The 121,896-nt window shown below is 45.3% G+C and overlaps 2 protein-coding genes across 6 annotated transcripts in view; both read left to right on the top strand.

Moving 5' to 3' along the window:
- Positions 1-2,624: 2,624 nt before the first annotated feature.
- On the top strand, positions 2,625-74,996 carry SCD5 (stearoyl-CoA desaturase 5). The gene is made up of 5 exons (XM_050945211.1): positions 2,625-3,203; positions 54,003-54,133; positions 60,840-61,045; positions 67,802-68,034; positions 74,720-74,996. The coding sequence occupies exons 1-5, from the start codon at positions 2,975-2,977 to the stop codon at positions 74,908-74,910; spliced, it is 990 nt and encodes a 329-aa protein (XP_050801168.1). The 5' UTR covers positions 2,625-2,974; the 3' UTR covers positions 74,911-74,996.
- Positions 74,997-110,163: 35,167 nt separating this feature from the next.
- TMEM150C (transmembrane protein 150C) overlaps positions 110,164-121,896 on the top strand; it is a 40,482-nt gene continuing 28,749 nt past the window's right edge. For 2 of the 5 annotated variants that reach the window (XM_050945227.1, XM_050945226.1), the window contains exons 1-2: positions 110,165-110,252; positions 111,446-111,544. The gene's annotated coding sequence lies outside the window, so the exon portion shown is untranslated. Of the gene's footprint in view, positions 110,253-110,588; positions 110,607-111,445; positions 111,545-121,896 lie in introns of those variants that run through there. The other 3 variants (XM_050945228.1, XM_050945230.1, XM_050945231.1) reach the window with 3 other exon arrangements.

Genomic DNA, 121,896 nt, shown 5'->3' with positions numbered 1-121,896 from the left:
ACCTGACCAGAGGACCAATCAGGAAACTGGATTTTTTCAACTCTGGGTGGAAGGAAGTTTGTGTCTAAGTCTTTGTTTTCTGTCTGCCTGCTTTCTCTGAGTTTTGGAGAAGTAGTTCTGCTTTCTAATCTTCTGTTTCTAAGTGTAAGGACAAAGAGATCAGATAGTAAGTTATATGGTTTCTTTTCTTTGGTATTTGCATGAATATAAGTGCTGGAGTGCTTTGATTTGTATTCTTTTTGAATAAGGCTGTTTATTCAATATTCTTTTAAGCAATTGACCCTGTATTTCGTCACCTTAATACAGAGAGACCATTTGTATGTATTTTTCTTTCTTTTTATATAAAGCTTTCTTTTAAGACCTGTTGGAGTTTTTCTTTACTTCAGGGAAATTGAGTCTGTACTCACCAGGGAATTGGTGGGAGGAAGAAATCAGGGAAGATCGGTGTGTTGGATTTGTTAGCCTGATTTTGCATTCCCTCTGGGTGAAGAGGAAAGTGCTTTTTGTTTCCAGGACTGGGAACGGAGAGGGGGAGTCACTCTGTTTGGATTCACAGAGCTTGTGTCTGTGTATCTCTCCAGGAGCACCTGGAGGGGGGAAGGGAAAAAGGATTATTTCCCTTTGTTGTGAGACTCAAGGGATTTGGGTCTTGGGGTCCCCAGGGAAGGTTTTTCAGGGGGACCAGAGTGCCCCAAAACACTCTAATTTTTTGGGTGGTGGCAGCAAGTACCAGGTCCAAGCTGGTAACTAAGCTTGGAGGTTTTCATGCTAACCCCCATATTTTGGACGCTAAGGTCCAAATCTGGGACTAAGGTTATGATACGCCCCCCCCCCCCCCCGGCAAAATGCCGCCTCCCAATAATCCTGGTGCCCTAGGTGATTGCCTTGGCCACCTAAATGGAAGCGCTGGCCCTGCCTGAGAGGGTATTAGAGATGGTACGAACTGTCCTTTTGGGGAAAAGAAAAGACGTTAGTGGAGATAGATTGGAGTACAAACACACCAAAGGAGAAAAAAAGCAAAGACAGAAAATGCAGCTTTTAACTCCACTATTCACTCTTATTGCTGAAAAAACACAGGCCCAGCACATGGTCTGATTAGCACCTCTGAGACCTGGCAAACTCATGCCAGCAGTGGGCTGTTTAGGGCATTGCATTTAACTGCCTCTCTGGTCACCACTTACAACAACGTTGTTAAATATACAGGCTTGGCTGGTCAAGCCAGGCTCTTATTAGACACGAGGAAAAAGGAGAGGGCTAAGAAAGAAAAGTAATAAGGTGGGAAGGAAAAGAGCACGTGGGATGGGAGGGAACCATAATGCAGCCTCACCTCCCAGCTAGTATTTGGGATTTAGCTGGAGCCAGTGGAGATAGTGACATCATCTGGCCCGGCCAGCTCAGAACATCTCTCAAGATTAGGATGAAGTGGGGCTGGAGACCCAGGAGACAGTAGGGGTGGCAGCCATGACAGTGAAGCTCACTCCTTCCCCTTCTGTCATCTTTCAGTCAGCCATCATTGGGGTAGCCAGCTTTCCCTCCAAGTCTCTTCATGAGGGCCCCAAAGCGGAGCTGTGGATTCCCTCATTGTTTGGTTCACCAATTAGACCTAATTTTCACCACCAATTTTGGTTCACTGATTTCTGGTCCCACATGTCTCTCGTTTACCAGGCATAATCTTAACAGCAGCTGCAGCTCCTTTCCCCATCAGTGTGCATTGTTATAGCTTATCATGACACCTTACACACCTATCGCCACTTTCCCACCTTTTTTACAGTGAGCTCATGACGAGGGTAAAGGTGAAGGCCCATTTATCATCAGATTGCCCATAACATTGTTAACAGTCTGGTTATTGCACATTCATAGCAGGCAACAAGGCTGCAAATAGATCACTCAATAGTTCAATCCATTGAAAAACTGCCCTCTCCCTGTGGTACCCCGGGCAGTAATTATCGTTAAGGGGCCCAGGGCCGGCTTTAGGACGTACAGGGCCCGATTCAAAAGAGCTGCCTCTGAAATGCCGCCGAAGACAGCAGCAGCGATTGAGCTGCTGTCGAAGATAGCAGTGGTAATTCGACGGCAGCTCAATTGGTTTCTGCTGTTTCCAGCAGCATTTTGGCAGAGAGTGCGGGGCCCCTTTTCTGGAAGCTGCGGGGTCATCTTAGGGGTGGGGCCCGATTCCCGGGAATCGGTGGAATCGCCCTAAAGCTGGCCCTGAAGGGGCCTGATTTTCCAGTGGGGGCTGGATTGGGCCCTCAATCCTATTTAGAGCAGGGATTTTCAACTGATGTTAAATGATATGTCCTTTGACAACAATTGCTATTAAGCAGACACAGTTGTACTGAAGGAGTGCAGGCTGATTTGGTGCAAGGAGGGGTTTTTCCCATCAAGCGAGGGGCAGCAACCTCACAAAAGCTTGGCGGCCTTTGGGGAGGACTAGTTGCATCTGGCCAGGGGTGATGCGTCAATCCCTCCCTCTCAGTGTTTGCATTCGGGGTGTGTGTGTGTGAATATTCAGTCTAGCCAATATGTGGCAACAGCGGCCAGAGCAGCTCTCGCTCACTCTCTTGAAGAGCCCCACATGTAATTCTGATTGGCTGTAGCTATGCAGGTCTGTCTTTCACTCTCTTTTTCTCTTTCCCTCCCCCCCCTCTTTTTTTTCTTCCCTCTGTTGCTGTGCGGAGTTCAGCCCTGGCACAGCAGGAGCATCATGGATGAGATGCTAGCAACAGATGCTGTGCGCCAGGACTTGCATTCATAGGGTTTATTTAAAACTGGTCTGGAGGGGAAAGAAGGGGGGCAAAAATCCCCAAACCTAAAAAGAAGAACAATCGTCATCTGTTACAATAAATCATCAACCCTCCAAAGCAAGCAACTACTCCCCTTCGCTGACTGACTGGTAGCTGCTCTCAGACCCTGCTCCGTGGGGTACCGCACAAGCTCGGGTGCATACGCACACGCAGACCTCGCTTTCTTAGCCATGTCGGGCCCGGGAGCCAGCTGTGCAGTGGATGGAGAGGAAAGGAGCCCCTTCGCTGATGGGGGAAAAGAAAGCCCATTAGGGTCAAAAGCCGAGAGCAGCGAGGGGAGCGCCAGATATCGCCAGCAGATTGTCTGGAGGAATGTTGTCCTAATGACAGTGCTTCACATTGGCGCTGTCTACTCCCTCAGCCTCATCCCCAAGGCCCAGCTGCTTACTTTGATCTGGGGTGAGTTCCCCGACAATCGGGGTCTGCATTGTTATCCCCTTGTAGGAGACATCTCCTTTCTGTGGGGGGTGCGGGCGGTCTTGTTTCTATTTTCTGAAGGCTGGATTAGTCCTGTGTTCTCAACTGTGCTTTAAAACTGGAAGGAGGGGGAGGTCGCACACTGGAGTCTAATATTTCAAAGTCCTCTTTCAGCTTGAATCATTCCATTCAGCTCCTCTGCTACATGATTTTCACCCTAGGGCAAAAGGATGATAAACCCCCCGGTACTTTTCCCATGAGCGACAGGATCAGAATTGTTCCCGTGCTGGAGGGGGGTGGGAAAACAGAAATAGTCAGATTAGAAACTTCATCCCTCTCAATCGATGAGGACATCAATTGGCTGTTTTCAAGCACCTTCCCATAGGAGATGGTTTTGTCTAGTCCCTTCCCCTGTCTCCCAGATCCTGGTACTTTTGACTCCTTTCTGAACCAATAGCTCACAGCACTCTTAATAAAACAACTGGGGATGAGAGGGAGAGGGGGGAGGTGAAATCTCACAAAGGGCCAGATCTTATGAGGGGCTGAGCATCTCCCCACTTGCCCTGAAGTCAATGGGAGTTGAGGGCACTCAGTACCTAGCAGGAGCAGACACCAGCAGCCTAAAATGCTTCCCACTCTAATTCCTTGCTTCATATACAGTCCAGGCTGTCGTTACTTCTTCTCCTTACGGGCTCCACTTCCCAGTCTCTTCCCCTTTTAATGCCTGGTACGTGTAGATGCTATTTGCCTGCTTACATATCCCTAGAGTCACTATCGAAGAATCCCCCTGGCATAAAGCAAACCTGCTGGAGATACGCTGAATAGGGCTCCCCGCTCCTTTTCCCCAGCTCTGGCTGGGGCATTGTGGCTGCACCAGGGGCTTTGGGGGGCAGCCATGATTTAGGGCTGCAGCTCAGGAAATCCTGAGGCTCGTGCAACTCATCCCAAATCATCTTTGTTCCTGCATGACAGCATTTACAGCTAGCGTAACTGCATGTGCTCCAATGGGTACGTCAGCATAGCAACTTCTGTTGGCCCCTTTCCCCTGGGTTTAGCTGAGACAAAGGACTCAGCCCCTGCTATGTGAGTGGATGCAGGTTGACCCCTCTGTGGGTGGGATGTCACTGGGTTTTTTTTAGGAAGCCTATTGGGGCCAAAGCACAATCCCAAAATACCTTGTGCTGTGGCCAAGTGTCCAGCCCCCTGCAACACACGCACGACTTGCTTCTGATGCTTCCCACAAGCACCACTGAATCTGATGGGAGTTGAAGGGGTTTGATGCCACCCAGGACAGGGGCCATAAGTAAAGATGTATGGAGTTAGTGCATGCTGGGAATGTGGAGAGTTATTCAAGAGCCCTTCCACTCCCTGTTTGGTTTGGGGGAGCTGTGTGTTGATCCATGGGTTTGCATAACACATGGTATGCAGGGAATGGTGTTTAATTCCAAGGCCCTCAGGTTCCCAACCTCCTCCCTTCCCCCTCTCCAACCTCCTCCCGATATATTCACTATTATACTGGTACTCACTGTGTTCCTTAATGACAATTATAAGGGCTCTTTGCACTTCCATCCGCTCATCAGAGCATCTCTTAGAACACTGTTAGCCCAGAGCTACAGAAAGGGAAACTGAGGCACAGGGAGGTTGTCACACTGTGAGTGAGTGGTAGAGTAGGTAGTGGAACACAGGTCTCCTGGTTCCCACATGCCAGCTCTAGCCTTTTACTCTTCGGCCTTAAAAGAAATGATTGTGCTACTTGAAAGCCACAAGTGTGAGAGCAGGAGTGGCATGGGATGGTACAGGCAGGAGGGAGGCAGAGGGGGTGATAAAGATTCTAGATCAAGACCATGTTCGTCAGAAGTTGCTCTGTCTCCTTCCTGAATTCCAGGTTTGCTTTTTAGAGCAGTTGTAGAGAGATCTCAGCCGGGTGAGAGCGTTCAAGCCAGCAGGACAATAAAAGGGGATGAAAGCTCAAGTCAATGGGTGGCATACCCGAGATCACTTATTCACTGACTCTTTAAAAATCCTGCACCCCAGTCTGGGTCTATGCTGGTTATGTACTAGGTATGTATCTTGTGAACCTTGTAACCGACACTTGTAATTTCTCATAACTCAAGCCTGACCCTTTCCCTCTTAACCTGTGTAAATTTGATTTTAAACATTAGCTTTAATAAAAATGTTAAATGTGTTCGATGTCTGGCACCTCCTTCTGGGGAGGAGGTGCTTGCACTCCCCTCATATTCAGGTAGGGGAGAGGTGAGTATTTGATGCTCTGATAGCCCTTTTCTGTCTCTAACCACTCGGATCCCAGCAACAGTCACATCAGGCAGGCAGCAAGATGAGCAAGCCACACCCACCCACACACACTATCTGAAGGTTCTCACGGTATGTCCACATTACAGTTAGATGCCCACACCTGGCCTGTGCCAGCAGGCTCTGGCTAAGGGGCTGTAATTTAATTGTGATGCGATGTTTAGGCTGGGGCTGCAGCCCCAGCTCTGAGACACTTCCCCTTGCAGGTCCTAGAGCCCGAGCTCCAGTCTGAACATCTACAGCGCAATTAAACTGCCCCGAGCCAAGTCAGCTGGCGTGGGCCAGCAGCGGGTGTGTCTAACTGCAGTGTAGGCACTCAGTAGAGGCCTCCCCATCCCCAGCCACCCATTTCAAAATAGGGAAGAGAGGGCTGGGGCAGGGAAGGATTTGGCCGTGCTGAACCTGACCTGGGTTTTTTTTTTGGTCAATGTAACTCCTCTCTACTTCAGATCCATTATTCCAAAACCTGCCCACTAGGACTGCCAGCTCCATCGGCAGAGCATTGGTTCAAAGGATACACAACAAAGAGGCCTCGTTAGTCCTGTGTCTTTTAAAAGAAACATCCTCCTCCCCTCCAGCATTCACAAGAGGTGGCCTATATCCCAGGCTGAGACTGAGTGCTGCTAGCAGAGGACAGCATCACTGAGGCATATAAAGGTGTTCTCCATGCTTGGTCTTTCAAAGACAGATTCTGTAGCCCTCACAAATCATAGGAGCCTCATTATGTCTCTGTTACCTTGGACACCCATTTGCGGTTTCTGTGCTGAGTCAGCTGCCTGTGGCCTTGATTACCATTGATTGCAATCTCCCGCCCCCTACTTCCTTTTAATAATTCCCAGAGGGTTTAGTCAGATTATTCTTTCCTCTGCAACATTTCCAAAGTCTCTAAATGAGCATTTTCATGGCTGGCCCTACTCTTTCAGAGGTGGTTGTGTTTTAAGACTGGAGAGTATATCAAATCTAAATCTAAATCAAAAGCCGACGATCTCGCCTGCTGCAGAAGTAGATCAAACCCTTCCATGAAACAGCCAAAGCATGCGTTACCTGCCTACTGCTTAGCCCTCTCCATTCTCCCCAAGTGGAAACAACGAAGACAGCCTGGGATATTTGAGCTGGTCCATCAGCTTTTTGGAATCAAACGTGTTTCGGAGTCAGGCTTTGCAGAGCTGTCCAAAGTTCAAAAGGGAAAAGAATCTGCTCTAATTGTTCATAAATCTCCCAGTCTTTTGTTCTGTAACAATGTGACAGTTCTTTAGACAGCACTGCTAGCGTAATTCCTGGTATTTCAGTTGCTGTAGAAACAGAATGGGGCCACTTTTTTTCAATGACATCCATTACTTTCTTTGATAACTTCTTCTTTTTTCTGCCCTTTTTTAAGTGAAACACATGATGAGCGAAACAGCTGATCTCTCTTAAAATCCATGTGGAAAACAGGTTTGTTTTCTCTCCCGCCCTCCCTTTAGCTGATATCTAGGTACCTACCTATTCTATTGTGGGAGAGTTTAGAAAACCAGCCCTAGCTGCATCTTTCTGGGAATGCTGCGCACAGCGTAAGGAGAGGAGATTTGAAAACCAACAGGTGTAAGAGCCAAGCAATGAGAAAATAAAAGAGGAGGGCACAGCTATGCTCTCTGAGTCAGGATGGCTTCTCTTGTCTGTTCTGTAGCTGGCCATGGAGAGAAGGAGAAAGCAGAGATTTGCACTAGGAAAGAGAGCCTAACATATAGCTTCCTTTATCTTCTCCCTCCCATCTCCTCCACTGAGACGATGCTAAAAGAAAAGACTGGATTTAGTGTTTGAGGATCTGCCTTATATGTGGGTTTACCACTGCCCCTCTGCTGGATGGAGTGAGTGCCTGCTTGGCCGCCTCTGGGCTAGTCAAGGAGATAAAATCCTCACTACTGCTGACAGCTGAATGAAGGTCTCCTTTGGCATAAGGGCTACACATCTGTAGCGGAGTTTTGAGCTAAGGGAGAAATTTATTATTATTAATTTGTATTGTGAGAGCACCTAGGAGCCCCAGTCCTGGATTCAGGACCTCCTTGTGCTAGCACAAAACCAAAGGACGGTCCCTGTCTCCAAGAGCTGACTAGCTAAGTATTCTGCTTTGCTGTCAAAAGTGCTAAAGGTGACCTGAAATGGATTTTGGTTGCATCCTTCATTTGTTGCTCTGTGGTGTATAAAGAAGGGCTGGGAAGCTCTTCTTCTTAAGCTTTGTTTTCCTTCTCTTCCACTCCCCACCCTGCAAATCTTAGAAATATCAGAGATGTCAAGTCTGGTCTACCCTGGGTTAAAGTCCCTGCTCTGCCACACTTCCTGTGTGAGCTCGGCCAAGTCACCAGGTCTTCGTTCCCCATCTGTACAATGGGCTAATAGCACTGCCCTGCCTCACAGGGATGTTGTGGGGGTAAACAATAAAGACTGTGACATTCTCAGATACTAGGGTAATGGGGGGCCATACAAGTGCCTTAGCTAGACATCTGGTGAAGGGTAGCAATGCTTGGTACAAGTGTGAGATAATTAACATCTCAATGAACTGGGGTATGACCTTCGCATCCTCCCCATTCTGCTGTACCAGTTTAGAGGGGGATGTGGGTTTTCTGTTCTGATGCAGAGGAAGGTATGAAGGGCTAGTGCCTTGTGGGGACTAGTCTGTTAAAATGAAGTCCCAGGGCATGTGCTATGCACAGGAAAGGCTATGGGTAGCGGGTTTTAGGCTGGGTAGTAGGAAGATGCATGTGGAAGGGTTTTAGAAGTGGAGGGAAGTCCTCTTCTACTCCTCTACCTCTCTTTTTTTCCAGCCAGTGACTCCATCCAACATAGAAGTATCTCCACATCCATCTGAATTCCCATAGTTTGCAACCCTAAGACTAAATGTTGCTGTCACCCCTGCACTAAGATCTCACGTAAGAAATTCTGCTCTCCTTAGGGAAATCGAATCCCCGTTTATGTTAACAAAGAATGATGTAGGGAGAGCAGAATACTGGAGCCAAGAGCTGACAGAAACATGTGAGAAAAGAACTATGTTCATCCAGCATTTTCCCCTCATCTTCAGAGGAATCTATTCTGTACAGGGCCGGCTCCAGCACTAGCTAAGGAAGCAGGTGCTTGGGGCGGCCAATACAAAGGGGTGTCACCCAGCCACTATTGGGGCAGCTTGTCCGGGTCTTCAGCGGGAATTCGGCGGGTCCTTCAGTCCCCCTCTTCCTCTTTGAGCTGCTGCCGAGGAGGAAGACAGGGAGTGAAGGACCTACCGCCAAAGAATGGAGTGGTGCGATTAAGTTGCCGCTGAAGTGCCGCCGATTGGCTTTTTGGTTTTTTATTATTTTTTTTCTGCCGCTTAGGGTGGCAGAAAACCTGGAGCTGGCCCTGCTTCCGTATTATGAATAATGAATCACGAACAGGTTAATATTTGTATCATAGTAGGACCCAGAGATCCCACTCAGGATTGAGCCCCCTTTGTGCTAGGTGCTGTACGAATGTATCTTCTTTAAAAAAGGGAGACAGACCCTGACCCAAAGAGCTTACAAGCTAAAGAGATGCAAGGCATGACAAGTGGATCTGGAATGAGGTGGGGAGCAGGGGAGGAAGACAATAGTGACAGTAATAGGAACACAAATTTACACTGAATAACTGAGTGAATGCTTCGGGGGGCTTCAAGTGTCGGGGTTTTTATAAAAGTGAAGAAGAGATAAGAGCATTCTCTTTGGGCCTGAGGTAGCCATGTGTGCTTAAACAAAATATATCTAGCATTCGTGGTGCTACAAGAGAACTGCAGCAGGTGCATGGTGCATGTGGAACAATGAGCTCTCCTAGAATATGTCAGCAGCAAACATACTCCTTAAAGAGAGAGACCCTGGGTTGTGCTGGTCAAACATCTTCCAGACACATGGAGCAAGGATGGCAGAACAGAGCCCTCCAGCTACCTCATACACTAAGTTTTCCAGGACAAACTGTCCCTGCTGTGCTGTAGATGATTGCAACTAGAAAGGAGCCAGAACCAAACTGCCACTTCCCCAAGCTTTGGGAGAGTTTGGAGCTGGATTTGGATGTGAACTTTGCAACTCAGGCCCAACTCTACTTGAAACCTTTTTGCTTCATTAAAAGGTGACAGTCGACACCTCTTACAATGAAGCCCTGAGCGGGTGAGCAGGAGGATGATCTGGTTCTCCTGGTTATCAGGACAGCTGGGCTCCATTCCTTCCTCTGCCACAGACCTCACACGTGACCTGAGGCAAGTCACTTCAGGCTGGAGTTTTGAAAGAGCTCAGCTCCCAGTTAGGCACCAAAAGAAGTGGCCAGATTTTTTTTATGTTGGATGCTGAGCTCCTTTGAAAATGTGACCAGGAGTCTCTCTGTGCCTCAGTTCCCCATCTGTAACATGGGGCTAATACGGCAGTTCTGCCTCACTCAGGTGTGGCGATGACAAACAGGTTAAGTGAGAGGTGGTTGGATACGCTGATGGTGGAGGTGGTATAAATCCCGGGACAGAGAAGTCTGCAGCGGTGTCTGGATAAGTCAGGCAAGTGGAATCTGTGTACCCCAGGGAGCTCCCTGTGTCCCTCCCCCCCCACCCAGGAAGTCATCCCAAGGCACTTTGTAAATGATGTCCAAAGTGCATGTAATACCCCAGGGAGCGACTGCAGTAAGAGGTATGCACAGCTGTGGCTCTCCAGTGGCCAGCAGTAATGTGGGACATGTTCCTAATGCTGTTTCATGAGCAGAGAGTTTTCCATACAATTTGTTTGTTTGTTTTCTACGTTCTCTTCCCCTGCAACATCCAAATGCAGCCAGTCTCTCCTTGCGTGGTCTGGGGCTGCCACTTCCCTCCCCACACAGGCAGGATTTCCCTCCCGGCCCCCCCATACTGATCAGCTTCCCACTGCTCCCAATTAACTTGTTAATCAGTGAGTCACCGCTTCACGCTAAGCGGAGATGAAAGAGGGCCACCATGCTACCTAGAAAACAGCAGTTACAGCCAAAACGAACCCTCCGCAGGATTCGTTTCCATTGGTAACTTACTGAAATGCATCCAGCTGCACATAATAGACAATGGAAAAATTAGGCCAAGGACAAGCCAGAGTCAGTTGTTTACTCTGGATCATCCATACTTCCCCTTCCTCTGCTTTGACCAGCACCTAGAGAGCTTTATTGTGGCTTGTAAACCACAGCTCACAGGGCAGGAGGGGGGATGCAGAAGGGCTACCCAGAGGCATTCTGGGTGACTGAGCCAGGGAATGCACTGACCAAGGGGGAGCTGCAGCACTACCCTTTTAAGGGGTGCAGCATGCAAGCCAGTGCCCCCATGAGCCCCGTCCTGCCTCTGTCTAATGCGGGGAGGGCTGGGGCCAAAGTGCAGGGACTGCACTGTCTTGTCCTCTTGCATTCCCCACACACAGCCAGCCAGTCTGCTTCGCTGTCTCCACAGATGGCAGGTAGGAGAGAGAGCTCATCCTTCTGTGTCTTGGCACTAGATGTCAGCTGTCACTCAGTGCCCTAACAGCTCCCACTGCTTTCTGATCACTACAGGATTGCTTGGCATGCAAGCTAAGAGGCGCTCCACAGAAGCAGCATGGTTGTTATTAAAATGTGTGTTATGAGAGTGCCCAGAGGCCCCAGATGGGATCCTGCCAGTGACAGTCAATGTGTAAAGCATACAGGAACAAGGGGGGCTCCAACCCAAAGAACTTGTAAACGGAGTTTATCCTCAGCTATGGTATGAGTTTGACCTTTCACATGGCCTCTGAATTGCACCTTCATGGGTCTGTTTTGCCTACCTGATAATGGCTATGCAGATTGAGAGAGCTCCAGCCTCCCCTTTGCCATCTCCTGAGAACTTCCCTAGATAATGGGGGGCGGGGCACTCTCAGTTGAGGATTCGTGCCCAGCTCTCCCAGTGAAGTGGATCAGCAGAGCTAAGAATGGGAAAGTAAAAGCAGCAATAAAGCAGATTAGGGTGGGAAAGGAGTTTCACTCTCCCAGCAGGAGCAGAAAACAGGGAGCAGCCTGGGGACCCGACCATTCCCAGCGCCAGCTCCTGAAAACAGGAGGGACTCCCCTGGTGTGAAATAGGCTGGTGTGCTGTTAGTTTTGTCTCAGCACTGCTCAAAGCTGTGCATGTAAACCACCCCCCCTTAAAGCCAGACAGCAGCATGGTGGATGCTGCTGTGATTCTGTCTTTTGTGTGCAACAAATGCCACGCTTCCCACCAGGGTCAGAAAACCTTCCTCCTCAACCACTTCTTTGCACTACCATTGGCAGGAAAATACCAGTGTGTCTCTGAATTTGAGTATGGAAGCAACTCGTCATTAAATGGGATCCCTTCCCATATTTCTATTACTGGCTAGAGTTTCTGTTGTCATTCTCTTAACCCAGAGGCCTTTTGGTTGGTCTTTCTCTCCCTGAGCTCCTTGTTGTATGCAATCACTTGTCTTTTATGTTTTCCATACAGTTCCATCTATGTGCCTTTTATTTTAATGTAAGGAAAACAACAAAATAAGAACAAATATAAAATCTCCAAGAAAGAGAGAGAGCTGAGTGTCTCTCTGACTCCAAAATCTAGTGTTGCCAACACTCACATTTTTATAGGGACACTCACAATGTGTGATGTTTTACTTAAAGCCTCAGCTCCTGGAGTCATGTGATTAATAAGAATCTCAGCTTAATTTTTTTTAACAAGTCAGTTTTAGCCCCTATATTTAGGGAGAGAAGCTTAAAAATGTGACCTGAGTGCACCCTAAAACCTAAAAAGCCAGAAAGCTAATAAAGAGAACCTAACATTTATAATTGTTATTATTTAAATCTCATGATTAAGTTAATCTCATGGGCAGGTGGGCAACTGACTCATGATTTTTGAACACTTAGCATTAGCAATACTAAAATCTTCCATCTTCAATCCTGTCACAGCTCTAGCAGGCAGACAGGCACCCTTCTCACAGTTAAGGATGTGCAGACTCCTAACAGCTTACAGCACAAGAATGTTTCCTGGCCGAGTGGACTTCAGCCCAAGTGATTATTTCTGTAGTTAGACCCCAGAATCATTAGAGTAACCTCATTGTTATAAAAATGCCTGTGTAGGTGGGAGGTTGCTTTTGTTTTAACCATATTTAGGAGGCATGTTAGTGCTCTTGAAAGGGATAGATGGATAGCGCTCGCTCTAAGCAGGGCCTGTGCCATTCCAGGCCTTCCCACTCAGCTCTCCCAACTCACTTCAAGTCTACACTACAAGTGCTATAGCCAGAGGCGGCTCCAGGCCCTAGCACGCCAAGCGCGCGCTTGGGGCGGCATGCCGCTGGGGGCGCTCTGCCTGTCACCAGCAGGGTGGCAGGCAGGGCTCCGGTGGACCTCTCGCAGGGCTTCGGTGGAGCCGCGGGACCAGCGGACCCTCCGCAGGCACGCCTGCGGGAGGTCTACCGGAGCCGCAGGACCGGCAATTGGCAGAGCGACCCCCACGGCATGCAGCTGTGCTTGGGATGACGAAATGTCTAGAGCCGCCCCTGGCTACAGCTGCAGCTCCGCTACGCCACAGGGGATTTTTCCATCACTATAGTAAATCCACCTCCTTCAGAAGTGGAAGTTAGTTGGCAGAAGAATTCATCCATCAATCTAGCTGAGTTTATGGTGGGGGTTAGGTCGACCTAACTACGTTGCATAGAGTGTGACATTTTTCACGGCCCCGAGTGATGTAACTAGGTTGACCTAAGGTTTAGGTGCAGACCAGGCCTGGGAGTTCAGCCTGACTGATGGACATGCCCAACAGCATCTGAGCGAAAACCCAGCAGCTAAGCACTTTTGAACTTCAAGAGAGTTCAGGTCTGGAGCCAAACTGTTGCTTGGATCTGTCTATAAAACAGATTAAATTAACTGCAGCTTTATTATTTGTGTTACAATAGTGCCTAGAGGCTATAACCAAGATATGGCCCTGATGGTACCAGGAATTAAGAGCTCAGTGTTAAAAGCTGCAGATGCAAAACAATTTGCCGTACACAACGAGCTGTATTGTATTGGTCTGATAAAACCCAGGAACTATGCTGTGTATTCTTCAGTGCCATCTATTGGCATTTTAATCTACCAACTATACAGTATATGTATGTTTTGAGCACTCCTATAATACTAGATGCTGAACATATCCAGGGGAAAAGACTATCCATCCCCCTAGACTTTCAGTCTAAATAGACAAGACGCACAATGAGGAACGAGAGAAGAAATATTTCCAGTTTACAGATGTGGATCTGAAGTCTAGGGAGATAACTGACTTGTGCAAAGTCACAGAAGACCTGTGCCTGAACCAAGAGTTGAGCCCAGATCCCCTGAGTCCTAACCTAGGACCTTAATCACAGGACTATCCTTCCTATCTGTGAAGAAGGGCAATATAACAGGCACTTGGCTAAACCTTTCCCCTTCCAACACCCTAACTGTCACTGCAAAAAGGATCTGACCATGGTTCCATCAGTGCAAAAGGATTCAAATGACCATTACACAGGCTTTTGGGTTTCACGCACACTCGAGGGCAGGAGACTGGTGACAAATGCTTTCTGTTGATAGTACTTTACGGACTTATCCACACCCTCCAGAAATGTACAGTAGGAGGGTTTAATGAAACTTAGGTTACAACTACACTGAGAATGCTACAGCAGCAGAGCTGCAGCACTTCAGTGTGGACCAGGGGTTGGCAACCTTCGGCATGTGGCCCATCAGGGTTATCCACTGGCGGGCCGCAAGACATTTAGTTTACGTTGACCGACGGCAGGCATGGCCTCTTGCAGCTCCCAGTGGCCAATGGAAGCTGTGGGAAGCGGTGGCCAGCACATCCCTGTGGGGGTTCTCACATCACTGTAGTTAATCCCAAGATGGGGCAGCTAGGTTGATGGAAGAATTCTTTTGATGACTTAGTGCTGTCCACACCAGGGATTATGTCGGCTTAACTGTGTCTCTGAGGGGTGTGGATTTTTTGCTCCCCTGATAGACGTAGTGATGCTGATGTAACTATTCAATGTAGACCAGTCCTTAGTCTCAGTGCAGGTCTTCTCTTGTCAGTCAGGTCCCAGAAGGGTCACTGACACCACTGCAATAATCAGTGTTGAACAAAAGCTGCCATGATTGTGCAGCATTGTCCTGGGCTGGCAAACTGGCCCTCTGAGCCAAGCTAGGCTCAGTCTTGCCTATGATTTAGCAGGTATCCCTCAGCCTCAAGGATGAGCTGGCAATAGAAGGGTCAATTAGTGAGCCCCACTGGATGTAATTGGGCTTAATTAGAAAGACTGAGCCCAGCTGTGGCAGTGGAGCAGCAAGAGCACTGCTGAAACAGGGCTGCAAAGGCAGTAGAAGGAAGAGAACTCTGGAGAGAGAAACAAGGGGAGTCAGGCTGTGTTACCCAGAGGGAGCAGGGTAGGCTTCTGAGGGCTGTGAGATAGGGCTCATAATGAGCAGTGAGCTCCTCAGAGCTAAACTACTAGAGTTGTTGGGAAGTAGGGGGGAATCCTGCTGGGAAAGAAATGGTTTAAGAAAATCTCTGCAGGGACCAGGAAGCAGTGGATTTCAGTCAAGCCTGAGAAGGGCAGAAGAACTGTAAGTGTGGACATTGTTTGTTAACTTTATGTGCGACCTCTAGTTACACAGCAAGGGGAGGGAACTGTTATGGGACTTGGCTGGAGAGCTGAGCCAGGGAAGACCCAGGGCAGGAGGTGGGGGAGAAGACGTGGTCTGGGCTGGCCACCAAGGTGTGTGTGAGAGGTGAAGTTCCCTGCAATACTGTGTTGAGGCACTAGGGGTGCCCTGAAGTGAGGCTGTGCACTTACAAGCATATAACAAGGCCAATCTCATTAGTCACAGACTCGACTGACCCAGGGCCAAACAAGGTTCTTATCTCTACTAGAGCTCAGCAGAGAAGCCAGCTGAAATCTGAAAACTAAGGGGCCAGATTCACCCCTGTGATAAGTGGTCACAACTCCATTGTGTCTGTTATGCCAGGACTGAATTTTGCCCACAGCTAGGACTATTTAGGCTTTTCTCAACCTTTGTCTAATTCAAAAGGCAGTGTGACAGGTCTTTGCCTAACAGATACACATGGATATAAGGCCTGTTCCTGCTCGCTCTGTAATCAATAGCAAAGCTCCTTTTGTGAACAGGAGCAAGATCAAACCCCGTGTGTGTAATTTCATAGGTCTTCATATTGGTTTTATCCCTATGGATAGAGCTTGGGGAAATCAGAACGCTAAAGTTGGGGATGGAATATCTATTACTATAGATATCAGAGGGGTAGCCGTGTTAGTCTGGATCTGCAAAAGCAGCAAAGAATTCTGTGGCACCTTATAGACTAACAGACGTTTTGGAGCATGAGCTTTCGTGGGTGAATACCCTCTTCGTCGGATGCATGTATTCACCCACGAAAGCTCATGCTCCAAAACATCTGTTAGTCTATAAAGTGCCACAGGATTCTTTGCTGTTATTACTATAGGCTATCTTGACCAGTGATCCTCAACCTTTCTCATATGGGAATGCCCACCTCCCAATCTAGCTGGGACCACCCCACACATTAAACAAAACAGAGCTAAGACCATAAAGCCATCTTTGCCCGTGACCTCTGGTCTTGTGCCAAGTGCAGCTCAGGCAGATGTTGGAACTGGGTTTTCAACAGTATGAATGAAATCACTTCCTCTCTCAGCTAGTACCTGATTTGAAGCCCACTGAAGTCAATAGGAATCTCTCCATTGATTTCTGTGGGGTTTGGATCAAGCCCCTCATCAGTTTTCACTTGCAAGGTCTCTCTGAGGTCACAGTCTGCCTGGCTCTTTAGTGATCCACAGATTCTTGCAATAAAAACTGGGCAGGCAAGCTCTGAGCTTCTAATGTAAAAATGAGCAGAAATAACTTCAAAAGAACCCAGCCAAGACTTTCAGGCTTTCCTCCGTCATAAAGCGGCACCAAAGGGCACACAATGATTTGTTTTCCTTTGGAAGCCTCCTTTAAAAATCATATCCTCTGGGTAATGAGCAGGAGGAACATGTTTGCTAATAATCCTGCAGTCCCACAGATCCGACAGCAAACGTCCTCCTGCAGCAAGGACATCAGTCCACTATATGGGTCTCATTATTGCTGCCATTTTTCTATAGCAGTTCTGAGAAGGTGGGCATGGCAAGTGCCTGCCATGTTCCCACTGAGCTGGCTGCAGTTCTGAGAATCTCAGCTCCTTCCCCTGGAGCCCAAACACCAATCTCTCAAAGACATGCCCCTCATTCGAAAGTAGGGATGACCTCAGCAGCAGCTGGATAGTAACATTCTAGGCCTCCTGCAGAGCATGCACGCTCTCTCTCTCGCTCTCCCTCTCCCTGCCAAAGATCTAGCAGAGGAGACCCGAGAAAAAGAGAAGTGCAGGGAGCTGCAGGTGATGTGAGATCGAACCTCACCTTTGTGAATCAACACTTCAGGCTTTATTGACACTAAAAGATGGGCGGCAGCAGCACAATAGGTAGGGGTGTGTGGTGGGGAGGCAGGGGATAATTAGTCTGCAAGCCTGGCAGGTCAGTGACCTGCCCCCTTTTTTCCTCTCCACAAATCCCCTGACCCCAGATGCTGTGCTCCTGCAGGGAAACAATGGAAGGTAATTACATGATGCAAGAAAAGGAAGGATGGGAAGAGAGCTCATTGTTATAACAGCAAGAGAAGAGATGGTGACATTTTGCTTTTTTCCTCCTTTAAATTTTGCTTCCCACAAATGTAGGTGTCCCAGCCGCTGTTGCCCACCTATCTAATTCAGCCACTCAATGGGCGATGCTTCATGCCCGGCAAGCAGCATTTAGAATCCTCCCCAGCACTGGTGCCTCGTGGTGACCTGTGACTAGATGTGCTCAGCTGGTGGTAGCTCTATGGCATGTGGTTCTGTGATAGATCCTTCCAGACAAAGCGCCTCTTTCAAACTTAAAAAGGAGACTCATTGTTTTTAAAATGTTTTTGCTGATCCAAAATGGGATCTGGGGGTGGCTGGGTTTCATCTGAGTCCCCTCAGTTTTAACTTAGCTGCTACCTGTTGAAACCTGAAGCACATTAAATGTGCCCTCAGCCAGCTACGAATATCAATCTTTGGGCACTTTCATAAGCTTTTCATACACATGCTATTTAAGCTTCAATACCACTGTAAAGTGGGTAAGTAGATATTCTCAGAATCCATCTTACAGATGGGGAAACTGAGGCAAAATTGTTACGTGAGTTGTCTCAGACCAGAGAGGGAAGCAGTGTTCCAGGTGGAGTGATCCTGGCTCCTAGGACTGTGTTTACACCACCAGAGCACATCTCTTTCTTGGTGATATTAAGCAGATGCTCTCAAAGAGAGGGTCAGTAATGTCAACAGCCCCAAAGGCTGCTAAGAAATCTAGTAATATCAGCCTTGGACCTCTGTCCATCTCTGTACCATGGCAGGTGCTAACACCAGAGCGAGAGGCATCCCACAGTAGAGTTGGTGCAGGGTGGGAGGGATAGCTCAGTGGTTTGAGCATGGGTCTGCTAAACCCAGGGTTGTGAGTTCAGCCCTTGAGGGGGCCACTTAGGGAATCTTGGGCAAAATCAGTACTTGGTCCTGCTAGTGAAGACAGGGGGTCCTTTCCAGTGCTATGAGATAAGTATAGATCCATATATATTTATTTTATTTTTTTCTTCTCCATCAACTCCCAATAACCTTCCTGAAAGAGGCAGAGATTCAGAGAGGCTGGACCAGGCAGGACTGACAAGAGGTGGTTCCTAAAGCAAGGGTTTAACCATCACTTTTGCTTTAGGATGGTAGGCAAGTTGCCCTCACGGAAAGAGGCATAAACAATTCCCACCAATAATGGACCCAAGTTCTCCCCATTGGCTTTGATCAGCTATGAGGGGCAGGGCGATTTGACCAAAGCTTATCCCCTGTACCTCGAACCTCCAGCAGTGAGACTGGAAAGGGACTCTCAGCCAGAGAAGAGGGTGTATTTGTACCTGGGTCTATCAGCATTAGGCAGATTCTCATGCAACTAACGATAAAAGGAGCAATATTTGACTCCTTCGCCAGGTGGAGGCAGTGTGGATTCAGGTTGCCTGGTGCTTGGAGCTGTGCTGCTGTTCTAGACTTTGCAGATGCTCTGGGGTAGGGGGAGGGGGAGGAATAGCTGTCTACTCTCAACTACAACTAAAGCACTGGGATGCAAAAGGTCTGCTTCAATTAATAGGATTCAGCATGTGTCCCCCTAGCAATGGGGCTGGAGCTTCCTTCCCTGCAATTACAATTGCACTTGTAATTAACATTGATGTCATAATTAAAGATGAGCAATTTGTTGCAATCAGTAGATCTTATTTTCTACCATCCAGGCTAACTGTATAATGCCCTGCTCCACTGGAAAGTTGCCACGTCAACATGACTCCGCTACATGAAGCAGCACCTGGCCTGAGTTCTGTCCCACCTACCTGAGGCGTGTTGGCCAGCACACACACAGTTAATGTAGCTGCTTGAAAGCCAAAGCACAGCATCAGAGCAGATATCACAGACAGCTTTACAGCGCCAGGGCAGATGTGAAGGAGAAGCATATCTGTCAGATGTTGGCATCAGGAAACGAATATACTATTTTTGTTTTCCAAGTGAACCTCACCCTCAGTAACAAAAGGAATCCTAGAACAAGGAGCACTTTCCATCCATCCTTAGATGACCGACCTTGCAGATGTTGCTTGCGAATGGACCAGAATTGAATTAGATGGAGTCAGTAATTAAATGGATGACTGGCCAGCTGCCTAGTCAGAGGTTTTCACTTCCAGATTTAGCTTGTGACCCCCCCACCCCAGCCCCTAAAACTATCCTGGTTACACAGCACTTAGAGACCTGACTCTCTGTCCTTGCACACACTGTAGTTGTAGCCATCTCGATCCCAGGATATTAGAGAGACAAGGTGGGTGAGGTAACTGTGACAGGTTCCCCTTGGGATGCCACCTGGAACTAGGATACCACTGAGCCCTCTGACCCACCAGCCTGGGCTCCCTCCCTCTCTCTGTGCTGCTGTGACAAGTTGCAAAGCCCTCCAAGCTTGCACTGTCACCAGCATTCACACAGGTAGGGACACACCCAGTTGCAGTTACATGTAGGATCTCTGACCACCAGCTTCCCAGCCTAGGACCCTAGAGCAGCACTCTCATGCCCTGGTCAAATCTGGCCAGTATGTGGGTTTAACACCCGGTTTGCCTCTCCCTCAATGTGAAGAGGACCATATACACTTGTGGTAACCAAGCTGAGATGTTCCCCAGACACCTTAGTCAAATGTATACTGGTTTGGATTAAAACATAAAACAAGTTTATTAACTACAAAAGGATAGGTTTTAAGTGGTAGCAAACAGATCAACACAGATTACCTAGAAAATAAACAAAAATGCAAACTGAGCTTAACATACTAGATAGGTAGGGTATGAATTTTCAGATTCTCACCCTGAGCGATAAACAGGATGGCAGATTCTTAAGGCACAAGCTGCCTTGGTTTTGCAGCTTGGGTTTCCCAGGTTTCATACTTGGGCCTGGGTCCATCACTTTCACCCCTGTTCAGTCTTTATTCCTCAGGTGTTTCCAGGTGTGTGGTTGTAGGGAGAGTGAGGTATCATCATGATGTCATTTTCCCCCTTTTATATCTTCTTCTCACTTGCTGGAAAGCTCTTTTTATGTGACCTGGGTCAAACAGTTCCCACTGTGTAGTGCTATCTCTGAGAGGTTTCTAGTGTACATAGTTCCTGAGGTAATCTGGGTGCTTGTGTGCATTTCCTCAGTAAGCTGTTAACATTGTTTAGCCTTTTTACTCTTGTACCTGAAAGGCTGGTTGTGGGTGGTTTTTAACCTTACAACATGCTTCAGTAACGCAAACATAGCCTAACTTCACATGCGCCAATAGCACATACCATCCAATGAGATATTACTATCTAGCAGATTGAGACTTTCAGAATGATCCCTCACAAGGCACACTTTGTACAAAACATATCCTAATTATGTGACAGTGGTGAATAAGGGGGTGCCAGGATGTCGTAGTATCTTCTATTGAACCAACTTCAGTTGGCAAGTGACAAGTTTTCTTGAGCCACACAGAAGAAGGAGGAGAGCTCTGTGTGGATGGAAAGGCTTGTCTCTCTCACCAAAGGAAGTTGGTCCAATTAAATAGATTCCCTTCCCCATCTTGTCTCTCTCAGGAATTAGGCAGTTAAGAAGAGTCTCGGAATCAGAGGGGTGTGAATGCTCAGGTGAGCTGTTATTGAGTGAGGAGTTGGAGTGCCGCCTGCTTTAAAATCATGAGGCTTTTACAGTTAAGAAAAACAATCAATCAGTCACCTATCTATCTATCTTTTGGAAAGGAGAGTCGAGTGGGAGTGGAGAGAGTAATCTATGCACCAAGCTATTTGGAAAGCCATTTTGGGATGTGCAGTGTCTCTCTCCCACACTCCCCACTTATAAAGTTGTTTTGGAGGATGAGCCATATTGAGGGGAAAGGGGTATCCCTCGCCAATGAAAGGAGCTGCTTGAAGGGAAGGGAAGCCATTCTGGGGATGGAGGAGGTGCACCCTACATGGAGAGCAGCTTCAAGGGGAGTGGTGTGGAGGCACATTCTCTAAGCACTCAGGACTGGCAGTAAACATGTGTACTCAAAGAGAACTAGTATCAAAGCCCTGCCATGGGGCCTAGCACACCAGACCCTAGACTTACAGTTGGGAGCTGTGAGTTCCAATCCTGAGTCTGCCGATAATGTGGTGTGTGACGTTGGGCAGGTCACTTTGCCTTCCTACACCTCCTCTTCCCCTCCCACCCTTCATTTATTAGACTGTAAGATCTCTGTGGCAGATATGTACTGTCAGTGCCTGGCACGCTGGAGCCCTGATCTTACTGTGCAAATAACAACAGAGGCAGGTATTCTGTTCTCCTTCAGTTTGCCTGTTTGTTCTGGTCTAGCTCAGATTTTTCCCTAGTGCCCATCCTTGTGACATGTTGAGGTACTGGACTAGTCTGCTGGCCTGCTGTACTTATAACGGGTGTTTATAAGTTCACCTCTGGCATAACTCATGGTGGAGATGTGGTCCATTATTATGAGAAGCAGCAATAACACTGTATCTTCGTCTTAAATGCTATAATCTCCTTCCAAGGTAAGGAGATGTCAACCTTGCTTGCAGGGCTGGGATTGTTATTTTAGCCAGTCTATTGCAGGCTTGCCTACTGAGCTAATATTTAATAGTTCTTAGATGAAGACTCGTACCTGGGAATAGTCTGTTGATTAATCCTGGAAGCTCCACTAAGAAGACCATTCCTTGGACTGGAAAAATCTTGCATTTTCTTTCCTTGACAGGCAGTAGTGAACTACATAAAGCAATTATGGGCCTTTTCCTAGGCAGAGGGAAAATCCTGCTTTTCTAACAGACACATGTCACCTCTTCCATGTGTAAGTTTTGTAACTGAGGCTGCCATAGAATGAGAAAAAGCATATCTGAGAATTATGACTGAGAATTCAATGAACTCTGCGGAAGCCGGATAGTAACTTTTTAGCCTGAGTCATTCATTCTGAAGTAGGACTCTTAAGTTATGTCTACACTTTAGAGTGGGGGTGTTATTCCCACCTGGCATAGACATACCCCCTCTAGCTCTCATCCACCTCGTGCACTAAAAATAGTATTGTAGCCATGGTAACATGAGCAGCAGCATGAGCTAACTGCCCTATGTACCTACAGGATCAAGGTGGGTTTGTACTCAAGGCGGCTAGCTGCTCTCTCTCTTACCATGGCTATGCTGCTATTTTTAGCATGCTAGCTCCATGAGAGTGACAGGGAGTAGATGTATGCGACCTGGGAATCCCATCCCTAGCACCAAGTGTAGACATTGCCCCAGCTATAATATTTCACTGAAGTAGGAGGTGAGGGTATATTTAACAAGGGGGAGGGTGGCTTTGTCGTTAAAGCACTAGTCAGGAGACTTGGGTTCAAATCCTGCTTCTGCTGCAGACCTACTATGTGGCAGAAGACAAATCACTTCGTCTCTCTTGCCTATCTGTGAAATGGAGATTATAACACTTCTTGCTACTAAAAATCATTGACATGGCTTCTTGAAATTCATGAAAACAGTTTGCATTTTTTGAAAATTTCTGGTATTTCACAGAAAGGAACATTTTGATTCAGTTTGAAATGAAAAAGTTTGGTTTGTGTGTTCAAATTAAAATTTTAAGATTTGGATTTTCATTCTCCTGGCACGTCTCTTTCCCTGCCCTCCAGTTATATCCTGTGAGGAGAGAGGAGGCAAGAAAGCAGTGGGAGAAAAAATGAAAAAAGGAAACCAAACCTCATCACTTTTAGTTTTGATTCAAATTTAAACAAAACATTGAAAAAATCAATGAATTTTCAAATGCCATAAAGTTTTCTTTTCGTTTGAAATTATTCATGGAAACTGTGGTTAGATGTTCAGCTGCGTGTGTGTGTGCTCCCTGTGTGCTGCCTCAGCTCTGCACAGACAACCAGCACAGCAAACCCTGAGCGAACCGCCCAATGACCACAAGATCCGTTAAGGTAAGAAGGTCAAGTTTATTGTCAACAAAGCACGGTAATAGCACCTGGCAGACTCTGAGGATACTAAGACATTAATGCCCATGACAATGGACCAGATCAGTGAATGGTGGTACTTCCCACTCCCGCCTTGGCTGGACAAAGATAATCCCTCTGAGATACATCTCTATACCCTGATACAAACAAATTAGTACTGCCTCTGACATAGTTAGTTACTGCCCCCTGATGTGACTAGTTATCACCTTGGTTCAATCAAAACATCTCTATTACGTACTGTCATCCTGACCTTACCTTTTAGGAGAAGTCAGCGTGTTCCTGCTATCCTTGGGGGAATGTTTCTGTACCATTCTTGAGATGTTCTGGTATCTCTTGATATTGGGATGTGTTTGTGTGCATACTCTGTGACTAGCCCTTCTTAGGAATGTGTATTTCTGCAATATCAACCCTATTCTTGCCAGATTATGTGAGCAGGTCCTGCCTCAGACCAGGCCTCTGATGCAAGACCTTATGTCTCAGGCTCTCTTCCTAATACAGAAACTAACTGCTTTTGTTCAAGCAGTCTGTTTTCTACCTCACAGGGTGATGTGAAGATAAGTATGCAAATGTTTGTCAAACGCTGGTGATAAAAGCCATATATGTACCTAGATGATAGTACGAGTTGGAAAATTTCCCATGGAAAAATCTGTGGGAAACTTTCCATATGTTCTGTAGAAAAACTTGTATTTCTGAAGGAAAAAAAAAAAAAAGAATTCAGTCAACTCTACTAGATTTGTTGTAACTTCTTCGAAGTGCTCATTTGGCTCTCAGTATGGAAATATGATATTTAAAAAATAAATAAATACAAGTTTAAATTAGTAGCAATCGCCGTAGGATGAATTTTTTATCATTGGCCTGCTCCTGCTCCATTCAAGTGAATAGAACTAAAGCATGTAGTTAAAATCAAGCAGGGGGGAGGGATAGCTCAGTGGTTTGAGCATTGGCCTGCTAAACCCAGGGTTGTGAGTTCAGTCCTTGAAGGGGCCAGTTAGGAATCTGGGGCAAAAATCCATCTGGGGATTGGCCCTTCTTTTAGCAGGGGATTGGACTAGATGACCTCATGAGGTCCGTTCCAATTCTGATAGTCTATGATTCTAGGTACGTGAGTGTTTTGGGGCCTGATCCAAAGCCCACTGAAGGCTCCCATTGTCTGCACTTGGCTTTGGATCAGACCATTGCTAAACTATTGATAGGCTTAAGCATGTGCTTAAGTCAGTCATAGGCAGGCTGGCTGGTGCCTTTTACTACACATGTAAAACTGGGCCCATTCATGCATTCTGTGTACAGAGATGGCTGAACATCATATGCTCAAATTTTCTGCCCCCCTCAAAAACATTAAAATCCACCCATTGGTGGAGTCTGAGGTCCTGATCCTGCACTGAGCTGTGCACCCACTCATAATGCACTGCAGTGCATCAGGATCCAAGCTTTGACAATTTCGGCTCTGTCAAGGTTCCTTCCCCACTCTGAACTTTAGGGTACAATTGTGGGGACCTGCATGGACACTTCTAAGCTTAATTACTAGCTTAGATGTGGTACACTGCCACCATCCAGAAGTCAGTGTCTAGAGCACTTCCTGTCCCCCCAAAACTCTCCCCTCCCTGGGTGGCCTTGAGGGACTTCACCAATTCCCTGGTGAGTCCAGATCCAATCCCCTTGGATCTTAAAATAAGGAGAAATTAACCATCCCCCCTCCTTTCCCCCACCATTCCCTGGTGAATCCAGATCCAATCCCCTTGGATCTTAAAATAAGGCAAAATTAACCATCCCCCCTCTTTTCCCCCACCATTCCCTGGTGAATCCAGATCCAATCCCCTTGGATCTTAAAACAAGGAAAAATCAATCAGGTTCTTAAAAAGAGAGCTTTTAATTAAAGAAGAAAGGTAAAAATCATCTCTGTAAAATCAGGATGGAAAATACTTTACAGGGTAATCAAATTCGTATAGCCCAGAGGAACCCCCTCTAGCCTTAGGTTCAAAGTTACAGCAAACAGAGGTAAAATCCTTTCAGCAAAAAAGGACATTTACAAGTTGAGAAAACAAAAATAAAACTAATCCGTCTTGCCTGGCTGTTACTTACAATTTCGAAACATGAGAGACTGGTTTAGAAAGCTCTGTAGAGCCTGGATTGTAGTCTGATCTCTCTTAGTCCCAAGAGCGAACAACTCTCAAAACAAAGAGCACAAACAAAGACTTCCCTCCACCAAGATTTGAAAGTATCTTGTCCCCCTATTGGTCCTCTGGTCAGATGTCAGCCAGGTTTACTGAGCTGCTTAACCCTTTACAGGTAAAAGAGACATTAACCCTTAACTATCTGTTTATGACAGGCTCAAAGGGAAGTGCTTCAGAAAGTTATGAGCAAAGGACAATGGCTTTATATCTGAAACCATGCTGCAAACTTAACTCCAGCACTCACTGTTTCAGCTTTCTCGGCTTCTGTGGGCTGGCTTTTATGTTTAAGACAAAAGAGTTCTTCTGTTCTCTGATCTTCTTACATGCGATGGCTCAGTGTAATTTACCATAGGCCCTGCTTGATACGCATTCAACTCTGGGTGAAAGGCTGCAGCTTCAATTTTTTATGAGTGAGATCGTGCTGAGTTTGTCTGTTAGGATAAAAGAACAAAAGGATGGAGAAGTGGGAGACCCCATTTGTGTCAGAAGTTCTCCTTGAAGATAGGAAATCTTGCAAATAAGCAGCTTAGTGCTGCCTTTTTCATCTGTTGGCTCTGTTTCTGAGGGAGGTAAATACACTATGTATGTAAAATACACAGGTAGGCTTACAGGTTTTAGGTGTGCGGTCCTCCCACAGAGGGAAGGACCTGGGTGCTATATTGTTAGATATAAAAATAGCTCAAAACCTAAAACCCCTGAATTGAAAAAACAAAAAACAGTTAGGTTGCTAAGTGACAACAGATCAGCATGACTGGGAAGATACTGCACTGCATCTTGGCTCGTACACACGCTGGCATATTCCACTCCAGGGTTTATGCCAGGTATGGAGTCAGATATGGAAGGGTGAGTGCTGGGGGGCAGGGGAGGAGGAACAACTTAAGCATTCAGCACTACTGGCGTTCTTGGCTGCAGAGCAGCCCATGGGCAACCGTCGGGAACTTGTGCAAATCAGAGCAGCTGTTGGGTGGGGGGAGCTATGTTCATCGTTGGTGCAGGCGTAATCCATGTGACCCAAAGGTGGTGTAAAGTGACCCCCTCTGCCCCACCCCCCATTAGCCTTCTGTGCTGTGCCTGTCAGAAGATGCAGCACAGAATCTATCCATTGTGTTTCTGTTTATCATGTGGCTAGTGTCAGCTTGATAATGCCTTTAATGATTCCCTTTACGGTTGTGAAGGGTTTGGGTTCTGTAAATGATATGGTAGATGGCTACATGGCCATTACTTGGCAACCTCAAGAGTGTGTGCGTATATTTTTCCAGGATTGGTTTTGGTGGGTTTTTTTGTTTTTGCTATAAATTTCATTTATGTTGTGTATAAAGACATGTATTTTAAATTAATAGGCTGGAGCGAGGGGCACTGGGCGAGCTAATAATGGCTCGAGACCAACCTCTACTTTTCCCTCGTCAGTTACGGTAGTGCCCAGTGCTCGGCACTGTACATAGACCGAGTGAGAGCCAATCCCTGCCCAGGAAGGCTTACAGTCTAAAAAGACAAATGATGTAAGAAGTAATGACGTTTAATATATGGAACTGGTTCTCCAGGGCCCTCCACCTCATGCTGTCATTTGCACCTGCGCAAAGCAAGAGGGAAATTCACAAATACCTCACATAGAGCAAGGCAACACAGAATTACCCCTGAAATCACCAGGTGAATTAAGTTACTTGCCCAAGGTCACAAACGGAGGCCTTAGTAGAGCTGGGAATTAAATGTGGGTCTGCACAGTCTCAGTCTAATGCCTTAACCACAAGTCCGTCTTTCCTTCTATCCTTGAAAACGGCTGGTGGCATGAGCCAGTATCAGGACCTAATTCACCTACCTATCGGCATTTATAAAGTACTTGTCACTGTGGTGTTTTAGCACTGGTTAAGGACAAGTGAGGCTGAGGAATCAGTAAAATCCGTGTCCTGTGTGTTTTCGGTGTTTTGGGGAGTGTTATTTTATTGAACTGATAGAAGGGAACATTGGAAACTTCAGAGAAATTAGAAAATGTTCATGCCTTGCTTTTTGTAACCTCGAAAATCCTTACATTGTTCAACATTTTGGAGCAAATTCTAGTTGTCAGTGTGGTTTAGCCTTTTAAAAAAAATATCAGGAAGATTCTGTTTCTGCCCCTGTCCCTAACTTCCTTTGGTATGTTGCTAATGGCATCTGGGCCAGTTTCTGATGCCAGGTATGCCGGTAGGAATATGGAGCATCTCCCACTGACTTCAGTGGGATTCATTTGGATTTACACTGGAGTAACTGAGATCAGAAGCTGGCCCTCTGTGTTAAAGTTGACCTGACTGGGAAATGGGAAGTAATATCATCCCTCCCTAGGGACGGTGGTGTTTATTCCATGAGGGTTGTGAAATGTAGGCATTTATTAAGGCTGGGCTTTTCAAAGGGGCCTAAGGAGTTAGGGACCCAACTCCCATGAAAATCTCTGAGACTCTTGAGTAGAAGACATGGGTTGGGCCTAGAACTTGGCACCAGTGTCCATTCCCCATACGGTCCTTTCAGCAGGGAATGCAGAAGTAAGTGCAGGAGTCACCTTCCCGGATCCTGACATTTTCTTTCAAAGTGGAGAAGAAACCTGAACTAATGGATACCGAAAATTATTCTGTCCCCATGATATTTTCCCCATTTGGCTTGATGAATTTAGAATCATGACTCATCTTCAACTTAAGATATCTTACTATCCTGCCCTGGGGATCTGCCATAAGCTTTTATGTATGTGCAACCAAAAGGCTTTGATCTGTGGACCATTCCAGAAAGCGTGTGTGCGCAGAGACTGGGTCTGTTCAATTTCATTTAGCTGGTGATTGCTGGGGCAGAAGAAGTGTGTGATTGCTTCTCTTTGGAATTCAGGAATTGCTGTAGAATCCTCTTTTATTGTTGTCTGAAACTCTGCTTCCCATTCTGCTTTGATGTGCTGTGACTTCTGTCTCTCAGAGCTTAATTTAGAGCTGTTCAAAGAATGTTTAGATCTCCTTTTAGATTCAATCGATTTCTTTCTGAGATTTCATGCATTTGGCCTGCAAACAAATATGCTTTTTCCTTTGAGACATAGGAAGTAGGTGGGAGTGAGTGGGTGCTACTAGGATAGAATGATGCCTTCTGCCTCTCGGTTGCTAGTCTGAACTCAGTTCAAAGTCACCTTGATGTCAATGTTTGCTGTTCTTTGGTGGCTGTGCAGTGGCCTATGTGAAATAGGTCAGTCATCTCAATCCATTTGCTAGCGGCAACATGTGTTCATAACAAGAATCACCATGTTAACTAGAACCCACTTGATTTTTTTTTTCTTTTTGGCCAGCAATCTCACAGCAAACCAAACACTAAATGGGGCCTGGAGACTGAACTACCCAATACTCCCTAGAACTGCTACTTCCAGGTGAGGCTTATTGGTAGGACAGTGTGAAGAAGCTTGCACTATATTACCCATCGTCCACCTGTTCTTCAGGTAGAGGGTTTCATAGACTCACAGACTTTAAGGTCAGAAGGGACCACCATGATCATCTAGTTCGACCTCCTGCACAATGCAGGCCACAGAATCTCACTCACCCACTCCTGCAACAAACCCCAACCCATGTCCGAGTCACTGAAGTCCTCAAATCGTGGTTTGAAGATCTCAAGCTGCAGAGAATCCCCCAGCAAGTGACCCAAGCCCTATGCTGCAGAGGAAGGCGAAAAACCTCCAGGGCCTCTGCCAATCTGCCCCGGAGGAAAATTCCTTCCCCAGCCAGAACAAGCCTGGAGGGAGGCAGCTTGGTGTGGCAGGTGGCATATCAGACTTGGGTAGAGAAGATCTAAGTTCTAGTCTTGGCTCTGCTATTAACTTGGCATTTGATCTCAGTCAGTACATTTTGGGTGGATTTTCAAAAATGCTGGCTTAACTCTCCTCCCACTAAAGTCAAGGGAGAGCTTCAAAAGCATTCACAGTTCACCTAACTCTGCCGTCAGTAAAGTCCCTGGTAAAATACTCCATCGTCTTCAGCGGGAGCAGAGTTAGGCCAATACTGAGCACTTCTGGAAAGCCCCTTCTTGCCTCCACCTGGGTCAAATAATCTTGTACATTTCATGAGCCATAAACTCAACCCTCCACCCCCTCCCCAAAAAAAAATCTGTCTAGAAGCTTATTTTTGAGGGGGATACAGGTTACACTGCCCTTTGATTTAGAAAAAGAAGGCTCAAAATGAAGATATGGTTGTCTCAATCACCTTTTGAGATGTTGTTTTGTCCTTATAAAAGTCATGTTTAATACAACTCTTCTAGCCTGACTCAAAAGCAAGAACTTTACAGATTACATTTTCAAAACTCATGGGCAAGCAATTTTGCTCTGACTCTATGAGTAGAGGTAATATGTCGACAGGTGAAGCTACAATGATGTACACACAACCCCCCACTGGTGTTTACAAATTAAAATGATTGCATCCTTATCCCTACCATTTACACATGTAACTACTTAGGCTTCTCATAGATGGTGGGGAAGGATGGTCTTGTGTGAAGGCACAAATCTCTTGAAATGATTCATTGTACTGAGGTTTACTCAAGATATCCTATATATGGTTCCATCTACAGCTCCTAGAACTGAAAAAAATAAAAATTCAGGCATGATTTTAATAAGAAATGCCATTGCAGTTGTCCATCAAAACAAGTAAAGCATAGGAACAATTTCTGCCTAGAACAGCACTAACGTTGTGTTCAGTTGGCGTCTTGTATAAAAGGTTACAGATGTCGCTTTTATCATTACAAGTGAAGTGTAACCCCTGGATGTGACCTTCTTTTTTTTTTTTTCAAATCATCATTCAGAGCTGGAAGATAATCTTTCATGGTCCTATATGTATCAAGAACTTTTTCATTCATAAGAAGCAAAATAAATAGCTGCTCTGTCTCTTACCCATGGGATCTCACCTCCTTATCCTTGAACTACTAGAGGCGTTAGCAGTTCAAATGAAAAATGTAAATACCTTAATGAAATCTATGCCTGTAGCTGTATTGCCTGGAGCTGTGTCTGCATCAGATCTCATAAGCGAAGCACAGTTGGGCCTGTTGTCATTTGGAGGTGAGACTTCCAGTAAAACACAGGTGCTGCAGCCCTGTGAAACTCTTCAAAAAATGTACTGGCCTAGCCAGAAAAATGACTTGTCTGCCCTTTATCAGGATGGCTGCCTAGGAAAAAAAATTGAATATTTTTTCATAAACTGACTTACCAAGCAAGGGAGGAATTTTGCATATTACTCATGAGTGGGACTTCACAGAGCTGTGTTGGTGCTCCGGTGGCTATATGCTGCTGTGGTGACATGTGAGAGCTGTCAAAGCCAACCAGAAGGCGGGGGGAAGAGGAGATTTCCCAAGCTTAGGCATTGCATTGGGCTACTGTAAGCTGGGGGCCATAGCAACTGGCACAGTGGGGATTCTGGGTGGTGCTCCTGCCCACAGGCTGCTCAGGATGGGGCTGCTGTAATTTAGAGCAACCCCCAAGATGTCTGGAGGCCATTTTGGTCTCTAAAGCAGCCCAGAGTTGAGAGGGCCCAAAGCTGCCTTAGTCCTCCCCATCCTTGCAGGTATAGCAGGGTCACCTGTCCAGGCCACCACTCCTGCATTCCCAGTGCCCGGACTCGATGTCATGCTTTGAGTGGGCTACAGGAATGGCCTACTAGAGTTGTGGGACTCTGCTGCCAGCGGTCACCATGGCATCTGCTCTCCCTGCTGGCTCTGAGCAGGGAAAATGCAGCTGGCAGGAGTAAGTGAGCAGCTGCTAGTTGAGGAGGCAATAGGGACATGGCCATTACTGGCTCCAGAAACCTGCCAGCCTGCGCCCAGCCCAGAGACCCTTCACCCACCTGCCCCAATTGTCCTCCTGGGAGCCTCCACAGACCCACTTTTCTCCACCAAGCTACCCTACTACCAACCCTAGGTACTGCCCAGCCTCCCCACCGCACCGCCCTCCCGCACATGAGCTGTTCATTGCTTCCCTCAGCCATTGAGCTTGCTTAATCTCCTCCCCTCCACGCATCCTGTACACCCCACAAACCTAGCTCTCCCCAGCCACCTCCATGCACCTGCTCCATCCAGCAACCTCCCAACTACACCCATCTTTTGCCCGGACACCCCTCACAAACGCAGCTCCCCTGACAGTGCCCTCCCACTCCCTAGCCACCTGCTACAGCTTCCAGGTTTGGGGCAGCTCTATGCCCTGACCCCGCAACTGTTTGGGGCAGAGAGTATTGACCTTTAAGTTTATGGCCACATACAAATTATGTGCAAATATCCCTATTATTTCGTGGGATATTTTGCACATTTACAAATAATTGGAATGAAAAGTCCCATGGAGTGGCACAAAACGTGGCAGGTATGTGCTCAGGCTGCCAGTTTTGTACTGGGCCTTGAAGGTGTTACACCACAAAATCTCACCCAGGCTCTACAGTGTGTTGAGATCCTTTTGGGCAGTGTTGCCTGATGGATAGAGCACTAAGCTGGGACTCAAGACCTGGGTTCTATTCACAGGTTTGCCACTGCCATGCTGGGTGACCTTGGGCAAATCACTTTGTGCCTCAGTTTCCCCCCTCTGTGAAGTGGGAATAATGATACTGACCTTTTGTGTAAAGTGCTTTGAGATCTATGAAGGAAAGGTGCTCTGTAAGAACTAGATAGTAGTAGTATTATTTGGGATGAATGGTGCCGTATAAACATTAGGTGTTGCTAGTCATCACTTTCATTCTTCTAAAGTTGCCCAGCAGGATTAAAACTAACACTGTGCACTTGTGCAGTAGCACCCCCTAGTGTTGAATGGTGCACAAAATGCCACACAAGCAGGTATTTACATCCTGTTTGAGGAATAGCCACCTAAGCATTCCAAGTGTGCATTAAATAGTCTTTATTTTTAACCAGGGGATCTCAAAGCACTTTAGAAGCATTAATTAATTAACCCTTGCAACTCCAATGCGAGGTAGGTGTGTATATAACATTACTATCTCCATTTTACAGGTGGGGAAACGGAGACAGTGAAGTTCAGTAACTTGACCAAGGTGTCACAGATTCAGTGGCAAAGATGGGAGTAAACCCAGGTGCCCTCACTTCTGTGCCTATGCCCTGACCATAGACAGCACTGTCCTCTGAATGCATTGTCGTGTTTTGAAGTCGCTGTCTGATCATGAGCTGCACTGGGGGCTGGGGGGTGGGAAAGCAGGAATGGTGCTTCAGTGGGAAGCTGGGCATCAGGATCTCATTGATAGACACTTTAACGACCCCCCTCGATGCTGCGAGAGCAGTGCCAGGGGTACTAGAGTAAAGGAGAATCAGGTCCTCAAAGCTGAAAAGCTTTAGATGGAGTAGAGGGGTGCGTGCGGGGGCAGGGCCGGATTAAGACCTTTAGAGGCCTTAAGCACTGAAAAGATTATGGTGCACCCCCATACGTAATTCAAAATAAAAGCAATACTAGAATATATCAATAATAAAACATAAATTAATTGCAATACATGACAGGATCTGATTTCCTTGCATTATTTTGATCTACGCTAGTAGGATGCCCCCAGGTGTAGATGGGAATAAGTAATAAAAAAGAGAACAGAAAAATGGGGGAAGAGTGTGTAGTGGAGTATAAGGAAGTCTAACAAAGTTCTGATTTTTCCCATGATGACTACTTCCGTGCTTTTTTGAAATATCAAATATCACATTGTGGAAGTAGAGAAAGAACTGACAGGGATCTGCAGGGGATTTTAATGCATAACAGTATATGTTAGCAAGAGTTAGGCTAGCTGTAACACTAATAACTCAATAACTGTTTAAGAAAACCCCTCTTTTTTGGTGTCCCCTGCTTTGCTGGTGCCCTAAGGTAATGCTGCCTGTTGGGTAATCCAACCCTGCCGGGGATGCATGAGACAGACTCGTAGGGCTGGAGCGGTGTAATATAACTGGGTCAGATGACAGTGGTAGATGGCACTGTGTATTTCTCATTCTCAGTAACAGAACTGCATTCTGTGTTGCAGTCTGCAGCAGCAAGCTAATGAACTGATGTTTATCTTCACGGAGGCCCTTGAGAAGGGCCTCTGCAGCAGGCACCTTACAATTTACATTGATTTTTAAGGCGTGTGCCGCTCCCTCTGGTATGCATGGGAAATGCCCGTAAATAATGGGCCAGATCCTGCTCCCACTGGCGTGAATGGCAAAGCTGCCCACGGGGCTCTGCACAAAAGCAGGTGAAGGCTTGGGAGTGGGGAGAACTCAATGAACGAGGTGGTGATTGGCACCACAGTAAAAGACAGTTTCTGCCCCCAGAGAAATGACAGGCTCAATAGATAAGACAGACAAAGGGTGGCAGGCGAAATTATTCACTGCCTCTCCCCTTAGGGAAAGGGGGAATATGAGTGTGTTTACATGGATTGTATTTTAAACAGAAGCAAATCCAGCTCACCAATTCCACCCCTCCCCATCACAATTAACCCTTAAGAACACTTATCAGTGAAAAACCCCCCACCTTAACCAACACTCATTGCGGCAGGGCCACCCAGAGGATTCAGGGGGCCTGGGGCAAAGCAATTTTGGGGGCCTCTTCCATAAAAAAAAGTTGCAATATTATATTCTCATGGGGGCCTGGGGCAAATTGCTGCACTTGCCCCCCGCATTGTGGCCCAGGTCCCACAAGCCTGTGGTTTGCAGCATACCCTTCAGGTCAGTAGGTTTGGGTATTTCAAACCAGTGGTGGGTGCAGCAGCCACTGGACTTCTATGATGGCATACCAGCTCCTCTGTCCCCACTGTGTGGTTTTAAATCTCCCGCATGCATATGCCTGGTCCTTGGTTTGTTTTTAAAGCCTATTGTAATGATTGAAACAAGAGACTGTCAATGGCTCCTAAGGCCAGATCAGTTGTGAGGAATTATTCTCTTTATTTTTTATTTTATTTTAAGCAGTTTTGATCAAAAAAAGAAATTCCCACCCACTGTTAAAAGCCAGAGGTTTTAGTGCAAAAGCTCTGAGAGCCTGCTTCAGGTGCGTTTTGATCTGAGGCCCTTCCCACAATGTACTTACTGCCTGTGCTGGAACAGGGCTCAAAAGGATGAGAGCGGGAGCCTTACCTTTGCATCTCCTGGCTTTAGCCATAAGCTTCATGCCATATAGCGATGGTTTGTCTGTTAGTTTCTCTCTGTGCATCAGACATGCTGTACTCCTGTCCAATTTCATGACACTGCATGTTCCAAAAGATTTGTCATGTGCCTGTGCCTGAAATATATGTCAGTGCTGTGGATTCCAATGTGAAAAGTATTCTCTGCCTCCTGAGTACACTTTCCTTTGGACAGATAGCTCCCTGTCTCCATAAACCAGCGATCTCAGGAAAGATCATAGAGCATTCTCCCACCTCCCTACCCTTTACACGGGTAGAGTCCATTTCAGAGCTTTAAAGATTCACTTAACTGGATTTGTGTCAAGAAACGTCCTTTTTTCTTAAGAGCTGAACTGTGTGCTTGGCATTTTAAAATTATGCAGCTCAGTTACTCCTATAAATAACTATCATATTCAGAAAAGCTAATGTCTGCCTTGCTACTGTGAATGCCTTCAGTAATTAATCCTTAGCCTCTGCACTGATTTGTTTTCTGCTACATTTTGCTGCTTTGGATGCTAATTGTGTGCAGCGTTAGGAAGGGAGGGTCTCTAGTTCTCTAATAAGCCTTTATTTGTTTTTATTCCTCTAATCTTTCTTCCCATTTGATTAAAGTGAGTTTATTTCATTTTTCCATAATAAATAATATGTAATCTCTGGCTAGCTAGGATTTGAAGTAATTTGACTTTATTTTATGTGCTTAAAGCTAAGCGTATGCTTAAGTGCTTCACTGAATCAGAGCCTAAAAGGAAATTGAACAATTTCCTAATATAAACTTACCAGGTAATACTTTCAGAAGTGCCTAAGTCGCTTTTGAAAATGGGATTGTGCTGAAATCACTTTTGAATGCCAAGCACACAGTTCAACTCCTTGGGACTAGAGAGCTGAAGTGCTGAAAATGGGACTGGTGCCTCTTGTGGCTTAGATGCTTTGAAAATATTACCCACTCCCTTTGTAGTACTGCAACATTAGGGTTATTATCTAGCTCAGTGCTCCCCAACAGGGTGCCCGTGAGCTCCATGGCGCCCGCCATGGCATCTATGTGCTCCTGTGCACTGGCCAGCGGACAAGCATCCACCAAAATGCTGCCAAAAAGTGGCATTACCAAGAGGCGTCGCCGACGAAATGCCGCTGATTTTTGGAGACGATGCCTCTTGACGTTGCCGCTTCTCGGCTGCATTTCAGCGGATGCTTGTCCACTGGCCACAGTCCTCGGTGGCTCGTCATCTGGTGCCCGCCACCCAGAAAAGGTTAGGGACCACTGATCTAGCTGTTAAAACATTATCAAAGAGAGTCATGGGAGTGGGTGAGCCAGTTCTGATGCTGTTTTCCTGTACTGATTTTCCGTATCTTCCTATTATAGCATCTGCAAACTTGTATCTTTCAGCAGAAGAGGGAGTTTGCAGGCAATTGATGTATAGTTAATGCAGCCTTGGCTTCTTACCATCCCACAGGAATGATCACATGACATTACTCATTATTTTAAAACATGTTTTACAGATTATCAATGGCAACATTGTGAATGCATAATTGAGTTGTCTCACAACTCCTATTTTTATAACTTCTGCGTTTTGCCCCTTGGAGAGAGAATTGCGGTTTCCTCCTTGTAACTAGGTTATGTTTGATTCTTGGCAGTACGTGGATTGATGTTATCTGTTACAGTGTTTTTGTAATCCTCTGTTAAGAAGGATGTTCAGGTATTTCATCTGTTTCAGGAGCCAGCATAGTTGATACTTGTCCATTTTGGCATAGGGTAGAATGGTGAAAGCACTAACATTTTTATCCAGCTTATTTTAGAACTAGGTTAACGATCCCAATTGATGTGTAATATTCATTACATTCATTATGTAATGTTCAGGTTCAGCCAATAGTAAATGCCTATTAACTGGACAAGGTGGGGACAGATTTTTCAGAAGAGCCCAGGGTCAGAAGTTTAGGAGATCAGTACCCACAAAAGAGGCTAGTTTTGTTTCAAAAGAGCTCCTCTTCCATCCAGGCAACTACTTAAGGGCCAGGGGTAAAATCTTGGGCCCACTGGAGTCAGTAGGAATTTTGCTCTGGACTTCGGTGGAACCTGGATTTCACCCCAAGTTTTCGCAAATGCTTGGCATACAACCCAGTGGACACAACACCAGATTACTTAGTCCTGCCTCGAGTGCAGAGGACTGGACTAGATGGCCTCTCGAGGTCCCTTCCACTTCTATGAATCTATGACTCTAAGAGCCCCATGCCCGACGTACTGAGCTCATTTGAAAATCAGGCCTTGATCATGGGCACTTAGCCCCCTGAAATATATGGCCCTAATGTTTTTGGCTATTCACCTCCAATCCATTCCATTTTAAAGGACTCACCTGATCTGGTTTATGCTGCTTCTCCAGGTTTGTGACATGATAGCCCTATGTCTGCAGCTCAAAATTGCATGGATGTTTTTTGTTGCTATATCACATTGCAAGCTCAGAATATTTTAGTTGCTGTCAATGATCATCCCTCAGCCTTCTTCCAGGCTGCTGCTGCTGCTTCCCAGGTTTCTTTTCCCCATTGAATATCCCTGTCTGGGGTTATTTTCCCCGATGCATTACCTTGCTTTTTGTTTTCAGACTAAATCTCATTTTATTCTTCATTATCTATGTTCCTATCCTGCCCAAGTTCCTTTGCGTTTCTCTATCCTCCCTGCTGTTAAAACACCTCCAAATTTAGCATCTTCTGTAGTTTATAATTCGTATGTCATTTAATTTTGTTCTAGATTGTTAACAAAGATGTTAAAACAAAAACACTTTGTCTATTGACTGTGGAATATTCCGATAAATAGCATCTGCACACATGCACAACATAACTCAGAGCCTGGCAAGTCACTGGCTTCTGGTTTGCATATTAGGAAAGATCCTGGAAATTAAACTCTCTCTCATCCTCTCCCACTTCCCTTTCCTTGTGTACCACTATTCTCCTCTTTGCCTTTGCACAGTGTCACTACTTGTTGGTGCAAGAATGTTCTCTCAGCTTCTGCCATGTGTAACAGCTGGCTGACACTCTCCATCTCAGCAGCTCCCCTGTCTCCCCTCTTGGTATGTCCTTTAAGGAAGCCTCTCCCTCTGCTACCATATAAAGGCATTTTAGACAGTAAGGCTGTGATCCTAGTGTTGCCGCCTTTCTAATTGCTGGTAACGGGACCCCCCTATGGTTCCTCCCCCTACCCCATCTCTTCCTCCTTCCAGCACCATGCCCTGCCTCTTTCCCCAAGGCTCCACCCCTGTTGCTTGCACCTCTTCCCATCCTCCACTGTTGATCCCTGGATCCTCTCTAGGAGCCTGCCTACAGGTAGGAAGCTGCCCCGGCTGAGCAGCAGCTGGCGTGGGTTCATGATCTGGCACTTCCTCCCATCCCATGATAACCAGACTTTTGGTTTGGAAGCCATCTAGGGCAACCGTATGTGATCCTGCAATTGGTTTGAAATCTTGCGATTTGTCACTATACTTGTGCACTGACTTATACCCATGTGGGTATAAGGCTCCATCTGCAAGGACAACATGGCAGGACTGTAGCCCAAAGCCCCACTGCCGTAATCTAGCACCAATTTCTTCCATTAGCATCAAGTCTGTATACTATAGTAGCTTTAAAACAGTGCTGTAGAAAGACACAGGGCTAAATCCACAAAGGGACCGTAGGCTCAGCATTGCAGTGTCTGATCGGCTTAGGTGCCAGTGGAATCCACAGCTTGAGCTTGAGGGACTCAGGTTCCTGTACAATGCACTGGGTGAGTTAGGTGCCTAACTCAGATGCCAGCATGCTGAGCAGGAATCTGCCTAAACTAGCCAGTAGGAAATACTAAGCCCTTTGAGGGGCAGGGCCTAAGCCACCAACCTTGGGCTAGCGAGTGAGGTAAGATTTACTCCGTAGGCCAGTGGTTCGTGCACTTGCACTCCTGAGGGAAACTCAAGTTCCAGTCCCTGCTCCAAGGAATGTTTAAGTAGCTTATATAAAGTGGGAGAACTGGAGGGAGACTTGCCCTATAGCCCAGTGATTAGGGCGCTCAGGTGGGAGACCTGGGTTTGGGTACCTGCTTAGGCAGAGTGTTGTTTGTGTTACCCACATCTCAGGTGCTGTAACCACCAAGGTGCAAGGGGTTGTCTTTTGTGTGGGTTAGGCATGCTTGGAGCACACCTACCGGATCAGGCCCTGTGGGTGAATTAGGTGGGGGGTGCCTAGTTTGAGAATCTCCCTGGGGTTTAGGTGTGAGGTATGGAGCGGCTGAGGACACAGGCAGCTCTGCACATGCCCACTAGCAGAAATGTAGGCACTTGGGGAACTTAACTAGTGGAAATTTAGGAGCCTAGAGAATTTAGTGTTAGATGGCAACTTTGCGGAGGTTTTGAGGATCTAAATTTTGAATGCAGGTATCTAAACTGGCAGGTAAGTACCTAAAACTATGTGTGGACCTAGCCCAACATCCCTGTCTAAGAGGAAAAAGCTGTCGGGATTCCTCAAAAAAAGAGAGGAAATAAAATAAATAGAGGGCCCGAGGATTCCAACTGAAACTGCATCCTAGTAGCTTATATTCATGGTTATTTTTCCTCTCTGAAAATCTAGACTGAAAGAAAACCAAACAAAGGCAGCACTAGATCACAGCGTTTAAACACTCCAGAGCAAAGAGCTGTTTGCACAGAGCCTGCAGTCTCGCTTCTCAGCATAAAAGTGCTCATTTTAATTGGCTGAAATAGGCTACCATGCCTTTGAAATGCAATCACAGGCGGACGGCCCCTGAACTGCTTCACCACAATGAAAGCACAACAAACTAGCTACTGTTCCCTTGGCTAAGCTGGGCTCAAAGTGGCCTGTACGTATTCAACAATAAGTGGAGACAACTGGTATGTGCCATGATCGTGAGGAAGACTGACTGACTGATAGATGATGATGATGAAAGATAATGGAGCAAATAATTAAGAAATCAATTTGCAAACACCTAGAAGATAATGAGGTGATAATTAACAGTCAGCATGGATTTGTCAAGAACAAATCATGTCAAACCAACCTGATAGCTTTCTTTGACAGGGTAACAAGCCTTGTGGATAGGGGGGAAGCGGTAGATGTGGTATATCTTGACTTTAGTAAGTTTTTTGATACGGTCTCACATGACCTTCTCATAAACAAACTAGGGAAATGCAACCTAGATGGAGCTACTATAAGGTGAGTGCATAACTGGTTGGAAAATCATTTCCAGAGAGTAGTTATCAGTGGTTCACAATCATGCTGGAAGGGCAAAAGAGTGGGGTCCCACAGGGATCAGTTCTGGGCCCGGTTCTGTTCAATATCTTCATCAATAATTTAGATAATGGCATAGAGAGTACACTTTTAAAGTTTGCGGACGATACCAATCTGGGAGGGGTTGCAAGTGCTTTGGAGGATTGGATTAAAATTCAAAATGATCTGGACAAACTGGATAAATGGTCTGAAGTAAATAGGATGAAATTCAATATGGACAAACGTCAAGTACTCCATTTAGGAAGGAACAATCAGTTACACACATACAAAATGGGAAATGACTGCCTAGGAACGAGTACTGTGGAAAGGGACCTGGGGGGTCATAGCGGATCACAAGCTAAATATGAGTCAACAGTGTAACACTGTTGCAAAAAAAAAAAGTGAACATTATTTTGGGATGTATTAGCAGGAGTATTGTAAGCAAGACACAAGCAGTAATTCTTCCTCTCTACTCCGTGCTGATTTAGTCCTCAGCTGGAGTATTGTGTCCAGTTCTGGGCGCTACATTTCAGGAAAGATGTGGACAAATTGGAGACAGTCCAGAGAGGAGCAACACATGATTAAAGGTCCAGAAAACATGAGCTGTGGGGGAAGATTGAAAAAAATTGGGTTTGTTTAGTCTGGAGAAGAGAAGACTGAGAAGGGACATAACAGTTTTCAAGTACATAAAGGTTGTTACAAGGAGGAGGGAGAAAAATTGTTGTTCTTAAGCTCTGAGGACAGGACAAGAAGCAAACACCTGTCAGGGATGGTTTAGATAATACTTAGTCCTGCCACGAGTGCAGGGGACTGGACTAGATGACCTCTCAAGGTCCCTTCCAGTTCTATGAGCACAGAAGGCTCGTGGCGCCTGCAGCCACAGCAACTGCTGAGAGATCTCCTGGTAGCCAACCTCATAATGGGTCATATGGGGGTGTATCACAACCCCGCTCCCAAGCCTCCCTGGCAAGGAGCTATGTGGTAGTTCCATCACTCAGGGATCAATGAGGGGTCAGGAAAATGAAAGACAAAAAATGTGGAGAGGGAGGAAAAGGAAGACTTTAGTAAGAGTGAGCCTTACGGCACTGCCTACAACAGCAATACTGCTCTATTGCCCTGCTGCTGAGGGCTGGAGAGCTAACCAGGCCCTGCACTTTTTGGTAGGATCTATCACCAGCAGCACTGGTAGCTGCAGCCTTTTCTTGCACACATAGATGGAGCAGCACAAACACCATGCGACTGCCTGACGGGAATGAAGAGCAGGTGCTGGAGAACCTCATGTGCGTGCTATAGCAGACAGGCTCTGTGGCTGGCCACCTACAGCAGGGATATGGAGAGCCAGAGCTGTGCTAATGCTGTAAATATTTGCAGAGGGCAGGGCTAATGTGGACAGGTACCAGATTATGTAAAGGGGGGGTCCGGAGGCCATAATCTTGTTAAAATAATTGAAGAGGAGACCCCTAAAAAGTGTTCTGCTAGCAGCAAAAGGGCATTGGGGTGAAGCAAGAGCAGCCTGGAATTGTCACCTGCCCCCTCCACTTTTAAATGTATTAATCCTGCTTTTGACCCGAGCAGTTAGGCAGAAATTTGGGGTCTTGTGAGTTGTTCCAGGCAGAAAAAGAAATTGGTGATTGAATTGGGTATTTCTTTGGCACAATCCTGTTTATTTAGAACATATTAAGTCCTGGTTTTCTGAACAAAGCAGCAGGAATCAAAGAGGAAATCGTATCTTTGCTCAGAGCTCCAAGCCTCTTTCAGTCAGCTTTCCGCCTCAAAAGCTCTTCCTCTAGGATTTTCCTCAGGGCCATGCTGCCAAAGTTTGCCCAGGTTGTGTCCTTTGCTTTCAGCTGCTTTTCTCTCAGCATCTGTGGTCATGGTCTTGGTCTTGGTCTCCTCTCTGATGCAGGCGAACACCTCTATTCAAAACAATACCCAGCAAAGCCCCTTCACCCATACAGCTCACGTTCCTGAGCAGCCTCCCATGTGCCTGTGTTTTGGCTGGAGGCTCTGGTTTTCATAGAGGAGTTTAGTGGTGTCTTACAACTATCTTAAATGAAGGGTGAGAATTACACCACCAACAGGGTTTAACTCAACACATAACAGTATGAATATCCAAGGTCGAACAAGCCATTTTAATCTCGTTAGCTTAGATCAGGCCTGTATAATCGCAGAGCCTGCACAGGCTTGCAGATGTAACCCACATACCTCCTGGTGTCTGTTCCATCTAGTCTCTCTCTCTCACTCACACTCACACACACACTGTAGAGCAGATCCATTAAACAGCCAGTTAGTTGGCTTTTAGCTCATGCAGTACAGGCTCATGCACTAAGCTCCAGAGGCTCCAAGTTCAATCCTGCCCACTGACAACCGGGGTCTATCTGCATTACACAGCCCCAAGCAAACTACTGATCTGGAGAACCACCAAACATGGCACACAGCACTTCGGTGTTCACACAGAAACAGCCCCTAAGCAAGGGCTCTTTCCCCCAGGAAGGTAATCTAATCTTTATTGTGAAGGCCTTCTATCAAAAATAGCTATCCTGTGACACAGGAGAGTAAAACAATCCCTCCCTTGACCCAACATGCATTATAAACCTGTGAAACTCACATGTCATTGGGTCCAAAGAGCTTACAGGTGTTTTTTTTTTTTTTGTTTTTGTTTTTTTTAAGGCTTGGATGTTTATATGACTGATAATGAATACATTTATAGTTCCACAGAATGGATATAAACTCTTATGCTTCAGTGCACAAGCCAGCTACTAACGGAGCCTGGAGTTAGGAAGAGTCTTCCTTTTGGATGGCTTGCTGGGTTTCCATACGGAGGCAGAAGAAAAATCTGCTGCAGTTGGGCACAGTTTTCAGGCTGGAGTGAATGTTAGGCTGCGTTCACAGCCAGAGTAACACACTTTCCCTCCATGCCAGAGCCTGAGGCCTGGCGCCATGCCAAAGACTGAGTGAACCAGATGCAGCCTGCAGCTTTGAATCCAGGATCAAAGCGAGCGCTCCTCTGAGCTAACGCCAGCTCTCGGGAAATGGCTTTGGGAATCTTTCTTCTCTTCCCCTGGCCTTAATAACATTACACTGGTAGCTGCCTGGCTTGGTGTTTCATTTCACTGCACTAAAGGAAGACTGTTTCATCACCCTCATCCCCACACACAGGTATCTCTTCCTCCCCGACAAAACTGTTCTTCAGCGTGCCTACATGTGCCATTGCCTCCTGCATAGAACAAAACAAGGCCCTTTGCTCACTGATCAAGGCATATGAATGTTTCCTACTCTCTCCTCTGATTTCTTTTCAGACATCTTTTCCCTGCATCTCTTCTCCCCTACACTCACATCCTTTTAAATCCTTTGTGTGTAGACTTGAATCTTGGCAAGAGACAACCTATTTTCCGATGGCTTCAAAGCTCCTGCTTTGGCTGCTGTGCTATGGATTAGGCCAGGTCTGAAACGTCAAGGCCTTGGCTTCCTGGCATTCTCACACCTTGACTTTTGCGTTTCATCCTGCTCAGTTGTCAGCTTCCCCTCCGCATCAGTCCTGCGACTAGTGAGAAGATCCTGGGAGCCCTTTTAAACTCCTTGTCCAGCTGCATAAAAACATGGGGCATTGCCTGTTCTTCCCACCTTGAAAAACCAGTTATGTAATCTCCATTCGTTCTTTTGCCTGTGGCTCAAATCTAAAGGCCCTTCTTTAACTTTATTTTTTCAGGCAAACTCCAACTCCTTGAGTAAGCCTGCAGGGTTTGGCCTATCTACATAGCACCCACCACTATCATACCTGACGACCTCACTATCTTTAAAGCGTTAACCTCACAACACCCCTGAGAGGCAGGGCAGTGCTGTTACCCCCATTTACAAATGGGGCACTGAGGCACAGAGAGACTAAAGGTCAGATTCACAAAGGTATTTAGGTGCCTAAAGATCCAGATGGGCCCCTGGTGGGATTTTTCAAAAGTACCCAGGCACCTCACTCCCATTGACTTTCATTAGGAGATAAGCACCTAAAGTTGCTTTAGATCAGTGATACTCAGACCTCGGTGGTTCAGGAGCCAAATTAGTGAAAAGAGTCACAGCCGTGTGAATTCATTGTTTCTTTTACTGGAGTACTTTCTATCCATATTTAAACACCTTACCCAATAATCAGAGGTGCTGAGGAAGTTGATGGGAGTTGTGTGTCTTCAATTAGTCTGAAAACTTGACATCAGTTGTTTTCGCACTGTGCATGCAAAACCAAAGGCTGCTCTAGAAAATATGGCTGTTAGTTAAAAATTCCCCCCTGGTGATAATATAATTCAGGCCTGTTGTAACTGCACCCCCTGACCCCCAAAGAGAGGGATGAAGTCTCCAGCAGAGCAGTAGCTGCCTTGAGACAAGTCATAGAGGTTTCCTGATGTTATAGAATATTAGGATTGGAAGGGACCTCAGGAGGTCATCTAGTCCAACCCCCTGCTCAAAACACAACACAACCCATCCCCAGACAGATTTTTTGCCCCAGATCCCTGAATAGCCCCCTTAAGAATTGAACTCTTAACCTTGGGTGTACCAGGCCAATGCTCACACCACTGAGCTATCCCCATCCCCTAGCTCATTAGTCTTCCCGGTTATCTCAGCCCAACACTTCTGAAGTGAGACATGTCCCTGGCAATACCAAAGTGAGCTCAAACAGAGATGAAGCCCGACCGAAGCTCAGTGAAACACAGGGAACAAAATGCCAAGGCAGGTTCATCCCCCAGGGCTGAATCCCTTTGCTGTTTGATGCCATGACTTAGATGTTGTCCTTGGATAGTGATAATTTATAACAAATCTGCCTGTCACCTCTTTAAAACAAACTCTTACCACAGCAGATATTCCACATGAACTGTGCCAGAGAGGAGAGCCAGGAGGGATATTGAGCGCTCACTGACGTTCATTCATCTGAAGCACTGCTCATCTCAAGAAGTTGCAGAGAAACTTAGGTGTTCCAGAAAGGGAGCCTTGGATCTGTGTGTGTCTTTATTCCCCACCCTCATCCTCCCTTCTCTACAGTAACGGTGATCTCTGCAAATCTGTATGTTAATTCCATCAAATCTGTATGTTAATTCCTCAGTCCATCATTTTTGTTGATCAGGATGAGGATGTCATCTGCATAGCACTAGTAGAAAGCAGGCAGGACTTAAGGCAGATTTAAAACACTGATTTTTGATTATGAGGCTTTGAGACTGCAGCTGCTGTTGATTGCAGAAAGGGAAGATTTCATCACCTGCCACACCCGTGGAGTAAGTGGTATTATTGATGCCTTTGAGTGCTTCACGAACTCAGGTTGACCGTATCTTCATCTTGGGAAGGGCTTTATATTCATTGCTTCCTTTCCTTCTCCAGCTGGCGAGAAGGGCTGTGTGCTGCAGAGTGCATGCGAGAGAAGGAGAGGAGTCTTGGAAGGCTAGTGAATAGAGGAAATGTCTTGTTGGAGGTAGATGAATGAAGTGGTTTGGGGTGAAGGGCTCTGCGTGGAGAGGAAGCACAGAAATGGCACACAAATGGGGTTGGTGGTGGGGTCCTTTGGAGGGGAAAGGCAGCTTCACAGCACTAGCTCCTCCCCATCCTCTACATCAATGTTTCTCAAATTGGGGTGCTGCTTGTGCAGGGAAAGCCTCTGGTGGGCTGGGCCGGTTTGTTTACCTGCCACATCCGCAGGTCCGGCTGATCGCAGCTCCCACTGGCTGTGGTTCACCGCTGCAGGCCAATGGAAGGTGCTGGAAGCGGCAGTCAGTATGTCCCTCAGCCTGCGCTGTTTCCCACAGCTCCCATTGGCCTGGAGCAGCGAACAAGACAGGTAAACCAGCCTGGCCCACCAGGAGCTTTCCCTGCACAAGCGGCAACCCCAGTTTGAGAAACACTGCTCTACATAGCCAGGACCGGCGCTAGGGGTTTGAGTGCCCTAGGCGCACGGCCATTTCGCCGCCCCGAGCGCTGGTCCCCCGGGTCCGCAGTCCTGCCTGCGGACGGTTGTCTGCTCCCGTGGCTCCGATGGAGCTGCTGCAGTTGTGCCTGCGGGAGGTCCACCGCAGCCGTGCGAGCAGCCAACCATCCGCAGGCACGACTGCGGCAGCTCCACCGGAGCCGCCTGCTGTCCCCTCCGGCAAAATACTGCCCCCTAATAATGCTGGCGCCCTAGGCGATTGCCTAAGCCGTCTAAATGCAAGCGCCGGCCCTGTACATAGCCACCTCTGTCCCTGCCCTCTGCCTGCCAGATGGGATGAAGAATGATGGAAGAGCCACACAGGCCTGGATTTCCAAGTGCTCAGCATCCAACGTGCCAAGTCACTTATTTAGGTGTCTAAAGGGAGCGGAGTGCTTTTCGAACCTCTGGCCGGGCCCAATTGGGGATGCTGAACTGTGTGGAAGAATCTAGCTCCCAGTGCATATGTTCCTCTCATATGGCAGCATAATTTACAGTGCAATATGCATCATATGTGACTGCTGATTTCAGGGATGTCACGCCACTCCCCCCAACCCAGCTTTCTCCGCATTTACCATGAGAGGGACGTGCATATATAACCCACACACCACCGGGGTGTGGTGTGGTGTTCTGTCTCATATGGATGGGAGAGAGAGAGAATATGAATGAATGAGTCTGCTCTACAGCCTTAGCTACCAGCCAGCTGGCTTTTAGCTCACGGCTCATACTTTAAGCTCTGGAAGTCCCAGGTTGGATCTTGCTGATGACCAGGGTCTGTCAGTGTTACATATGCCTGGTAAGAAGGAAGGCTGCCTAGTAGCGGGCTGGCCTGGCAGCAGGGCCTGGAGTAGTGGTGGCCCAAGATTCATTGGTTTGTCCTCTGCAAACCTCCAGGATCATTGACCTCTGCTTGTTTCACAGGCAATGCTCCCAACTTATTCAGTGCCACTCCTGGTTCTCCCTCCCAGTTAGCACAGTGTGTTGGAAAAGGCTCTGCTTGGGAATTGTGCATCTTTTGAAAATAAATCCTTCCTTCTGTTCAGGTTTTTTTTTTTTTCCCAGAGGTGGGAGAGAGGATGGCCCAAAGTGTGTTTATGACCACTTGCTATTACCTGTTCCCCATCATCTTCATTTGGCGACAAACTGCCCCCTTCACTGCAATCACTATTGTGTTTTACTGCTCCAAGCACTGCAGTTCCAGTCCAGCTGGGCTCTCGTGTTTTATGCACTGTCTATAAAATTGTCATCCGTGCTCTGATTCCAGAATCTCCAATACTGGGGATGACCTGCAATAATGTGTGAAGCAGAGAGAGTGCACCATTGGATTTTCTCATATTAGATTAAACTCTAAATATCAGTTTAACCTAGTATCAGTAAATCCAGCTGTGCTCGCTCACTCTCTCTACTTTGCACATTCTTGTGGGATATATAATATATATATATATATATATTGCTTTGCTTTGTAAATCAGCACAGGGCATTTCAGAAGTTAGCTCAGTAAAATAAACATGAAAGGCCAACTTGCAACTATGATTATTTTAGGTAGTTCATTGTCAGCATTCTGAGCTAAACCATGTGCCAGGCACTAACAGATCCATTAAAATAAAATGATCACAGCATTAATGTTTTGATGATCATTTGATTCCAGGTGTTTTGGGCAGTGGCCAGCTCTTTTCCTTACTCAAGCATATGACCTTACTGTTAGCTGCTGCTTATGTGATCTTGTCAATTACACATCCAGAAGGGAGCTTCTGGAATACAGGGGAATTGCTAGTAGGAGAGGTTTGCTTTAAATGTAATCCTTTTATAGGTCAGAACAGTCGCTCTCTGAAAACGAGCCAGGAATATAAATGGCCGCTATCTCCTCATGTAATTACTGTGGCAACTCTGATTATTTTAGGTAGTTCATTTAAAATCAAATAGTTGGTGAACTAATTGAAATTGAGTTTGTAATTTATTCTGCAGAGGAAAGTTGAGGATTAGAGTCTTCTCACTGTAGAACTGCGATGATTTATTAGCTATTTATAAATCAGGAGATGGCTGTGGGGAAGTAAAATTTGCAAGGAACTGATTTCCCACAAGTGTCATGTCTAATCTCACCGTGAAATACATTTGATTGAAAAGATTTGCTTTCGCTCTGGTCCCAGAGCTGTTGGGGACTTTTTGCTGGGCTATTTCAGCTCTCAGGCTTATGTATAGAATATTTATGCTGGTGTAGCTGCCCCACTGCAAATCCCACAGGGTAGATGGGCTGTATAGGTGTAAGACTGGATTTGCTCCATCATAGCCACTACACCTATATATCACTACCTATATCCCCAGTACAGATAGTTCCTCCATCTCACCCTTCAGTTCTCATCAGCTGTTCTAATCGTTGGGGATGGGAGGTTGCGGGTTACACGTTGGAGAGCTCCTTGTGGAGCTTGAAAAGGGAGAGACAAAAAAGGTTGCTTTTCCTGGGCTACTTTTTGTAGGGACAAATCCTGGTCCCAGTCAAGCCAATAGGAAATCTCCAATTGGTTCAGCTGACCAAGAACTGGACTCTGTCACAGCCTGTTCCTGGAAGGTGCTGAGCAACTTTGAGAGGTGCTGTCGGCCTTCAACCACCATAGATGTCCCTGGGAGATATGGGCTCTGAGCACCTGTCAGGATCATGCCCTTAATGCACATTTTTTTTCTTTGACAACTCAGATGACAGACAGATTAAAGTGAAGTCCTGACCATTTGTGACTACTAAAGATCCCATGGCACGTCTTAAGAGTCTGGGGGTCCTGGCTAAATCCCTGCCTGTGAAACTACCTAAAAATGCCCCTTAGAGTTTCAGCTGGATACTACATTAGCCACTTCCTGTCCTTTCCTGCTGTGTAGCCTTGCTAGTCACTGCTCCAGAGATGCCACGTTCTGGTGGGTAAAGTAATTCCTGAAAAATGTTAAGGCTAAATCTTTCTCTCATTTATACCCATTGGCTCTTACTGAAATCACTTGGGTGTAAACTGGGAAAGGAATGAGGCTGATAGCTTTTAAGCATTTTGGTGACTATCCGAATGGAAGCCACCATATAAAGGGATGGACAGTGCCCAAGGACGTTGATGGCACTTCCCACATTAAAACAAACAAGCGCTATGTTTGCATTCTTTCAGCTTCAAAATTCATGTTCTTGGTGACGTTTCAGCATCACATACATTCTTCAGGGCCCCTGCTGCTGGCTACCCCTGTGTCAAATAAAGTCTAAGGGCCAGATTTCCAGCTGGTGCAGACCGCTTGATTTAAATGGAACTACTTCAATACACACCATTTAAGAATCTGGTCTAGTCTCTGTTTCTCTATCTGTCTCTCCTCACTCCCTCCCTCCGCCCCAGTACCCAGGACAGAAAGGGAAATAAATAGTTAATTGACAAGGAAAATCAGTGATCCCTTAGCGTAATTAATTTATTCCCTCTGAACCCAGTTATCTTTCATTCTAATTTTGTACAACTGAGCAGCATTAAGATGTTGCTCTTGGATACAGAAATGATCTGATCCTCTGCAATTGTGGGAACCCTTCTTTGTGTTAGATAGAGATCCCAGCAGCTACTGCTTTCAGCAATACCTCTACCCCCATGAATGACATACTAGAGGCAGGTCCAAACAAAAACACCAAGTCAACTGATCTTGAAATGTGGAGGGCCATGGCTCTTATTTCAGAAGTTGGATCTAGATCCAAATTTTGTGACTAGTCTCTCTTGCAGAAAAGGCTGAACCAAACACTCATGTCCAAAAACCCTTGTCCAATATCTTTTCACAATGATACAAGGGCCACACAATCCTGTGCAACATATTATTATTTATTATATAAACTGGATATGCCATATGTCCTGGTTCGTTACACATTTGTTCTCAAAATTGCATTTTGGAGCAATTTGGAAGGCTGCCTTTTAGAGACACTCGTGCCAGGCTTTCCTTTTTTTGGATACTAAGCTCTGTCAGGTTGATACATGATCAATAACAGAATGAATTTTCTAATTTGATAGGCATCCCAGTCCTTTCATTTAAAGAAGACCTTGTGCAAAGAATTAGAATGAGGCTGGAGAGCCAGCCTCAAAGAACCTAGAATGAGAATTAGAGTCTGGATTCTTCTTCACGTCGTCATCTTTCCTGACCTGATACTTTGCAGCTATTCTCATTACAATGAGGTGTGGGAAGGATGATAGGAGTTTCAATTAATATTTGTATCCCATTCTCAGGAATCAGAGGACAGGCTGAATTCAGCGATATACTTAAGCATGTGCCTGATTTTAACATAAGAACGGCCATATTGGGTCAGACCAAAGATCCATCTAGCTCAGGATCCTGTCTTCCGACAGTGGCCAATGCCAGGTGCCCCAGAGGGAATGAACAGAACAGGTAATCAAGTGATCTATCCCCTCTTGCCCATTCCTTGCAAACAGATGCTAGGGACACCATTCCTGCCCATCCTGGCTAATAGCCATGGATGGACCTATTCTCCATGAACGTATCTAGCTATTTTTTGAACCCTGTTACAGTCTTGGTCTTCACAATATCCTCTGGCAAGGAGTTCCATAGGTTGACTGTGTTGTGTGAAGAAATACTTCCTTTTGTTTGTTTTAAATTTGCTGCTAGTAATTTCATTGGATGACCCCTAGTTTGAGCATTGAAGCCAACAGAACTGCTAATGCCTTTAAAGATAGGCACATGCTTAAGAACCTTGCAGAATCAAGGCCTTCAAAGAGCCCTGAGCCACCGCAGCAGCTGCCACCCCATCTTAGAGGTCTAAACCATTGCTGCCAACAGTGCCCACCAAACCTTGGTAAGAGGCCACTGAACAAGTGTCAGCCCTCAATGAATCCTACGACGCGAGCACAGGCTAGACAAGGGGAAGGGTGCACCAGGGATTGCCCTGTAGTTTAGAAGACAGTTGCAGCATTATCGACTGTTGCTGCCCAGAGAGAGCTTTACGCATCGCGAACCTGATCCAAAGCCCATCTATAGGGAGTTTTCCAGTTGACTTCAGGATAGGCCCCATTAGAGGATGTCTGAAAGTCAGCTAGGGTGTCATTGTCTCAATATCGTAGTCCAGTCCTCAGTACTTCCTGCAGTGTATCCTCAGATATTCAACACCCTCTCCCTGCTGCCAGCTTTCCCCCTTTGCCCAAAAACTCTGCTTGCTGTCTCTTATGTTGGTTTGGTACATGGAAAATGGAACTAATTTAGGGCCAAATTCAGTATGATGGTGACTCACAGTGGGCATATAAATTGGGCTAAATCCATTGTTGGTGTGATACCTCTGAAGTCTGTTTGGTCCTTTGACTTCAATGGGGCTACCTGGGTGAAAATCAGCACAAGAATCTGCAAGCATTTTGGCAAATTTAAGTTTTTATTTCAATTTACCTTTATGACACAGGTCCATTAGTGCCAACTGGCAAAGGGTTCAGAGTTCTTAACAAGCAACTCCTATCTCAGACCTGACAAACTCATTCCACCTAATACAGCACTTTCATGGTATTTATCCATCAAGGGTAGCATGTTTGGTCTCCACTGAAAGCCTGTGAGTCATAGATACTCATAATCTTTATGAGATGTGTGTATGGGTAATATATTTAAGGACTAATGTAACAGTATTAACAGTCGTACCTTTAGGATCTTGGAGTGAAAGTGAGTCGCCAGGAAATCATGTCTTGGTAATGGCCCATTCAAGCACGAGGGAATTGTTAACCCTCCTTGACTAGCTGATTTTGTAATGTGTTGCTCAATCATCCCCCATTCCAACAACCCAGAAAAGTCAATGGAAAGCCATTAAAGACAAGCTATAAACACTGAAACCCCTTGGATGTGAAAAGGAATAATATGACTGTGAGGGAGTGGCATGTCTGTGAATAAAGGCAAAAAACAGAAGCACTATGTCATAGGTGGGGGAAGACACTGGACATCACAAAGACACACTTTGAAGGGGCCGGGATGCATCTATTTTCAACCTGCAGGGCAAAGGTTGGGCTAGTACAGCCTGAGTGGCTGACGGGCTGGTTGTGTTAGGGAGTTAACATCCACCTGGCAAAGGCAAGACAGTCTTGCCCTGGAGGTGGATGGCAATAAGATGACTTACAGCCCCGGAGCCCTGAGCAGTGTCACAACTTTTGATGCTACAGTTTCACCCACTGTGATTATAGAATTCATAGATACTTTTGCAATCTTTTTCAGGTTGTGTGTGCAAACCTTTGCTGTTTTGCAGTTAATCAGTTTCACCAATATTTCACATCATTTCCTTGCAACCACACTCAGGAGTTGCTGTTGGGTATGATATAAACACAAATAGACAGGAAACCTCAGCGATGTGTGTTTACTCCAGGTGAGAAGAAATGCATGACATACTGACGTCTAACATTCCATGTTGAAAGGGAAAATTAAAATTCTTAATACCAGACATCTCTTGCAGATGGAATCGGTTTCCTTTTTGCTTGAATAATATTATTCAGAGACTGAAATAGGCATATATAATCACCAGACACGTATGTATTCCCAGCATGGTGAGGTCCTTGCTGAACAACACAGACAATGCTGGAACTGTGTGGAAGCCTGTTTGAGTCTACACTTTGAAATTGTTTTGTGCAATAAGTGTCTCCTGTTTAAGAAAGACAGACATGCCATAGATTGTGACAGTAGGGTAATTTTGAATTTTGAAGGTTTAAGTGGATTTTGCTTTTGAGCACTGGTCCAATTTGTATGGATTGTATATAATAGCATTTTCCCCAGCTTCCTCCTGGCAGATGAGCAGTGCAGCTGTATTATTATTCTCACAGACTTTTTTTCCTCTTTTGTTGTAAAACAAAACAACCCAGTCTATGCAGTGTTTGTTACAAATGAATTCAGAAATACTGGGGCTAATAACAAGATCATCAAAGCGTATGGCATCAGGGGACGAATGAGTGAATGAATCAAACTGACACAAGAAAGGGCCCTTTCCTGGTTCAGGAGTCTGAAATAGTCGCTGCACACAATTATTAAAAAGTTACTTCAACCAAGTACAACTGTGCTGTTGGAAATTAAATTAACTCTTTGAAATTAGGCATTTCAGATGAAAATTTGTTGTATATTTCTTGTCACCTGGAAAACAAATCTGCTACTGTGGTCCATTAGCATATACGCTGTACACAGCTGCAGCTTGCTCTCGCAATGGCAGGGAAATCAACATGAAACATTTGTTAAATTAACCAAAAGAAAAGAAAAGAAAAGATGCAGAGCTGGGGCTCTTCTATAACTCATAGAGCCTAACCTGCTTTTGGCTCAATCCTGCTAGGTGCCGAGTAGGTAAGATGTGTGTAAACACTGACTACTGTACTTATGTGCCTAACTTTACGCCTGACCCCTCAGGAAGAAAGGAAGAGTAGTACTGTGGTGATTTAAGGCAGTATGTTCATGGTTAAGTGTGCAGGCTGGTCTCTTGCTTCCAGGACTGGCAGGGGCAGGGATGTGTTTTTATTCAGCACTTGTCTTATTCCTACTTTTATTTTTGTTTGTATGGCACTATCATCCAGAGACCAAAATAAAGTTCAAGGCCCCATTGTGCTAGGTGGATAGTCTCTGCCCAAAGAGTTTATAATCGAAATAGTCAAAGGCGTGAGGGGAAATGCCATATGCCTCTTCCATAATGGAAAATATAAGAAAACAGAGAGTTTGACAGAGCCCAGAGACAAAGGAAAAATCCCCTACCCCAGGGAAAAAAAAGGAAAAGCATTGAAATTAATGTTTGTTTAGATGCTTAAAAAAAATAAATCAAATTTTAAAATTGACCATTTTGTTGCTGTCTGGGCCAGAAGTGGAAAATGCACACAGAAGAGTTTTGAAGGGGGAGAAGAAAATACCTGCAAGCTAAGAGTTCTTGAATGCCTAGCTTCAGCAGAGAGTGAATTTTTATTGCCAAGTTATAAAGCTTTGAGTATAGTGGGTTGTATAATGGGAACTCAGAGGTGTGAATGGCACTTGTTCAATTAGCTGACAAATTAGACTCATCAAAAGACCTGGATGGGGTGTGGAGGATGGTGCCCATCAAAAAGGTGGCTGCCTCCCTTCTGACATAACATAATGAAGGGAACTTAATGGCTTCTCTAGTGCAGTATAGAATGCATTAGATTAATCCACTTTTCTTAGATGCCATTTAAATTACAGTAGCATCCGGAGGTCCCAAACAACGTTGTCAGCCTGTTGTGCTAGGTAGTGTGGACGGTCCCTGCTCAGAAGAGCTTACAGTCTATATGGACAAAGGGTGGGAGAAGAGAGACAGATGACATGACTTGCCCCACATCACACAGCAGGCACCTGGCAGAGCTGGGAGTAGAATCCAGTTGTCCTGAGTCTCCAGTCCTGTGCCCTTTCTACTAGGTGACACTATGTCTCCCTGTAGGGTTGAATAGACAGCAGAAGGAATTTTTTACCAAGGAAAAGAATAAAAACAGACACTTGACATCCACTATTTATATATGCTTATGTCTTTCAGCATATCTGTGTTTCCTAATGACGGCTCTGGGGGTAACAGCTGGTGCACATCGTTTATGGAGTCACAGGTCCTACAAAGCCAAGCTGCCTTTGAGGATGTTCCTGGCTGCGGCCAACTCCATGGCTTTTCAGGTAGGGATGAGGTTGTCAGGTGTGACCTTCAGTCTTTGTGCAGTGTTCTCTCCAGGCCAGTCAAGGGTCTCTTATGTGAAGAGAGGCCAGCTACTAAAAATTCTAAGTAAACCCAAATGTCCACCTGTTTCTGTACTGTGCGAAAGCAGGGCTGCAGTGATCACCTCTTTATTTGTACACACCATCCAGTGCAAGGGAAAACCTGATCAGAGCGATGGTCCATGTAGTCCAGTTCCCTAACTCTGAAAGTGCTCAGTACCAATGCTTCTGAGGACAATTACATGCTACCATGCCCATATAATAAAGTTTCTTCCTAAAACCAGGCCACTAGAGATTGGCTTATGATATCATTTAAGCATATTTTTATCTTAGTTAATAAAACAACAACATGCTGTGGTTTTCTACAGCAGATTTACAAAGGAGGTATAATTAGCCCCATATTACAGAAGGGGGGGGAAACTGAGGCCCAGGGATATGAAGTGATCTGTTCAAGGTCACACAGCAGGCAAGTAGCAGATCTGGGAATAGAACCCAGATCTCCTGAATCCTAGTGCAGTGCATTATCCACTAGGCAACATAGTATCACTTAAATTTCTTTCTTTAGTGTAACTGTAAATAATCTTATTACTAATATAAATAACTGTCAGCTTCAATAACATCTTGAGGCACTGAGTCCCACAGGTTAAGTTATACTTTCAGCCTGTTTCCTTTCATTTGGATTGGCCACTTTCTTCTACTTGCATTATGAGAGAGGGTGAATCACAGCACCCTACTAACCTCTATCTATACCATTCATTATTTTGTATACCTCTCTTATTCATGCTGTTCTCTAAACTAGATAGCACTAATCTTAATCTCTCCTCTCATTACAAAAGAGCACAGCAGAGCTGTTGTTTTAAAGCAGTTTAGGATATGTTTGACTTGATCATACTGCCCTCGCTCCCTGTATGAGCACTGGCTGTTTTCTGCCACTCCACTGATGCGAAGCAGCCCTGCAAAGTGTCATGACATTGCTGCTTGGTGTGTTGAACAACAGTTCGACTTTTAAGTTGAATCAATGAACAAGCAACAAAGAATCAATGCAACAGTTAGCCACTATTCAGAAGAAATCTTCCCCAGTTAATTGCTGTAGACCTGCATCCACCTTGGATCCGGGTGATCAGGATTGTTGTGGTTCTTTTGAATTCTGCTTCCTGTGTTCCTGCAGATTTCCCACTTGGATACGTTGGCCTCAGTCCTCAATGATGGCTGAGGAGCGTACAGTGCAAATCCAGATAAGTGAGGTGCCTAAAAGTGGCTTTGCACTGCCTTTGCACCCCTGTTTAGTCACAATGGCACCATCCAGGTCACCCAGTGTAAGTTATACTAGCCTGAGGGCTGTTCTAATTCACTTCAGCTGTGGGGGGCCTGTGGCAGGGTCAGCCTCCACAGCACCCACATGTGGCTTGCCACTAGGGTGACCAGACAAGCAAGTGTGAAAAATCGGGATGGGAATGGTAATAGAAGCCTATATAAGAAACAGACCCAAAAATTGGGACTGTCCCTATAAAATCGGGACATCTGGTCACCCTACTTGCCACTGCACTACTCACCCTGCCTTGGCCACACACACCCCCAGCAGTGGTCTCCCTCAGCACCACTGGTGAAGCGCTCGTAACAAACTTAGACACTAGCCCTATGTGCAACATAAACAAGAGTCTACTTCTCCTCCTGGCTCAGCTCTCAGCTCTTCCTCATTCTCCTCCAGAGCAGTGACTCTGGGCTTCTCCCCACTCTGGGAATTTCCCTTCTTCCAGAGCCCGGCCGTCACAGGAGCCAGCCTTCCTCATGCAGCCCTCCTTAATCTTTCCCCAGGCATGCTTGGGAGTCCTTTCTCCAGGGCCTACACAGAGGAACCAGCCACCCTTCTACAACTCCCTGCCATCCAGCTGAGCTCTCACAACCCTTTGTAGGCATTGCATGACCACTTCCCAGCTGGGACTGATAACTGGACAGGGCCATTTGATCCCTAACCAATCAGGATCAAATGTCTGGGGCGGAGGGGTAGCTGATGAGGACAGGCTCAGCCTATTATTGTGGTTGCCATGACTGCTGGCCATTGCCTTATTTTGGCTTTGGAGGAGCTACAGCATCCCACCATGTCCAATATCTCAGTATAAGCAGGTCTCAACAGGCACTGTGGATTATACTTCACACTGTGTGCCATTGTGGCATGATGTCTCCTGCACAAATCCTATCAGATGCAGCGATTTCATCTCTATAGTCCTAATAGATTTTTATGCTTGGCGATACCTGAACTCTTTCTCTTGACCATCCATCTAGAGTTACTTTCTCAAGCTCTTGTAAGGTTGAATCACCTTTTTGTTTCAGAAATGGGGAAGTAGCTGAGTCATATTTACTTCACACTCCTGTTCCTCAGCTCATTTCTTTCACTATGTCAAATCCTACTGAGTGATATCTATTCTTACTGAGATGTGCCATTGTGACTCCGCATGGGTTTATTTTGTGTCTACTGTAGGAAACAAGCTGGTTTTGAACTTAACATCAGGCAGTCACTAATCTTTTGCTCTGATTACCTTGAACTCAGCTGCAGTATCTGTCTGGAATTTCAATTTAGTTCATTTATTTCCTATGTCACAAAGCAGCGTGTTAGAAAACCTCGCTTTGCAAGCTTTTTAAGAGATCCAACAAAGACATCTGGTTTGCATCTTCCTCATGGCTTTGTCTTCTAGCTATATGTTCATTTATGTGTTTTACTCTTGCATTTACTTCAAATGTGTGCTAATGTTTCCTGCTATTACATGTATGATACCACACTCCTCGTGTCTGACACGTTTACATATCACGTTGTGATTGCCTCAGTATTTGTTACAAACAGTTCTGGTCTCTGCTGTTTTATTTGCCCTTTTATTCTGTCATTATGCATTTTTTTTTAATTAGATGCACTTCAGCTCTTTCGCAGCTCACTAACACTTTCATTTGGGGAAGCACATTTTTCACTAACCCTGCAAATATCCATTGGTCTTTGAAAAGCCAAGTTTAATTTCTTGCACTAACATTGCTTTGACCTAGTTGTTGGCTAACCCACAACTAGCTTTATTATGTAGGCTTCTAACAGAGGCCTGGTCTACACTGCAGGAGGGTTGATGTAAGATACGCAACTTCAGCTACGGGAATACCGTAGCTGAAGTCGATGTATCTTATTTCAACTTACTACCTCAAGGCACGGGATTGATGGCTGCGTCTCCCCTGTCGACTCCGCTACTGCCGCTCGCTCTGGTGGAGTTCCAGAATCGACGGGAGTGCGTTCGGGGAACGATATAGCGCGTCTAGATGAGACGTGATAAATCGATCGCTAACCCCTGATATGGTGGGTAGTCTGGACGTACCCATAATGATCAATAGTTTCATTTGGTAAAGAATATGTGCCTTTCCCAAGTCACATTCTTGTCATTTGTAAATAACTTTGTCTAGCACTCCTCAGGCCATGTCCTGCTCCCACTGGAGTGTAATGTAAAATTCCAGTGCCTCTGGACCTGCCCCCTGTAGCATTACGGAGGATTTCAACCTCTGTGATTTCTCTGCAATGCATCTTGCTTCCTGACTGATTTGGAAGCACTGCAACTATCTCCAATAGTTCTCACCCAGTCTGAGATTCTGGTGACTTCATATGCTTCATTTTGAGCAAAGCATTAGTTTTCTTCTGATATCATTTAATAAAGGTGTGACAGACAGGAATGCTGGAACAAGACTTGTCTGGATTAATGTTATAAAAAAACTAATCCTCTTGTCACATGACAGGAATCAGGACTCCAGTGGTTACTGTTACATTAACATTCCCATACAAATGTCACTTAGTCTCACCTTACTATAGTGTGGGGACAATAGTCTAGCTGAGTTTTTTCCAGTGTCTCTTTGTTCTATAACTCTCCGCTAGAACGGAGGTTGAAAGGAGTTATTTATGTGCAGTCCTGGAAGTCTTCCAGATACAAGTTTAGGATGATGAAATTTTCCTCATTTACAGATTTGAGGCAGGTTCTTTGGTTCTGTGGCTCAGTCTCCCTCAGCAATACTAATCATTCACACCATAAAGTCTCTCAGAAGTCGGCAGCTGATATACAGGGCCATGGATGTCTACCAACTCTGGCAACAAAAGCTACCCAGTTCACAAAATGTGGACCTACGCAGTTGTCTTCTTGGACTTACTGCATTCTTCATCAATAATGGTGAAACATACACTCTGTCTTTGTTATTGCCTCACTCTCTGGATGTTTCACAAAAAAGCCCAGGTATCTGTCTGCTCTCTTCTCCTGCTGAAAAGAAAGTTGCTGAAGCTGACAGTAATGATTCTATTGCCCTTCCTGAAACACTTGCCGCTTTGGATGGCGTATGCTGCATTGCCTTCCATGTCATGCCAAGAGGGGAAGGAAGAAAAGGCCACTCTGCTGAATGGTTTTTGCTTAACACACTGCTATAGATGAGAGCACAGACTAACATCCTGAAATGCGGGGGCCTAAAGTTAGGAGCCCAAATTTATAGTTAGGCATCTAAATAAGTGGCCTGATTTTCAGACACATTCAGACAATGGACACTCAGGACCACTGAAAATCAGACCACTTATGGTATTTCAGTCCCTTCAAGTGCCTCATTTTAAGTACCCACTCTTGAAAACTGTGGTTCTAGAATTTATGATTGACCATGGGACAGGTAAGCTTGTTAACAGCCATTCTTTGCCATCAGACTTTTAAATGACCTTCATATCTCATGGCAGCTTGAGCAGACATGAGCCTGACCTGTAATTTGGATCCTGACCTGAGATCCAATTTCAGAGGGTTTTTGGATCTAAGGTTTTTGTCCCGGCCCATTTGCCCATGAAGGAACCAGATCCTAGAACAAAGGCACTCTAATCTCTAAATGGGTACACTCCCTACCTTCTCCCTCTAACAACCATCAATACCGTTGACTTCCCAAGTCGCTTTCACAAAAACCTCAAGATAAAAATAAAACTAGTGACAAAAGTACAGTGAATGAAAATCATCTTTGGCTTTTCTGAGCCTTAATTTTCCAGTATATCTGTTGGCAGGTTTTTGTTGGTGCTGAAGCTACAGATAGCTAAGGAGTTCAAAATTCTGTTGAAGCTGTGTTTTGGCCTAGGGATAGGCTACTGATGTTTGTTCCTTCTCCCAGGTCTTTTTGGCCCGTCGTCACATACTGGGCCCACTCTTGTAGGGTGCTGAACTCCTGATAAGTTCAATGGGAGAAGAAGGTAGTTGGCACCTCAAAAGATCTGACCCATTTTCTGTGCTGCGTTCGTCCCTAGAGAAGTTGATGATGATGGTGAGCTGTAGGCAGTGGCTAATGTGTGGGATGGTAATGAATAAGTACCATTGCTTGGTTTGTGGACAGTACAGTGACATTGACCCCATTGTGGAGCAAACTAAACCAGAACTCAGAAATAAGACATCCTCCCAACTGTATCTCCTCCAGCAGTATGGTTTTTTTAGAGTGAGAGTTACCTGTTTCCAGGCCAGATGCTGTTGACTTAGAGACCTGCAGGAAAAAATATCTTCAGAAAATATCCTCTGAGCTCTCTCATGGATATGAGCTCCAGTTAGGCCACTAGTCTGCAGTAATCCCTGTGAAAGTGAATCGGATTTCTTTCAGCTCTGGGTCTTGCAAACACTGGTTTCTTCCTAGGGCAGTGAATCTGCATCCTGGGAAAGAAAAATGCCCATGATGAAAGAGATGTAGTATTGTGGGCCTGCAGCAGCTGTGACTTTCTGCAGAAAAGGACCTGGGGATTACAGTGGACAAGAAGCTGGATAAAGTCAACAATGTGTCCTTGTTGCCAAGAAGGCTAATGGCATATTGGGCTGTATTAGTAGGAGCATTGCCAGCAGATTGAGGGAACTGATTATTCCTCTCTATTTGGCACTGGTGAGGCCACATCTGGAGTATTGTGTCCAGTTTTGAGCCCCTCTCTACAGAAAGGATGTGGACAAATTGGAGAGAGCCCAGCAGAAGGCAAAAAAAATGATTAGGGGGCTCAGGCACATGACTTATGAGGAAAGGCTGAGGGAACTGGGCTTATAGTCTGCAGAAGAGAAGAGTGAGGGGGAATTTGATAGCAGCCTTCAACTACCTGAAGGGGGGGTTCTGAAGAGGATTTAGCTAGGCTGTTCTCCGTGGTGGCAGATGACAGAACAAGGAGCAATGGTCTCAATTTGCAGTGGGGGAGGTTTAGATTAGATATTAGGAAAAACTATTTTGCTAGGAGGGTGGTGAAGCACTGGAATGGGTTACCTAGGGAGGTGATGGAATCTCCATCCTTAGAGGTTTTTAAGGCCCAGCTTGACAAAACCCTGGCTGGGATGATTTAGTTGGTGTTAGTCCTCCTTTGAGCAGGGGGTTGGACTAGATGACCTTCTGAGGTCTCTACCAACCCTAATCTTCTATGATTCTAGGAAACAGTAGGGTCTGGCTAAACGAGTGCCAACCTTCTGTGTATATAAACACACATTTCCCCTAGTGATTTCAATCCCTGATTTAATCTGACGTGATTTATTTTTCCTAACCGATTCAGAGAATCATTCTGTGGTTCAAATATATTAGGGTGTGGTTGGAGGGTGGAGGGAGCGAGATAAGGTGTTACCAAAGTCATTATGCCAAGTCTGTATCTCTCACCCAACCCTGGCTGTCTGCACAGAATGACATTTTTGAGTGGTGTCGAGACCACCGGGTGCATCACAAGTACTCGGAGACGGACGCTGACCCCCACAATGCATGTCGTGGCTTCTTCTTCTCCCACATTGGCTGGCTCTTTGTCCGCAAGCACCGCGATGTCATCGAAAAAGGCAGGAAACTGGATTTCACTGACCTGCTGGATGACCCCGTTGTGCGGTTTCAAAGAAAGTAAGTGAAAGCTCTGGAACTGCTCCCAAGGGGGGATCTGAGCAGAAGTTTGGGGGGAACGAGAGTTATGGGGAGGGTTCCACTTAGTCTATTTTTGATACATTATTTTATACTTCCCTTTTCTTTCCTCCCCAACATGCCCTTCCCTAAACTTGTCTGGAAATAGTAGAGCCCACCCCATGCAGTGGTAACCTGTTGGGTATCAGAAGATCAGTCCTGCAAGCTCTTACTTCCAGGCCCCCTTGCCGGAGCAAAGTGCCCCTTTCTTACCTTCCCCTCTTTCAAAAACACCAGGGCATGTAGTCATGGGGGATGGAGAAAAGTCTGCATCTGGATCTCTAATTGGATTATATCAATTAATGCAATAAACATGATCATTAACAGCCTCAGTGAGGAATAAAACATATCCCTCTGTCTGAATTATCCGACGATCACCAACCCAGCCTACAGAGCCCAGTTGAGCTGAACTGCTGCCTCTCCTAGTACCTTAATTCCTGTATAAAACAAGTTGTCGTAAGCTTGGCCCGCTGGGTTAGTACAGACCAGACTGCAGCCTTCCCCAGTCCATTATCGTCACTATGGTAGGGGATACGGATCTGGATGTTTCCGCCTATATTGAAATTACAATATTTTCTATGATGAGTAGTTACTGCCCAGGTGTAGGCACTATTCCCAGCGTTGAATCTGTGCACAGGAGGGTTCTAAAAGCCAGATTGGATCAATTCTGTTTGGTAAGCAGAGTGTTATTTTTGGACTCTACTGGGAAGAGAGTGCAGTCATGCCTGTCTTTGCATTGCAAAAATCCCCAGGAAGGGCTGAACTAATAGCTGGTCAATGGGACTGGACCAGAGATGAAACTGATGCAATGCGTTGGTCTAGTTGTTTTAGTTGCTTTTTGGAGAGCAGTGGAGAATTCCCCAGGACTTTGCAAATTCTCCTTTGCAGTGTGTTTGAGCTTCCATCATGGTCTTCTCACCTTTGCATGAGTGAATCATATCCCATCTCAGACAGGCATTTCTTGTAGTGCTTATATAACTGTGGCATAAGGTACATTTCTGTGCAGGGAAGATTGTCTTAGCAAGTAATGTTGCTCTGAATTTGACAGTTGAGTTTTGGACTATTTAGTCTAGTGAATTTAGAGTTTAAATTTTCTTTTTCTCAGGAACATGCACCTGTTTATATCAACACCACATTGTTGTAATAACAGAAGCTTATTATTTACTCCCTGGAAAAACAAAGAAGTCTGATTAGTGGTAATAATATTGAATTGTACCTCCATAGTGGATTTCTTAGGACCAGATTAGGTGACATCCTTACTCACTCTGGGTCCAATTCCATTGTCAGTTACATTAATGTAAAACTGGAGTAAAACCGTTAATTTCAATGGAGCTTCTCTACATTTACACTGGTGTAGCAGAGAGCAGAACTTGGCCTACTGAGAAGTACCTTAGTCCATGAATAATCAACTCCATTAACTGCAATGAAACTGCTCAGTGGTTCTCAACCAGAGGTTCTGGGCCCCCTGGGAAACTGAAGTAGGTTTCAGATGGTCCACCTAGCATGGCTGATGTTAGACTCACTAGAGTCAAGTGCAGAAAGCCAAAGCCCCACTGCACAGGACTGCAGCCCAGGGTCCCGGGCCCCACTACCCAGGGCCGAAGCCAAAGCCTGAGCAACTTAGCTTTACAGTGTCCCCAGTGGTGTGGTGCCCCGAGCAATTCCCCTGCTTGCTACCCCTTAACACGGGCCCTGGCTTTTATATGCAAAACAACAGTTATTGTGGCATAGGTGGGCTGTGGAGTTTTTATGCCTGCTGGGGGGCCTTCAGAAAGAAAAAGGTTAAGAACTGCTGGTGTAACGTACAATTCTGTGTGAGTAAAGATACAACAATCTCTGGCCTTTAACTGCACATCATGGGACAAAAGCTCAGAATGAAGGACTTACACACACACACACAATTGTGCTCCATGTTTGCAGAAAAGGGAGGTTCACTTATTTTGCACAAGTAATCATTAGAGTTGACCGAAAGATTTCGAGTAAGAACTTTTTTTCCTTGTAAAATGGCTGACTTTAAACCATGTTTTTTGCAAAAAACTGTCCCCATTACTGAATTTTTTAACTCTTTCCTAAAACTTTTGTGGGGGGGGGGGTTAAACTGAAAATTTAATTGCATTTTTTGTTGAAATGTGTAGTGGCACATTCCATTTGCTGAAACCTAAATTGTTGATAAATAAAAAGCTTCTATCAACATTTTGATAGCCATCTTGATAAACTAACAAACAAAAAACCCACAAAAATAAAAATGATCTTGGCAAAATAAAAACAACTTTGAAATGTTTTTCTTTATTTTAATTTTGGACCTGGTCTAACAATAATATTGCCTCTGTGACAGCTGCATTTCTGGCGCCACTGTTTTACAGTAATGAAAGCAAGATATTGTGAGATCAGCATGGACGGGGGTAAATTTGGGTTAAAAATAAGAGGTGCCCTGTCTGAGGCCCAGTTCAGAGGGATACTAGTGCTTAAAGTGGCCTGAAAAAAGTTTTTGTGTGTGTCATAATCTGGAAGCAGCAACTTTGGTAAGACTGTAGAGTTCCCCTCAATGACCCATCTTGTTTTTTTAAATTGTTTTTTGCCAGGTCTGTGTGTGACCCCTTGCAACTCTCCTCCCGCAATTTTAAGCACCGAGGGATGCTGAGCCAGGGCTCTCTCTGCCTGTCAGTCAGAGGATAAATTGGCTCTCATTCTCCAGGGCCGAGTCCTTGTGCGACACAGCATTACCCTGCTTGCCTGTGGTACCTTTACATTCTCTTGCCTGCCCCTGATTTTGTTTTATCTTCAGACTATCCAGCTATTCTTGGCCTGTTCTCCATCTTATTGCGCATTATCTTCTATCTGTCTCTCTTCATCTTCCCCACCTCTTGTGCCTCTTTGCTGCTCCTCTCTCTGTTGAATCATTCCACCTGGCTTGCTACCTCCTTTTGTCACATAATCTTTCTGCCATTCACCCTCCTTTCTAGGGTTACCAGGTGTTCAGTTTTTGACTGAAATGCCCGGTTGAAAAGGGATCCTGGTGGCTCCGGTCAGCACTGCCGACCAGGCCGTTAAATGTCCGACTGGTCATGCAGCAAGGCAGGCAGGCTTCCATCTCTACTCAGTTCCATGTGGCTCCCAGAAGCGGCGACATGTTCCTCCAGCTGGGGGGGCAGCCATAGGGGCTCTGCACGCTACCCCCGCCCCAGGTGCCGGCTCCGCAGCTCCCATTGGCGGGGAACCACGAGGTGCTGCGAGGGCAGCACCTGAGGATGGGGGCAGCACATGGAGACCTCTTGGCTGCACCTCCACCTAGCAGCTGAATATGGTGACTGCTTCCAGGAGCTGCCTGCAGTAAGCGCTGCCCGGAGCTTGCATCCCTCACCACCTCCTGCGTGCGCCCCAACCCCCTGACCCAGCCCAGAACCCTCTCTCATGCTCCAAACCCGAGCCCCTCCCACACTCTGAACCCCTCATTCCCGGGCACATCTCACAGCCCGCACTCCCAGCTGGAGCCCTCACCCACTTCTGCACCCCAACTGCCTGCGCCAGCCTGGTGAAAATGAGCTCCTGAGCAAGAGTGGGGTGGAGCAAGTGACAGAGGGAGAGGGGATGGAGTGAGCAGTGACGGGGCCTCGGAGAAGGGGCAGGGCAGGGCTGGGGCCTTGGGGGAGGGGCAAGGCAAGGATGTTTGGTTTTCGGCCATCAGAAAGTTGGGAACCCTACTCCTTTCTCTCAACTCCCGCCACCGCCTTTTTGCCTCCTGGCTTAGTTTAGCATTCTGCTTCACTTACCATCCTGCTCTCCCTTTCTTTTTGCCTCTTGCACTATTCAGCTTTATTTCCTCTGTGTGTGTGTGTGTGTGTGTGTCTTGTTCCCCTTCCCCAGTCCCCACATTTGATCATACAGACTTGGCTGAACTGTTGGAGCAAGCTGTCACATTTCAGAGCTTTGTAAACTACTTTCCCTCATGAAATTCTGAGGAAGAAATGGATCGGTCAGAGTTACAGCTGCTTATAGATTTGGGGGCTTGATTGAAAGTAAATGGGTGTGAACCCCTGGCCTTCACTGGAGTTGCACCTTCATAAACCTGGTCTGTATCTGGAAGGCAAATTCAGGCCCAATGCAGTTTGTTCTGTGATGGAGACTTGGTGCCCAATCAAATCAGTCTAGATGCCAGAAGATTATTTTAAAACCAAAAGTAAAAAGGCTAAAATCTTCTTGCAGTTACATCTGTGTTACCCACTTAAATGACAGAATTTTCAGTCAGATTTTGAAGCCAGAAGGAACCATTATGGTCTGGGCTGACTTATAACGTAGGCCATAGAACCTCTCCCAGTCATTCTTGCCCTCTACTTCTGCTTGAGCTAGAGCACATCTTCTCATTTTCTTCTTCCTTCATGGAGGAGTTTGGGCCTTTGCAATCTGAGTAGTGGAAGTGAAAATAAAAACCGTGCCAATGGCCAACATGCGCAGTGTGCTTCAATACCAAAATATAGAGAAACATGAAACTGCATGATCATTCTCCTCTCATTGAATCTGTGCTAATTCCTTAGCATCAAAGTTCTCGGTCCATCAAAGTGATTAGCAGACCTAAGGGGATGGGACTGCTGCCAGTGCAAGTTGTGATTTACTAGGGAAATGAATCAGGCTCAATGTGCCTAGAAAGAACTTTCATATGTATTGTAACAGACCTGTAGCCTCTTAGGAATTTTATTCATGGCTGTTTTCACTCTGCTGCTGCAGTCGTTTGGTGCTTCATGCAGCAGTGGGGAGAGAACGCCAATATCCCAGCTCCAAAACCAGAGTTTCCTACGGATGGTGCTCAAGAAGAATCTTCACTAGCTGTAGGATAATAGCGCATTTGACACACACACACACACATAGTTGGGCAGTCCAGCCCAGCTGATATACCTTAATTGCCATTCTGGGACATAGGGCAAATGGTCTTTGGTGCATGTCATAAAGACAGGCCCCAGCTGCAAAGTTTGCAACCAAAATGGAACTTTTGCAAAGTTCCAGGGTGTTCAGACAGTGGGGTTGCGCTGTACAGTTTGATCTCTGTATTTTGATCAATTGTAATTTACAGCTTTAAATACTCTGTCATAGAACCTTGAATCATAGTCCTTTTCCCCTTGAAACACACAACAAGCGAGTTATGCATATCTGGAGCTTCCCCTGCTGCATTCAGCCTTCCCCCAGCTTAGCCGACATTACCTGTCTTTTCCCCGTAGACAGATTAATGTTGAATGCAATTTTCACTCTGACAGAAAACAGCTGCAATTTTATGGTAATTTTTTTCCCTTCAGCAAAGTCTTTTAATTATTCCTCTTTTAGTCAGCCTGCGCAATTTACCATTAAAAGCCGATACGTCTTCCATGTAGCCTATTGACAGCAGCTGACAAATAGGCAAGGAGAGAGCTGAAACGAAACTACCAAACACTCCACTACGAACATTCTTGTGGAGGAACAGAAAAGCTCCTGACATTTAACAAGCGGTGTATTGGCCTTACCGCTCACGAGTAATTAATCTTCACACTTTAGTTTTGAAGCGGGCTGTTGGAAACATAACCACAAAGGTGGGGAGAAAGGGAGGGAGGAAACAAGCTTTTAAGAATGAAAAATTATTTGTTACCTTCCTAATGCATGATTGTTGCTGGCAGCTGTTTCGGAGTATTCCGAATAATGGTTTAAAAATGTGTTAATAAAGCAGAAATCTGCACTTGAAGGTACAACTGAGGGCAGATTGCATTTACTTTACTTTAAGTCAGCACCGGTTTTTTTTGTGCAAAAACAAATTAAGGTCTAAATGGCTGAATGCAGCGAATATCTGCTCTAATGCTATTTTTTTCAGTTTGGAAAACCAGTTACATTTTAGACTTTTTCCCCTGCTGGAGTGAGTTGATGATCTGCAGGGCTCCTCTTCTGCTGCAGTTCTGTTCCAGTGAACTTTCTTTGGCATAATAATGATAATACCTGTCTTTTACATAAGGCTTCTCATCCATAGAGCATCTTACCTCCACTTTACACATGGGGAAACTGAGGCATGGAATGGTGAAGTGACTTGCCCAAGGTCATACAGAAAGCCAGTGGCAAAGCTTGGACTAACCCAAGACCACTTTACTGCTACTCCTATGCTCTGTCCACTAGGCAACGGTAGCACATATGGCTATCAGAAATGAGTTAAAACTCCATGGTTCAGCACCAAGTGAGTAAACTGCCCAATAGCCAGTGAAATATACAGATGTTCTTCTCTTTAAAGAAAATAAATCTCCCAATAAATAGCTCTGTACAAGGCTTAGGGAAAAAGGAGGAGTTACAGGAACTGCATGCCAGATTTTCATTTAAAATATATTTTTCATATAATAATAATAATTAATAATAATATTTATATTACAGTAACACTGAGAGACCTTGAATGAGCTCAGGGTCCCATCATGCTAGCCACTGTATACACACATAGCAAGAGAGAGCCCCTGCCCCAGAAAGCTTACCATCTAAATAGACTGCTAGGACAAATGAAGTACTATTATTCCCATTTTACAGATGAGGAATCCAGACACAGAGAGATGAAATGACCTGCTACACAGGGAGCCACATAGGGCGTCTGTAGCAGAGACAGAAATTGAACCCAAGTATCCTGAATCCTAGTCCAGTTCAGTAACCATGCAACTCCTCCTCCTGTCACAGTAATGTTACTCCTGTCCCTTTCTCTCTCTGTAGGTACTATAAGAGTTCGGTAGTGCTAATGTGCTTTGTGATCCCCACCCTGGTGCCCTGGTACATCTGGGGGGAGAGTCTGTGGAATTCCTACTTCCTTGCTTCCATCCTTCGTTACACCATCTCTCTCAACGTAACCTGGCTGGTCAACAGTGCAGCTCACATGTACGGCAATCGACCCTATGACAAGTACATCAGCCCCCGGCAGAATGCATTTGTCACTTTAGGAGCAATTGGTGAGTACCAAACAAAATGTATCTCTGAAGCTTTACCCTGGGTTATGTTGTTCATTGCTGAGCTCTAGCTAGAAGTGGGATTTCCATTCACTGCAAACAGAACCATGCACAAAGGATGGTCAGCAATCCATTCCTTGTGTGCTTAATCCTGGCCAGGATTTAGGGAGTCTGTCTGCAGTAATTCTGTGCAGCACTGTCTGTGATCCAGACAGTGGACCATGAGTACCTAGCATCCTAAGTAAAGATTCCTTGTGTGTTAATTACACCAGAGTCTTGTCTCTCTCCTCTCACAAGGGGCACTAAACTAAATCAATTTCACCAACTGGCCAGGCACTCCCATGGCACTCAGTTATGAAACAATTATTATAGTCTTGGCAGGAGTGGGTGTGTATCTTCAATCAATGAAGACTGTACCATAGCTGAAAGCTCTTCAAGATACTTTCCTCTGCCCATTAGCATCACCTCTGTCTTGCTCGGGGTCAGCTTCAGCTAGCTGTTCTTCACCTGTGAGCTGATCTTATCCAAGCACTAGGCCCTCTTGGTGGTAGTGCTGTGGTCATATGTGTGAATGTGGTTGTATGTAGATGTTGAAGAGGATTGGAGAGAGAACTGATCCTTGTGGAACTCCACATGTGAGTAGTCTGGTAATAGAGGTGCAGTTTCCCTGCACTACTTGTTAGATGCATCCCTCCAGAAAGAGCTGAAGACATTTTAGCAAGTTACCCTGGATCCCTGTCATCTCTCTCAAGTGAGACAAGAGAATCTCAGGCAACATTGTGGAATCCTGCCAAGAGATCCAGGAGGATGAGAATGGATCTCTCTTCTCTATCTGCTGGCAGGAGGAGATCATCCAGAAGTGCCACTAGGGCAGTTTTGGTTTTGTCCTGGTCTGAATCCAGAATGAGATGGTCTAGGATACTGGCTTCAGTTAAATGAGCTTGTCGTTCATCTTTTGCTAGCTTGTCTATGAGCTTGGAATGAGAGGTCTGACAGTGGATGGTGGTTGGCTAGGACCGAAGCATCCAGGGTGGGTTACTTCAGCACTGGTTAGGCTAGTGTGTGTTTGAAGGAGGAAGGGAAGTTTCCTTCTGTGAATGAGGCATTGGTCATTTCAGTCAGGAGTGGAACCAGTTGTTCCTGACTCTTTCACAAGTCAGGAAGGGCATGGGCCGGATTCACAGCTCTTGGGTTAAGACTCCTTTAAGGTGTTGAGATCTTCTTGACGAATGAATACTGGAAATACAGGTGAGCTGTTTGGTTGGCGGGTGGAGGTGGAGTGGATCCTAGCTGTTTGAGAAGGCTTCCTAACAGTGCGTGATGTTTTCAGTGAAGTAGGATGATAGATCTTCACAGCACTTGGTGCTCAGCTCCACAGCAGGCCGTTGTCATTCAGGATTAATAAAGCTGTTTACCATTCTGGATAACTGCCTGGGGAGGGATTTGGCAGTCACAGTGGAGGCTGATAGGAAGGTTCTCTTGGCCTGTAATATAGCCTCTGCCTAGACTTTGAGGAATTTGTTATGTTTTATCCTCTCTGAATCAGCCTTTGTTTTCTTCTATCAGTGCTCAAATTTCCATTCCTTTCTCTTTACCCAGCATAAGGTGCAAGTAGCAACAGAGATCTGTGTGAGCAATGTGGAGGAAGGGGTCATGTGGAGGCCAGTGTGTCAATGGCTGACTGTAGAATGGTAACTAGGTTCTCAACCCCTCGTCCTGTGGATGGAGTGCTATTGTCCTTTGGCAGGCTTTGAAACCGGTTGGAGTCCATGAGTGTTCATGGTTGAATCAGCATCACTGGACCTTCTTGTTGCCGGGGTGCTGGAAGGTCTCTGACCACTGCCTTCGTGACGTGATCATCTGTTTAAGACAGTGGCTGGGTTGTGATGTCCTCCATTTTGACATCTAGGCCAAAAAACAGGTCCAAGGTGTGACCAGCCGCGTGGGTTGGATCAGAGGTGACCTTTTTATGTCCTAGGGTGGCAAATGAGAAGATGGGGCTTTGGCATCAGTGGCCTTGTTGAATATGTGTGGTGAAATCTCCCAGGATGACAAGTCAGCGGCATTTCACCCCCATCACTGACAAGGGGTCGGTGAACAACTTTATGGATCATTTAATCTGTGGTGGTTTGTAAATGAGCATAAAACCTATGTTAGCTTTGGGTCTGGTTTCGACTGCCAGATGCATCAATTCAAATGAAATTGTCTTACGTGAGGCACATCTCCTTGCATTGGATGTTTGCTGAGAAGATGAATGCAGGGCTGTCTGCCTTCTTGTCCTGTCTAGGTCTGTGATGTACCGAGAATCCTGGGGAAACAAGGTGCACTAGCACAGGGCTTGCTGCAATATCATCCAGCCAGGTCTTGGGGATGCAGGCTATATTGTGTGCTTTGTCATTGATGAGGTTGTATATTATTTGTTAGCGGCAAATCTTGCGTTGATCATCCTCAACTTTAGTTTGTGTTGCCTGCTTCTGGTGCCCACCTAGCAGGGCCGTCCTTAGGATTTATGGGGCCCTACGCAGTATTATTAAACTGGTGCCCCTATGCCAGATGGCAGCCCAAGCTCACAGCCTGGTGGGGTAAGGGGAGGAGAGACTTGACAGCAAAGGATAATGAGATGCCCGGCCTGCCTCATGGTGGCGGAGAGTCACAGTTTCCCGCAGAGACTTCCATGCCCTCTCCCTCATGCAGAATGGACATGAAGAAAGTACCTAATTAAAAGCACTAAAATTTCGGAATAAAAAATGTCAGTCATAGGTTTTTTGATATGCCCTGAAGTTTGTCAGAGATTTATTTGCAAAAACTTCATAGTAAGGGTGAGTCAGTTGTCCTGCTGAATACACCTTACATATAATGGAATATATGATGCAGCTCTTCTCTGTTTTACATTTTCTTAATCAGTATTTCTAAACTGAATTTATATTTTAAATGTACTCAAATCTTATGCCAGCGTTCCAGATTACTACATATTTAACTCACTGAAACAGACATTCTTTTAAATTAATCAGAGAGGTTTAGTGTGTTCATTACAATGTTCATTGCTTTTAGAAAAAGGGAACAGTAATTTACTTTGTGTGATCTCCATAACAAGAGACATGGTTATGAAATTTCACCAACTTTAAAAAAATATGTTTCCAAAGATTTTAGGTATAACAAGGATTTTGTCTTACTAAGGTACTGATTTTGCTGGAGGGTTCTTTTAAAACTAGTTCGTCAGATAGTCAGAAGTAAAGAAAGGGAAACTCTTTGTCCAGCTATCTGGAAGGGAAGGACTGTTGTCCCTTTAAGGGCTCTCTTCAGTGGGGAATGGGGGGAGAGGTGGTGAAGGGATGGACAGAAAGGACACAGGAAGACTTGGAAGCACTTCTTTTTTTTTTAACTATAGTAATTAAAATGTGTATTTTAGATAAGGGAGGTCTTTTGAAGGATTTATTTAAAAAACTGTATGTCTGAAGATCCACACATTTAAGGCTAAAGATGATTGTGCATCTAAAACTCTGTGCAAGCATTTTTTAGAAATGTGATTTTATAATCTTCACCAGCTCACTAATGAAATATTTTTAAAGCAAATTTTAAACTAAGGTCCTGTAGATTGACATGTTCTGTGTAAATATTACATTAATGCACAACTGTTTTTGTCAGTAAAGTCAGAAACTGACAGTATAAAAATTTATTTGGGCATAAGCTTTCGTGGACATCTGATGAAATGGGTTCTAGTCCACAAAAGCTTATGCCCAAATAATCTGTTAGTCTTTGAGGTGACACAAGGACTCGTCCTTGTTTTTGCTGATACAGACTAACAGGACTACCACTCTGAAACCTGTCAGTATATACCTTGGGGTTGGCAAATGCCTGTTAAATGGCTTATTACCCCTTGAATGTCTCTTTAACAGTTTCAATGTTGTGCTAATAGGTCTGGCAGGCTGGAGGTTTTTTCACTTTTAACTACTAGATTCCCTCCCAAGGAAGACTCACCAGGCTAGAGCAGCCATCTGTGGGAGCCTGCAGGAAGGGTCAGAACAGGGATAGGAAAACAAGAGGGTGGACACTAAAACCCAGTGGTGCCCCAAATTTTCAGGTGCCCTACGCAGCTGCCTATGTTGCCTATGCCGCCTAGGTAGGGGTCCTGTACAGTGTATCGGCGTTAAATGTCTGAAATCAGGTTTCTTTTTTCTGTTTCCTTGGACAGTTCCTCCCAATTAGAACAGTAATAGGTGATGTAGAGGTTGGCACAGGTTGGGAAGTCATTAAAAATTCCACCCTTAGATTCCAAGTACGGATTTAGGCTCCTATGAGGTACCTACTTTGGACCATCTTAGCCTCTATATTCATCATACATAACTGAACCTGACTTCTGCTCTTTCCGCTATCAGTGCTGCTGAGCTTGTGACCATCTATCTCCTCCTCCTTCTTCCCTTTTAATCACAATAATTTTGCCTACTGGACGGCACACACCTGTGTCCCAAAACTAAAGCTCTGACCTGCTACTCTAAAATAAAAATGGATATTTCCCACTTCCCAGGGCTAACCCAGCATTACCTGAAGCCTCACGCCATACGATTATCCTCTTCCCCTATTATTTGAATAGACGTAGTGGCTATTTTGACAGTCAGTCACACTGTTGCCACACGTAAATACCACAAGAATGTCAGACACCCTTGAATGCAAATGTCAGGGCCTGGCCACGTTCCTCTTGAACAAGTGCTGCAATGAAGTGGATAGGAAGGGTTATTAGCTGCCACAGGGGATGTACAATTTTTTCTGTAATAGAAAGGAAGTTAGGGAGCTTATCTCTGCTCTCACCTCAGCCTGACTCTCTCTCACAGCAGGTTTTCTCGGCTCCCTGCTGCTGCACAGTTTTTAACCCTCTCTCTTATAACTGTCTTAAGAGTTCTACCAACAAATGACTCAAGCCCTGTTACACTCCTCTCTGTTACCTTAACTGAAACATCCCTTCAGCAACGAGATATTTGACGGGGTCCCTGAGCTATTGCTCTCAGAATGCTAAACTTATTCTTTTGGGCTCATAAAATGATAGAAGATTCAGGTTGGAAGAGACCTCTGGAGGTCATCTCATCCAAGCCCCAATGTTCTGCTTCAGATACATGTGTGGGGCTCTGGCTGACGGCAGCATGTGCTGTCTAATAGCTGGACTGGATGCTGCCAAAGGCTGTCAGGAATGGGAGACTGGAACCAGGATTGAAATCAGTTTAGCTTCTAGTGTGTGTGAGACAAAAACGTTGCACCGCCCTGTTACAGAGGCCTGGTTGAGCCTCAAGCCTCAGTTGAGCTGAAAAAATATTTGTTTTGTCTACACTAGCAGTCAAGCTGTTTTCAACAGTGGGTCCATCTGATTCGTTTGTGACAGCCTTGAAATAGGCCATTTCTCCTGTGTGATAGGGCCAAAAGGGAACTTCTTCAGTCATTCTCATCTGGGGGCATCCTTGTAAAATCATGTTGGATCACTCCTGTCATGGGGTTTGTGGGAGCACCTCCCTGTGGCCACAACTGAGAGTTAGCTCATGATCAGTCTGATGCCCCCTCCTTCAGTTTCTCACCCCATAGTCTCTCTCTCTCTCTCTCTCTCTCTCTCTGGAGTCAGGTTACTGCTCCTCCACCCCTCAGGGTGCTCTCTCTTCATGGCTTGGTCCTCTGGCCAGGTCACTGTAGTCCTTCCTTTCTGAGGTCTCAAAGCCCTACTGGACAAACTGTCTCAAACAGTCTTCTGCTCCACTGCCCAGTCTGTGCCACTTCCCCAGTGGCTGGTAGGAGAACCCAGACTCGCCCTCTACTCCAGGTTCCAACCCAGGGACTCTACAACCAGCAGGCAAGGTTTGCACTGTCCAGACCTTGCTGCTGTTTCCCTGAGCTGCATCCTACTTCACCTCTATCTGGCTCCTTCTCCACCCTCATCTGGGTACTTCCTTCCCTCAGGGCTAAGATCCCAGGGCTTCTAAGCTCTTCCTCCCATTTGTTCCTTTCCCTCTCTAAGCCCAGAAAGTTACTGCAGACCCCTTCTTATTTTCTAATTCCTGGATTTAGAGCAGCTTAGCCTGCCTCTTGCTCAGCTGGGCTTCATCTACTAAAAGTTTCAGCCCTGACTCTTCTCCCCTCCACCTCCCTGTGCAGCCTGTCTCAGGGTTAATTGCCCCTTCCTCTCTACTCAGACCTTGTGTGAAGTAGGCACCCCATTCCCTTCTTGTTTTCCATCATGTGGTTTAGCAATAGGGGATTGTTTGTCGAATGTCTTTGCTATCCCCTCTCAATGGTGGAAGCAAAACCACAATGCACTTTTATTGATGTGATGACCAAGTTTGCTACAGAAATCTCGCATAGATATAGATGTAGCTTAATTCAGTTCACATGAGGCTACATCAATGTAAACCAGTTGTAAATTGAGATGAGTATCCACATCGCAGTTTGCCCAGTTTAACTAAATCAATGTAACAGCCAATATCTGTGAAACTGGTGCAACTTTTGCATATAGGGAAGCCATAGATAGATAGATGAGGCCATGATCCTGCAACTTTTTCTCTCTGCATTTTAAATCAATGATGCACCTGGTGGGGTTATACCAAGGTAGAACATGTTATAGGATCAAGTACCTTCTATCTACCTACCTAAACTATCTAATCACAAGACATATGTTGACCACTGCACTTAAAATCTCTTTTTGTTTTTCCAGGTGAAGGCTTCCACAATTACCATCACACCTTTCCATTTGATTATTCAGCCAGCGAGCTTGGCTTGAAATTCAACCCAACCACATGGTTCATTGACTTCATGTTTTGGTTGGGGCTGGTTACTGACCGAAAACAGGCTCCCAAGGAGATGATCTTAGCCCGCAAAGAGAGGACTGGTGATGGCAGTGCTTGAAAATGTAACATTTCTGTGTAAATCTACGCTGTCGTGTGTGTATGTATGTGTGTGCGCGTGCATTTTTTCTTTGGGAAAAGTAGTGTTTTGTTTTGTTTTTTTTTTTTTCAGATAAAATGGGCTAAATTTAATCCCTGGGATAACTCTGACTTTAGTGGCTTTATGTCAGAGGTGAATTCAGTCCCATTTTTTTCTCCTATTAGCTGTCTTATGTCCGAATCCCAGACTATTAAGTGTAAAAAATATTGGATATTATTTAATATTAGCGTTAAACATCCTAGATCTTTGATTTTAGTCATTCTAGTTTAAATCCTGTGTACACTGTAATATGCTTGTTCGTGTTAGCCCTGGCAAGATGGAGGAATTAACTATCCTTTCAAAGTGCGGTTCAGGTGAATGTCTGTTTGTTTTTACTAGTCAACCAAACATGCTCTGAGACATAATTTTTGGGGGGGTTCGGGATAGGGCCTGATATGCTGTTACAAAAACAAAGAGAAAAGAATGTTTAAAAATCCCCTATACTGGGGGAAAAATCAGTTTTAAAAAAAGATGTTTGTCTGAAAATCTGTTTTCTTCTTTTTGTTTGCAAGACCCTTGCTCCATTGTCTTTGTTTATATAAATTCATTTATTGCTAAGCAGGCTATTGTGTTAAAAGCTACACATTATACAAGTCAAAATACAAACTGATGCCATGCTTAGCAGATTCATTCATTGTCACATAAACATTGGAATTTGTAAAGATATACTGCTCAGCTAAGTCTTAAACCAAAAAAAGCTTCGATTTAAATGTTTGGAGACCTAATTTATATTCTAACAGGTCACAGCCACTGCTGCATGCATATTTTAGCTACTTCTGCAAAGTAGGTATCTTCATTTTTTTTCCAGCTTTCACTATCAGGTCTTTAAAACCTGGCCTTTATCTAGATCACAGTTCCTTTCCTACTGTTACAACTGCATGTAGCCTCTACTGGTTTCAGAGCAAAATATATATAAAAAAAGTTATGTAGCTTCTGGATTTAACAGTTGCCTTTTAAAAGCAGCATGTCTTGGGACCTACAACCCTTTGTGTTAGATGGTAGCCAGTGCAGGAGAAAGACTTTGTTGTCTGCACTGAAGCACTTTTGAAGACAGGGGGCCTGATTCTCCTTTACATTAAGAGTTTCTACCCTTAAAATGCTACAGCTGCATCGCTTGAGTGTAGACACTGCCTATACTGATGGGAGGGGTTAGGTAGTGTACTCCACCTCCCAGAGGATGGAAGAATTCTTCTATCATCCTAGCACTGGCTACATGGGAGCTTTGGTCGGCTTAACTATGCTCTGGGGGTGTGTGGATTTTTCACATAGTTAAACCAGTCTAATTTTCTAGTGTACCCAGGCCTGAGATTCCCTTTACCCTGTTCTGCCAGTGTGCATATGCCCACTTTCACGCCCATTTACACTGCAAAGGGAGGAAGGGAAAGAAGGTCTTAATATAATTGAGAATCAGGACCAGTTATTTTCAGGAAAGATGTACAATTTTAAAACCAAACTCAGTTCTTTGGGGTTTGTTCGGGTTTTCTTTAGTTTTGTTTTTCAAATGATGCCAATATAAAAGAATTGTCCTTATTCTGTACTTCATCCAGCAGGTGTTTAACAGTGTTAATTTGCCATTAATGACATGTAAACTCCATGAGTGATTTACAATAAACAGCTATGAATTAGCCTGTGGCCTGGTTCTTATTTGAAGATCTTTCATTAAATCGTGGTTTTATGAATGAATGATCAAAAATATTACACTCTTGCTCTGTCACCAGTGGTTACTCCAGTCCTTTATGAAGTCTCATCTAGGTCTGAACATGGCTCCCCCCATTGCCATAATATCTACCACCTCAAAACATTAATGAATTCATCCTCACATCATCCCTATTTGACAGGTGGGGAAACTGAGGCACAGCTATGGGAAGTGACTTGTTCAAGTTCGCACAGGACATTAGTATCAGAGCCAGGAACAAAACCCAAATCTCATGAGTCCTGGTCCAGGGTCTTAACTACAAGATCATCACCTGCTTCCTTGAGTTGGGCCCAACAAAGAGTGGCTAAAATGATTAGGAACCCACATGTCCAAAATGTAGCTGGCCGGTGGGTTTGGAGGTGATGGTGTATGTGAGGGAGTGTGGCAAGGGAGATAGATATAGATATACCTCTCAAATGATTCATCCCTTTATAAAAAGTCCTGTTGTTATGGCGGTTTACCAGTTGGGGAAATAACAGGAATGCAATGGAAAGCTAAACCTGGGTTTATAACTTTCAGTTAATCTTCGGAATAAAAGATCTCAAAATTATACCAGCACTACCCCTGGACTGTATTGAGTTTGTTTCTCACCAAGCACATCTATAGAGCAAAACTTCACTACTTCCTATTAAAAACATAAGAACGGTTGTACTTGGTCAGATCAAGGAGCAGGAGCAAGCTTTATCTACACGTCATACCAGACAGAAATCTTCTCCCTTGGTGGCAGATTCCTTATTCCTCAACTGGGGGCTGTAATATTCACAGGGCCACCCAGAGGATTCAGGGGGCCTGGGGTCTTCAGTGGCCAGGGGGCCCCTGTTACCGAATTTCTGCAGAAGACCTGGCACTTCAGCAGTGGGTCCTGGGGTGGAAGGACCCCCCGCTGTGGGTCTTTGGGACGCTTCAGCGGCAGGTCCCGGAGCGGAAGGAAAAACTCTTGTGGGGACCCCAGTGAGGCCTGAGGTAAATTGCCCCACTTGCCCCCCCCCGGTTGGCCCTGAATATTCATCATACTAGACTTACTGAGCCACTGTGGAAACAGTGATGCAGCCCGCTAGGACTGAGCTTCAAAGGCAGAAGCCTGGAGCAGAGCAGCAAGGAGGAAGGTAGGACTTGACTTGAGGTGAGATGAGATGAAGAGCAAAAAAGGAGTATGGGGAAACAGGGTGAAAAATATGCTGGTAGGCAGAACCTAGGAGAGAATGGCAATGGGGCTTTCTGTTTTAAAATATAGTCACCCAAATCATATCCCTAAACCTCTTCTTTTCCCCAGCTCTCCAACAGACTTCATTCAGGCCACTATCCCCTGGTATTCATACAATGTTCATGCTGAGTGCCTGATTTTCAAAAGACCTAGTCCTTTGCTGCTTCTTCAATGGAGTTCATTGGAGTGATGCTGATTGACACAAGCTGAGAATCTGGCCCCCACATGTAGTTCAGAGCCATAGGGACAGATTCTGCTCTCAATTACACCATCAGAAACCCAGAGTAACTCTCTGGATTTCAAGTGAGTTATGCCTGCTATACAGCTGAGTGGCTAAGAGCACAGTCTTACCAGAGATCATGTTAACAGCCTACTCTGTTACAAACATCCTTTCTGATGGTTTCCTCTCTATACCAGATGCTGTTTGGGCAGCCAGACTTCCTCACAAGCTCATAAACTGCGGGCCAGATCCCTTAGCCACTTCAGTGGAGCTATGCCAACTTACCCCAGCAGGAGAGAGCTCCGTGGGTCTGCAGTTCAACTCTCAGGTCTCTCAGTAAGCAGCTTACTCTGTTTGCTTAGATCTGCAGGCAGACAGGATTATGCTTATAATACCTTATGCTTGACAGACAGATTGTACACACACCTCTGCTATGACATATGTCATACATATTGCAATTTATTAACAGATCAACACACTGGGAGGGGAAAGGGCACTGAAGCATGTAACAGGCAAGCATAGAGAAATAAAATACTTTAAAGAGAAGACCCATTGGCCCAAGTAGCCATCGCCTCATACTTGTGTGGTCAGATACACTCACTTTGCACTGTGTACACCATGTCGAATGGAGCACCGTAGGCCCAACTGCATTCGCCACTTAGATCTAACAGTGGAAAAACAGCCACTGCAGTTATTTTGGCCATATAATTGGCTGCATTGCAGGATGCAATTAATCTGGATGGCCTGAGCTCTTACAGGCTGTTAGGGCAGAGGGACTGGTTAGCGGGTGAGGCAGGTTTCGCAGTGCTCTTGAAATAATTCATACTGTCTGTAATAACTAAACACCAAAATGGGGCTCTGCATACAGTAACAAATCATTTCATTACATGATTACACACTGCGGCCTGCATTTGCAAAACTGGCTAATGATTTTTGTACTTCAACTTCAGGTTGTCCAACCTCAGACATTTGAAAGGGGGCTGATTTTCAGAGGGCAGCTGCTCAGTGTTTAGGGCCCCTTCAGGTATCTCGGGCTGAGCACCCCAAATCAGTCACTTTTGCAAGTTTAGGCCTATTAGATAATGCGCTATGAGATAGGATTTTTCTACCACCCTAAATACAGGAGCAACAGGTTGACACGTTTTTGCATCCTTTTGAGGTCACTCTATTCTATTGTTGCAGTGTTCCACACTAGATTTCTAGACAGAATTGTTCTGATAACTTTTCTAACCTCTGTTTTATTCCGTAACATTGGCCTGGTTTTGCAATGAAGTCCCCCAGCTGGAGCTCACTGCAGGCTTGGGACCTGTGCACTACACATTCTCTTATTAACCAGCAGCACGGCCTTCTTTAGTGGCCACGCAAGAGATGAACCAGCTAAGTATGCAGATAACTAATCGGCAAGCTAACATGGATTTTGACTCTCTGCACATTTCCTCCATTACCCTGGGGCCTTGGCTATACTAGGGAAATATTGGAGCAGTTGCTCACCATTGCTAATTCTGGTTCACCCACAAACAAGAGTAGGAATGTTGTCAAAAACTGACCTTGTGTAGCTCAGGCCTATGTTGTTCTGCTTAGTCTGTGTTACACATTGTATCAGCGCAGTCTACTGTGTGCTTGGCTTTTATGGCTGTATTTGTCTGGCATATGGAGCCCACGTTTCAAGCTGCTAGAAAACTGCACTGAAGTTTGTAAGGGAAACAAATGGTGTCATATTGAATTGCTTTGGCCCTGATCCTGCAATGAGTTCTGCAAGGACAGACTCTGGATTTACACAGTGTCCCATTAAAGTCGTGGGGCTGTGCATGGGCACAGGGTGTCCACCCAGCTAGCACTCAGTGCAGGATCAGGGCCCAAATCATAATGCACACAAACAATGGGCCAATGTGCAATGTTGCAAGTGCAAAGTAGAGCTGAGGAAATTTTTTCAGGGAACAGTAAATTTGTCAAAATATTCATTTTGTCGGGCACTGACATGACTCATGAATTCAGGTTGAATTCGGTCAATAGTTTAGGCTGAAAAAATATAATAATTTGTTTTTTGATAAAGTTGAAATGTTTCATCCCAGCCATTTTGAAATGTTTTGTTTCAACTTTTAGTTCAGAAATAGTGTTTCATTTTGAAATGTAGCTATTTTTTAAAAGGAAAAAAATCTAAAAATGTCCAAAAACTAAACAAAAAAAAAAACTGTTTGGGGGTCAAACAAAATATTTTGTTTGATCCAAAACCAAACTGTTTTGTTTTGCTGAGACTCTGGAAGAAACCCGCCTCACTTTTGGTTTGAGCAGAACCAATTTTTTATTTTTCAGACATTTTGGTTCAGCCCCCAAACCAAAAACACCAAATTTTTGCTCAGGTCTAATGCAAACATAGGCCCTGCCTTATCCTGTAATTAGCTCTGCATGAGCTCCTGGCCCTGCAGCACCAGCTTGCAGGATTGGGTCCTGGGGTGGGGGGTGCTAAATCAGGAGTTAAATCAGCACCCTGTACTCTCTAATACCCACCAGACTATAGTAATTAGGACCTAATTCAAAGGCAGATAGTTGACAGAGGGTGTCAATTAACTGAGTAGAGCTACCACTGAAGGGCTAATTGAGGGGGAAGGACCCTCCCCACCCATTGTAGCAGCTGGGATTATGCAAACAGACAGGAAGGGAGCCTAGCATAGACAGGTTTAGATACTGCTAGTATGATTCCCTTTCTTAGCAGCAACTGGGTAAATACATATTACTAACACTACAGTCTGTGGCCTGCTGGAAGACTTCAATAAAAGGTGATGGTGGTGACAGTGATCTGGAGTTGTTGTGGTGAGTGATGGAGGCTGGAAAGGATTCTATGGGGACCACCCTAATTTGATAGGCCTTGCCCTGGTCCTGATCCTGCCAGGGCTTAAGCCAACGCTTAGTATGATGCATGTACATAGACCTGTTGCAGGCCTTGTCATTTCCTTGCTCTTGAGTTGCTCACTAACTGCCCTGACATCCTCTTAGTGCAGTTTTATGGAGGTGGGCTTGGTAGGTTTTTGTTTTAAAGGAATCAGCAATTCTATGCTATTGACTGATTTGGATAAACACCACTGGAATGCTCTATCCCTGCTCCTGCCACAGCAGTGAGCCCTTTGCTAACTGTCCTACAAACAAATATGCACTGAATGAGGCAAGGACTCCTGCAGAGCCCTGGTTTATTCATTCTGCACCTGGACTAAATGCTGCAGTGTGCCCAGGAGGGGCTGTATGAATCCCGTGCTCCCTGAGGGTAAGGAAGGGGTTAATGCAAGACCAAGGAGTGGTAGGAGATGGACCAGCTGGACTCATGTATAGCTCTTGTACTTACAGATGGGTTTTGCTCCCAAAGCACTAGGGTGGGCTGGGGAGTTGGCAGGGCTCTGCTAGAGAGTTGTATGTGAGAGGTTTCAAGGTACAGGGTGAGGGTATATCAACTGATGGAGTGGGGTAGGTGGTACGTAGCATTGATGAGCTTGTTTACTGACTCTTCTATTCATGGCAACCTGATATAAGTGGCCCCTTGTCCTTTGGCTTTTGTTACAATGGGCTACAGACCCCAGCAGATGCCCCTTTAATTGGAACAAAGAAGGAAGATGGATGTGAATGAAGCACTTGCAGATGACAAGATGAGACAGAAGCATCTACCTGTGAACCCCCAGTGAAGGCTTGATGCCTTTCTTCAAGAGAAGATGACTGGCTGAGAGCAGGGCCGGCGCTTCCATTTAGGAGACCTAGGCGGTCGCCTATGGCACCAGGATTTGGGGGGGGGGCAGCATTTTGTGGCCCTCGGTGGCAATTTGGCGGCGGGGGGTCCTTCTGCGCTCCGGGTCTTCAGCGGCAATTCTGAGGTGGGTCCTTCACTTGCTCCGGGACCCGCCGCCAAAGTGCCCTGAAGACTGGGAGCCGCGGAAGAACCCCCTGCTGCAGAATTGCCACCAATGACCTGGAGCGTGGAAGGACCCTCACCTAGGGCACCAAAAACCCTGGCGCTGCTCCTGGCTGAGAGTGGTTAGTAAATTAGCCAGGTGCGAACAGACTCTCCTGTCTGCACCCCAGACAAGGCTAAAAGGTTGTATTAAGCATGTATCAAATGTGACCTATTTTCCCAAAGGCTCATAACTTTGAATATGCCTCCACTGCGCTAAATACTTAAATAAACAAAAGTGTGTATTTTTCACTTTGGTTAGCTAACTTGAGTTCTAATGGCAGTGAAAACATGGTAACTTGGGTTAGCAGCTCAAGTTCAACCCCAAGATCCCTATAGGCTTTTACTCCAGCTGCTAACCTGAGTTAAGATTAATTGCTGTGTCTTCACTACTGTTCTAACAGTTGAATTAAACCCAACTCTTCCCCAAGATGTTCAAAAGCACTTTTCCTCACTATGGCTTGTTTCTCTATTACACTTGAGCTATCTAATTTTAGCTGTTTGGGCTCCAGAGTACTTCAAGAAAGGTGGTTGCAAGAATCTTTCAATGGAAAAACATATGTGGCTCCCCCCCATCTCAAACTGTGAACCTATTTTTGATCAGATTTATAATGTATCTCTGGGTGGGACCTGGGATGGGTTGGATCACAGAAACCCCCTTGGGGCTGCCAACTGATGTGCCAAGACTACTTCTGTCCCTGCTTTCCCTGCCAGCTTGGGACTCCAGCATCCTATCTTGCTGAGCCCATCTGCTCCAACACAGACCCAGGGTATGAACCACATGCCCCAAAACGAAAGACTTAACTGAAAGCAACTTGAAAAGTGTTCCTGTCTTTAATACTCAGATGCCCAACTCCCAATGGGGTCCAAACCCCAAATAAATCAATTTTACCCTGGATAAAGCATATGCAGGGTAAACTCATTGTTTGCCCTCTATAACACTGAGAGAGAGAGAGAGAGATGCACAGCTGTTTGCTGCCTCCTGCCCCTGGTATTAATACATACTCTGGGTTAATAAGTAAAAAGTGATTTTATTAAATACAGAAAGTAGGATTTAAGTGGTTCCAAGTAGTGATAGACAGAACAAAGTGAATTACCAAGCAAAATAAAATCAAACATACAAGTCTAAGCCTAGTACAGTAATAAAACTGAATACAGATAAAATCTCACCCTCAGAGATATTTCAATAAGTTTCTTTCACAGACTGGATGCCTTTCTTGTCTGAGCATAAGCCTTTCCCCTGGTACAACCCTTGTTCCAACTCAGGTAGTAGCTAGGGGATTTCTCATGATGGCTGCTCCCTTTTTTTCTGTTCCACTCACTTACATATCTTTTGCAAAAGGTTGGAATCCTTTGTCCCTCTGGGTTCCCACCGCTCCTTCTCAATGGAAAGACGCTAGGTTAAAGATGGATTCCATTCACTGTAAGCCTTCATTATCCACTTGCCAGCACACACGTATACAGGAAGACTTACAAGTAAAATGGAGCCATCTACAGTCAATTGTCCTGTTTAATGGTAGCCATTAAGATTCCAAACCACCATTAATGGCCCACACTTAGTATAACCAGGGCCACCTAGAGGATTCAGGGGGCCTGGGGCAAAGCAATTTCAGGGCTCTTTCCACAAAAAAAAGTTGCAATACCATAGAATACTATATTCTTGTGGGGACCTGGGGCAAATTGCCCCACTTGCCCTTCCCCTCCTCCCCCCCCCGGGCAGCCCTGAGTATAACTACAATAGGATCTCAGAGTTATATTTAATATTTCTAGTTTCAGATACAAGTGATACATTTATACAAATAGGATGACCACACTCAGTAGATTATAAGCTTTGTAATGATGCCTTACAAGAGACCTTTTGCATGAAGCATATTTTAGTTACATTATATTCAAACTCATCAGCATACTTTTCATAAAATCATATGGAAAATTTCAGATCCAATTTGGAAAGTCTTGAAATTAAGTGAAAGAAACCAAAGGAGTGGAATGGAAACACGTAGCCAGCATAAGTTCTGCTGTGTCCGCTGTATCAGTGCACTCATTAAAAACCCTCTCAAACCTTCCCAACAGTGTTTCAGCAGCTCATTCAGTGAATAGGGGAGCTGCCTTTTATTAGGACAATCACCTTAGCGGTGATGCTTTCCAGTAGATGCCCCTGTTGATAATATAAAATAGAACTGAATGAAAGGAAGGTTGACCCTGTGGCTAAGGCACTGGATTGGAACTCAGGATATTTTGGTTCACTTCCTGGCTTGGTGGCACTCCCTGTGGGCAAGTTACTTAACTTCTTGTCTGTTACAGCTATCCCCCTACTCCATTTTGTTTCTTACAGCTGTCCCCATACTCCATTTTGTTTTTGTTCTCCTCCTGTGGCCGCCCCTCCCTGGCTGTTAAGTTGTTTACCAGGGCCACAGCCCTTCTCAAAGGGATGGCCACTTGTGCTGCATGCTAAGTGGGACCACTGCCCTGTTCAAAGGGTTGGTCCTGTTATCACCTTGTTAAACCTGGGCTTTGTGTAGAGTAGGCAATGTCCAGAGCTGCAAGACCTAATGTGTTTTTAAGATCCTGGGCATGAGTCATAGGCCTCATGTGCTTTTGAGTCCTGAGGTGTGAACTCACACCTTTTGTTCAGGACTCTGCCCAGGTACGTCTCTGTGCTCACCTGCAGTTTTTCCCTGTGTCTCCTCTCCTGTGACAGAGGGAGCCTATCAGGATTACTGGCGGGAAACTGCCTGTGTCTGCCTTTAAAGACAGGCATTTTTAAAACAAACATCGGAAAGGTTCCTGCATTGCTGCCTGGTCAGATTAGCCAGGGGTTCTGGGGGGTCCTTTCTCTGCTCTCGTTTTATTTTTGAGCATACCCCTGTTTTTTAACCCCCTCCATGAAGAACAAATTGCTGCCTGAGAGATCTCCTGATTATCGAGACCGTACCGAGCCCTCCTTGCTTCTTCTGATGTTGTTGCTGCTTCTGCCTTTGCTGCTACCTTGGGGACTGGTAAGAATCCCTCTGTGAAACTTTCTATACTTTTCTTATTTTAGCTGCTGGCTCTGTTTCCCCAGCACACAGACTCAAGCTAAACCTTGGTCTGTGTCTTAAAACCTCTCTTAAACTCTACAGCGCTTTGCTGCTAAAAATAAGTTTGTGCCGCGGCTAAGCTCTGCTCCTGTGGGCTTTGCTTCAGGGCTCACTGTTTTCAGCCATATCCACTGCTGCAGCCACCATCCCTTGGCTTCCTTGAGGGGGCTGCCTTGGGAGCTGTATCCTGGGCACATACTACTCTGCCCTCTATGACCTCCCCATAGCATAAGGTGCACCATAGGTTTTGCTTTTTAGTTTAATAAGTCATAGTTTGCTAAGATTGTAGCGCTTATAAGTTTCAGCTGCCTTGCTGTAGTTGTTGTTTTGTTGCTTTGTATAGTTGCATGTTATAGTTTGCTTAGAATTGTGATATTTGTTGGTTTGCCTAGTCATTGGTTAAGACAGATTTAAGAAACCATTGCCTGGTCGTATTCTGTACCTGTTTTGTTACTTTGTATAAGCTGCTTGTCATTTTATATAAATTTGATTAAGTTAGACGATAGATAAGGTTATTGCTGTTTGAATTCGTCTTCCCGCTGTCCCTATCTCTCCTTGAACTTTCCCATGTCTGTTTTTCCCCGGCTCCAAATCTCCCCCTCTGTGCACTTCCCCGTGTCTCCCTGTTGTAATCCCTTGCTGCTTCTCCCCCTGTGTAACTTCCCAAACCCTTTGCCGCTTCTCTCCTTTTTTTTTTTCTGGGTGTCCCTCCAGCCCTTCCTTACACCTCTCTGCTGCCTCTCCCTGTATCCCCTGTGTTCGTGCTCTCGCTTCTCCGCTGCCCCTCCTCTACCGAAGATTGCCATCACACTGCTCCGCAACTTCCCTGAAGTGCTCTCCGCTGCTGCAACCTGTTTCTTCCCTCAGCCGTCTCCCCCATTCTCCACATGCCTTCCCATCGCTTGCACATTCAGCGCCCTCCCCTCTTGCTGCTCCCAGACTCCCCTTAAGTGCGCTCCAGCTGCTCTTGTCTCCCGCACGTCCAGCCTGCAGGCTCCTGAAGACTGCTCTGGGCTTCACCTCGCAGGGCTTCAGAGTCTCTCGCTGCTTGCAGCTGCACTCTCCTCTCATCAGTTGCCACTGATCATTCACTCCCCTCCCCACTCCTGTTTCTTGACTCAGCCTTTAGGTACACTCTTGCAGATTATCTGCTATTACAACCTCACAAATCAAGTCATTAATTTTCTTCTATGCTGTTACATTGTATAATTTCACTTATCACCCATATTGTATCATTGCACTGTGATTCACATCTTACTTGTGGTTATAACACCCCATTGGTCGCCTCCACTTTTCTGATATACTTTGTATTTGCATTGATGCCATTGTGTTACATTATATATATATATAGCTATTAACCACTTAATGTTTTCTATCTGAAATTGTTGACCGTTTCATATAGAAGCTACTATTTTACTTTGCATTTCTTTTTGGTACATTTTGCATTCCACACTGTATCTAGAGTTGTTCCTATATGAAGTTGAGTTGCTTATTGACTGTACTGTATCCCATTGTGCTGAACCCCACTTACTGCACCCCACTGTTAGAACGCCCTACACTGTTCAATAAGAAGAACCCCTCCCGTCATTGTCTATTGTGAACACCCTATACACCCCATCCCATCATATTTCATTGTTAAATTCCCACCACTTCCCTTTTCCTTTAATAAAGAAATTAATTGGCACCCCACCTGCGTGGTAATTGCTCCCCAAGATCCCATATACCTGCGGGCAGGGATACTTCTTACTTCAGTTTCCTGTGTATAAAATGGGAATAATACTTCCTTTCTCCCACCCGCTATCAGTCACTTTAGACATGGTCTTAACTTTGCAGGGTCAGTACCCTGGATTGTAAACTTGTTGGGGCAGAGCTGGTTTCCTGCCATATGTACATTCTTCACTGAGGCCTCTGGGCAATACTGGAATACAAATGGAACCCTTCTGCCCCTCTGAGTTGGCAGCAACAAGGGCCGGGTTCAGTATCCAGGGGTTCCGTTTCAGTAACACAATGCATAACCGGCTCGAGCCCCCACCCAGTGACCTGGGACACTCACATACCACACCCCCCTGGGCGCCTCTAGGAGGCAATACTTCCCCTCTCGCAAGCACAGAGTCTGAGTGTAGCAAAATCTTTTTAATAAAGGAAGGAATCAATGCGGCATCCCATTGGAGAAACACCACAAACAGGGTTATAACACAAACCATAAACAAAAACCCACCTCCAAGTACGTTTGGCACTGTCCTTTTTCCCCTTAGGGTTTTAAGACCAATCACCCCAAAGTCCAACAACCCAAAAGTCTCTGGTCAATGCCACCCCAGAGTTCGAGAGTTTATCTGTAGAGGTCCCTTCCCCCAGCCTGGGTAGAAAGGGGCACCTTACGTGGTCCGGGGCCAACTGCCCTGCCTCTCCGTGGGTTCTGCTTCTGCCTTCTCCACGAACTGCTCCGCTTTACCAGCAGCTCCACTCTGCTCCTCCAGCCGTCCTCAGAAACTGCTCCGCTCCACCAGCTGCTCTGCTCCATGAGCTGCTCTGCAAACTGCTCGGCTCCGCTCGCTCTGTGGGCCACTCCACCCGTCCCACAGCTACTCCACTCTGCCAGCCACTCTGCTGCCACCAGCTGTCCCGTGATCTGCTCCAGCCGTCCCCGCAACTGCTCCACTCCACCAGCTCCACTTCCACAGTATAACTTCAGGCTCCCACACTAGTTAGCACAGTACTCAGTGCTCTCAGCTCAGTTATTTCAGCTCTTTGGTGATTTCAACTCTTAGTGATCTCAGCTCTTAGTGAGGGAGCCCCAGTGCTAGTGCACCATTAGCCCAAAGTGAGTTCAGCTCAGTAACCTGTATTTAGATTCTTGAGGGAATAAAAAAAATCAACTCTGACATTCCACAGTGGAGAGAGGAGGAGGTGGAACTGGTACTTCTGGCTCCACAAGGAGACTGCACCACCAGGCACAGATACCTGTCCCCAGCCTCTCTCAATTCACTGGGTTTTGGAACCCATGTCCCTTGTCTAGCAAGTACCACCTAACTGAGGGTGAGTCATTTGTCACCAAGCAGTCCCACAGCTCAGCAGTCTGGGATAGGGTAGGCGTGCCTATGCAAATACACTCTCTGAAATTCTTTCCATCAGATGTCAGGGTAGAGCTTATCCTGACTCTGCTTACACAAATAATTAATAAATGGAATGGACTTGCAATTCAAAAATAGCAGGAATTAGAAACTCTTTAAAGCAAACTCTGGAATTTAAAACTGTTGGGTTAATTGAACAATCAGTTTAATGGCTATTAAGTGACAGACACACAAAAACCTAAATTGCAGCACTTGTATTACAACTTGGATGAGTTGACTGTCCATGCTTTGTAACAGGAAAGCCACCCCTTTCAGTGCTACCTTCCATAGTTAGGGTTCTCAAGGTGAAGGCTTCATGTCTGTTACATACAGCCAAGGCTCCCAAATGCTTCTTAGTGATTTGACTCTTCTTTGCAATTAGATATGGGGTTTTAGCCTACAGTCTCTCTGCACCCAAACCTCCCCCTGACTCTGGTGGCACCTATGGGCATGCAAAGGATGTAGGATCAGGCCCATTGTGAGTAATGTTGTTCAGAGATGTTTTAAAGCAATGGATCACAGTGATGGATTACTTTGTGGAAACTGCCCTGAAGAGCAATCAGTTATTTGGTAGGTAAAAGCACACTGCAGATTACCTCCAGTTCCTATTCATTTCAAGAGTCCTGTCATTCCTGTCTTAAACATGATTGGTGATACCCACATCTAGAATCTCCCTGTGCAGCTAGCAAGAACAATGCAAACTGAACCCATCACCTCTGGCTTCTGCAGTATTGATTGCTTTTCAAACCCAGAAATCTGCAATTTGTGACACTGCTTTTTCAAAGTAATACTAACAATTTTGCTTCAGTTCAATCTGTAGGTATTGTATTAGAAAATCTGTGACTTTCCCCTTAACTAATACCTGATCTAAAAGAGCTTGTGTGTCTGGGAGAATTTGAATGAGAGAGAGAACAGTTCAGATGAGATGTGCAATATCTAAAAAGTCAGTCATGTGGAAAACGAATGACCAGTTTTCTCCATAGTTAAACTCTGGAGGGGACTGGTGGGGTTGAGAACTCCACCAGTCTGGGTTTATGTGCTCTAGCAAAGTTGACCTCTGGTGTCTGCCACCCCTTTGGTGCTAGTAGCAGCTGATGCTATAGCGTGGACAAGGCTTAGGTTGTCCTTGCTCCCAGTATCGTCTAATAAGCAATTAGTGCAAAGAGAATAGAACACAGTCTTTTGTAAAATATCGAGATGGACCAACATTCAAGTTCATATCTGGACTCACAGGATATATCGTGAGTCCATCTCTGGATTTGGATATGTCAGTAAGCGCTTCGTTTGAAGGCAATCAGCACCTTGTGCACATGTCTGAACCCAGAACATGACCTCAAAACCTGCATTTCAGTGCTTGATTATTATCATGGCAAGATGGGTCCTGTTTTGTATAATTCCTGTACGGGCAATATAGATACATTTGTAGAGGCAATTGCAGAGCTCCTTTCTAATGTGGCTTGAGTCACATGCTACTGCTGTCACTAAGATAATATTAAAAAAACATTCCCGGTGTTGGAGCAGAGGATGCACTGAACGAAGGCATAGCTGCGCTTCAAGCAGAGAATTCTGAGACTTCCTTTTCCTTCCTTTAGGAAGGAAATTGTACAGAGCGATATTTTTGTTTCCAGGGTTCCCTCAGGACTCCCACTCCCTCACACTCTTTCAGCTTTATGAAGAAAACGTCATACTTTATTATGATCAAAAGTTTGTGGGTTGTTTTTTGTTTTTTCTGACCAAGAACATGTAGAGTCTATAACTCTAAGACTCTTTCACTCATGTCTTTCCTATCCTCCTCTAGCAGGACTGAGAGAAGCTAGTGTGGACTAATGACTTTAAACATCATGGAGAAAAGGAAGGAAAAGTTTCAAGATACCGTAAAACTATAGTTGAGCTTGGAAAGTACCTGATTAAAAATGTCTTTTCTCTTAAGTTACTGTTCAAGGGCACAGCTCTGATGTTCGAAAACAACAAAGACTGACTAGCACCAGCAAGGGGTGGCTAGTTCTGGGAAGTACCTGTGAGCTAAATTGCTGGTTGCAGCTTGTTCTGAACTTACAATTTTTTTTATTTTTTTAGTGCTCTGGAAAACTGCCAGTTTGGTCATAGGCTAGGTGCTTCAGTGCAGACACTGCCTTCCTCTGGTGGTGGTATAGACCCTGTCATTTGTGAAAGACACACAAGAGCACACTTTATGGATCCAGTTTAGATCATGCTTAATAACTAAGAGATTCAGCACCGAGTTTTAAAAGGGGAGTTAAATCTCTTACAAGGAACAGTTTAGAAGGCAGTTTTTTCCCTTACCATTTCTAAGTAAATGCTACCGTGTCATATGGACACACATGAGCATGAGGCAAAGCTTTCTTAATAAGTGTTATCTGACCTCCAGGGCAGCCTGTTTCTGTGGTAGAGGTAGTTTACCGATCAGTCACTGGACAGCTATCCTGCAGATAAAACTACTTTTTTTGTTTCTAGTTTTCTGGCCGGACCTCTGGGAACAACTGCAGCTTGCAGAACTTCTTTTGTCCTCTGTTTTTTCAGCAATTCTGAAAATTCCTGTCCTCAGTTCTTCCACCTCCTATTCTGCCTCCACCTTTGTAACCTAACAGGGTTAAAGTACGGCTCTGTCTTGCAATATAATTGGGACCTATATCTCCACACACATACAGCTCTGTAGCAAGGTTCAAGGCTGCAGGGAAACACAGGTCTTATCTATACTGCAGCACGGAACGGTGCATTAAGTGTGCTGGGGGACAATCATCTTGTAACCAGTCTCTTCAACATGATTTATTTTAAAGGCCTTAAGGCCCAGGTCTTCAAGGTACTCCACTGATTTCACTGGAAGGGATGTGCCTAAATATCTTTGAGGATCTGGGTCTAAGTGACCAGTCCAAGGTCAAGAGGGAGTCTGTGTTAGAGCTGCTCTTAGAAATAGAGAGTTCCTGGCTGCCAGTCCTCCATTCACCCCACTAGAACATGCCTCTCTAATAATATCAGGCCAATGTTCAAATATAAATGTCTAAAATTCAACCACTAATAAACCTCTGGGTACCTAGATACCTGCTTCTAGCACTAATATCACCGGGACCTAGTAATATTAATAAACATTTGTACTTCACAAATTATGAATCTCTCGGAGGTCTCCCGAAGGAAGGTAGTTGACCTTATATGACTGACTACTTCACCACCACTTAAACTATTGAAGCAGCCTTGAAACAGCACACATTTCTATTGGAAATTGTCTAATCGATGAATCCCTATGGGTGCTAGTTTGCATTGTTTAATATGTGTTCCAGTAACACAGTCCCTGCCCCTTTGTAGAAGACTAGTTTAGTAGCTCTGCTGAATGCCAGAAAGAAGGACTACTGACTGAGCTGAGCTTTCTGCCAGCCCCATTAAACTAATATCTTTCTTACTCTGTTGCCTGGATGAATTCAAGTCTAAGTGGTGTCAGATGGACTTGAGTTTTCATTCCGGAGTGGAAGAGAATTTATTTGACAGGAAAACTGCCAAAAAGAGTCATAGCTTTAAGAGCGTATTAGCAAAGCCTTATTTTTAGTGTCACAAAAGGACTGAGGATATTGTCTCAGTGTTTCTTAGTGGTTCATCAGGAACACCAGTCACACAAGCACACAAATCTGAACGCACATCTAAGAAACTTGAGCCGTAAGTGGGTGGATGCTCCAAAGCAAAAGAGTGTTGTGACCAGATCAGGCCTCACAGTAGAGACAAGACCTCTAGGGATAATACTGCTAAAAGCAACAAAGAGTCCTGTGGCACCTTAAAGACTAACAGATGTATTGGAGCATAAGCTTTCGTGGGTGAATACCCACTTTGTCAGATGCATGTAATGGAAATTTCCAGAGGCAGGTATAAATATGCAGGCAATAATCAGTCTGGCGATAAAGAGGTTAGTTCAATCAGGGAAGATGAGGCCCTCTTCTAACAGTTGAGGTGTAAACACCAAGGGAGGAGAAACTGCTTTTGTAGTTGGCTAGCCATTCATAGTCTGTGTTTAATCCTGATCTGATGGTGTCAAATTTGCAAATGAACTGAAGCTCAGCAGTTTCTCTTTGAAGTCTGGTCCTGAAGTTTTTTTTACTGTAAGATGGCTACCTTTACATCTGCTATTGTGTGGCCAGGGAGGTTGAAGTGTTCTACAGGTTTTTGTATATTGACATTCTTAATATCTGACTTGTGTCCATTTATCCTTTTACATAGGGACTGTCCAGTTTGGCCGATGTACATAGCAGAGGGGCATTGCTGGCACATGATGGCGTATGTAACACGGGTGGACGTGCAAGTGAATGAACCAGTGATATAGCTGATCTGGTTAGGTCCTGTGATGGTGTCACTGGTGTAGATATGTGGGCAGAGTTGGCATCAAGGTTTGTTGCATGGATTGGTTCCTGAGTAAGAGTTGTTATAGTGCAGTGTGTAGTTGCTGATGAAAATATGCTTAAGGTTGGCAGGTTGTCTGTGAGCAAGGACTGGCCTGCCTCCCAAGGCCTGTGAAAGTGTGGGACCATTGTCCAGGATGGGTTGTAGATCCTTGATGATGTGTTGGAGAGGTTTAAGCTGAGAACTACAGGTGATGGCCAATGGAGTTCTGTTGGTTTCTTTCTTGGGCTTGTCTTGTAGCAGGAGGCTTCTGGGTACACGTCTGGCTCTGCTGATTTGTTTCCTTATTTCCTTGTACGAGTGTCATGGTTTTGAGAATGCTTTGTGAAGATCTTATAGGTGTTTGGTCTCTGTCTAAGGAGTTGGAGCAAATGTGGTTGTACCTCAGCGCTTGGCTGTAGATGATGGATCGTGTGGTGTGTCCGGGGTGGAAGCTGGAGGCATGAAGGTAGGCAGAGCGGTCGGTGGGTTTTAGGTATAGGGTGGTGTTAACGTGACCATCACTTATTTGTACTATGGTGGTGCAGTAAGTGGTGCTCTTCCCTTGGTGCTCCAATATGTCATAGGGCATTCTGCTGCTGGAGCGACATTGTGATGTTGTGTTTTGAAAGATGAGATTCTGGCCACTATGGTGAACACAAATCTCATTAAACAACTTGCGAATGTAGGAATGCTATTCAGGCCAAATTCCAACTCGGGTAATCACATTCTTCCTACATAAATTCCCCTGCTATTTCAGCTGGGTAAGTATTGTTGTTTGGCATAGTGTGAACAGATCCTTCAACACAAGATAGCTGCCTGAGAAATGCTACAGGATATTGGCTTGTCTAGATTATCATCAAATAAACACCAAGCTGTAAATCTGTCACAAAGGAATAAATGGGACATAGGCAAGAGTCACAAATACCCTAAGTTTGCCCACACAGTATTATTAAGGCTTGGAAGTTCTGGGTTATTGGACAATGGAAGATGGAGGTTTTTTTGCAAGACCAGTAGCATTACTCTCATGGTCAGAGGGAGTACTCTGGAACTAAACTAATTTGCAGTGGCCTGACCCACTTGTGCAGCATTCTCTGGGGGCATATTCTTAATGGAATCACTCTTAATCTGTACTTGACACTAAACTTTCTTGATGGAATACTAAAAATGCTGGTAATAAAGTACACAAGGAGGACAGATTATACCATAGGAGTGAGGGTACAGAACTGCACCTAAAAGACTTATAAAATCTAGTGAGAAAACTTCTGAGTAGATGTATGGACACAAATACTGATTAATAAAAATGCAAACACACTAAGGGCTGTACCACAGACCTCCTGATCAAAAGAAAGATCTCCCATTGACTTCACTGGGGCCAGGATTTCATCCACTGTGTGCAATGCTGAGAGAAACTGAAACCAACCAAATCTAATAAAAGAGAGAGGCAAGGTGAGTGAGGTAATATCTTTTATTGGACCAATTTCTGTTTCAGGTCTGGGAAAGTATTGAAATGTGCCAGCTACTTATGCTAAACAATCTGTTCCATCGTGCACTTAGCTGTACCTTTTCCAGACCTGAAGAAGAGCGCTTGCTGTGTGGCTTGAAAGTTTGTCTTTCTCACCAACAGATGTTTGATCCACTAAGATATATTGCCTCATGCACCTTGTTTTGCTACTATCCAGGGACCTGGCTACAACTGCATCTCATAGACTCATAGATTTTAAGGTCAGAAGGGACCATTATGACCATCTAGTCTGACCTCCTGCACAATGCAGGCCACAGAATCTCACCCATCCACTCCTATAACAAACCCCTAACCTATGTCTGAGTTATTGAAGTCCTCAAATTTTTGTTTGAAGACCTCAAGCTGCAGAGAATCCTCCAGCAAGCGACCCATGCCCATGCTGCAGAGGAAGGCGAAAAACCTCCAGGGCCTCTGCCAATCTGCCCTGGAGGAAAATTCCTTCCCAACCCCAAATATGGCAATCAGTTAAACCCTGAGCATGTGGGCAAGACTCACCAGCCAGCACCCAGGAAAGAATTCTTTGTAGTAACTCAGATCCTGGGCATACTTACCTGCTGATAATCAAAGATCAATTGCCAAATTAAGTGCCAAAATTAGGCTATCCCATCATACCATCCCCTCCATAAACTTATCAAGCTTAGTCTTAAAGCCAGATATGTCTTTTGTCCCCAATACTCCCCTTGAAAGGCTGTTCCAGAACTTTACTCCTCTAATGGTTAGAAACCTTCGTCTAATTTCAAGTCTAAACTTCCTAGTGTCCAGTTTAAAACAGTAATAAGGAGCAACGCAAAGGGGGTTCTTCCTTGTTTTGGGCTCTAATCCTCCGGTAAGAGTTGGTTAGTTGGTTCGTTTGTTTAAAAACCCCTAAGGCATGGGTTTCCATGGTTTTATCAAGAACTAAAACAGCACCTGCAGTGCATATGGTACTGCAAATTGTGGCCTCAGCAATACGAAATGTCTCAGTCTCCTCAAATCATGGGAACAGGGGAGCTGGAACAATTTTTATAGTGTGGGTACTGAGAGACATTCAGCTAAACTGTAAACCCTGTACATAATGGAAATCACTTCAAGCTAGGGGGTGCGGTAGCACCCCTGGTTCCAGCACCTACGAATGGGAAATCAGGTTACGGCCTCTGTTGCTGCTATTCCAGCTTTGCCTTGCTGATTTTGGAGTCTCTTAGCTGGCTCTTCCATGCATTGTTAAAAATGTTATCTTAACAGCCTGGCCCGAAAGCCATTTGCATAGTGTTATTCACTCCCTAGCTGCTGAACTAATCCACCCTGATACTCAATCCCCCGGCTACAAAGGCAATTAAAGAGAGAGAAGTGAGAGTTGGAAAGGGAAGACAGTAGTCATGGGATAACAGATCAAATATAATCAATAGAAGGGAAATGTGACAGATGCACCAGTAGATGAATTAGAAAAACCTTTAAAAAAAGAGGATGTGGTTTCAGTATGAAAGATGCAGGCTCTGACTTCTAGCACTTCTCGGGGTTATTGAAGAGAACAGAGTCCCTTTCAACTCCTATTTTGTAACCAAAGAGCTTGATCCTGTCAACCTTTACACCAGTAGACAGCTCAGGCCTTGTCTACACTACAAAGTTGCAGCGCTGGTGAGGGGGTTACAGCGCTGCAACTTAGGTGTGTACACACCTGCAGGGCATTACCAGCGCTGCAACTCCCTATTTGCAGCGCTGGCTGTACACCCGGTCGTGCCTCGGGTGTAGAGGATCCAGCGCCGGATCACCAGCGCTAGTCATCAGGTGTAGACACTCACCAGCGTTTTTGTTGACCTCCGTGGAATAAGCAGGTATCCCCGCGGTGTGCTCTGGCATTCCCCGACCCCCCCTCCAAGCAGGTCTCCTTCCCCGCGGTGTGCTCTGGCGTTCCCCGACCCCCCTTCCAAGCAGGTCTCCTTCCCCGTGGTGTGCTCTGGCGTTCCCCGACCCCCCTTCCAAGCAGGTCTCCTTCCCCGTGGTGTGCTCTGGCGTTCCCCGACCCCCCCTCCAAGCAGGTCTCCTTCCCCGCGGTTTGCTCTGGCGTTCCCCGACCCCCCTTCCAAGCAGGTCTCCTTCCCCGTGGTGTGCTCTGGCGTTCCCCGACCCCCCCTCCAAGCAGGTCTCCTTCCCCGCGGTTTGCTCTGGCGTTCCCCGACCCCCCCTCCAAGCAGGTCTCCAGCCCCGCGGTTTGCTCTGGCGTTCCCCGACCCCCCCTCCAAGCAGGTCTCCTTCCCCGCGGTTTGCTCTGGCGTTCCCCGACCCCCCTTCCAAGCAGGTCTCCTTCCCCGCGGTTTGCTCTGGCGTTCCCCGACCTCCCCTCCAAGCAGGTCTCCAGCCCCGCGGTTTGCTCTGGCGTTCCCCGACCCCCCCTCCAAGCAGGTCTCCTTCCCCGCGGTTTGCTCTGGCGTTCCCCGACCCCCCTTCCAAGCAGGTCTCCTTCCCCGCGGTTTGCTCTGGCGTTCCCCGACCCCTCTTCCAAGCAGGTCTCCTTCCCCGCGGTGTGCTCTGGCATTCCCCGACCCCCTCTCCAAGCAGGTCTCCTTCCCCGGGGTTTGCTCTGGCGTTCCCCGATCCCCCCTCCAAGCAGGTCTCCAGCCCCGCGGTTTGCTCTGGCGTTCCCCGACCCCCCCTCCAAGCAGGTCTCCAGCCCCGCGGTGTGCTCTGGCGTTCCCCGACCCCCCCTCCAAGCAGGTCTCCAGCCCTGCGGTGTGCTCTGGCGTTCCCCGACTCCCCCTCCAAGCAGGTCTCCAGCCCCGCAGTGTGCTCTGGCGTTCCCCGACCCCCCCTCCAAGCAGGTCTCCTTCCCCGCGGTTTGCTCTGGCGTTCCCGGACCCCCACTCCAAGCAGGTCTCCTTCCCCGCGGTGTGCAACAGCGCTGCAGCGTGGCCACATCTAACACCACTTGCAGCGCTGGTTGCTGTAAGTGTGGCCACTCTGCAGCGCTGGCCCTATACAGCTGTACTAATACAGCTGTAACAACCAGCGCTGCAAAATTGTAGATGTAGACATACCCTAAGAAGACAAATCACATCCGTCAGTGTGTGTGAAGTTTCAGTTCAATAGTATGTTTGTTTAAATAGCTGGTGTGAGGAAAATCAATCAAGTTGTTTTCATATTTTAGTGGGGTTTATTTTCAGGTTCTCAGACCTGCAGTGTTGGGTTATAAAGTGTGATCTGAAAGTATGTTAGTTTACAAAGCTTTCACTGAAGGTTTTAAAAGTCCTTAGCAGCATTTTTATTGGTTATGCAACTATTTTGTTCTCCTGAAGCCTAAACTTGGGGCTAAGTTAGATTGAATGGTGTAGAAGTGGGCGTGGGGAAAGCCATGTGAGGCCTACAGTACTGCACAAGCTTCCCAGCTGCTGGGGCAGAGAGAGAAGTCTAAGCAGCTATGTTTGACACTTTCGCTTATGATATGATTTTTGTTGGAACTGTGACTAGCGTTGCCTTTTGCAACCAATGAACTATTTGTGAAATTCCCAGAAATAGGAAGTGGTATAGCATTTCTCTAAGTTCTCACCGCTGAGATCAGCACTTCATTATATAGTTAAGAAAAGATATGGCAAACAAATATATAGAAGAGAGGGGATGGTCTGCTATAGCCATTCCAGGGCTGAGATTCAAAGTTTAAAGCTAGGGAATGGATAGGAGTATATGTACGTATGTAATAATGTTTCCCAGGTCTCAAGGGGAATCCTGGAAAGAGTTAGGACATGTTTTAGTAATTACTGTAAACTGCTGCTTCTTCAGTCTCTGATTCATTTCCGTTTTTATTTCAGTACTTCCCAGTAGCAGGCTAATGGAGTCACATGTGCTCATTTCTTATAGCATTTTAAATTGTCAGTTTTATATTAAAGAAAGTTAATGAAAAAGGGCTGCTCCAGAGCATAACTGTGTACAGAGATGTTGCAAATACAGTATATTCTTGGATCTCACCGGACAAAGGTAACCGAATATTGTGTGCTTTATGGCAAGGACATAAAGCAATATGGACAAATAACAGCAAGAACATTATCCTTATCCAAATCGCATGGGAACTGTGCGTTAGATCTGTTTCATACACAAACTAGCAAACCACCAGTATTTGTGGATTCAAATGCATTAAAACCTGTTACAAACACAAAATAGCTAAAATAGCCCCCATAGCACAGCATGTCAGAAGCCAGGTGTGCTCTACAGTGTTAATAGCACAGGATTGTGCAGTGTTACCAGTCTCAGAAGCCCCTTGCATTATCCCTCACCCCATCCAAGAGACACTCATCACCAGATCTCCCTAGCCCAGTTCCCATCTACCAGCCTTTCTTAGGGTGTGATCCTGCAAACCTTTATTCTCATAAATAACCCCATACAGAAAAATGTGTGGGACTGGGCACTTAATTTCTCCCACTACACTAGCTCCATGCTGCTACCTACCTTTCTAATGGCCAGAGATCCCTTTTTAACATATGCTTCCCATGCCTGGTTTTAGCAGTCTATCTTCCTCAAATTCTTCTGCTCTTCATAACTTATTCTGTGGCCATAGGCTCCAGCTCTGCAAAAGGATTAAAGTCAATGGGATTCCATTTGGGTATAGAGTCCACACTGTAGGATCAAATACTTGTTCTGTAGTCTCTGAGCATCAAGGCTAACTGTTGGCTATCTGGCAAATACCAATAGGAAAGGCCGTGTAGTTTAATGGATAAAGTGCAGGACTGGGAATCCAAATCTTGGTTCTAATAAATGAATGATCTGGAAAAAGGGGTGAAAAGTGAGGTGGCAAAATTTGCAGATGATACAAAACTACTCAAGATAGTTAAGTCCCAGGCAGACTGCGAAGAGTTACAAAGGGATCTTGCAAAATTGGGTGATTGGGCAATGAAATGGCAGATGAATTTCAATGTTGATAAATGTGAAGTAATGTACATTGGAAAACATAATCCCAACTATACATAGGGTTCACTTGAGGTGTTTGTCCATCCTGTATAGTTTTAGTCTCCTTCTTGAAAAATATTTCTAGCTGGGCATCGGAGACTGAATCTATGTGGAAGGATGTCCCCTGCTCCTTTTTTCTCACCTGTTTGAACTTCTGTTTCCCTCCCTGCTCGATGACTCAGTTTACTGCTTAAATGCAAATTAAGCAGAGCACACATTCCTTTGTTTAGGACAGACCTGTTTGCAAACCTCAATTTGGGCAGGGTTGTGTGGTTTGGAACATATGTTAATAACACCATGCCGTGGAATTTTATAACTGAACATACAATGTTGCCACACACATTTTACCAGGACAATAATGACTAGTAAATTGAGTTTTCAAATGATACCTTATAAGGTGTACTTTGTACCATAGGGTGTGAACACGGGTACATTCTCTCATAACAGGAGACTGCTAGATGGACCATTGGTCTGACCCAGTATGGCCGTTCTTATGTTATCCTGCTCTGCTTCTGGTCATCTGATGTTGGACAAGGCACTTCAACTGTGATTGTATCCCCTCCAGCCTTTTGTCTGTTTAGACAGTAAATTCTTTGGGGTGGTCTGCCTCTTATCTTTGTGCCTGTACAGCACCGAGCATAGTGGAGCACCTATGTCAGTTGAGTCCTCTTGGTTCTGCTGTAATAATATTATAAAACAAGGTGCCTTGGCATGCTGTTTTTACAAATTAGGACCCCCCCCCCGCCCCAGACAAGATTGTTATTATTCACATGAGTAAATACATCTAGGAATTGCGCCAATCTCTGTCCAGCATCCTGCAGGTCTGGGTCCCCAATGGGCTGAATGCCCTGAACTCCCAGCACCCTCAGTAGGAGCTGAAATTTGCACCCAATGAATTCAGTGATGCAGGATCATCCTTTAGGAGCTGAATGCACTGAAAATGTCAATGATTTCAAGAAATCACTGGTTTTGGTTTTTTGAGAAACTTACCTCCAGATTCTCAAAGATATTTAGACATCTAACCTCCATGGAGTTTAATGGGATTTAGGCACCAAAATACCTTTGAGGATCTCAGGGTCTTAGTCTTAGGGCTTACTTTCAGAAGCGTGGAGAGCCCAAATGCCAAGTGGAGCCAATGGGAGTTGGGTTGCAGGGGTCATAGTTCTGACAATTAGGCCGAACATGTCTCTAACTGGGCAGGGCACCCCAGTTCTGATCTACCTACCAGTGAAAGCAAATGTCCACTCCTGAAAATGGTGGCCTATCTTAGTGCTAAGTATTTGCAATCCTGTTTAATTTCTCACAGTTTTGTCTTGGATTTCATTATTACAGTGAAACACAATTTTGCAAAGGAATGCTTTATAACAGAGAAACAAGGATTATGAAAATAATGGTTAGATGATGCATCTATTAAAAAGCAGTCACAGAAAAATAACAGGTAGATTTTTTTTTTAAAGCACCGTCAAAACAGGGATATTTCTTTTTGTCAAGTAGCCTCTATACTCTTGCTGTATTAGACAAAGGGAAAAAAACTGTAATAAGTGACAAAGATAAAAACAGAAGAGTGATGCTGTCTATACTGGGGACTAACAGAATGAACCCTTTACTAGAAAAGTCACGTGGTGTGGGTTTCCTTGACAACTGTTCCCATAGAACCTGATCTGAAAAGAAGGAATCATAAAAAGACACTGAGATTAATACTTCTAGTTACATGAAGATTGAAAAAAAATTGCATGAGACTTAGTCCAAGTAAAATTGCTAGCTAAGACTATTTTATAGTAATTGGGTTGGGTTTGTTTTTCTTTAACAATGCCCCACCTTCCAGAAAATTATATTAGTAAAGAATTAGAAAAGCATATGCCAAATGACCTGATAAAATGTAGTGTGTTTTGCTCATTTCTGAGATATAATTGTCCCACGGAAATCAAGGTTTAAAATTTATGTGACAAGTTAAAAAAAAAAGTGTTGAACTGTAAACAGTCTTAATGTATTTGATCAACAGTCTGTTTTTGATAATAGCAAATGTGTTATGGAAGAGATAGGACACGCACCAGGAAACTAATATAGAAATTGAACGGTCATCCAAATGCAACTGAACTCTCTGAGAGACGATTGTCAACTGTTCTCATGTGAGACCTTTCCTCCTCATTTGCAGAAAGTGCATCTCTGGGGAAAGATTTAGATACGAAGGAAAAAAGCCTGTGTGAAAACAGGAGGACGCTTACAGAAAAGACATTATAGCACAGCAAAATCTTACAAGCTTAGAAAAGAACTGTAAAAGAATAAGGATGGTCTTGTGATGAAAGCCCTGCATTAAGACTCAGGAGAGTTGGACTCAATTCCCAGCTTTGCCACAAACTTCCTCTGTGACCTTGGATGAGTTCCTTAGACCCAGATCCCCAAAGGCATTTAGGTGCTTAACTCCCATTGTATTCAGTAGGAGTTACACACCAATACCTTTCAAAATCTTATAGACTCACAGGCTTTAAGGTCAGAAGGGACGATCATGATCATCTAGTCTGGCCTCCTGCAGATTGCAGGTTGCAGAACCTTGCCCACCCACTCCTGTAGTAGGCCTTAATATTCCTGCAGTTTAGTTTGCCTGTCTATAAAATGGAACAATCTCACCTTTTTCACAGGGGAATTATGAGGATAAATTAATTAATGACTGAGCACCTCAGATTCTATGGTCCTAAGTGCCATAGAAAAGCCAATAAATAAGAGGGGAGGGTAGAAATCAAATGCAATTTTCTCTCTCGGATAGAGCGAAGCTCTTCACACACGGTACATTGAAGGCCTTCCCTGTATAGAGTACAATCTAAAGACCTGATCCAACATCCATTGAAGTCAAATGGAAACTTTCCACAAACTTCAGCAGGAGTTGCACTGGACCGTAAACGATAGGCTTTACTGGCAGCCATATGAGGATGTAACACACACCAGGATGTTGTTATTTTAGAGTTGCTGGCTGGCCAATTTTTTCCAGACTTGGCTGTGTTTTTCTAGAGGAGGGAGCCTGACATAAAAGTCAGGTGGTTAAAGCTATCTTTTAATAAATATATTCCACAGGAATGAAAGTAAAATTGACACAATGGCAAAGATGACCTGGAGAAGATTTAAAATAAATTAGGCATGTGCCCTTTCTGCTTTATCATGTATGCAGAAGGCCTATGAGCTTTCTTGTTTTATTTTGCTTGTCCTTTCCTTAGAAATATCAAGGGACTGATCCTTTCCTGGCCTGCACCATGTACAACAGTGGTTCTCAAACTTTTGTACTTTTGTGACCCCTTTCACATTGCAAGCCTCTGAGTAAGACCCGCCCCCCCCCTTATAAATTAATCTGACGAAGTGGGTATTCACCCACGAAAGCTCATGCTCCAAAACATCTGTTAGTCTATAAGGTGCCACAGGATTCCTTGCTGCTTATAAATTAAAAACACTTTTAAATATATTTAACACCATTATAAATGCTGGAGGCAAAGCGGGGTTTGGGGTGGAGGCTGACAGCTCACGACCCTCCATGTAAGAACCTTGCGATGCACTGAGGGGTCCCGACCCCCAGTTTGAGAACCCCTGATGTACAGCCATTCACATCAGTGCAAAGTGAACATAAAACACCACCAAATCTGAATGGCTTCATTTTATACCTACTTTGCACTGCTGTAAAATAAGTGCACCAAGTGCAGGTAATCAGGCCCTCAGTCCTCTTTCCCTCTCTGCCTAGTTGGAGGACTTCAGCAGAGGACCCAGATATATGGAATGGGTTCTCACTCAGTACTTAACTGAATGGGCTGATGTGTTAAATTTTAAACAAGAGAGCTTTTCTCTCAACTGTTCTTAGGCATTTGAATTAAATAAATGTTAATTAAAACAAACACAATTTTGAACAGCCTGAGTAAAAATCATTTGCCTGCAATTAATCAGGTTTCACATCCATGGTATCTATTTTATCATAAGCCTACTACTAATTCTCTAGCTATCTGTATAGTCTTCCAGGAAAAAAAAGGATGTGGACAAGATCTAAATTTCTAATGCAAAAAAACAAGCAGAATAAAGTGTCTTTGGGTTTGTTTTTTGGGGAAGGGGAGGCAGACTTTTAGGCCTCTTACATATACCACAAAGAAGCACAAAAACCCTCTTATTTTCTGTTTCTTTAGCTTTTAAGGTTAAGATATCAAGCACTCATGAGTCAGGATATGCAGAATTAAGGCTGAATTGTGCTCCCATGTTGAAGCTTTTTAAAATATCGTTAATCTGAAATGATATATTTAATGAATTTCCATGAGTTATAATCATACAATATGAAATTTCTTATACAGCATGAGGTCCTTATCCTGCTGTGAGTTGTACCTACACAGAACTCATTGGCCCTTCCATATAACAAGTTGCAATAATATTTCACAAATTTGTGTTGGTTTTGCCAAACTGTGTGATTTTTAAAAGAAGACTTAAAAATAAAAAGTTCAGAGAAGAAATGTTTTGATTATTTGGACACTTCTGAAACAAGAAGTTTTGATTTTTAAATTCAAAATGATTTTTCACTTCAAAATTTCCTCAAAGTTGTTTAAAAAAAATCAAAATCATTTTAAAATAATTGAAATTGAAATGAAATGTTTGTTGCAACAAAACCTTTTGTTTGACCCCAAACCAATTTTTCTGGACTCTTTTTGATTTGCTGGAAATTTTTAAAAAATTGTTTTTCAGTTGGGCCTGACACAATCTAGGGATTTTTGGAGCTTCCAGCAAACCTAATTAATTCTAATAATTAGCCACCTACTTCAATTTCTTTGTGTGGAAGTAGTGAATCATTTTTCCACTCATCATCATTTCGCTGAATTCCTCATGTACTTCCTTTTTTCTGGGATGACACTGGTCTTACATTTGCTGACTTTGGAGCAGTGGTTCTCAAACTAGGGCCGTCGCTTGTTCAGGGAAAGCCTCTGATGGGCCGGGACGGTTTGTTTACCTGCCTCGTCCGCAGGTTTGGCCGATCGCGGCTCCCACTGGCCGCAGTTTGCCACTCTAGGCCAATAGGGGCTGCAGGAAGAGCAGCCAGCACATCCGTTGGCCCACACCACTTCCTGCAACCCCCATTGGACTGGAGTGGCAAACCGCGGCCAGTGGGAGCTGCGATAGGCCAAACCTGCAGATATGGCGGGTAAACAAAAGGTCCCAGCCCGCCAGGGGCTTTAGCTGAACAAGCGGTGGCCCTAGTTTGAGAATCACTGCTTTAGAGTACCTTCTACACTAATTAACTGATTTTCTTGTAACTGAACTTGATCTGTATAGTACCTCTTTCCAAAAAATCAAGCCACGTTTGCCAGTGATGTTAGTGTTCCCAAATAAGTCATAGCTCAACAGAAAACCCTAGCTCAGGCGGCTGGTCCCACAATTACCAGAATGTAGGCATCTCAGCAAGGCCATCCTTAGCATTTATGGGGCCCTACGCAGCATTATTAAACTGGTGCCCTATGCCCGACTTGTTCTTAGCAACACAAACGTAAGCTTACAGTATTGGAAAACTTGCCACATGCACTTTATTAAAAACAGTTTAAACAAATTAAGCACACTATAATGCCAATGGATTATATTTGCAGTAAAGAAGTAGCCCTATAGAAAAAAATCTGATTTATTGACAGAATGATGTAAATAATATAATTTTTTTAATTTGTCAACATTTGTTGGAAATTACTTTGAAGAGGTATTGAAACAAGGATTTGTTTTTAATTAAAAGAAATCTTTCTGGCTTTTTTGGCTGCAAAATCAGTAATAATGTCATCATATGACAAATACCAAGTGATGTCTTGTTCGATTGCAAGAATAACAAGATCAGGCAAGCGTTCCTGACTCATTGTAGAGCAGAGAGAGTTTTTAAAGAGCTTCAGTTTTGAGAAACTCCATTCTCCTGATGCTACTGTTACAGGAATTGTCAGTAGAATATGAGTGGCAATGTACACATTAAGATATATATCAACAAGTTTGCTGATATGAATAAACTGAAAAAATGCCCACAGCTGAATTTGTATGTGGCAACATTGATGACAATGTACTCAATTCTTCATACATTTCAAGTCCATTTAAATCAAAACTATCACAATGCTTCAAAAGGCTCTCTAGTGTTTTGCACTTTGTCATTAGCTGATCTTGTTTTCCTATTTTGTTGAATGTAGTTATGTCCTACAGAAATCCAAACTGTTCATGGTGTGCTCATAAGGTATTAAACTTTCATCAACAGCAGATAATGCTTTATCCATCACAATGTTAAAAAATTCAACCTCAAATTCCTTTTCAGGATCTTCTATGGGCTCATCTGCTCCTTCATATTCCACTTGCCATTTTATCTCAAAACTCCTGTCACGTTCGGATATGGAAATTTTGGTTTCAGAGTGCCTCTGCAAACTCTCTTGCTGTAACCTGTGCTTCTTTGAAACCAGTTTGTCTGTATTTCACTAAAGTCCTGTGTGTTTAGTGAGGTAAGTGTTGAATCAAGCTGCATCATTGGATTCTGCATTATTTTGCTTACATTTGAGATTTTAACAAGAATGTCATACCAGATCATGACAGATGTTAGAAACTGGAAGCTGGATATTTCAGGGGCTTCACTTTTAGCTTTTGGATCTCTGGCTTCATAAACTTCCTCAGATTGATATCTCAATGTTTTTACACTTTCTATTCTGCTTTCCTGGCGTGTCTCGGATAGGGGCTTAACAATAATACCACTGACGTGCTTTGAATATTTGCTATAGTTGAATGGAAGCTGAAAAGAGACGGTAAATGCGTTGCAGCAAACCAAAAAAAGAAATAGCTTCTACAGAAGACTTGCCCATATCAAAATCAAATTAAGGCTGTGGCATGCACATGGAACAAAAAAAGCTCATGGATTTTCCACCAGCAATCTAGCTTTCACACCAGAAATACATCCTCTCATATTGGCGCCATTATCATAGCCTTGTCCTCTAATGTTCATTACGGACAATACCATTCATTTTAGTTCATCATGGAGAGCTTGAAGAAGTGCAAAATCTGTAGTGTCCTCTACTTTAAAAAATGTTATAAATGATTCCTTAGCTGGAATCTGTGCTGAATCACTAATGTCGACAAATCTCACTACTAACAACATCTGTTCTTAATGACTTATGTCCAGAGTGCAGTCTAGAATTACAGCAAAATATTTTGCCAAAGAAACCAATGAAACAATTTTGTCTCTCACTTTACCACTCATTAGCATGATCAGTTTATTTTGAATTCTTGGTCCCAAATAGTGGTCAAGTATTTCATTTTCAGTTATTCTTTGGAGATGTTCATTCATCACTGTGTCAAATTTTCCCAGCAGTTGTACAAGGCCCAAAAAAATTTGCCGTTTTTGGGCTGGTATAATTTGTCAATGCTTCCTCTAAAAGTAAGATTGTTTGTCAATAGATATTCAACAATAGATAATAGACGTTCAAGAACATGACATCAATGGTGCTTCTCTGACTCCAGCAATCTTTGATTTTTGGGAATCGAGAGTTGTCTGATTTTTTTAACCTTACGATCAGCTCACGCCATTTGTGCATACTTTCAATGTGGTGGTGTGCCTCTTCACGTTGCAGTAATGCCTAAGATTTTGCCAGTCATTAATACCCATGGTTGCTATGTTAAAATTGCAACTGTTGAAAATCTTGCATGGGAAACAAAATACAGCATCCTCGCATTTAGCGTACACAAGCCATTGTCTGTTGACAATTTCACCGTTAGAAAGTCTTTTGTAGTAATTGTTTTCTGTGAATTTCCTACCTCTAATGTCTTTAGGATATTTGAGAACTTCTTTTCTCACAGGGCCTTTCTCAAGTACAATGTTGCGTAATTTGTTGTTTAAAGATAGTGGCCATGCACCAATGTCATCTATATCCCATGCTAATCAGTTTCAACTGTTGTAATTTCTTGTTTTGTGTCTGCAGCTGTTTCAAATGATCCATGTTTTGTTGAGTTTCTTGAACTTCATCTGCATAACATTTTTCTTTGGCAGTTACTTGATGAGCTTGAGCAACTTTGTTTTCATGACGTACAAACTTAAGTACAGAACCCTTCGGTGCTTGTATAGCTAATTCTATTTCATCTTTTCATTTTCTTTTTTGTGACCCAGAAAGTTGTTTTCGATTTGACATAACTTATAAGGATGGTTTTGTTTTGTTTTGTAAAGAAATAACTGTTTAAATTATCAGATTATCAGAAATATTATTTAAAATAACTAATATAGGATAGCTGTGAGTCTGTGACCTTGAGCTAGTGTAGACACCCACACAGGGCACTCCATCCTGACTGAGACACATTTTTACAAAGTCATTTTTTAGTTTTAAATGTGTAGTGGGTGTCAGTCTTAATGTCAGTTACAACTCTTTATCAACCTTATATTGTAAATAGATCAATGGCATTATCCAGTTCAATAAATTGGGTTTCCAAGCAGATGGAAAATAGGACCCTGGTTTTATTCCTAGGTAAAGCACAAAGTCACCATAATGAAGCCAGCACAGAATCATCTCCTCTAGATTAAGGTAGGACAGAAATGTTACAGAAGTCTATTCAACTAAAATTAGTGCAGCATGGGCAGAGACAAGCTCATTTCTTTTTCCAACCCAATGTGCCCTTGTTACAGAAGGGCCCTCTCCAGGTTTGGTCACTCATCCTTTCTGATAAACAATGTCAATTATGATGTTGAACTTCCATCATCAGTTTATTTTACATAGACAAATGAGTAATCAGCTGATAACTTTTGATCACTTGCAATCTTGACTGCATATGAACTGATTAACCTGCTTGCCTTACAATAATTTTTGCAGATGATATTCTTATTGTAATGCCAGGTTTGGCTAGCCATTACAATGACTATCCACTGGTGAAGAAAGCCTTCCTAGAAGTAGGGTTGGGGTTTTTTCCTTCTACTCTAGAGTTATGCATGAACCATCCATGAAATCCCACAAAGTCTCCAAAACTTCAACATCAGCATCCTTTTTCAGACTTTTTTCCTTCTTCACCAATATCTACTCTGCTCCTTGAAAACCCAGCTTATTAAACTGGATAATGCCATTGATCTGTTTACAGCGATGGCTCTCAACCTTTCCAGACTACTGTACCCCTTTCAGGAGTCTGATTTGTCTTGTATACCCCCAAGTTACCTGAGGGGGGATATAGAGGGATGGGGGAGGGTAAAGCAGGGGCTCCACTGAAGGTGGTCCCCAGCCAACACCACTGACCTTAGTGTGTCAAGGGGACACAGCCATCACCCCTGCCCATGGACCCCCAGGAAACCCTCCCCCCCATTGCTGACACACACTGAGCTTCATATGCAGCAGATGCTGTAGCAATCCGGGCTCACAGCCCAGAGGGGGAGGGATGAGGCAGCAGAGAGTACTGAGCTGCCCAGCCTGCCTCATGGCAGCGGAAAGCCACAGTTCCTTACACTCTCCCTCATGCAGAATGCGCTGTGCTGGCACGTTCAGCTCTGTGAATATGGCCCCTGGCACAGGAGACTGCAGCACACGCTGGGTGTGCGGGAGCCAACCTGCTCTTACTTCCTGTTCCAGTGGTGCCCTATGCGGATGTGTATGCTGTGTATGCCTAAGGACAGCCCTGCACCTCAGGAACCTCCTGCTGACACAACTGGCAGCTAGGTACGTAAAGCTTCAAGTCCATTAGTGAGAAGACTGGTTGCTTCTGCTAGAAGCTCAAAGTGGGGCTGCATAGGAGCTGATGGAAATATCCTATTGGCTGCAAGCTGTCTGTGTTTCTGTTTGAACCCGGGTGAATATATTTTAGGCTGGGATTAAACTGTGCAGGTTTCCCCCAAGTTTAGGTAGTTGCTATGCTGGCCTGCCACAGGATCACAATATCTGGTGAACAAATGTGGTGGAACCCACACAAAGAATAATCAATGCTGCCCAAAGGGCTTTCCTCTTCCAGGGGTATGTCTACATCACAAATCAAGGTGTAATTGTTGTGCAGGTATGGCTACACATGCTAACTTTAATCTAGTGAGTGTGGGCAATGGTAGCAGTGAAGGTGTGGTGTCATGGACCCTGGCGCTGAGTAGATGCCGAGGCTAGCTCGCACTGATGCCTGTGTTGCCATGTCTTCACTGCCACTGTTACCTGTGCTAGCCAGATTAAAGCTAGCACAGGTATGCCTACTGGTGCTACAATTACACCTAAATTTGTAGCGTAGGACCTTTCCGTTCCAAAATGCTCTACACAAGTGAAATCCAGCCTACTCTCAGGGGGAAGGGGGCAACTGCTTGTAGCTGTAACTTTATAGTGCATGTTATATCTTTCTATAGACCTAGTGCGTTTCCAGTCTAAACGATTATCTTTAGGTTAAAAGAACACACAGAGCAATAACACAGTTTCCTGCGTGAGGGAGAACATTCTTCCTCCTCTGGAACAGCTGGCCTGACTGTAAAAGGGCAGTTAAACACCAGGGACTTGTAGACTTTTAAAAGCACTGCACACCCAGAAAACAGAACCATAAATTACACAACAGCATTGAGGGAAATTTTATCTCAAGATAGTGTGGGCAATTCCCTGTGCCTACAAAAGTACCGACTGCTTTTCTTTTTCTGTTTCTTTTTAAGTAGCTGAAGAAAACAAGGCCCTTCTCTCAACCTCCTCTTTGGCTGGCTGAACGTAAGGTACTAACATTCTAAAAAATGTCTCATTTGACCAAGTCCAACGTTTCAGGGCCTGTTTTTGGAAGGAAGGGGCCAGCCCATGCCGCGCTGTGGCTGTTCTGCAGCTCTCAGTCTGAGGGCTCCGGAGCGGGCCGAGGGCAGGACAGAGAGGCCAGCCCTTGGAGAGGGAGCTGTGTGGGTGCCCTTCCTGGAGGTAGGGCGGGATGACCTGGGTGTTGACCTGCTCGCTCTGCCCCGGGCAAACGCGCCTTATGCAAATAAGGGAAGTCGATGAGTCTACTTAACACCCGTGTCACTAATAGAACCGCGCAGGCAAAACCTGCTGCCGCTTGCAAACGGCCCCCCCCCGGCCTTCAAACCCCGGGGCGGCAGGCGGGCTCCGGCTCCGCTGGGGGAGGAGTCCGCTCCCTTTGCCTGGGGGCCGCGGAGGCAGAGGCAACCCCGCCCCTTCTGACAGAAACCCGCCCCCTGCTGCCCAGCCTCGCCCGCCGCTGCCACAGCCGCCGGCTGCAGGTGCTGGCGCCCGCCCGCCCGGAGCTGGCAGCAGGTAGGTGACTGGCTGCTCCCCGGCCGGGCTGCAGCGCCGCGGGCTGTGCCCGGGGAGGGGCGCCGGGCTGGTGGCGCGCGGGCGGCCTCTCCGGGGCTTAGAAGCAGCAGCCTCCCGCCGCCCTCCCCTTCCTGCTGCTATTGTCTCGCGCCGCTTCCCCTCCGCCAGCCCCTGCTGGGATCTCGGTGTGTCCCCCCCGCCTCTGTCCTGCTTCCTGTGCAGCCCCAGCGCGCCCCGCTGCCGCAGCGCCCGGCCCGGCCCCAGCCATCTCCCCTCCCCGAGCCTCGTCCCCCTTCGCGCCGCGGGTGTGGGGCTGCCTGTGGCTGGGGCGGAGGAGGGCGGCCTGCGGACGAGGTGAGTGTCTAGGGTGGGAACAGGAACATCTCCTTTCCCCCCTGCTTCTGGCAGACCAGCTGCCACAGCAGACACTGCAGCGCGACAGGCTGCTAGGATTTCAACCAGGGGCTTTCTCCTCCCCTCCTCTAGCCCCTGGGTTTTACATTTAAAAATGGGGGTTGTGTCAAATTGTTACTGACCAGGACCTTGGCAAATGCATGGAGAATGTAGCTTGTTCTGTTCCCACATTGTTACAGTGATAGGTCTTGGGGGATCAGTTTGTAACAGCCCACCCTCGTCCCTTGCATCCCCATCTCTTTAAAAGGTTAAATGGGAAATATTGCCAACACTAGAGTGCCTATCGACTCATCAAAGAGTCTTCCTTGCTCACGGGCTGGTTAAGCCCAGGGATCTTCATGAAACTGGGAGGGGAAACCATGGGGATGCTGATTTTTATCACAGTAACATCTGAAGACTCTTAGTTTCGTTGTGCTGTGCAAACACACACAGTCTAAAAGCTTACAATGAAAACAAGGACAAGATGCAAGAGGGGGAGGTGGCAGGGTGATTTGGCACACAAGTCTGCATGTGTTAGTAGCAGAACATACAGTTTGGAGGCTTCAGGTGTGCAATTTTAGTTACATTAGTGGAGAAGAGAGAGAGAGAGATGAGTCATTAAAGCCCCAATCCTGAAGTTCTTCCATGTGAGACTTGTGCAAAATCTTACTGAGGTTTTGTGTGGGTGCTGAAACCTACCTGTGGGGAACAGATTCCAGGATCAGGGTCTAGGAAACTACCTGCTTATGCCATTATCTTACCATATTTCATCCTGCATTAATTTGCTGTGATGTGCTTAGGTGTTGCAACTGATATATGGTCCTCTATCAAGGAGGCTGAGAGCAAGAGGTGAGCCTACATACAGCCCCATATATGCTGCAATATTTGTACACATCAAGGTGAGTTGACATTGCATTTCTTGGCACTCTCAGCCTCTACATTAAGACAGATGCTGATTTGATTAATCCTGTTCTATTGTGCTGTTGGAGCTACCTGACAAACAAGATATATGGCATTCGGTGTAAAAAGTGGACTCAGAGTTTTCCCAAAGGATCTAGATGTTTATCTCCATATAATGAATTGTCCTTCTCTATAAAAAGGTGAAAGTGCAATCTCCAGGCCCCCACACTCGCTCCCCTGTGGCAGCCTCTCTGCTAGGCTTTATTTGAAAGGGATGGGAGCTCGGAAGTAGCTGTGCTTGGAGGTAATGTATCCACTGGACTACCTCGCCCTTTCCCCCCAAGATCTCGGTGTGAATAAGTGTCTAGATACATTGATGATTTTATCACTTCCTTCCAGATTTGAAGTGGAATGTCCTTTTCCCACACGGATGTGGGGTTTGAATGCATGACACTCACCTTCTCCCCTTGCAAACAATCATTTGTCTTCCTCTACTCCCATACCTTTGAGGGGATGGCTTTCAGAGAATTCCATGAGGTGAACCACATCAAGCAATCCCCTTATCCCTTGAACCCACTCCTTTTTCAGGGCAGGGTGGGATCTGGCCTTGAAACTGCAGAAAAGAGCCAGACTAATTGATAAATTTTCCTCAGTAGAGGTTGCTGATATGGATGACCTTATTCAAAGGTATGACATAACCTTTAGCTCTTACTCATAGCCCAGAGTTTACATCTCATCATGCATTTAAAATCCTCAAGTTATCAATGTTAAGCTTTTCCATGCTTATGGTTCCTTCTGTTTGGTTTTGATTTTGATTAACAAAAGGTTCTATTGCAAGACATTTAAAAGCATTATCTGACTAGCATTTGTGTCATCATGTTGTTACAACAATATAGGTATACAGGAAATTTTTAATAACTACTTGTTTTCGGAGAAAATGTATATAAGAAGCGTAAAAATGCATATTTATGAGAATGCCTATAACAATTTATTTAAAGGGACGGTAGCAACTTATTTTTATACTGGTGTAATAGATTAGATAATAAGGCCTTATATTTTGTGAATAAATATTAGTTATGTTCTTGTTAACCTCTAGATTATTAGAAGTGAAAAATTTTTGAAAGCTTGTTGTTTGTATTCTGTGTTTATTTTTAGTGTTGCTCAGTTGGGACAGTGAAAATCAATGAAGTCAGTTTCACTTTAAGGTCCTTTAGTGCTGCAATGTTTTTGTTTCTGACATTGCATGGGAATGTGTACTTGTATAAACACAACTGTTTTCAGTTGACTTGTTTTCCCTCCTTGGAAGAAACATATATTATGACATAATCCCTTTTGGCGTTAGGTTTCATAAGCAGCTTGACTTTTGTAGCATTTAAAGTTTGGCCCAAATGTAAGTGAACAGTGATTCTTTAAGGCCCAGATCCTGTAATCAGATTTGAATCAGGAGCCTCCGCTAGGGACCAGAGCTACTAATGGAACTAAAGCTGCCAACTCCAAGCAGAAGAGAAAAAGAGGAAAAGAAACCGATGAAGTTAGGTAGTAAGTCCAGGGAAACACGGGGAGAAGAAGATGAGGGAAAACATGGCTAGCAGGTGAGAAGGGAGGATGGGTTTATGGCTAAGGCTTGGATTGGGACTCAGTGTGGGTTCAATTCCTTGCTCTGCCACAGCCTTCCTGAGTGAGACTTGGGCAAATCACTTAATCTCTGTGCCTCAGTTCTATAAAATGGGGGTGATAATATTGCTTCTGTTTAGACTGGAAAAAAAAATTTTTTTGGGGGGGCTGCATGGCAGTGAGACTGTCTCTTACTCCATATGTACAATGCTTAGCACCTTGAATACTACAAATCCTAATTAGAAGAGGACAACCTAGTAGCAGGGAAGAATGTGCAGGGGGAAAGTAGAAGGGGGAGAATAAGTGGAAGATGGAGAGAGAAGAACATAATGAAATGAAAAGCAAAAGATTGCAATATAATTATCCCCTCCCTCTTATTTATAGTATTAAACACAGATAGAAGGCACTGAGGCCCCTACTATCACCTTCCCATGGCTGTGGCTGCCACAGGGCTGATACAAGTGCGGATGTGAGGGGGGTTGTCTGTGATGAGACTCCCTCTCTATTAAGGAGCAGATCATCCTGTAAATGGTTGGAGTGTCCTTGCAGACCCATTCCACTGACAGGCTGATCTAGCTTGTCAGCTGTGCTGTCTTCAGGCATGGAGTTGCTTGGGAAGCAGGAATGCTTGTAAATGAGGGTCGGCTCCTGGGCACCACTGCTCCCTATTCTGGGGACAACATTACACTAGTGCTAAGGCTGTAACACCTCCTCAGTGCAGCTACGATTGGAGAAATAGAGACAGACCTGCTCCTTGGCCTGGCCTGTAGCAGGAGAGGTGCTGTGAAAGGACCAGAAGCATGGGAGACTCCTGCCATTGTCACAACAATGGTGGAGAGGGAGTGGTGCTGCTGTCTCAGATTTCCTGAGCTGATGATGGATCATTCTTGGAGGGAGGGGAATGTCTCCTCCTGGAAGGGAGCTGTCTACTGGGTCTTACTGTGGCTACATGGCCTTTTTAATGGGCTAGTTCTGTGAGGTGCTGAGTCCTTTTCAAGTCCTCTCTATGTTTATGGGAACTGAGAGGACTTGCTTAAATCTACCTTAATGGAGACACATTTAGAGCCATGGGACTAAGTGTCATTTTATAGGGGGTTAAAAGCTGTGAATTTGACACTGGCTGTTTAGCAACTTCTACTATACACCTCTATCCCGATATAACGCAGTCCTCCGGAGCCAAAAATCTTGCGGTGCTATAGCTGAGACCACATTATATCGAACTTACTTTGGCCCCCCTGCTCCTTGTGCCCTGACTACCCCTTCCAGAGACCCCCATCCCTAATCACCCCCAGTACCCACTCCTTACCAAACCCTCCTGCTCCCTGTCCTCTGACTGCCACGCCCCCTATCCACACCCCTCCGCCCCCCTGACAGGCACTCAGCAGCGGGAAGCGGAGCAACCCAGCCTCAGCCTGCTCCACTCCGCCAACTCCCAGCCACGGCGCTTGATGAGTGCAGGGAGGTTGGGGAAAGGACGCCCCCCGTACTCACCTGTGGCGGGAAGCGGAGCAATGCGGCCTCAGCCTGCTCCACTCTGCCACCTCCCAGCTGCAGCGCTCCACTTCCTGCTGCTGGTGAGTGCAGGGAGGTTGGGGAAAGGATGCTCCTCGTACTCACTTGTGTCGGGAAGCGGAGCGACGTGGCCCCAGCCCACTTCACTTTCCTTGCCCTGGTCCCAGCTGTGTCGCTGGGGATGGGAGGGGTGGGGAAAGGTCCCACATTCACTGGCCCCAGCCCATTCCACTCCGCCATCTCCCAGCTGCGGTGCTGCACTTCCCGCCGGTGAATGCAGGGAGGTTGGAGAAAGGATACTCCCTGTACTCACTGGTGGCGGGAAGTGGATCATGGCAGCCCCAGCCTGCTCTGCTTTCCTTGCCCCAGCCGTGTCGCCATCTCCCAGCTGCGGCGCTGCGCTTCCCACCGCAGGTGGGTACAGGGGTGTCCTTTCCCCATCCTCCCTGCACTCACTGGTGGCGAGAAGCGGAGTGCCGTGGCTGAGAGCTGATGTGCTGATCCGCTGGAGTGTTGCTTTACCGTGTTGTATGCAAACCTGTGTTATATCAGGTCACTTTATATCAGGGTAGAGGTGTATACTATAAAAAAAGTGTGAAAGAAGACACAAAGATGAAGTGCAGTGAGTACTGGTTTTATCTTACAAGGCTTTTAGGGACTTTTTCTGTGGCTTCTTCTGTATGTTGGGAGAATGGAAGACTCTACCGAAAAAATCCAGATCACTACCATACTAGTTATTTTCTCTACATCACATGGGTTAATTCTGATCGGTGTATCTGTGCAAGTCTCCGAAGGTGGGGCCTGATTCTCCTCATGTGTTAAACCTGAGTAATTCTAGTGATTTATGGAGAGGAACTCCTGATTTAGCATGAGTGAGGGAAGGACAGGCCCATTGGTTTTTGTAACACAAATGGTGGGTGAGTTTAGAAGAGGAAACAGTATTACTGAGTCAGTGAGGAAAGTATGACCGAGATCCTGGGGGATTCCAGATCTGGAGGCTCGCTGTGGGCCAATCGGTAGTGGAAACCATCATCTCTAATATGTTTTAAGGGAACAAATGCTCTAAGCTCTCTGGAAGTAGCTGAATGAGAAGGGTTACAGCAGACCTCTGTTAATGAAAGCAGAGAGAGAGAGTGTTCCATTCTCACAGCTGTTCTTGACGCTTCACCATTGATCTCTCAAGCGTGCTCTCATGCAAGGCTGCTGAGGCTGCATATAGTTGTCACACCGTCCATCTGAAGATTGGAAAGCACTATACAGACATTAATAAATTTAGGGTTACAGTACCTCTGTGAGGCTGATAAATACATCTAATCCCCATTAATAAGGCTAATACTATTGTGATGAACACCACAGAAATGCTTATAAGTAATGATTATTTAATGACAAAGAGGAGTTAAGTGACTGGTGTACGGTCACCCTGAAAGCCTGAGCGGAGCTAGGAACATTGGTCTTTTGACTCCTTTTCTCTCATCTTTACTCTCAGAAGTGTGTAAATGGTTAATTCTCATGGTATTTGCACTCCCTCATGTAAACGTGCCATTCAGAATATATATATGGCATATTGATATACTGAGTGTGAGGAAATGTAGGGCTTCATTTTTGGGTTGCATATGTCCAGTGAGCTCTGCAGATACACTCTTGCACGTAATCCTGGGGTAAGTAAATTATGCCATCCTGATTTGCTAGTAGTTATGCAGTAGATGGTTACGGTACAGATGGGAGCTTCTTTGGGTAATGGAGGAGCCAAGAGGGGTGGGCCTTGCAACCATATTCCCATTCCCCCGGATTCATTCCCTAGTCTGCAGCAGTTGGATTATGGTAATTCTTGAACTGGTCTCATCACTGCTGTTCTAGGAATTTGGAGAGTAGCACAGGGGTGAAGAAGATGTCAGTTAGCTGCACATGGAAGGAAGCACAAGCCATTCCTGAGGAAAATGCTGAATAAATCTGCAGAAGAAAATGGTTCCTCTAAAAAAGCAGTGCTGCTCATGCCACAGTGCCCCTGAATTTGCACTAGCCTGCAAAATGACATTTCCCCACTCCTGACTATGTGGTCTGCACACAGAGCCAGCTAGTATAACTTCAATCACATCTGCTTTGGAGATGGAGCAAATTACCTCCAAAGTGTAGAATGGGGACAGTCGAGTAGTTGTGCGGTTTGATGCTCACCTTTGTGCAGAGGCAGAAGCAGTGGAGAATGGAGCCGACAGGATGTGCTTCCAACTAATGGACAAAGAAGGGCAGAAGCTAGAAATGGATGAGCTGGTGAACACAGGAGAACGTCATTATAGCATCTGCACAAAGGGTGTCTGCATCCATATGATGTTATAGTCCTGTTTAGGAGAAGAAAAAAATCAGGAAATGATTATGCTTGCATCTTGTACTGTGTTGTGACATGGTCGTTGCTCCTCTGCATCAAATCCAACAGCGTCCATGTGCCATATGGTAGCTGATAGGAAAGCAAAGTAACAAAGCAGTGAGCATACACACCCAACTGTGTATTAAATGTAACATAAATACTTGGTTTAGGATATGGGTAAAAAATGTGTGCACACTAGTGTAATCTTTCTCACAAGTCAAAGTCCAGGCTTCTGGTCCAGTATCACTAGTCAAGGTAGCGATACAGAGCAAAGGAAGTAGAGTTGGTCAGAAAGGCCTTTTCCCCGGTGACAAATTTCACCAAAAACAAACCAAAAAAATGTTTTTTCTAAGTCTTTCCATGGAAAATTTCAATTATTTTTGGCTGATTACCAAAATATTTTTCTCTGGAAACGTTGCCATAGTCCTTCAAGAGAGCTGTAGTTTGAGTGCTTTGTGTTCCCATTCTCTATAGGTCGGGATTCTGGATCCAAAATGAATTTTATAAGTTCATGGCGGGTAGATCCATCAATGACTAGTAGCCAGGATGGTGAGGGATGCAACCCGATGCCTCTGATTGCCAGAATGTGGGACTGGATCACTGAAAAATTGCCCTGTTCTGTTCATTCCTTCTGAAGCCTCCTTTGACCCTGACTGCTGTTGGAAGACAGGATACTGGGTAAGATGGACCATTGGTCTGAGCCACTGTGGCCATTCTTATGTGGAACTACATCTTCCATCATACACCATAATCTCCCCTCTTGGAGAGGGAGAGAGGAGGAGTGTATCATGGGAGCCCTTCGCCGTGTTGTGTGAAGGGAGATAAAGCCTGGCCCCTAGAGGAGAATGGGGAAGCATAGAAGATTAGGGTTGAAAGGGACTTCAGAAGGTCATCTAGTCCAACCCCCTGCTCAAAGCAGGACTAATCCCCAGACAGATTTTTATCCCAGTTCTCTAAATGGCCCCCTCAAGGATTGAACTCACAACCCTGGGTTTAGTAGGCCAATGCTCAAACCACTGAGCTATCCCTCCCCCCCAACTACAACTCCTCTGAGGCACTGCGGCAGCGTTTCCAAATCAAAATATCTTGGGTTTTGGCTACGATGTTTTGGGCATGTTTTTGACAACAAATAAAAAAATTCCCTGGAAAGCAGACACTTATTTAGGGAAATTTTTGTTCTGTGAAAACTCAATTTTGCATTGAAAAACAGTTTTGATAGAAATTTTTCAATTTGCCCTGCAAAGGTGGTGTGGGGAGAGAAAAGTGGTGTTTTGAAAGCAGTTGAGTGTTACATACTGGATCCAGTATGTAACACTCAGCTGCTTTCAAAATACCACGTTTTCTCTCCCCACACCACCTTTCCAGGGCAAATTGAAAAATTTCTATCAAAACTGTTGAAAAGAAAAATCCTGAACTGAAAAGAGCCAAATATTGTAGCTGGATTTTTTTTTAAAGGGTTGGTTACATTTATGACTAACACACACTGTAAAGTAAGATAAGGACAATGACCTTTCATCCTCTTTGCCTGACAAAAAATGTCTGACGCTGAGGAGGAAGTCAGTGCAGAGAATGGCAAACCTGCCACCTTAGTTGAGAAGCTGTCCCAATGGCACACAGCGCCTGACCCAAAGCCCATTGAACCCCGTGAAAGTCTTTGTTTATCTCAAAGGGCTTTAGGTGGGAACCTTAGACATGCTTTCAGTGAGTTCAGAACTTCCCTATGACAGCACAGGCAACATGCAGCTTTGCCCCTCAGTAGATAGTAAAAGCCAGAGAGGATGCGATACCTTGTCAGCTCTTGACAGAATTCCCTCTGATTTCACCCCTGAGGTCCAGGGACAGGATGTTATTAATGGCAGGCTTCAAGCAGTGCCATTCCCCACAGCTGCAGGTCCCAGGGTGAGCTTATGCCTTGTCACCTTCAGGGTGTGATGAAAGACTCTCTTCTCACTCTGTGCTTGTTCGCTCGGTAATGGAGGCTGTCCTCGAAGGCAAGCACCAAGGATGATGACCTTAGGAAAGCGGCACTAAGCTAGGAAGAGCTGGAAGATGCAGTCCTTTCTTTGGAAGGAAATGAGCTCTGAATTTTGCATCTGGCACCTAGCTAATACAGTGATAGGTGAATTAGAAATGCACCGAGCTATGAAATTCTGATCTGAATCCTGACTTTGAATGCCCCTGAAGTTTGGGATGGTCACACCTGGGATTTTTATTTGAGCCCAGCTGTACCTAATAATCTAACAGCTGCTTTGGCATTTACTTAACTTCATCCTATTTGCCCGAGCCCCTTCTTGACCAGAGGTTCCAGCTGATGGAGATGGAGGAGAAAGAGGAGGAGAGTTATTAAACTGGGAAAGATTAAAAAGAGAAGCCTAATTTCCTGTATGGTCCTGTGGAGAGGGCACTAGATTAGGAGTTACAAGACCTGAGTTCTGTTCCTCCTTTTCTCACTGCTCTGCTGTGTGACCTTGGGTAATTCACATCTCTTATCTGTGCCTGTCTCCCCTTTCACCCTTTGTCTGTCTTCGTTAGTCTGGAGTGGCCCAGGGAGAATAGGGAAAAATATCTCCAGAGGAGAGGAAGTACACAAATGTAAATTGCCATGTAAATTATACAAATGTTTTATAATGACTGAGGCAGTGATTGACTGACTACGTTGGAGGTGCTGACAGAAACCCACTAGAAGATGGCAGCATGTGGGCATCTCATCAAAAGAAGAGATGGAAATAAGCAGTCTGAATGTAATACGTTTTAAACACTTTCCCCCTCTCCTTCCTGAATATCAGTCAAAGTATCTTTCTGGGTGTCATGATGATGTGAGTGAAGGAAACTTTTTTTCCTTCCCACATCCACTGTTTCATCTTTCAGATGCAAACTAACCCTGTGTGTGTGACACAGTCCGTCAGTCAGAGGTGCTGGTGGACAGCTCCAGAGAGCACAGTCTTCTGTCTATCCCAGGGGTTGGCAACCTTTCAGAAGTGGTGTGCCGAGTCTTCATTTATTCACTCTAATTTAAGGTTTCGCGTGCCAGTAATACATTTTAACGTTTCTAGAAGGTCTCTTTCTCTAAGTCTATAATATATAACGAAACCATTGTTCTATGTAAAGTAAATAAGGGTTTTAAAATGTTTAAGAAGCTTCATTTAAAATTAAATTAAAATGCAGAGTCCCCTGGACTGGTGGCCAGGACCCGGGCAGTGTGAGTGCCACTGAAAATCAGCTCACGTGCCGCCTTTAGCACTAGTGCCATAGATTGCCTACCCCTGATCTAGCCACAGAATGGGAGCAATGCAGACAGAAGCAGTACAGGCTTCCACACACTGCCCTGCAGTTGTGCCTCAATCCTGAGTCAGAGGGAGTGTCTTTATGGTGAGGATAGGGGGCTGTCTCCATCCATAGTCAACCTTTAACTTTTCTGATGGGATGCCAGTTACGGTCACTCCTGGGGGAATTCTACACCACTGCGCATGTGCTGAATTTATTCCACACCCGCCCCTTCCCCCCCCAAGATTTCTTTGCTTCCCTGCAGAAAAATTACTTTCTGATGGGGAAGCAAAGGGAAGCCAGCAGAGCAGTCATGTGATCCTCCCCAGCAGTTCTGGGTGCCCAAGGCAGCCAGCAAAGAGGTAAATCAATGTGGAGCATGGGGTGGGACGGGGGAAGACCCATCTGGTAGTGCCTACCCTGTGCCGAGCTCAGCTGCTAGTCCCGGATGGGCATGGGAGGACAGGTCTTCCTCTTCCCCTGCACGGCATCCGGGGCTGTGTCAGACACACACACAGATTTCTCTCCTGGCTGTTGGAAGCTCTGAAAACTCCCCTCCCTTCCCCACCTCCACGTGCTTCCTGCACCATCGCTTTTCAGCTGCAGGGGGAGGGAATCACTGTACAGAGATCTGCTCCCGCATCCACCCAACCCTTGTGCATGCAGACCCTCATGCTGAGCCTCACCACCCCCACCCCCACCCAGAGCTCCCCAGACAAGCCCCACTCCCCTGGCACCTGGACCACCCCAATGAGCCACCTGCACCTGGATCCCCACCCTACAGAGCCCCAACCAGCTGCACCTGGATCCCTACCCCGTTGAGCCCCACTCCCCCCAGCATCTGGAACCCCCATTGAGCCCCAACCACCTTCATCTGGACCCCCCCTGCAGAATCCCATTACTGTTGCACCCAGAACCTGCACAACAAGCCCTTGTGCATCAAGATCCCCATGCACACACACCCAGATCCTCTACTGAGTTGCCTGCACCCAGATTGCCCAACACAGAACCCTCTCAGCTCACCTCTGGATCTGCCCCCCCCCACTAAGGTCCTCCACACTTGGATCCTGCCTGCCTGAGCCTGCCTGTCCACACCTGGTGCACCTGGCATGGAGGGGCAGGGTCCTGGGGTGTTTCTGGGGCAGGCCTGGTCCTTGTGCTGTGTCAGGGTTGGGTGCAGCGTCACCGCTGAATCCATGTCCTGGGGTGGCGGAGGGGAGAAGCTGCAGAGTGATCTCCCACCTCTGTGCGGCCAGTGGCCTGTGCTCCCCAGTGCCATGCTGGAGCCTCCACATTTATTTGACAAATAAAATTTGCAGAATTTTTAAAAATATTGTGCACAGAAATTTTAATTTTTTGGTGTAGAATCCCCTCAGGAGTGTGTTGTGGTGTGGATACCTGTTTGCTGGAACTAGACTCAGACCATTGAGATTTCACAGACCAGCCATCTGAGGGCAACAACCTTTGGGCACTTCTGATGTAGCAACCTGGCGATAAAGGCTCTGCTATTTGTTGTTATTTATTAATTATACAGGCTCCAAGATGTGCCTTGAAGAGTATGTAGTCTAAGGGTCTGATCCTGCAAAAATGTGATACTAG

This window comes from Gopherus flavomarginatus, chromosome 3, assembly GCF_025201925.1.
Source record: "Gopherus flavomarginatus isolate rGopFla2 chromosome 3, rGopFla2.mat.asm, whole genome shotgun sequence".
NCBI classification, from domain to species: domain Eukaryota; kingdom Metazoa; phylum Chordata; order Testudines; family Testudinidae; genus Gopherus; species Gopherus flavomarginatus.
Note: the sequence above shows the minus strand (reverse complement) of the source record. Positions and strands in the feature narration are given on the sequence as shown.

Excerpts from the sequence above, each read along its gene's own strand:
- SCD5 (XM_050945211.1), top strand. The coding sequence starts at position 2,975 with ATGTCGGGCCCGGGAGCCAGCTGTGCAGTGGATGGAGAGGAAAGGAGC. Across the intron at positions 54,134-60,839 it reads CCAACTCCATGGCTTTTCAG|AATGACATTTTTGAGTGGTG; the intron begins GTAGGGATGAGG and ends CTGTCTGCACAG. Across the intron at positions 68,035-74,719 it reads TGTCACTTTAGGAGCAATTG|GTGAAGGCTTCCACAATTAC; the intron begins GTGAGTACCAAA and ends TTGTTTTTCCAG.